Source organism: Haliotis rubra, unplaced genomic scaffold, assembly GCF_003918875.1.
Source record: "Haliotis rubra isolate DU_JTF1 unplaced genomic scaffold, ASM391887v1 Scf1026, whole genome shotgun sequence".
Taxonomy (NCBI): Eukaryota; Metazoa; Mollusca; class Gastropoda; order Lepetellida; family Haliotidae; genus Haliotis; species Haliotis rubra.
Genome location: NW_025764922.1, coordinates 136,343 through 280,521, shown reverse-complemented (window position 1 = coordinate 280,521; position 144,179 = coordinate 136,343). Strand labels below are relative to the sequence as shown.

At 42.0% G+C, this 144,179-nt stretch overlaps 3 protein-coding genes across 4 annotated transcripts; 1 reads left to right on the top strand and 2 right to left on the bottom strand.

The window, feature by feature from the left end:
• Positions 1 to 25,093: 25,093 nt before the first annotated feature.
• Positions 25,094 to 25,660, bottom strand: LOC124271471 (glycine-rich cell wall structural protein-like). Its single transcript, XM_046706630.1, has one exon. The coding sequence runs from the start codon at positions 25,658 to 25,660 to the stop codon at positions 25,094 to 25,096; it is 567 nt and encodes a 188-aa protein (XP_046562586.1).
• Positions 25,661 to 83,645: 57,985 nt separating this feature from the next.
• On the top strand, positions 83,646 to 108,371 carry LOC124271445. The gene is made up of 4 exons (XM_046706600.1): positions 83,646 to 83,806; positions 104,323 to 104,374; positions 106,277 to 107,193; positions 107,903 to 108,371. The coding sequence occupies exons 1-4, from the start codon at positions 83,788 to 83,790 to the stop codon at positions 108,088 to 108,090; spliced, it is 1,176 nt and encodes a 391-aa protein (XP_046562556.1). The 5' UTR covers positions 83,646 to 83,787; the 3' UTR covers positions 108,091 to 108,371.
• An 8,438-nt stretch (positions 108,372 to 116,809) lies between these two features.
• Positions 116,810 to 142,365, bottom strand: LOC124271426 (N-acetylglutamate synthase, mitochondrial-like). 2 transcript variants are annotated; one of them, XM_046706590.1, is made up of 16 exons: positions 142,231 to 142,365; positions 137,611 to 138,178; positions 131,402 to 131,685; positions 129,776 to 129,920; positions 127,879 to 127,995; positions 127,517 to 127,630; positions 126,449 to 126,570; positions 123,076 to 123,298; positions 122,315 to 122,395; positions 122,002 to 122,101; positions 120,365 to 120,458; positions 120,047 to 120,124; positions 119,209 to 119,290; positions 118,858 to 118,952; positions 117,805 to 117,858; positions 116,810 to 117,103 (listed from the first exon to the last, which is right to left on the bottom strand). In XM_046706590.1, the coding sequence occupies exons 3-16, from the start codon at positions 131,659 to 131,661 to the stop codon at positions 116,968 to 116,970; spliced, it is 1,701 nt and encodes a 566-aa protein (XP_046562546.1). In that variant the 5' UTR covers positions 131,662 to 131,685; positions 137,611 to 138,178; positions 142,231 to 142,365; the 3' UTR covers positions 116,810 to 116,967. The 2 variants fall into 2 exon arrangements, with proteins under 2 accessions (XP_046562546.1, XP_046562538.1); XM_046706582.1 differs by lacking the exons at positions 137,611 to 138,178; positions 142,231 to 142,365 and adding an exon at positions 133,058 to 133,403.
• Between the last annotated feature and the right edge of the window lie 1,814 nt (positions 142,366 to 144,179).

Genomic DNA, 144,179 nt, shown 5'->3' with positions numbered 1-144,179 from the left:
GACGACGAGACAGACACAATCACTGTATGTATCAGTGGAAGAGGATGAGACAGACACAATCACTGTATGTATCAGTGGAAGGGGATGTGACAGACACAGTCACTGTATGTATCAGTGGAAGGGGATGAGACAGACACAGTCACTGTATGTATCAGTGGAAGAAGATGAGATAGACACAGTCACTGTATGTATCAGTGGAAGACGACGAGACAGACACAGTCACTGTATGTATCAGTGGAAGAGGATGAGACAGACACAATCACTGTATGTATCAGTGGAAGAGGATGAGACAGACACAGTCACTGTATGTATCAGTGGAAGGGGATGAGATAGACACAGTCACTGTATGTATCAGTGGAAGAGGATGAGACAGACACAATCACTGTATGTATCAGTGGAAGAGGATGAGACAGACACAGTCACTGTATGTATCAGTGGAAGACGACGAGACAGACACAATCACTGTATGTATCAGTGGAAGGGGATGAGATAGACACAGTCACTGTATGTATCAGTGGAAGACGACGAGACAGACACAGTCACTGTATGTATCAGTGGAAGAGGATGAGACAGACACAGTCACTGTATGTATCAGTGGAGGAGGATGAGACAGACACAGTCACTGTATGTATCAGTGGAAGGGGATGAGATAGACACAGTCACTGTATGTATCAGTGGAAGGGGATGAGATAGACACAGTCACTGTATGTATCAGTGGAAGGGGATGAGATAGACACAGTCACTGTATGTATCAGTGGAAGAAGATGAGACAGACACAGTCACTGTATGTATCAGTGGAGGAGGATGAGACAGACACAGTCACTGTATGTATCAGTGGAAGGGGATGAGATAGACACAGTCACTGTATGTATCAGTGGAAGGGATGAGATAGACACAGTCACTGTATGTATCAGTGGAAGAAGATGAGACAGACACAGTCACTGTATGTATCAGTGGAAGGGGATGAGATAGACACAGTCACTGTATGTATCAGTGGAAGAGGATGAGATAGACACAGTCACTGTATGTATCAGTGGAAGAAGATGAGATAGACACAGTCACTGTATGTATCAGTGGAAGAAGATGAGACAGACAGATGTATCAGTGGAAGGATGAGACAGACACAGTCACTGTATGTATCAGTGGAAGAGGATGAGACAGACACAGTCACTGTATGTATCAGTGGAAGGGGATGAGATAGACACAGTCACTGTATGTATCAGTGGAAGAAGATGAGATAGACACAGTCACTGTATGTATCAGTGGAAGACGACGAGACAGACACAGTCACTGTATGTATCAGTAGAAGAGGATGAGACAGACACAGTCACTGTATGTATCAGTGGAAGGGGATGAGATAGACACAGTCACTGTATGTATCAGTGGAAGAAGATGAGACAGACACAGTCACTGTATGTATCAGTGGAAGAGGATGAGACAGACACAGTCACTGTATGTATCAGTGAAGTTCACCCACGATAATGACTATCGTCCATCTCCAGAGCAAACATGGCATTCTCATTACCAGCCTTTTCCCGGAATCCTCCCGGGGTCAATGTGACCTTTGGATGTCATTACTCACAAACCCAATAAGAACCTTCATAATCCCAACATGTGTCTGCCGCCGCTTTTACCGTTTCGCTGCCTGTAAAGTTTTCTTTTTTGTATTTTGTTATACAAATGTGCTATTCAAACTCTCAGTGTCTCAAAACTTGAATCTAGCATTGATTTTGAAAGAAGATATTTCCCCTATATGTCGATTTTAAATTTTACGTCTTGAAAAAAATTTGTAACATCATCTACAGCTGCCGTGTTGTAGATTGCTATGTGTCGGTGGCTTGTAAATATCGGCGTCTTAATCCGACAGCAGTGGTTCATGCCATGTACAATATCCACACTGTCCACGAGATGACCATGCTTCACCATCTGAACCAAGCCACCTACATGGTCGTGGTCGACGGTAGGCTTTCCGAAACAGGTGACCGTATCCGGCTCAAGCGGTTTTGCCAGAAGCTTGCACACAGTCACCTGAAAACCTCAAGTGTTTACTTGAAATACTCCTCTGAAATTATTCACATCGAACAAATTAATAGAAAATTGGAGTGGACAACATTTCGCTCAGTGATGTGTCATAGGTTACTGGTCATAGGCTACTGGCACTGTGTACACTGGTCATAGGCTACTGGTACTGTGTACAATGGTCATAGGCTACTGGTACTGTGTACAATGCTCATAGGCTACTGGCACTGTGTTCAATGGTCATAGGCTACTGGCACTGTGTACAATGCCCATAGGCTACTGACACTGTGTACAATGCTCATAGGCTACTGACACTGTGTACAATGCTCATAGACTACTGACACTGTGTACAATGCTCATAGACTACTGGTACTGTGTACAATGGACATAGGTTACAGCACTGTGTACAATGGTCTTAGGCTACTGACACTGTGTACAGTGGGCATAGGCTACTGGCACTGTGTACAATGCTCATAGGCTACTGACACTGTGTACAATGCTCATAGGCTACTGTACACGGCTATATGCTACAGGCACTGTGTACACGGCTATATGTTACAGGCACTGTGTACACGGCTATATGTTACTGACACTGTGTACACGGCTATATGTTACAGGCACTGTGTACACGGCTATATGCTACTGACACTGTGTACACGGCTATATGCTACTGACACTGTTTACACGGTTATATGTTACAGGCACTGTGTACATGGCTATATGCTACAGGCACTGTGTACACGGCTTTATGTTACAGGCACTGTGTACATGGTTATATGCTACTGACACTGTGTACACGGCTATATGCTACAGGCACTGTGTACACGGCTCTATGTTACAGGCACTGTGTACATGGCTATATGCTACAGGCACTGTGTACACGGCTATATGCTACTGACACTGTGTACACGGCTATATGTTACAGGCACTGTGTACACGGCTATATGCTACAGGCACTGTGTACACGGCTATATGCTACTGACACTGTGTACACGGCTATATGCTACAGGCACTGTGTACACGGCTATATGTTACAGGCACTGTGTACACGGCCATATGTTACAGGCACTGTGTACACGACTATATGCTACAGGCACTGTGTACATGGTTATATGCTACAGGCACTGTGTACACGGCTATATGCTACAGGCACTCTGTACATGGCTATATGGTACTGACACTGTGTACAGGGTTATATGCTACAGGCACTGTGTACACGGCTATATGTTACAGGCACTGTGTACACGGCTATATGCTACAGGCACTGTGTACACGGCTATATGCTACAGGCACGGTGTACACGGCTATATGCTACAGGCACTGTGTACATGGCTATATGCTACAGGCACTGTGTACATGGCTATATGCTACAGGCACTGTGTACATGGTTATATGTTACAGGCACTGTGTACAGGGTTATATGCTACAGGCACTGTGTACATGGTTATATGCTACAGGCACTGTGTACACGGCTATATGCTACTGGCACTGTGTACATGGCTATATGCTACAGGCACTGTGTACATGGCTATATGCTACAGGCACTGTGTACATGGCTATATGCTACAGGCACTGTGTACACGGCTATATGCTACTGACACTGTGTACACGGCTATATGTTACAGGCACTGTGTACATGGTTATATGTTACAGGCACTGTGTACACGGCTATATGCTACTGACACTGTGTACACGGCTATATGCTACTGACACTGTGTACATGGTTATATCCTACAGGCACTGTGTACACGGCTATATGTTACAGGCACTGTGTACACGGCTTTATGCTACAGGCACTGTGTACACGGCTATATGCTACAGGCACTGTGTACATGGCTATATGTTACAGGCACTGTGTACATGGTTATATGCTACTGACACTGTGTACATGGTTATATGTTACAGGCACTGTGTACATGGTTATATGCTACTGACACTGTGTACACCGTATATGGTTATATGCTACAGGTGTACATGGTTATATGCTACAGGCACTGTGTACACGGCTATATGCTACAGGCACTGTGTACATGGCTATATGCTACAGGCACTGTGTACACGGCTATATGCTACAGGCACTGTGTACACGGCTATATGCTACAGGCACTGTGTACACGGCTATATGCTACAGGCACTGTGTACATGGCTATATGCTACAGGCACTGTGTACACGGCTATATGCTACAGGCACTGTGTACACGGCTATATGTTACAGGCACTGTGTACACGGCTATATGCTACAGGCACTGTGTACATGGTTATATGCTACTGACACTGTGTACACGGCTATATGTTACAGGCACTGTGTACATGGCTATATGCTACAGGCACTGTGTACATGGTTATATGTTACAGGCACTGTGTACACGGCTATATGCTACTGACACTGTGTACACGGCTATATGCTACGGCACTGTGTACATGGTTATATGCTACAGGCACTGTGTACACGGCTATATGTTACAGGCACTGTGTACACGGCTATATGCTACAGGCACTGTGTACATGGTTATATGCTACAGGCACTGTGTACACGGCTATATGTTACAGGCACTGTGTACACGGCTATATGTTACTGACACTGTGTACACGGCTATATGTTACAGGCACTGTGTACATGGTTATATGCTACAGGCACTGTGTACATGGCTATATGCTACAGGCACTGTGTACACGGCTATATGTTACAGGCACTGTGTACATGGTTATATGCTACAGGCACTGTGTACATGGCTATATGCTACAGGCACTGTGTACACGGCTATATGCTACAGGCACTGTGTACACGGCTATATGTTACAGGCACTGTGTACATGGTTATATGCTACAGGCACTGTGTACACGGCTATATGCTACAGGCACTGTGTACATGGCTATATGCTACAGGCACTGTGTACATGGCTATATGCTACAGGCACTGTGTACATGGTTATATGCTACAGGCACTGTGTACACGGCTATATGTTACAGGCACTGTGTACACGGCTATATGTTACAGGCACTGTGTACATGGTTATATGCTACAGGCACTGTGTACACGGCTATATGCTACAGGCACTGTGTACATGGTTATATGCTACAGGCACTGTGTACACGGCTATATGTTACAGGCACTGTGTACATGGTTATATGCTACAGGCACTGTGTACACGGCTATATGTTACAGGCACTGTGTACACGGCTATATGCTACAGGCACTGTGTACACGGCTATATGTTACAGGCACTGTGTACACGGCTATATGCTACAGGCACTGTGTACATGGTTATATGCTACTGACACTGTGTACACGGCTATATGCTACAGGCACTGTGTACATGGTTATATGCTACTGACACTGTGTACACGGCTATATGCTACAGGCACTGTGTACACGGCTATATGTTACAGGCACTGTGTACACGGCTATATGCTACAGGCACTGTGTACACGGCTATATGCTACAGGCACTGTGTACATGGTTATATGTTACAGGCACTGTGTACACGGCTCTATGTTACAGGCACTGTGTACACGACTATATGCTACTGACACTGTGTACACGGCTATATGCTACAGACACTGTGTACACGGCTATATGTTACAGGCACTGTGTACACGGCTATATGCTACTGACACTGTGTACACGGCTATATGCTACTGACACTGTGTACACGGCTATATGCTACAGGCACTGTGTACACGGCTATATGTTACAGGCACTGTGTACACGGCTATATGTTACAGACACTGTGTACACGGCTATATGTTACAGGCACTGTGTACACGACTATATGCTACAGGCACTGTGTACATGGTTATATGCTGCAGGCACTGTGTACACGGCTATATGCTACAGGCACTGTGTACACGGCTATATGTGTACTGGCTATATGCACTGACACTGTGTACACGGCTATATGTTACAGGCACTGTGTACACGGCTATATGCTACAGGCACTGTGTACACGGCTATATGTTACAGGCACTGTGTACACGGCTATATGCTACAGGCACTGTGTACATGGTTATATGTGTACATCGGCTATGACACACTGTGTACACGGCTGGCTATATGTGTACAGGCACTGTGTACATGGTTATATGCTACTGACACTGTGTACACGGCTATATGCTACAGGCACTGTGTGTACACGGCTATATGCTACAGGCACTGTGTACACGGCTATATGCTACAGGCACTGTGTACACGGCTATATGCTACAGGCACTGTGTACATGGTTATATGTTACAGGCACTGTGTACACGGCTCTATGTTACAGGCACTGTGTACACGACTATATGCTACTGACACTGTGTACACGGCTATATGCTACAGACACTGTGTACACGGCTATATGTTACAGGCACTGTGTACACGGCTATATGCTACTGACACTGTGTACACGGCTATATGCTACTGACACTGTGTACACGGCTATATGCTACAGGCACTGTGTACACGGCTATATGTTACAGGCACTGTGTACACGGCTATATGTTACAGACACTGTGTACACGGCTATATGTTACAGGCACTGTGTACACGACTATATGCTACAGGCACTGTGTACATGGTTATATGCTGCAGGCACTGTGTACACGGCTATATGCTACAGGCACTGTGTACACGGCTATATGTTACTGACACTGTGTACACGGCTATATGTTACAGGCACTGTGTACACGGCTATATGCTACAGGCACTGTGTACACGGCTATATGTTACAGGCACTGTGTACACGGCTATATGCTACAGGCACTGTGTACATGGTTATATGCTACTGACACTGTGTACACGGCTATATGCTACAGGCACTGTGTACATGGTTATATGCTACTGACACTGTGTACACGGCTATATGCTACAGGCACTGTGTACACGGCTATATGCTACAGGCACTGTGTACACGGCTATATGCTACAGGCACTGTGTACACGGCTATATGCTACAGGCACTGTGTACATGGTTATATGTTACAGGCACTGTGTACACGGCTATATGTTACAGGCACTGTGTACACGACTATATGCTACTGACACTGTGTACACGGCTATATGCTACAGGCACTGTGTACACGGCTATATGTTACAGGCACTGTGTACACGGCTATATGCTACTGACACTGTGTACACGGCTATATGCTACTGACACTGTGTACACGGCTATATGCTACAGGCACTGTGTACACGGCTATATGTTACAGGCACTGTGTACACGGCTATATATGTTACAGGCACTGTGTACACGGCTATGCTACAGGCACTGTGTACACGGCTATATGCTACAGGCACTGTGTACACGGTTATATGCTACAGGCACTGTGTACACGGCTATATGCTACAGGCACTGTGTACACGGCTATATGTTACAGGCACTGTGTACACGGCTATATGTTACAGGCACTGTGTACACGGCTATATGCTACTGGCACTGTGTACACGGCTATATGTTACAGGCACTGTGTACATGGCTATATGCTACAGGCACTGTGTACATGGCTATATGCTACAGGCACTGTGTACACGGCTATATGTTACTGACACTGTGTACACGGCTATATGCTACAGGCACTGTGTACACGGCTATATGCTACTGACACTGTGTACACGGCTATATGTTACAGGCACTGTGTACATGGCTATATGCTACAGGCACTGTGTACACGGCTATATGTTACAGGCACTGTGTACATGGTTATATGCTACTGACACTGTGTACACGGCTATATGCTACAGGCACTGTGTACACGGCTCTATGTTACAGGCACTGTGTACATGGCTATATGCTACAGGCACTGTGTACACGGCTATATGCTACTGACACTGTGTACACGGCTATATGTTACAGGCACTGTGTACACGGCTATATGCTACTGACACTGTGTACACGGCTATATGCTACAGACACTGTGTACATGGTTATATGCTACTGACACTGTGTACAGGGTTATATGCTACAGGCACTGTGTACACGGCTATATGTTACAGGCACTGTGTACACGGCTATATGCTACAGGCACTGTGGACACGGCTATATGCTACAGGCACGGCGTACACGGCTATATGCTATAGGCACTGTGTACATGGCTATATGCTACAGGCACTGTGCTATACATGGCTATATATGCTATAGGCACTGTGTACATGGTTATATGTTACAGGCACTGTGTACACGGCTATATGCTACAGGCACTGTGTACATGGCTATATGCTACAGGCACTGTGTACATGGCTATATGCTACAGGCACTGTGTACATGGTTATATGCTACAGGCACTGTGTACATGGCTATATGCTACAGGCACTGTGTACATGGTTATATGCTACAGGCACTGTGTACATGGTTATATGCTACAGGCACTGTGTACACGGCTATATGCTACAGGCACTGTGTACATGGGTATATGCTACAGGCACTGTGTACATGGCTATATGCTACAGGCACTGTGTACATGGTTATATGCTACTGACACTGTGTACATGGTTATATGCTACAGGCACTGTGTACACGGCTATATGTTACAGGCACTGTGTACACGGCTATATGCTACAGGCACTGTGTACATGGCTATATGCTACAGGCACTGTGTACATGGCTATATGCTACAGGCACTGTGTACATGGTTATATGCTACAGGCACTGTGTACACGGCTATATGCTACAGGCACTGTGTACACGGCTATATGCTACAGGCACTGTGTACACGGCTATATGCTACAGGCACTGTGTACACGGCTATATGCTACAGGCACTGTGCACTGTGTACACGGCTATATGTTACAGGCACTGTGTACATGGTTATATGCTACAGGCACTGTGTACATGGTTATATGCTACAGGCACTGTGTACATGGTTATATGTTACAGGCACTGTGTACACGGCTATATGCTACAGGCACTGTGTACATGGCTATATGCTACAGACACTGTGTACAAGGTTATATGCTACAGGCACTGTGTACATGGCTATATGCTACAGGCACTGTGTACACGGCTATATGCTACAGGCACTGTGTACACGGCTATATGCTACAGGCACTGTGTACACGGCTATATGCTACAGGCACTGTGTACGTCTCAGACGGATAGACGAAACGTGAAACCCCCTCCCTACTACCACCTCTCCCCCCATCCACTACCACCTCCCCAGGGACACATGTGAGAATGTGGTTTCCACTGTAAAAACTTATGTGAGATAATTCAGTTACCTTTGAAATATTAACTGTCAAAGAAACTAAAAAGATCTCGTTCAATAATCAAATTACCTGAAACTTGAAAATTCTATCTCGAGTGAATTCGACATAATTTCTGGACATTGACAGAGACAGAGGTCGGTTTTATTACTTTTGTTGCACGTCTTGTCCCAGCTGGGTGTCATCTCAACTGCCATTATGTCGACATCAACACCAGATCTGATTAATCACATATCCCCCCGAGACTGGCACAAACACTCACGGATAGTGACACGTTGTGCAGTCGCTTGACCTTTCTCTTGTCTGTGCTGACCGACGACTCTCATTCCTTCTGACAGTGGAGAGGTGTCCGTGACACATGACAGACTCACAGCGCCCTCTGGGGATGCTGGTATGAGCAGTGGGTGCCGCTGCTGTTGTACACATTCAGGGGGAGACAATCAGTTCAAAGACCAGTCTTTGAGAAACCCACCAAGGGACCAAGCCGCCCCTTGTAGCCCCTGCATATCGTGACCAAGGGGTGCTTTCTGGGATAATCTACATACGCGTCTGTCAGGCTGTGTTAGCTTAAAGGCCTTGGTGCCATTAGTCCTATGACAGGAGGCTTGTTTAAATGCAAATAGTTATTTGCCGGATGTAATTCAGGAGTTTCGATGTTTACTTTGGGTGACTGGGACAGAGGTCGTTGTCTTCAAGCCTGTTATGAAAAGAGTGATACATTTTAGAAGGACTGCTCCAAGAAAAACATGAAACCACAAAAAAACATAATTCCTGTAGGAGTTGAGCTGTTATTTGTGCCGTATGGAAGCTGTGAAACGCGCCCGGACTTCCATGTCCCATGGGGGCGCGGTGGGCGAGCTGGCGAGCTGGCTAAGGCGCCAGGCTAGTGATCCAGAGAGGTTGAGGTGCCGGGATCGAGCCCACCTGTGACCGGGTGTAAATACCTTGGAGTCAACTTTGCGTGCAGACTCTTTCAGTGTTGTCACAACCCCTAGTGTACAGTACACAACCCTGTGCACTTAAAAGAACCCACGAATCCGTTGGTATATGACCAGATGGTGGCCACACAAATACGTGCAAACACCTAGTTGCGGGTAAAGCAACGTGCAGTCAACTTGGACAAAATACTGTGACTATGTGTCCCAGTCCACCCAGCTGTGAATGGGTACCTCGTTAGGATGAGAAAGCCACAAAAAACTCGGTGCGCCTAGTGGCTGCAAGAGTTGTATACTCCCCAGGGAGTTGAGATTGATAATACGATGTGCCGTTGAGATTGACATCCATTGATCGAGGGGAAAAATACCAGCGCCTTGAGCATGCACTAGTTGCCTGGATATGTGCGCTACATAAATATCCTATACTAGTTGCCTGGATATGTGCGCTATATAAATATCCTATAATAATAATATACAAAATGTTTAACACACGACAGTCAGGAGACATCCTGGTGTCTGGTGTCCACAAACAGAGCAAAGCCATATGCTCACCATGGACGAGTCATGCAACGAGATTACAATGAGATTGTTAGAAGCTTTAGTTGATAAAGGGCTGCAACATACCAAATCACCCAGCGATACGTACCTAAACAGCAAGGTAAAGGGTATTTAACAGTACACCGAGTGTGTGAGTGAGTGAATGACCTAAAGTGCGACAGGGAAGTATTTACTTACACAGTGTGTTAGATTCACGTGGGAGGAAACAATAACAACGTCTTTTCCCCACCAAGGTATGCAAGTTTGACAAAGTCCTTCACCTGTTCAGACTAGACATCCGTAACATTGCGAGTGTGAACGTCCTTCACCTGCTTAGACTAGACATCCGTAACATTGCGAGTGTGAACGTCCTTCACCTGTTTAGACTAGACATCCGTAACATTGCGAGTGTGAACGTCCTTCACCTGTTTAGACTAGACATCCGTAACATTGCGAGTGTGAGCGTCCTTCACCTGTTTAGACTAGACATCTGTAACATTGCGAGTCTGAGCGTCCTTCACCTGTTCAGACTAGACATCCGTAACATTGCGAGTCTGAACGTCCTTCACCTGCTTAGACTAGACATCCGTAACATTGCGAGTCTGAGCGTCCTTCACCTGTTCAGACTAGACATCCGTAACATTGCGAGTGTGAATGTCCTTCACCTGTTTAGACTAGACATCCGTAACATTGCGAGTCTGAGCGTCCTTCACCTGTTCAGACTAGACATCCGTAACATTGCGAGTCTGAGCGTCCTTCACCTGTTTAGACTAGACATCCGTAACATTGCGAGTGTGAGCGTCCTTCACCTGTTCAGACTAGAAATCCGTAACATTGCGAGTGTGAACGTCCTTCACCTGTTTAGACATCCGTAACATTGCGAGTGTGAGCGTCCTTCACCTGTTCAGACTAGACATCCGTAACATTGCGAGTGTGAACGTCCTTCACCTGTTCAGACTAGACATCCGTAACATTGCGAGTCTGAGCGTCCTTCACCTGTTCAGACTAGACATCCGTAACATTGCGAGTGTGAACGTCCTTCACCTGTTCAGACTAGACATCCGTAACATTGCTATTCTGTGCAGTGGTGTCAGAAATCTATCCCAGGTATTCCTGGCATGTATTCTGTGAATTATGGTTAATCAGACCGGTGAGGAGTACTACCAATCCCCGGATGCCGACGGGGGACGGCAGATGATGCTCACAGCGCTCTGTCAGACTCAGCGGACCAGCTCGGATTTATTGGTGATTCTCACAACAATTGTACCTGTAATTTCATCAGAAGACATTAGACATATGGCAGGCTTGGCCCTAAAAGCTATTTGAAGCAAATGGAAGCTTTATCATTATTATTGATCTGGCGTGACTGGTAAAGTGCATTATCCACACCATTTAGTATGTACACCGGGTTTTCCATTAGCGTCTGGGATAAACTTGTGTGTTACCAATAACATGACAGGAACCGGATAGATCCACTGAGATGAGGGCTTGTTTGTGAATCAGTATGTAGATACCAGTGTGTCTCAGGGGTAGCTATCAGAACAAGTGTTGAAAATTTAAAACTCAACTGTTCTGTCAACAACTAAGTGCAGGGAAAACCAAGCAAAAGAAGGATAGTGTTTAAGTCTCAAATGTTAGATATTAAACTAAGAGAAATAAAAGTTTCGATTTGGATGCGTCGCTGTTTGGGCCTTTCAATCTTGATGATACAAAATGTCCCACAGAAGGTGAGTGTATCCTGCCAAACGTTAGCACCTTTAATAACACATGCACAGGCAAGTCAATTATTCACCTGAAACACAAAACAACGGAATAGGTAGAAGTGAAAATAGGAAAGGCGTCAGGCACTGAAGCGTCAAACCATCAAAGGCAAAATACACAATTCAAGTCGCATTCAGTTGTGATGTGTTCAGTTACTTTGTGTGCCCATTGAAGGGACGGGGCCCAATTCAGTTCAATTTGTTATTGCATGAAAAGGCATGGCCTATACACAAATGTGTTACATTGTACCAATAACATATATAATCCAATTTAGGGTATAGTTCTTTTCGTAACAAAAACGCATGATGAATAAAAGGGTTACTCGGGCGTTTGAAGATTCCTCGCAGGACAGTCAGGAGGAGCGTGTTTTACACTCCGTAATAGGTGATACCAACAGAAACCTAGCAATGTTATCAGGCTCTTTACTTGCGTAATCATTACCCTAATTTTAAAGTTCATTGTCAAAATCATAAACAACGTCCTCTTTTGAAAATAGATTCTTTAAATGACATAACCATTCTTGTTTTCATATAGTTCCTTTGAGAGTGGAGCATCTTTGTACAGATCGTATAGTTTTCCAGAATAGTTTCGGACTGTGTAGACAATTATCAAGAGTGAGCCTCGACGATTCCATATCACATGCAAGAAGCTTTGTAAATGATCCAGTTTCCAGCTACCTTTACGGTGATATTCACTGCGATAACGCCTAAACCTCCTGAGAGTTTTTCAGCTTTCCAAGGTGTACAAGCTATAGTTTTGGTTAACAAGTTGACTTGTCTACTCTTACAGGAAGCCTCTCCAGGACACAATGAACTTGATATGTTATCCCCTCTTCGTGAGACGTTTCAATTCCAGTTAATAAGGAAATTGATATGGATATGCCACGTCTACCACAATGTTGCTGTACCCGTAAAGATCCGGGTTAGAATGAACCTTCAGTAACGCATGCTTGTCGTAAAAGGCAACTAACGGGATCGGGTGGTCAGGCTCGCTGGCTTGGTTGACACATGTCATCGGTTACCAATTGCGCAGGTCGATGCTCAGGCTGTTGATCATTGTATAACGGATCTGAGAGCCATACTGTACACTCACTCACCCAGTGTTGCTGTAAAAGGGTTCCTCCGATCCATACCATGCCAAAGTCAGATTCCTGATCATCCCAGCCTACAGTGATCTTAGCATGGCTACTGGAAAAACTCTACAAGATAACTCCAGGGGGAAATGGTCAGAATCTCATCGGTGACCAACATTGAACATTTTAGTAAGTCTAAAAGACCGTTGCAAGAACGTTATCAACAACACTAGAACCACTATCACCTTCACGTCAGCCCTAAAATTCAGTACAAACGGATGGCGAACAAAACACGAATCCAATACCGTGCTTCCAAATCTATTAATAGCAGCTTCATGTGACATCAACATGACCAAAATCAACACTTTTTCGTAGATTTGATCGTTTTTATTGAGCACTAACATCCGCACAAGGTACCACACGTGAAAACGTGAAATGATCACCAATATGGCAACCTGAACCCGTTTTCCCGGTGTAACATATAAAATCTACACATATACTCACGAAAAACCCCCAATTCCTTGTCTCACACACACGCGAGCACGCACGCACACACGCACGCACGCACACACACCACCACCATCACCACCACCTGAACATGTACCTGATGACGATAGTTTCATTACGGGCGCAAATTATTTTGGGTATGTAGGAAACCAATTTACGTTTGCAAAATCAGCTAAATGTCTCTATTTAACACACAATGTGAAATGACGATATCAGCAATAAAGTACTGGGGAGAACAGAAGGATGGATGTGGTGTGTGAGTCGGGTAGGTGGGGTGGCTGGGGAGAACAGGAGGGTGGATGTGGTGTGTGAGTCGGGTAGGTGGGGTGGCTGGGGAGAACAGAAGGGTGGATGTGGTGTGTGAGTCGGGCAGGTGGGGTGGCTGGGGAGAACAGGAGGGTGGATGGTGTCGGACAGGGACTTGATGAGAACCAATGATCTGAACCATTTACGGTGACCACGATCAGGCTGAGGAGGTAGTGAGTGAGTGTGGTTTTACTCCTCTTTTAGCAGTATTCCAGCAATATCAGAGCGGGCGACACCAAAACACGTGACGCGAGAGAGAGAGAGAGAGAGAGAGAGAGAGAGAGAGAGAGAGAGAGAGAGAGAGAGAGAGAGAGAGAGAGAGAGAGAGAGAGAGAGAGAGAGAGAGAGAGAGAGAGAGAGAGAGAGAGAGAGAGAGTGAGAGTGAGAGAGAGTGAGAGAGTGAGAGTGAGAGTGAGAGAGAGAGAGAGAGAGTGAGGTGAGTGAGTGTGAGAGTGAGAGTGAGAGTGAGAGTGAGTGTGAGAGTGAGAGTGAGAGTGAGAGTGAGAGTGAGTGTGAGTGTGAGTGTGTGTAACGCTGCACATCTGGGCAGAAAAGTGATGCACCCAAGGCCAACACATTTGCTACTTGATCTTAAACACACATGGTGACACCTGATTCGAAAGCACTATTCCTTGTTTTTTGTTGCACGACAAGGGGCGCAACTCTGCAGAGCGGAATACGACGGCTAAGAGCGCTCGGTGTGGGACGCCCTGAAGCAGCGCCTAAATATATTGCCTCGAGTCCACGCATCACTGTATTTGTTGATGGAGGAGGATTACCTTGGCAATTAATGACAGACCATATCACGAGGCAGAGCCACTCGAGAACGTACCAGGCAGACAAATTGCCCCCGGACAAGGGAGATCACTCTGTCAGATTGGTCACCCTCTTTTGATGGGTCATCAACCAGGATCGTCATTTCCAGCAGCGGAACTCCCCCGGGATGGGATAACCATGTTATAATGTAGACACATTACATATTTGTGACAGTTGTTTTTCGGTCTGCATCGCGTGTAATCCCCCTCTTGGGATGCTTCCATTATAGAGGTTGCTCTCATCAGTTAAACCAAGACAATTTTTAAACATTTCTCTGGAGGTGTGAAGTCGATCTCTGTCGGGAGAAGCCTACTTACTTTCAGCCTGTAATAGATGAACAATTTATTTCTCGAACTGGCTTAATTGTTGAAGGAGTTAAATATCATACCCGACGATCACAGTTTTAGCCAGGCCTTACGAGAGTTGATTGATAAGTACTGAGCCTCACATTCAAAGACTTGGGCTAACAATATTGAAATGATTTCATTTTCAACATAATCCACATCCATATTGATAGAGTTTTGCCGACGGTGTTTGGGAAATTATATCCCAGTTTCCCTGAAGTCCTCTCTCTATCTAACAGGTTCCCCATAGTTGCAATGACGTCAAGAGTCGAAATGGCTTTTGCCTTGAGCTTTCTTCGTGTTTGGAACAAATTAAAGTCTGACGAAGCCAGATCAGGAGAATAAACTGGAAGCTGAATGAGTTCAAAGCAACAATCATAGCAATGATTGATTTGTACGCTGACTCATTATGCTAAATAAGAGCGTACTAGTTCTCTGCTTCTCACGTTTCTTAGCATTAAGACGACACACTCGACATTCCATAATACGATAACCCTTCCAGCTCAGGGGACATTCTGTTCTCTTTTTGGCCCTGGTTTGATTGTAATTTGTTACATGGATTGGCTAGAGGTGATGAACCCAGGTTTCATCCACAGTTGCAAGCCGTTGTAAGAACCTTTGTGAACCAGCTTCAAACAGAGCTCGATCAGAAGCTTTGGGACTTAAAGAGCTTATACATTGTTGAGAAGGTTTCTGTGATGGTGGAATATAGTCACTCATGGAATGCGTCATGTGAGGACGAGGTCGTGTTCAAGGCTGGCTCTGCCACGCTCTGCTGACCACTTCTCCAGGGCTCATAAAGGGACACCCTCCACTCATCTGGGTCGCGATCCACAAAGCGTTCGTAACGTTACGACCTGTCGTAACTCTATAGTTTATCATAGACTTACAAATGTCGTAGCGCAAAGAACGCTTTGTGGATCGGGACCCTGGCATTTACATTTTCACATGTTTTTGATGATGGTTTTGTCACGTGTTGATCCCCAAATTGAAAGTTAAGAATTAACCGGGCATCAGTCCGAAAATAACAAGCTGTGAAACCCGCAAACAACGAACAAACGAGTTGTAATTAACAAATGTGTTTAAACATTGACGAATTTCACAAACCAACACGTATCAGTTTAGGATGCAGAAATTCCTCATCTTTCAAATAAGCCTCCTGATAACATACAAAGAGAGACAGAGATAGAGAAGATAAACGAACATTATTGTTTGGTTTCGGATAGAATGTATGTTAGCCATCGCTTGAAAACATAGAATGATTTCACCACATAATTTTTATGCAACATGTCTAGTGAATTGTAAAATTACCTTTTCGTTGGACCTGAAGACAAATAAATATTCCTGCCATTTCGGACAAAGTTGAATATCCCGTGGCTGTACCTGGTACACAGGAATGACGGCAAACCAACATACAGTGTTCAGGGCAGGGAGTGGTTGTTGGACCTGGTACACAAGAATAACGGCAAACCAACATACAGTGTACAGGGCAGGGAGTGGTTGTTGGACCTGGTACACAAGAATCACGGCAGCCTGGTACACAAGAATCCCGGCAAACCAACATACAGTGTTCAGGGCAGGGAGTGGTTGTTGGACCTGGTACAGGAATCCCGGCAAACCAACATATAGAGTGTTCAGGGCAGGGAGTGGTTGTTGGACCTGGTACACAGGAATGACGGCAAACCAACACAGAGCGTTCAGGAGATGGAGTGGTTGGAAGCGTGACAAACACGTCTATTTCAATCTGCAGACTTGTAATTGGAGCTCCATCACAGGATGCGGCAAGACGGAAATCCTCAGCGGTTTCCAGGAGTCTCTGTAACTCTTTCTGACATGCTTTTGTGCTCATTTATTCTTATTGATTATGTATTGAAATAAAAGCCGTCAAGAAATTAATCATTTAAACACGAAAAGGTTATTTGAAAGGAAGAAGTAAACTAGATACACTTTTAGAAAATTGGCAAAAAATATTCCTGGTAAGGCAATGCTCAGTTAATCACCATACATCATTTCACCATTTTATGGATAACAACTTCTTTATTTTTACAGATTCTTGTGTGTCAACTTGCTTGACAACGGTAAAGAATCTGTATCGAAACAAAAATAAAGTTGTTATCCATCTACGCACATCTCAACTTCTAAAATGCCACTCAAACAAATCATTTCACTGTTTTCTGTGTACCACTAATCGTATTCAAAACGATCTAAGCACCTACTTGACATGTCCTGGACATGCTCTTCATCATAAGACGACTCCCTGCTGTATCTTTCCAGGATGAGGATGCAACCAGACAATGATCCTTCCACGGTGACTTCCCTTCACGAACACACACTGGGACATCAATGGTTTATGTTCACGAACACACACTGGGACATCAATGGTTTATGTTCACGAACACACACTGGGACATCAATGGTTTATGTTCACTAACACACACTGGGACATCAATGGTTTATGTTCACGAACACACACTGGGACATCAATGGTTTATGTTCACGAACACACACTGGGACATCACTGGTTTATGTTCACGAACACACACTGGGACATCAATGGTTTATGTTCACGAACACACACTGGGACATCAATGGTTTATGTTCACGAACACACTCTGAGGCATCAATGGTTTATGTTCACTAACCCACACTGGGACATCGATGGTTTATGATCACGAACACACACTGGGACACCAATGGTTTATGATCACGAACACACACTGGGACATCAATGGTTTATGTTCACGAACACACACTGGGACATCAATGGTTTATGTTCACGAACACACACTGGGACATCAATGGTTTATGTTCACCAACACACACTGGGACATCAATGGTTTATGTTCACGAACACACACTGGGACATCAATGGTTTATGTTCACGAACACACACTGGGACATCAATGGTTTATGTTCACGAACACACACTGAGGACATCAATGGTTTATGTTCACGAACACACACTGGGACATCAATGGTTTATGTTCACGAACACACACTGAGGCATCAATGGTTTATGTTCACGAACACACACTGGGACATCAATGGTTTATGTTCACTAACACACACTGGGACACCAATGGTTTATGTTCACGAACACACACTGGGACATCAATGGTTTATGTTCACTAACACACACTGGGACATCACTGGTTTATGTTCACGAACACACTCTGAGGCATCAATGGTTTATGTTCACGAACACACACTGAGGCATCAATGGTTTATGTTCACTAACACACACTGGGACATCGATGGTTTATGATCACGAACACACACTGGGACACCAATGGTTTATGATCACGAACACACACTGGGACATCACTGGTTTATGTTCACGAACACACTCTGAGGCATCGATGGTTTATGTTCACGAACACACACTGGGACATCAATGGTTTATGTTCACTAACACACACTGGGACACCAATGGTTTATGTTCACGAACACAGACTGGGGCACCAATGGTTTATGTTCAGGAACACAAACTGGGGCAAACACAACGAAACAGCTTGCCTCACGTTTCACAATCTGCATCATTAGGAGAAAATGGAATCAAATATTACAAACTTTATACTGGGATTGGGAAAAACATGAATTATGCACAGGTTTTGAGATAAATCTGCAAGAACGTAATGACAGGTAGTTTTAAGTTACCGAGATTTGCATAGTAATAGCCGCGCGTGCTCCGTGTAAGGGCACATTGTATGTTTTTATGGTGATATTGCATGGCAATAAGAACTCGTTATTTGAGCTGAACAATAACTCATTGGACAATATCGGTTAAGTCACTCACGTGGAATCATAGATATGGTAACTGACAGGGACTGAGAGAGTCTGAAGAGTGGGGCCATCTGTAAATTCTTCTACTTTGGAGAACGGTGCAGTCCGCTGTGTAGTTGTGTATACAGTGATTGTGGGGCAGTATAAGCATCATTGAACACTGAGATTAAATAGTTATGACATGATGTCTCGACTGATATCTTCAACTTGAGACAAGGCACATGGCGCAGCACATCTTCAGTTTCCCAACATTCCTAAGTGTTGTTTGCATATTGTTTTGTATTAATAGGGTAGGGATTTCAATACTGAACAAACTCTAAGGATAACAACATTTCGACACAGATTCTTGTACCGTTGTCATGCAGGAATGGTACAAGAATCTGTATCGAAACGTCGCACTCACGAAATAAAGCAGTTGTTATCCATACAGTTTGTTCAATATGCCACTCAAACAAGGATAGGAATTAACACAATGTTTTAACTTTTCTCTTATTTTCCAGTTATAATGACACAGACGTGAGAGTTAATGTCAATGGCGTGTGACAGACCAGTCACAGGCTGTCCACAGGCGACACACAGCGTACAACTACTTTACATACACTCACTGCTAATATATACTAGCTACCGGTGTATATATATCTATCCAGCTTACCGATGAAGATGAGCGCTAATCAATGATGCTCACGAGGTAAGGGGATTATCCAAACCTTTTTGATGTACCGCCGGATTAATGAAGCAAAACCAAGTGTAATTAACTAATCTCTACCGCTAATTAACGTCCAGATCCGGAGAGTGAAGCACCGGATTAATGAATCAACAGTTAATGAGTTTACATAGTAAACAAGCTTGGTTACAGCTAGCTACCGTTCGGATATCACGGGAATCGGATTATCGGGGTCCGGACTAACGTGGCCTGCCTGTGTATCTGGAATAGCACATGGTAGGCGGATGGTATGTAGTACTCTTGGTCTCGGCGTATCAAAGGTTTGTGACGGCGGATTTCAATGGCTTCCAAAGTTTTCTTTTTGTGAAATCCTGATTATTGGTGGATAGCATTGCATCTTTGTCAAACAGGAATAGATGACTGGGGAATTTATAGACATGGCCCTCTCAGCTTGATTTCACTGGTTTTACTACTTAATCCCTCCTCCTCATTGGCTTCATGGGCCGTTCTATTTGTTGTACTCACTGCCCACCTAGCTTATTGGCTTCATGGGCCGTTCTATTTGTTGTTCACTGCCCACCTGGCTTATTGGCTTCATGGGCCGTTCTATTTGTTGTACTCACTGCCCACCTAGCTTATTGGCTTCATGGGCCGTTCTATTTGTTGTACTCACTGCCCACCTGGCTTATTGGCTTCATGGGCCGTTCTATTTGTTGTACTCACTGCCCACCTGGCTTATTGGCTTCATGGGCCGTTCTATTTGTTGTACTCACTGCCCACCTGGCTTATTGGCTTCATGGGCCGTTCTATTTGTTGTACTCACTGCCCACCTAGCTTATTGGCTTCATGGGCCGTTCTATTTGTTGTACTCACTGCCCACCTGGCTTATTGGCTTCATGGGCCGTTCTATTTGTTGTACTTACTGCCCACCTGGCTTATTGGCTTCATGGGCCGTTCTATTTGTTGTACTTACTGCCCACCTGGCTTATTGGCTTCATGGGCCGTTCTATTTGTTGTACTCCACTGCCCACCTGGCTTATTGGCTTCATGGGCCGTTCTATTTGTTGTACTCACTGCCCACCTAGGCTTATTGGCTTCATGGGCCGTTCTATTTGTTGTACTCACTGCCCACCTGGCTTATTGGCTTCATGGGCCGTTCTATTTGTTGTACTCACTGCCCACCTGGCTTATTGGCTTCATGGGCCGTTCTATTTTTTGTACTTTACTGCCCACCTGGCTTATTGGCTTCATGGGCCGTTCTATTTGTTGTACTCACTGCCCACCTGGCTTATTGGCTTCATGGGCCGTTCTATATTTCTTGTGTACTCCTCCCCACCTGGCTTATTGGCTTCATGGGCCGTTCTATTTTCTTGTACTTTACTGCCCACCTGGCTTATTGGCTTCATGGGCCGTTCTATTTGTTGTACTCACTGCCCACCTAGCTTATTGGCTTCATGGGCCGTTCTATTTGTTGTACTCACTGCCCACCTGGCTTATTGGCTTCATGGGCCGTTCTATATTTCTTGTACTTACTGCCCACCTGGCTTATTGGCTTCATGGGCCGTTCTATATTTCTTTATTGTACTTTCTCCCCCACCTGGCTTTGTTGGCTGCCCACCTGGCTTATTGGCTTCATGGGCCGTTCTATTTCTTGTACTTACTGCCCACCTGGCTTATTGGCTTCATGGGCCGTTCTATATTTCTTGTACTTCACCTGGCAGCTTATTGGCTTCATGGGCCGTTCTATATTTCTTGTACTTACTGCCCACCTGGCTTATTGGCTTCATGGGCCGTTCTATATTTCTTGTACTTACTGCCCACCTGGCTTATTGGCTTCATGGGCCGTTCTATATTTGTTGTACTTACTCCCCACCTGGCTTATTGGCTTCATGGGCCGTTCTATATTTCTTGTACTTACTCCCCACCTGGCTTATTGGCTTCATGGGCCGTTCTATATTTCTTGTACTTACTCCCCACCTGGCTTATTGGCTTCATGGGCCGTTCTATGTTTCTTGTACTTACTCCCCACCTGGCTTATTGGCTTCATGGGCCGTTCTATATTTCTTGTACTTACTCCCCACCTGGCTTATTGGCTTCATGGGCCGTTCTATATTTCTTGTACTTACTCCCCACCTGGCTTATTGGCTTCATGGGCCGTTCTATATTTCTTGTACTTACTCCCCACCTGGCTTATTGGCTTCATGGGCCGTTCTATATTTGTTGTACTTACTCCCATCTGGCTTATTGGCTTCATGGGCCGTTCTATATTTGTTGTACTTACTCCCCACCTGGCTTATTGGCTTCATGGGCCGTTCTATATTTGTTGTACTTACTACCCACCTGCCCTGTTCCCAGCATGTACCGCATGTTATTCAATTACATGCCTGTTGTTACCGTTCATCTGCTGTTTGTCACAACGTACTATGTATACATGCTTCTCATCACTTGGTTGTTGTCACTTGTAGCTTAATGACGGTGTGAGAATCTACATCGAAACGTAGCGCTTCGACTAATGCTTAGTCTCTGAATATATATAATTTTGATAGTAACAAATAAACCCATTGAAATTGAAAAGGAGCCCCAGGGAGACCAGAGATTCTGAACCTGAGTAAATCTAGACTTGCGATATTTATGGCTTAGCATTGCAGACAGGGCTTGGCAGTAGGGAAAATAATGTGAAACAAGAAACTGGTATTCATGAAGTCATACGCTTCTGTAATTGACTGAACATTTAAATCTCTAAACATTTTGAACTTTTAAAGCATCTGGCATCATTTACAATTTAAACTTATAAAACCTCTAAAAATTACAGTCTCGCTGTTAATTCCCAGCATGGAAACACTCACTATCCCGGGTAGCTCGGATGGTAGGGTAACATGGCGGCCTCCCATTCCCGAATGCAAACTTCAAGTGTCCATCATCACTACGGGAATAAGTAGAGTCAAACAAGAGCATTCAATCACTCACTCACTCATTTCACTGCTATGTAAAGGCTGATCTAGCCGGGCTGTGTTTACTACCTATAGAGCCAGCTCCCATGTTCCAGGTACTGGGAATGGGACGCCCCGAATGTATCCCGAAATCTCCTCATCGAAATGCTCAATGACCGATTACAAAATGACAGAAAATGATACAACAATGCTTGAAAGAAATCCTTCAATTTCAACACTGGCATGTTACACATGTGAAATGTTGACGACCAAACATTACCGCGACAATCTGAGCTTCAATCACTTGCGGTGAAGGCTCTCAGTATCTGACACAACATCAAAGGAGACAAAATCCCTGCTTAAAACTGAAGCAGCGTACAACGTAGGGACGGCGGCAGTGGCGATATTGATCTAGCGTAACCTGGGGTGGTTTCGTGGTGGTGATGTTCCAGCCCCAGTTGAGGAGAGACAGATGCTAAACATCCTAATGAACAAACACCGGGACACCTCAGTTAAACAACATAATGTCTCAACAATAAGATACACAACAATGCTTGGTCTGTATTAATATAAAAATATAGTTATGGCATGGTCAGCCGAATACAACAATGCTTGATCTGTATTAATATATAATATATTTATGGCATGGTCAGCCAAATACAACAATGCTTGATCTGTATTGATATGAAATATAGATATGACAACAATGCTTGACATTGATATGAAATATAGACAATCATATTGACAATCAAAAATGTGAAAATGTCCATGACTTAAATGATTATACTACATTTAGTTCTCTTTTACCAGTCTACCCGTGAAGATCCGGAATAGAATGAACCTTCAGTTACCCATGCTTGTCTACCCGTGAAGATCCGGAATAGAATGAACCTTCAGTTATCCATGCTTGTCTACCCGTGAAGGTCCGGAATAGAATGAACCTTCAGTTATCCATGCTTGTCTACCCGTGAAGGTCCGGAATAGAATGAACCTTCAGTTACCCATGCTTGTCTACCCGTGAAGGTCCGGAATAGAATGAACCTTCAGTTATCCATGCTTGTCTACCCATGAAGGTCCGGGTTAGAATGAACCTTCAGTAACCCATGCTTGTCTACCCGTGAAGGTCCGGGTTAGAATGAACCTTCAGTTACCCATGCTTGTCTACCCGTGAAGGTCCGAATAGAATGAACCTTCAGTTACCCATGCCTGTCTACCCGTGAAGTCCGGAATAGAATGAACCTTCAGTTACCCATGCTTGTCTACCCGTGAAGGTCCGGAATAGAATGAACCTTCAGTTATCCATGCTTGTCTACCTGTGAAGGTCCGGAATAGAATGAACCTTCAGTAACCCATGCCTGTCTACCCGTGAAGGTCCGGAATAGAATGAACCTTCAGTTACCCATGCTTGTCTCCCGTGAAGGTCCGGGTTAGAATGAACCTTCGGTAACCCATGACTGTCTACCCGTGAAGATCCGGAATAGAATGAACCTTCAGTTACCCATGCCTGTCTACCCGTGAAGGTCCGGAATAGAATGAACCTTCAGTTATCCATGCTTGTCTACCTGTGAAGGTCCGGAATAGAATGAACCTTCAGTAACCCATGCTTGTCTACCCGTGAAGGCCCGGAATAGAATGAACCTTCAGTTACCCATGCCTGTCTACCCGTGAAGTTCCGGAATAGAATGAACCTTCAGTTACCCATGCTTGTCTACCCGTGAAGGTCCGGGTTAGAACGAACCTTCAGTAACCCATGCTTGTCTACCCGTGAAGATCCGGGTTAGAATGAACCTTCAGTAACCCATGCTTGTCATAAGAGGCGACTAACGGGATCGGGTGGTCAGGATCGCTGGCTTGGTTGACACATGTCATCGGTTACCAGTTGCGCAGGTCAATGGTCAGGCTGTTGATCACTGGATTGTCTGGTCCAGGCTCGATTATTTACAGACCGTACCATATAGCTGGAATATTGCTGAGTGCGGCGTAACACTAAACTCACTCACTCACTCTTTTACCAGTCCATCTAAATCTCAATCAAATATTTATCCATAAATGTTGATACATGTATTTTGAAATAAGCAATGCTCCCAAGGTAAAAACAACAACAACAGGTTTCAGCTTTAACCATGTCTCCAAGGTTTTAGCAATATAAATATCCATATGGAGAATCTCTGTCTCGCTCTCTGTCTCTCTGTGAACACACGCCCCGACTGCAAGTGCAACTTCACGGAGATACGATACAGCTCTCAGTCAACAACAAAACGTTGTATGACCTGTCCACTACAGAGACGGCCAGGGAAGGACCCTCCGACCACACCCTCCAGGTAGACGTCCTGTCCACTACAGAGACGGCCAGGGAAGGACCCTCCGACCACACCCTCCAGGTAGACGCCCTGTCCACTACAGAGACGGCCAGGGAAGGACCCTCCGACCACACCCTCCAGGTAGACGCCCTGTCCACTACAGAGACGGCCAGGGAAGGACCCTCCGACCACACCCTCCAGGTAGACGCCCTGTCCACTACAGAGACGGCCAGGGAAGGACCCTCCGACCACACCCTCCAGGTAGACGCCCTGTCCACTACAGAGACGGCCAGGGAAGGACCCTCCGACCACACCCTCCAGGTAGACGCCCTGTCCACTACAGAGACGGCCAGGGAAGGACCCTCCGACCACACCCTCCAGGTAGAGGCCCTGTCCACTACAGAGACGGTCAGGGAAGGACCCTCCGACCACACCCTCCAGGTAGACGCCCTGCCCACTACAAAGGCGGGCCAACACAGCAATATGGCGCGCTTTGCTACATGGTATCATTGTGCCTGATGTTTACCATGCATGTCTAGTCTTACTGCTCATTGAAATTGATCTATGGCAACTGTGTGTGTTTAGAGGGATGAGAAGTGACGAGTATCTCTCTCATACATGGATACTAGAACGTGTTTTCCACACGATAAATCATTAACTAATGTGTGTTAAATGTAAGCAGGAAACGTCGGTTAAATAATCTTCTTTCTTCATCACCAAGTAATAGCGTTTACAAAACATGAAAATGAAACATATTAAACTGTGGATCATCGAAATCGATAAACATCCTTGTTAATTGCTGACAGTTCCTCATTGAATCCTTTAGGCATACTGATTAAGGGTAGAGTGTGCAGGTTGATAGAGGATGGACACAGAACTATAGAAGGGGACTTCATCAAACCAGATATTACTCAGACGTCAGGGTGGTAAAGATGATACAGGTGTTCTCAGACAGACAAGTTCTTGGTGGCCCACATCATATTCAGCATTGAGCCAGCAACGGTCCAGTACCATGATAAATGTGTATAATGGATGACCAATTACGAGTATACCACGTATGTAAATCTGTACCATGGATGACCAGTTACGAGTATACCACGAATGTAAATGTGTATCATGGATGACCAGTTACGAGTATACCACGAATGTAAATGTGTATAATGGATGACCAGTTACGAGTATACCACGAATGTAAATGTGTATAATGGATGACCAATTACGAGTATACCACGTATGTAAATCTGTACCATGGATGACCAGTTACGAGTATACCACGAATGTAAATGTGTATAATGGACGACCAGTTACGAGTATACCACGAATGTAAATGTGTATCATGGATGACCAGTTACGAGTATACCACGTATGTAAATGTGTATAATGGATGACCAATTACGAGTATACCACGTATGTAAATCTGTACCATGGATGACCAGTTACGAGTATACCACGAATGTAAATGTGTATAATGGACGACCAGTTACGAGTATACCACGAATGTAAATGTGTATCATGGATGACCAGTTACGAGTATACCACGAATGTAAATGTGTATCATGGATGACCAGTTACGAGTATACCACGAATGTAAATGTGTATCATGGATGACCAGTTACGAGTATACCACGAATGTAAATGTGTATAATGGATGACCAATTACGAGTATACCACGAATGTAAATGTGTATCAAGGATGACCAGTTACGAGTATACCATGAATGTAAATGTGTATCATGGATGACCAGTTACGAGTATACCACGAATGTAAATGTGTATAATGGATGACCAGTTACGAGTATACCATGAATGTAAATGTGTATCATGGATGACCAGTTACGAGTATACCACGTATGTAAATGTGTATCATGGATGACCAGTTACGAGTATACCATGAATGTAAATGTGTATCATGGATGACCAGTTACGAGTATACCACGTATGTAAATGTGTATAATGGATGACCAGTTACGAGTATACCATGAATGTAAATGTGTATCATGGATGACCAGTTACGAGTATACCACGTATGTAAATGTGTATCATGGATGACCAGTTACGAGTATACCACGAATGTAAATGTATCATCATGGATGACCAGTTACGAGTATACCACGGATGATGTAAATGTGTATGTAAATGTATGTATAATGGATGACCAATTACGAGTATACCACGTATGTAAATCTGTACCATGGATGACCAGTTACGAGTATACCACGAATGTAAATGTGTATAATGGATGACCAGTTACGAGTATACCACGAATGTAAATGTGTATCATGGATGACCAGTTACGAGTATACCACGAATGTAAATGTGTATCATGGATGACCAGTTACGAGTATACCACGAATGTAAATGTGTATCATGGATGACCAGTTACGAGTATACCACGAATGTAAATGTGTATAATGGATGACCAGTTACGAGTATACCACGAATGTAAATGTGTATCAATGGATGACCAGTTACGAGTATACCATGAATGTAAATGTGTATCATGGATGACCAGTTACGAGTATACCACGTATGTAAATGTGTATAATGGATGACCAGTTACGAGTATACCATGAATGTAAATGTGTATCATGGATGACCAGTTACGAGTATACCACGTATGTAAATGTGTATCATGGATGGCCAGTTACGAGTATACCATGAATGTAAATGTGTATCATGGATGACCAGTTACGAGTATACCACGTATGTAAATGTGTATCATGGATGACCAGTTACGAGTATACCATGAATGTAAATGTGTATAATGGATGACCAGTTACGAGTATACCACGTATGTAAATGTGTATCATGGATGATCAGTTACGAGTATACCACGTATGTAAATGTGTATAATGGATGACCAGTTACGAGTATACCACGAATGTAAATGTGTATAAACACACAATGCAGATAAACGAATTGCACCTTGGCTCTGTTAGCTTCAGACATACTGGCCGTGGATTATGTCCGATGCTCGTTATCAGTGTGATCCTGGCAGGATTGAGATAGTGGTACGTGGCCATTAGTCTTTGATATTTCCAGTTTCCAATAACATATAATATCATGAAATATTTGTAAAACTTTGCCCACATTCTCCATGTTAATAGAGGAAAGACATACTACCACCCAGTTGACTCGACCCTGGTCAACTGGGATGACCAGTCAATGCTGTATATACACGGCTACCCACTCATGAAGTCCCGCGTCAATCTACTCACGTGTCAGTACTCATTAAGTCAGACGTGATTTAGTCGAGGGTGCGAGTAATGTAATCACTGATCTGCTGACACATTGGCAGAGGACGTCCACGTAGAAGCGTTGGAGATATCCATTTCACACATCTGTGTGTGTCAGATTGCATTTCAAGAATTGATTGCTGCCTAAACCAAATAAAATTTAACAATTAGAAAAAATATCAGAATTTCTAGGAAAAGAACCTAAGAGAAATAGAGAAGATGAACTCCACTGAATAATGCGCATATGGAATTCCGGCTGACGAGACACATGACACCGGGGCTTGCCAGGACAGATTGATGCAGATCCTGCAGGATACACAACACCGGGACTTGCCAGGACAGATTGATGCAGATCCTGCAGGACACACGACACCGGGTCTTGCCAGGACAGATTGCTGCAGATCCTGCAGGACACACGACACCGGGTCTTGCCAGGACAGATTGATGCAGATCCTGCAGAACACACAACACCGGGGCTTGCCAGGACACATTGATGCAGATCCTGCAGAACACACAACACCGGGGCTTGCCAGGACAGATTGCTGCAGATCCTGCAGGATACACGACACCGGGGCTTGCCAGGACAGATTGCTGCAGATCCTGCAGGATACACGACACCGGGGCTTGCCAGGACAGATTGATGCAGATCCTGCAGGAGACACGACACCGGGGCTTGCCAGAACAGATTGATGCAGATCCTGCAGGATACACAACACCGGGGCTTGCCAGGACAGATTGATGCAGATCCTGCAGGATACACAACACCGGGGCTTGCCAGGACAGATTGATGCAGATCCTGCAGGATACACGACACTGGGGATTGCCAGGACAGATTGATGCAGATCCTGCAGGATACACGACACCGGGGCTTGCCAGGACAGATTGATGCAGATCCTGCAGGATACACAATATGGAAACTCAAGTCGCACACAAAAACACAACCAAAAAACATGTTTATAGGAACAGCAAATCTTGCAAAGTTTGGACACTAATGAACCCAAACTTAACTAGATTTCAATTTCATTCTGGAGTCAATCATTATCAGATTCAGACAACCTCCGCAGTCATGCAGAATGAGTCAACTTTTCTTCAGCTCTGTTCTCCCTGTTTGTGGTGGGAGCTTTTGTCGCGTGGTGTACTTAACGGCAATATTTCATCATTAGCGGTCCAAACCACACAAAAATCATATCCACATTTTTTCGTGCCAGATTTAAAAATTCTGCCCATCGCACTAATCATAAATCAGCTTGAAATAATTGAATTACTCAGTAGTGAAGTGCCAAGAAGCATAACCCCATTATCTCCGTGTTTATGGGGATGGTGGGAAGAGTGGTGTTACGATGAAGCGCAAGTGTCTTCATGTAGGAATAAACTATTGCGCTGGAATGATAATATCATCCATTACAGAAACTATCAGCTCTAAACTTGTCATAAACAGTGGGCATGTTATTTCAGTAATATTTCCAGTTCCCCACAAAGCTCGATCTGTTGATGGCAATGGCAAGAAAAAAGCTTGTTAGCATCTGACAGCGGGGTTATTTCCACGTAATAAAATATCAAACAGTTTGTGATTTATCACGACCACAAGCAACTAGTTGAGACAGGTTTGTCAGGAAAATAATATTTTTGGATCCGCACCATAAAGAGTTATCCCTTGAGCGCCAGACTGCCGATGACAGGCCTCAAGCGCCATTATCCCGCCGTGTTTGTGCAGCACCAAAAACTGAAGATAACGCCATGTTTATGCAACCAACTTTAACCACATATAAGACACACGATGACGGAACTAAATTCTCCATGAAAACAGCTTCAATCTGATAGTGTTTATACAACACTAGACTGTCCAAACAAAAGTGGTTTTAGGTCGATTAATTGGAGTGGTATCTGTGTGATCGATTTCCCTAAAAAACTGAAGCTACAAATGATGGCGGGTTTTGTCTGGTGTCCCCGTGACTGAGTGGTAAAATGCAGTATTAGGAGGGGAGTTGGGAAACTAAGCCAATATTATCGCTACTGTGTCCACTCAAGTGTTGGCGAAGCTGCAGCCCTCAGCGGCCGGTGACAGATGTGCACAGAGGCTACTTAAAGAGCTTCCCTATATTGATTGTCATCCACACGGGTCTGCGACATGGTCTAGAACCTGTGTCTGTAAAGAGTGTCTGCAACATGTTCTAGTACATGTGTCTGTAACCTGTCTGCGACACGGTCAAGTATCTGTGAATGTAACCTGTGTCTGCGACACGGTCTAGTACCTAAAGTGTCTGTAAAGTGTGTCTGTGACACCCTAGTACCTGTGTCTGTAAAGTGTGTCTGCAACATGGTCTAGTACCTGTGTCTGTAACCTGTGTCTTGCAACACGTTCTAGAACCTGTGTCTGTAAAGTGTGTCTGAAACACTGTCTAGCACCTGTGTCTGTAAAGGGTGTCTGCGACACGGTCTAGTACCTGTGTCTGTAAAGTGTGTCTGCAACACGGTCCTAGTACCTGTGTCTGTAAAGTGTGTGTCTGTGTGTCTGCAACATGGTCTGCAACATGTGTCTGTAAAGTGTGTCTGCAACATGGTTTAGTACCTGTGTCTGTAACCTGTGTCTGCAACACGGTCTAGTACCTGTGTCTGTAAAGTGTGTCTGCGACACGGTCTAGTACCTGTGTCTGTAAAGTGTGTCTGCAACATGGTTTAGTACCTGTGTCTGTAACCTGTGTCTGCAACATGGTCTAGTACCTGTGTCTGTAAAGGGTGTCTGCAACATGGTCTAGCACCTGTGTCTGTAAAGGGTGTCTGCGACACGGTCTAGTACCTGTGTCTGTAACCTGTGTCTGCAACATGGTCTAGTACCTGTGTCTGTAACCTGTGTCTGCAACATGGTCTAGTACCTGCGTCTGTAACCTGTGTCTGCAACATGGTCTAGTACCTGTGTCTGTAACCTGTGTCTGCGACACGGTCTAGTACCTGTGTCTGTAAAGTGTGTCTGAAACACTGTCTAGCACCTGTGGCTGTAAAGGGTGTCTGCGACACGGTCTAGTACCTGTGTCTGTAAAGTGTGTCTGCGACACGGTCTAGTACCTGTGTCTATAACACGCGCACGGTCCAGTACCTGTGTCTGTAAAGTGTCTGCAACCCAAACTTAACTAGATTTCAATTTCATTCTGGAGTCAATCATTATCAGATTCAGACAACCTCCGCAGTCATGCAGAATGAGTCAACTTTTCTTCAGCTCTGTTCTCCCTGTTTGTGGTGGGAGCTTTTGTCGCGTGGTGTACTTAACGGCAATATTTCATCATTAGCGGTCCAAACCACACAAAAATCATATCCACATTTTTTCGTGCCAGATTTAAAAATTCTGCCCATCGCACTAATCATAAATCAGCTTGAAATAATTGAATTACTCAGTAGTGAAGTGCCAAGAAGCATAACCCCATTATCTCCGTGTTTATGGGGATGGTGGGAAGAGTGGTGTTACGATGAAGCGCAAGTGTCTTCATGTAGGAATAAACTATTGCGCTGGAATGATAATATCATCCATTACAGAAACTATCAGCTCTAAACTTGTCATAAACAGTGGGCATGTTATTTCAGTAATATTTCCAGTTCCCCACAAAGCTCGATCTGTTGATGGCAATGGCAAGAAAAAAGCTTGTTAGCATCTGACAGCGGGGTTATTTCCACGTAATAAAATATCAAACAGTTTGTGATTTATCACGACCACAAGCAACTAGTTGAGACAGGTTTGTCAGGAAAATAATATTTTTTGGATCCGCACCATAAAGAGTTATCCCTTGAGCGCCAGACTGCCGATGACAGGCCTCAAGCGCCATTATCCCGCCGTGTTTGTGCAGCACCAAAAACTGAAGATAACGCCATGTTTATGCAACCAACTTTAACCACATATAAGACACACGATGACGGAACTAAATTCTCCATGAAAACAGCTTCAATCTGATAGTGTTTATACAACACTAGACTGTCCAAACAAAAGTGGTTTTAGGTCGATTAATTGGAGTGGTATCTGTGTGATCGATTTCCCCTAAAAAACTGAAGCTACAAATGATGGCGGGTTTTGTCTGGTGTCCCCGTGACTGAGTGGTAAAATGCAGTATTAGGAGGGGAGTTGGGAAACTAAGCCAATATTATCGCTACTGTGTCCACTCAAGTGTTGGCGAAGCTGCAGCCCTCAGCGGCCGGTGACAGATGTGCACAGAGGCTACTTAAAGAGCTTCCCTATATTGATTGTCATCCACACGGGTCTGCGACATGGTCTAGAACCTGTGTCTGTAAAGAGTGTCTGCAACATGTTCTAGTACATGTGTCTGTAACCTGTGTCTGCGACACGGTCAAGTATCTGTGAATGTAACCTGTGTCTGCGACACGGTCTAGTACCTGTGTCTGTAAAGTGTGTCTGTGACACTGTCTAGTACCTGTGTCTGTAAAGTGTGTCTGCAACATGGTCTAGTACCTGTGTCTGTAACCTGTGCCTGCAACACGTTCTAGAACCTGTGTCTGTAAAGTGTGTCTGAAACACTGTCTAGCACCTGTGTCTGTAAAGGGTGTCTGCGACACGGTCTAGTACCTGTGTCTGTAAAGTGTGTCTGCAACACGGTCTAGTACCTGTGTCTGTAAAGTGTGTCTGCAACATGGTCTAGTACCTGTGTCTGTAAAGTGTGTCTGCAACATGGTTTAGTACCTGTGTCTGTAACCTGTGTCTGCAACACGGTCTAGTACCTGTGTCTGTAAAGTGTGTCTGCGACACGGTCTAGTACCTGTGTCTGTAAAGTGTGTCTGCAACATGGTCTAGTACCTGTGTCTGTAACCTGTGTCTGCAACATGGTCTAGTACCTGTGTCTGTAAAGGGTGTCTGCAACATGGTCTAGCACCTGTGTCTGTAAAGGGTGTCTGCGACACGGTCTAGTACCTGTGTCTGTAACCTGTGTCTGCAACATGGTCTAGTACCTGTGTCTGTAACCTGTGTCTGCAACATGGTCTAGTACCTGCGTCTGTAACCTGTGTCTGCAACATGGTCTAGTACCTGTGTCTGTAACCTGTGTCTGCGACACGGTCTAGTACCTGTGTCTGTAAAGTGTGTCTGAAACACTGTCTAGCACCTGTGTCTGTAAAGGGTGTCTGCGACACGGTCTAGTACCTGTGTCTGTAAAGTGTGTCTGCGACACGGTCTAGTACCTGTGTCTATAACACGCGCACGGTCCAGTACCTGTGTCTGTAAAGTGTCTGCAACACGGACTAGTACCTGTGTCTATAACACGTAAATGCTACATGGGTCTGCAAAATGGTCTGATACTTGACTCTGCAACGTGTGTCTGCTATATTGATCTGTTTCTTTGTTATGCTACCATGGTCAGGTACATAGAACTATTACATGGATCTCCTACACGGGTCTGTTTTGTGTCTGTAACATGGTCAGGTACATAGAACTATTACATGGATCTCCTACACGGGTCTGTTATGTGTCTGTAACATAGTCAGGTACATAGAACTATTACATGGATCTCCTACACGGGTCTGTTTTGTGTCTGTAACATGGTCTGGTTCATAGAACTGTTACATGGATCTCCTACACGGGTATGTTATGTGTCTGTAACATGGTCAGGTACATAGGACTATTACATGGATCTCCTACACGGGTCTGTTATGTGTCTGTAACATTGTCAGGTACATAGAACTATTACATGGATCTCCTACACGGGTCTGTTATGTGTCTGTAACATTTTCAGGTACATAGAACTATTACATGGATCTCCTACACGGGTCTGTTATGTGTCTGTAACATTGTCAGGTAGATAGAACTATTACATGGATCTCCTACACGGGTCTGTTATGTGTCTGTAACATTGTCAGGTACATAGAACTATTACATGGATCTCCTACACGGGTCTGTTATGTGTCTGTAACATGGTTAGGTACATAGAACTATTACATGGATCTCCTACACGGGTCTGTTATGTGTCTGTAACATTTTCAGGTACATAGAACTGTTACAGGGATCTTCTTCACGGGTCTGTTATGTGTCTGTAACATTTTCAGGTACATAGAACTACTACATGGATCTTCTTCACGGGTCTGTTATGTGTCTGTAACATTGTCAGGTACATAGAACTATTACATGGATCTCCTACACGGGTCTGTTATGTGTCTGTAACATGGTCAGGTACATAGAACTATTACATGGATCTCCTACACGGGTCTGTTATGTGTCTGTAACATTTTCAGGTACATAGAACTGCTACAGGGATCATCTTCACGGGTCTGTTATGTGTCTGTAACATTTTCAGGTACATAGAACTATTACATGGATCTCCTACACGGGTCTGTTATGTGTCTGTAACATTGTCAGGTACATAGAACTATTACATGGATCTCCTACACGGGTCTGTTATGTGTCTGTAACATTTTCAGGTACATAGAACTGTTACAGGGATCTTCTTCACGGGTCTGTTATGTGTCTGTAACATTTTCAGGTACATAGAACTGTTACATGGATCATCTTCACGGGTCTGTTATGTGTCTGTAACATTGTCAGGTACATAGAACTGTTACATGGATCTTCTTCACGGGTCTGTTATGTGTCTGTAACATGGTCTTGTACATAGAACTATTACATGGATCTCCTACAAGGGTCTGTTATGTGTCTGTAACATTGTCAGGTACATAGAACTGTTACATGGATCTTCTTCACGGGTCTGTTATGTGTCTGTAACATTTTCAGGTACATAGAACTGTTACATGGATCTCCTACACGGGTCTGTTATGTGTCTGTAACATTTTCAGGTACATAGAACTATTACATGGATCTCCTACACGGGTCTGTTATGTGTCTGTAACATTGTCTGGTACATAGAACTATTACATGGATCTCCTACACGGGTCTGTTATGTGTCTGTAACATTGTCAGGTACATAGAACTATTACATGGATCTCCTACACGGGTCTGTTATGTGTCTGTAACATTTTCAGGTACATAGAACTGTTACATGGATCTTCTTCACGGGTCTGTTATGTGTCTGTAACATTGTCAGGTACATAGAACTATTACATGGATCTCCTACACGGGTCTGTTATGTGTCTGTAACATTGTCAGGTACATAGAACTATTACATGGATCTCCTACACGGGTCTGTTATGTGTCTGTAACATTGTCAGGTACATAGAACTGTTACATGGATCATCTTCACGGGTCTGTTATGTGTCTGTAACATTGTCAGGTACATAGAACTGTTACATGGATCATCTTCACGGGTCTGTTATGTGTCTGTAACATTGTCAGGTACATAGAACTGTTACATGGATCTTCTTCACGGGTCTGTTATGTATCTGTAACATTTTCAGGTACATAGAACTGTTACAGGGATCTTCTTCACGGGTCTGTTATGTGTCTGTAACATTTTCAGGTACATAGAACTGTTACATGGATCTTCTTCACGGGTCTGTTATGTGTCTGTAACATTGTCAGGTACATAGAACTATTACATGGATCTCCTACACGGGTCTGTTATGTGTCTGTAACATTGTCAGGTACATAGAACTGTTACATGGATCTTCTTCACGGGTCTGTTATGTATCTGTAACATTTTCAGGTACATAGAACTGTTACAGGGATCTTCTTCACGGGTCTGTTATGTGTCTGTAACATTTTCAGGTACATAGAACTGTTACATGGATCTTCTTCACGGGTCTGTTTTGTGTCTGTAACATTGCCTGGTTCATACGTATGCGACATTCTTCCGTTACTTGGGTCTGATATATGTGTGTCTTACACGGATCGACTACATGGTTTCGTGACATGGGTCTGTTTAATGGGACTGCTATATGGTCTGTTATATAGGTCTGTAACATAGTCTACTGCAACATTGAACAATATTGGTCATGAGCTTTTATAATTAACATCATACACGCTTTATCAAGATCCAAACATCCAACAATTTAACAACTGATTCTAATTGATTTCCTCCGCTAAAGATGAAGGTGTACCATAACAGCTAACAAATCAGATGTTTGATAAGCATTTAGAAGTTGGTAGGGTAATACAAGACACTTCATATGGATGTGCAACTTCTTATTATTTCTTTATTCATTCATTTCTATCACTGTATACCCCTTTACTGGCTTCCATCTATGGTCATTCACTCTACGTAAACATGTTCTACAAACATTATGTATGCCCTATTTTAACTTAATTCTCTCACTAATGTATTGTAAAAACAACTCTGTGGCTTCATACTATACATACCTCTGTAACTATTCACTGTCATTCACCCGATGAAGGGGCAAGTATTAGCCCAGAAACGTCGTGGGTAAATAATAAAGAAGTTTCACGTCCATATCAAGTGTCTTGTATTAGCTAACAAATCGTTTTGTAGTTGGAAGCAAACACCTGTTGTAGACCCCGACTATAGTGTTATATAATGAAGGAGATGTATCAAAGGCATTTATCTTATACTCTGTGTATGGAATATAAATATGTAAAACTTTGTAACGGATTATTGGTGCCATGCTGGCCATGCACAGGTCACATGACTGTCACAGCTAGATTGATTACACTACCATGCGGTCCAGCAGAGGCAGCGACAGGTTTCACCTTCATTTCTCCAGAGGTTGATTTGATGGCTTTTGGGGAGTTCCGACACATGGAATTGAAAAGGAAATTACACAGTACCCAAAATATGACACCAGATAGATGTGGCACAGTTCATAAAATTAAATATACACCAAATTAGCTGATTCAGCAGCCAACTTGAATTACACCAACGTAAGAAGTTTCTGTTTCCAATTTCAACAATTTTAATTTAAATCATTTAAATTTTAATGAGTACAAATATTAGGATTTTAACCACATTTCCTACAGCGTCTGCAAAATGTGTGGCAATGTCAAGGACGCTGTAGGAAACAAAAAATAATGGGCACACACTTTAAGAAGCAGCGCTGTGAACAGACAGTACCGTGATTCCATTGTTACAGACTGTACCACGATTCCATTGTTACAGACTGTACCACGATTCCATTGTTACAGACTGTACCACCATTCCATTGTTACTTGACACAGAGCTTGGAACAGACAGTACCACGATTCCATTGTTACAGACTGTACCACGATTCCATTGTTACAGACTGTATCGTGATTCCATTGTTACTTGACACAGAGCTGTGATCAGACAGTACCACGATTCCATTGTTACAGACAGTACCACGATTCCATTGCTACAGACAGTATCGCGATTCCATTGTTACAGACTGTACCACGATTCCATTGTTACAGACTGTACCACCATTCCATTGCTACAAACAGTATCGTGATTCCATTGTCACTTGACACAGAGCTGTGAACAGACAGTACCACGATTCCATTGTCACTGTCACTTCACTCAGTCAGTCAGATGACGGCGACGCTTTAAACAGTGGCTAAAAAATGAATGCTGCTATTGGTTGCCTTGTTCATTTGTAAATTCCTCTATGGAAGAAATCTAAGACATGGTTAAAGAAGTGAAATGTAATTGGAAGATTAGATGTTTTCTTGTTGACGATCTACACAGCCAGACATTGCATATTTGTAATGAAGAAAATATAGAGGAGTAGGCTTGGGGTAGGTGATAGGGGCATGTTCCCACACAGCACCTCTAGTTCCCACACAGCGCCTCTACTTCCCACACAGCGCCTCTACTTCCCACACAGCGCCTCTACTTCCCACACAGCAACTCTAGTTCCCACACAACACCTCTAGTTCCAACAGAGCACCTCTAGTTCCCACATAGCACCTCTAGTTCCCACACAGAACCTCTAGTTCCCACATTGATACACATCACCTCTAGTTCCCACACAGAACATTTAGTTCCAACCTTGATACACAGCACCTCTAGTTCCCACCTTGAAACACTACACCTCTAGTTCCCATACATCACCTCTAGTTCCCACATTGACACACAACACCTCTAGTTCCCACCTTGAAACACAACACCTCTAGTTCCCACCTTGACATACTACACCTCAAGTTCCCACCTTGACACACTACATCTCTAGTTTCCACCTTGACATAAAACACCTCTAGTTCCCACCTTGACACAAAACACCTCTAGTTCCCACCAGGATACACTACACCTCTAGTTCCCACCGTGACACACTACACCTCTAGTTCCCACAGAGCACCGCTAGTTCCCACACAGCACCTCTAGTTCCCACACAGCACATTTAGTTCCCACCTTGACACACAACACCTCTAGGTCCGACCTTGAAACACTACACCTCTAGTTCCCATGTTGACACACTACACCTCTACTTTCCCCCTTGACACACAGCAACTCTCATTCCCACCAGGATACACAACATCTCTAGTTCCCACCTTGATACACTACACCTATAGTTCCCACCTTGGCACACAACACCCCTAGTATCCACCTTAACACACTACACCTCTAGTTCCCACCCTGACACACTACACCTTTCGTTCCTACCTTGACACACTACACCTCAAGTTCCCACAAGGATACACTAAACCTATAGTTCCCCCTTTGACAAACAACACCTCTAGATGACACCTTGACACACTACACCTCTAGTTCCTCCCTGACACACTACACCTCTAGTTCCCACCTTGACCCACTACACCCCTAGTTTCCCTCTTGATACACTACACCTCTAGTTCCCATCTTGACATACTACACCACTAGTTCCCACCTTGACACACTACACCTCTAGTTCCCATCTTGACACACTACACCACTAGTTCCCAACTTGACACACAACACCTCTAGTTCCCATCTTGACACACTACACCTCTAGTTCCCATCTTGACACACTACACCACTAGTTCCCATCTTTGACACACTTGACACTTGACACACTACACCTCTAGTTCCCATCTTGACACACTACACCTCTAGTTCCCATCTTGACACACTACACCTCTAGTTCCCCCTACTCACACACACCTCTAGTTCCCATCTTGACACACTACCTCTACACCTCTAGTTCCCATCTTGACACACTACACCTCTAGTTCCCATTTGACACACTACACCTCTAGTTCCCACCTTGACACACTACACCCTCTAGTTCCCATCTTGACACACTACACCTAGTTCCCATCTTGACACACTACATCTTGACACACTACACCTCTAGTTCCCACCTTGACACACTACACCACTAGTTCCCAACTTGACACACAACACCTCTAGTTCCCATCTTGACACACTACACCTCTAGTTCCCATCTTGACACACTACACCACTAGTTCCCCACTTGACACACTACACCTCTAGTTCCCATCTTGACACACTACACCCCTAGTTCCCACCTTGACACACTACACCTCTAGTTCCCATCTTGACACACTACACCTCTAGTTCCCACCTTGACACACTACACCTAGTTCCCACCTTGGACACTAGTTCCCAACTTGACACACCTCTAGTTCCCACCTCTAGTTCCCATCTTGACACACTACACCTCTACACACTACACCTCTAGTTCCCATCTTGACACACTAGTTCCCACCTTGACACACTACACCTCTAGTTCCCATCTTGACACACTACACCACTAGTTCCCAACTTGACACACAACACCTCTAGTTCCCATCTTGACACACAACACCTCTAGTTCCCATCTTGACACACTACACCTCTAGTTCCCACCTTGACACACTACACCACTAGTTCCCATCTTGACACACAACACCTCTAGTTCCCATCTTGACACACTACACCTCTAGTTCCCATCTTGACACACTACACCTCTAGTTCCCATCTTGACACACTACACCACTAGTTCCCACCTTGACACACTACACCTCTAGTTCCCACCTTGACACACTACACCTCTAGTTCCCACCTTGACACACTACACCTCTAGTTCCCACCTTGACACACTACACCACTAGTTCCAACCTTGACACACTACACCACTGGTTCCCACCTTGACACACTGCACCATTAGTTCCCACCTTGACACTCTACACCACTAGTTCCCACCTTGACACACTACACCACTAGTTCCCAACTTGACACACAACACCTCTAGTTACACACTTCCCCCCCTGACACACACCTACACCTCTAGTTCCCTTGACACTACACCTCTAGTTCCCACCTTGACACACAACACCTTTTAGTTCCCTCTTGATACACTACACCTCTAGTTCACCCCTTGATACACTACACCTCTAGTTCCCACCTTGACACACTACACCTCTAGTTCCCAGATACATTGTTACCCTACACTACACCTCTAGTTCCCACCTTGACACACTACACCTCTAGTTCCCCCATTGATACACTACACCTCTAGTTCCCACCTTGACACACTACACCTCTAGTTCCCACCTTGACACACTACACCTCTAGTTCCCACCTTGACACACTACACCTCTAGTTCCCACCAGGATACACTGCACCTCTAGTTCCCACCTTGACACACTACACCTCTAGTTCCCCCCTTGAAACACTACACCTCTAGTTCCCACCTTGACACACTACACCTCTAGTTCCCACCTTGACACACTACACCTCTATTTCCCATCTTGACACACTACACCTCTAGTTCCCATCTTGACACACTACACCTCTAGTTCCCATCTTGACACACTACACCACTAGTTCCCAACTTGACACACAACACCTCTAGTTCCCATCTTGACACACAACACCTCTAGTTCCCATCTTGACACACTACACCTCTAGTTCCCACCTTGACACACTACACCACTAGTTCCCATCTTGACACACAACACCTCTAGTTCCCATCTTGACACACTACACCTCTAGTTCCCATCTTGACACACTACACCTCTAGTTCCCATCTTGACACACTACACCACTAGTTCCCACCTTGACACACTGCACCTCTAGTTCCCAACTTGACACACTACACCTCTAGTTCCCACCTTGACACACTACACCTCTAGTTCCCACCTTGACACACTACACCACTAGTTCCAACCTTGACACACTACACCACTAGCTCCCACCTTGACACACTGCACCATTAGTTCCCACCTTGACACTCTACACCACTAGTTCCCACCTTGACACACTACACCACTAGTTCCCAACTTGACACACTACACCTCTAGTTACCTCACCCCCTTGACACACTACACCTCTAGTTCCCCCCTCAATACACTGCACCTCTAGTTCCCACCTTGACACACAACACCTTTAGTTCCCCTCTTGATACACTACACCTCTAGTTCACCCCTTGATACACTACACCTATAGTTCCCACCTTGACACACTACACCTCTAGTTCCCACCAGGATACACTGCACCTCTAGTTACCCCCTTCATCCACTACACCTCTAGTTCCCACCTTGACACACTACACCTCTAGTTCCCCCATTGATACACTACACCTCTAGTTACCCCCTTGTTACACTACACCTCTAGTTCCCACCTTGATACACTACACCTCTATGTACCCCCTTGATGCACTACACCTCAAGTTCCCACCTTGATACACTACACCTCAAGTTCCCACCTTGATACACTGCACCTCTAGTTCCCACCTTGACACACTACACCTCTAGTTCCCACCTTGAAACACTACACCTCTAGTTCCCACCAGGATACACTGCACCTCTAGTTCCCACCTTGACACACTACACCTCTAGTTCCCACCTTGATACACTACACCTCTAGTTCCCACCAGGATACACTGCACCTCTAGTTCCCACCTTGACACACTACACCTCTAGTTCCCACCTTGAAACACTACACCTCTGATTCCCCCCAGCACCCCCGTGATACACTACACCTCTAGTTCCCACCTTGACACACTACACCTCTAGTTCCCCCTTTGATACACTACATCTCAAGTTCCCACCTTGACACAGAACACATCTAGTTCCCACCATGATACACTACACCTCTAGTTCCCATCTTGACACACAACGCCTCTAGTTCCCACCTTGACACACAACACCTCTAGTTCCCACCTTGACACAGAACACCTCAAGTTCCCACCAGGATACGCTACACCTCTAGTTCCCATCTTGACATATAACGCTTCTGGTTGACACCTTGACACACGACACCTCGAGTTCCCACCAGGATACACTATACCTCCAGATGCCATCTTGACACACGACACCTCTAATCATCTAACTGGAGTCGTGTTTCGAATCAGCTGAAACTAGCTGTGCTATAATTCAATAGCTCAATGCCTCTTTGGGTTCTGGAGTGTCTTAAAGCCATCGTAACACAAGGTAAACACAGCACTGTTTCCCCCCGATCAGAGGTATCATGGTAGATGAATTATCAAGCCACTTCATCTATAAACATGAAGCCGGAGTCCCAACGCCGCCGGCAATGACCAACTAAACCTTGCCTCCTGCTGTAGCAGACACTGAGGTCCCTGGTGGCCTCCACGCCTCCCTGTACAGCCTCCTGCTGTAGCAGACACTGAGGTCCCTGGTGGCCTCCACGCCTCCCGCAATGACCAACTAAACCCTGCCTCCTGCTGTAGCAGACACTGAGGTCCCTGGTGGCCTTCACGCCTCCCTGTTCAGCTGTAGTGCAGAGGTCAGATACGCCATCAGACCCACAGTTCGGATCTCACCTGATTACTTTGGAATCATCAGAGAACTTGCTGATCTTCATCTGTCGGCAGGAACCCGTTGATTGCAGAAATACACCATGTATCTAACTACCGACAAGGACGAACTGCAACATATTTCACAGGTTTCCATGGTATGTTTCAATGCAACACTGTGATTGACGTTGACGGTAGCAAATTCTCATATCTACTTATATCTGGTCCCACGTGACCTTAACAAGACAGAACCTACAGCAATGTTCGGGAAGTAGGGTGGAGTGAATGGACGGAAACTACAGACATGTCAGACAGACGATGGGTTGCTAACTGCCCCTGCTATACATCTACCCAAATCCAGATCAAACTGAACACGTTGAAGGGGGAATAGGACAATCCAACATACACTAACCAACAGCTGTTAGACTACATGTAGTACACTAACCAAAAGATCTTATAGACATGTAGTACACTAACCAATAGCTGTTATAGTACATGTAGTACACTAACCAATAGCTGTTATAGTACATGTAGTACACTAACCAATAGCTGTTATAGTACCTGTAGTACACTAAACAATAGCTGTTATAGACATGTAGTACACTAACCAATAGCTGTTATAGTACATGTAGTACACTAACCAATAGCTGTTATAGACATGTAATACACTAAAAAAAGCTGTTATAGACATGTAGTACACTAACCAATAGCTTTTATAGACATGTAGTACACTAACCAACAGCTGTTATAGACATGTAGAACACTAACCAATAGCTGTTATCGTACATGTAGTACACTAACCAACAGCTGTTATAGACATGTAGTACACTAACCAATAGCTGTTATAGTACATGTAGTACACTAACCAATAGCTCTTATAGACATGTACACTACAAAAATGACTTGGTTTCCTGAAACCTGGAAACCATCCGTATACTGGGTAATTTGCGAATCCAGTTGGTTTCCATTCACTGAAACTGAGTAACTGAGTTTCCAACTAGTTTCCATTTTGGATTCTTTGATTTTTGCATTTCTGTAAACCAACAAGAAACTAAGGTTAGAGGTTTCTTGTTGGTTTCCATTCCTGGAATTGGCAATTGAAGTTTCATTAAATGGAAACCAACATGAAACCAGAATATGTAGTTTCATGTTGGTTTCCTGTGCACTGTTTTGAACTGAGTAACTTAAAATTTGCAAGTATTTGGCATAAAGTTGACCATCCTGGGATTCCATATGATGGGGAATTTTGAAAATCTAAATAGATGGATGATATTCTACGATGATTAAAAATTTTCACTGTAGTAATGAAAAATCTTAAACGTCAAAAAGTGAAATTTGAGGGAAAAATCTGTTGAATTATGTTTGCTTTAGAATGTGAAAGAGTATAAGCATTTAGGAAGTTTAGTATAATGTAATTCAAATAATTGTCAATACATTACGGATTTTTCAATAACTAGAATATCAGGGAATTGTACTATGAATAGAGGTTGTGAGTAATGTTTACCATTAAAAGCATTTAGAGTTAGTATGCTTTGACAGTGAGTTCAAGTACCTGGCAAACAATCAGTGTCATGTCATTTGTATGTCGTGGTCTGTGTGTCGGCTTCCTTGGGGTTGTCTCGTCTTAACGGGCACCTATTATCAAAATTAAATTGCTGTAGAAGTAATGAGTCGGTAATCCGTGGGCACGCGCGAACTCGTGACATTTTATAAAAGCAATGGTTTTATGTACTGAAGTGGTCATTTTCGTCTTTTATGTCTTGAAATCACAACCAAATTGGGTCAGATAATGTTTTCATACCTGCCAATCGAAAAAGGGATTATGTATTTGTTATTACCCACAATGCCCCTACACACAATTGCCGCCATTTTGTCACTTGATCTCATGAGAAGTTGTTTTGAAAGGGGAGACGGTGATTTCGTAGACAAAACCAGTTCGTAGACGCGGTGAATTCGTAACCAAAACCGGTTCGTAGACGGTGAATTCGTAGACGTGTATAAATAATTGAATATATAGTTTGAATTTTACTTAGATGTTAACTGGTTTCACTGAGTTGTTGTGAATGTTATTTAGGAAGTGGTGAGTTGTTTTGATTGCGAAGTACTCTGTGTGGGAGATGTAAGTGTTTTCTTAAGAAGTGTTTTCTGCTACTTCTCTGCTGGTCTGCGTAGTTAAACGTTGAATGACGATACTTACCTAATACATATCTTTTAATTTTACACAACTGAATTTAATATTAGCGGCCTATGATTTGTCGGAATTTGTGACATAGACCACTGTGAAGCATATTTTGTTATTTTATTATTTACGGATATTTTCACCGCCGATCATACTTACCTGATATATTTTATTTATTTCACAAAATGCAAACACTTTTCGTTGATTTTCTTCATCATTGAGGATGAACTTTTCCCATTTTAATAACGTCTACGAATTCACCGCTCAATCCGTCTACGAATCCACCGGATTTCCACGTCTACGAACCGGTTTTGGTTACGAATTCACCTACAGCCTTTTGAAAAGTGGGCCAAAGTGTCTCCCGTTATTAACACAACAAGGAACCCAGCACAGTGAATTATTCCTTCGCTTGTCCATGTTATCTGAATCAAGAAAATGGCAATGCGAGTTACACTAGAAGCTTTGGAGGCTCGGGTACGTGAAAACTTGAAGACAGGAGCAGTCGTCGATCGCGGAGGGAGAAAGGAACATTCCACGACCATGTCAGGTACAGTGTAAATTTCTTGAATTAAGCAATAGCTCATGTTATGTGTAACGTTTAATGTACATAAGTAGCTAGGACAATAAATATGAAATCAAAATTTTCGACTTGATGGAACTCGATAAGCAATTGCGTGTCGAAATGTTGGCAAGAGATATGGCTTCCTTTTAGAGGATTATATGTTATTTAATTATCCATGTTATACATGATGTGTTTACTCTCATTGCAGATCTCCATCATTTATGATCGACCGTGAATAAACAGTCATCTGTAAAAAGTATTGCCTACTTATTTATGATGGAGATCTGCCACCTCTGCAACTTGGTACATCAGAGATTCTAACCTACAGTTTCAAGACACAAACATGCCAGTCGTTGGATGCCCTATTCCGTCATGCGACTTCGTGACAGAAGACCTTGATTCTGTGGTGGTAGCAGCACTCTTAACAGCCCATGCAACAGTCCACACTACAGGACCTGCCATCTCTGCAAAAGTAGAAAAAGTGAAACGACCAAGCATATCATCTGCTGGAACAAGCGAAGATTGGTCATACTTTCAATCCAGATGGAAAGACTATGTCCAGGCGACCAAGGTCACAGGGAAGGACCGCGTTGTACAGCTTCTTGAATGCTGTGACGAGACACTGCGCAGAGATCTCACACGTTCGGCTGGCGGATCCCTCACAGAAAAATCCGAGGAAGATGTCCTGAAGGCCATTAGACTCCTTGCTGTCAGAGAGGAGAACACCATGGTAGCTCGCGTTACCCTCCACAGCATGACTCAGGATCGAGATGAAACTGTTCGCTCCTTCGGTGCCAGGCTAAGAGGTCAGGCTGGCGTCTGCAAATTCACCATTGCATGTCCAGGGTGCCATCAGGAGGTGAACTACACAGAGACAATCCTACGCGACGTACTCACCCGTGGACTAAATGACCCTGAAATCCAGTTAGATCTCCTTGGAGACAAGAACCAAGACATGAATCTCGAACAGGTGTTTCAATTTGTGGAAGCCAAGGAATCAGGCAAACGCTCGGCATCTCGACTTCTGGACTCCCAGTCTGTGGAAGCTGTTAGCAGTGGCTACCGAAGAAACAAGAACACAGCTGTTAATTCATCCAAGAATCTGGATACGTCCGAGTCATGCTTCTACTGTGGAAGAAAGGGGCATGGAAAAAGTGCATCCCTGAAAATCAGGAAAAAACACTGTCCTGCCTTCGGTCGCATGTGTTCATCCTGTAACCGCTACAATCACTTTGACACAGTGTGCCAGAGCAAAGTGAAACTGAGAGCTGAGAAGCCCCCACGGACGGTTGAGGAAAATGAAGGTGCGGTCTTTGACATGCTCTGCTCACTCACTGACATCAGCTGGCGCCAAGGAAAGAAGACTCTTCACCTTGATCACCACCTATATGATCAGCTGGCGGACACATGGACTAAACAAGCCTCCCGGCCCCAGCCCTTCCTCAACCTATCGATGGCTGTCCATGCAGAAGACTATGACAGACTAGGCTTTGGCTCAATGTTATCCTCAAGACCAAGAAGAGCCTCTGTTGTCGTCATGGCAGACACAGGTTGTCAGAGCTGCCTTGCTGGCATTAAGGTCGCACACAAACTTGGACTGAAAACACAGAATCTCATTCCGGTGACTCTCAAGATGCGTGCTGCCAATAACAGGGGTATCAATATCCTTGGTGCCCTCATCACACGGCTGTATGGCAGGAGCCCAACAGGGAAAACAATTGAAACAAGACAGGTGGTCTATATCACAGACAACTCTGACAAGTTCTTCCTCAGTCGTGAGGCTTGTATCTCACTGGGGATGATCACAGGAAATTTTCCCACAATTGGGGAAGTGCCCAGAAATGACAGCTTCAATGATGATTCTACACTAAGCGATACTTCAGAGATAAATGATGTGAAATGTGACTGCCCAAAGCGTGGACCACCTCCTAAATTGCCAACCAAACTACCTTTCCCCGCAACAGAAGAGAACCGCGGTAAACTGGAAGAATACCTACTTGACCTCTATAAGTCCAGCACATTCAACATCTGCGAGCACCAACCTCTCCCCCCTCATGGATGGACCTCCCATGAAACTGATGGTCGATCTGGACGCCCAGCCTGTTGCTCACCACACTCCTGTCCCTGTCCCACTTCACTGGCAGAAAGACGTCAAAGCCGGACTAGACCAGGATGTCAGACTAGGTGTGCTGGAGCCAGTGCCAATTGGAGAACCGGTTACATGGTGCCACAGAATGGTCGTCTGTCCAAAGAAGAATGGCAAGCCGCGACGCACTGTTGACTTTCAGGCTCTCAATGCCCATGCCATTAGAGAGACACATCACACACAATCCCCCCTTCCACCAAGCCAGATCAGTGCCACAGAATAAGAAGAAATCTGTCTTCGATGCATGGAATGGCTACCACAGTGTCCCCATTCGAGATGAGGACAAACACCTTACCACATTTATCACCCCATGGGGCCGATATAGATATCGCACTGCTCCACAAGGATATATCGCCTCCGGAGATGGATACACAAGACGCTTTGACGAGATTGTGTCTGATGTGCCAAACAAAACCAAGTGTGTGGATGACGCACTCCTGTGGGCTGATGACATTGAGAAATCCTTCTTCCAGGCATGTAATTGGCTTGACATCTGTGGAAGGAATGGCATTACTTTAAACCCTGAAAAGTTCACTTTTGCACAAGACACCGTGGAGTTTGCAGGCTTTGAGATTACTCGTACCAGTGTTCGACCTTGCTTGAAGTACCTACAGGCCATCATGGACTTTCCTACACCAAAGAACATAACGGACATGCGTTCTTGGTTTGGACTCGTCAATCAAGTGTCATACGCATTCAGCATGGCTGAGAGGATGCAGTCTTTTCGTCAACTTCTAAAGCCTGGAACACCATTTCGTTGGGATGACAATCTGGACCGCTTGTTTCAAGAATCCAAGACCGTCATTGTCAATGAGATTGAGAAAGGTGTGCGCATCTTTGACGCAAACAAACCGACCTGTCTTGCAACAGACTGGTCGAAACACGGAATTGGATTTTGGCTCTTCCAGAAGCACTGTCAATGCCCAAAGACCCTGCCATTTTGCTGTAGAGATGGATGGAAAATCACCCTGGTAGGAAGTCGTTTCACCCACGCCGCGGAATCCCGCTATGCACCGGTCGAGGGGGAAGCACTAGCAGTGGTTGATGCCCTGGAGAAAGCAAGGTATTTTGTCCTTGGATGTAATGATTTGACCATTGCAGTTGACCACAAACCTCTACTAAAGATCTTTGGGGATCGATCACTTGAATGCATCTCGAATGCTCGACTACGTAACCTGAAGGAAAAGACCCTGCGGTACAAATTCCACATGGTTCACATCCCTGGAGCCAAACACAGAGCTGCCGATGCTGTATCTCGTCACCCAACTGGTAACCCTGAGAGGATAGTTCTAGTGGATGATATTGCAGCCATGGACTGTACTGAACTTTCCCCTTCTCTGGATGTTTGTCATAACATCCTTGCCTCCATCAGATGCAGTGAAGAACCTGACTACAGTGTAGAGGATGCCACTCTCCAGTCTGCTGCATCTGCAATCAGCTCCTTGGAACCCATCACGTGGAACAAGGTGAAAGTTGCCACCACTAGCGATGTATCCATGGCCAAACTCGTTGATCTTATTGAAACTGGGATGCCAGAATCCCGCCTTGAACTTCCTACCGCACTACGTGAATATCATCAGTTCAGAGAGCATCTCCACACGGTAGACGGAGTTGTGCTATACAAGGACCGGATTGTGATCCCACCAGCACTACGTGAAGATGCCCTTACTGCCCTCCATTCTGCACACCAAGGCGTCTCATCAATGATGTCCAGAGCTGAAGCATCTATCTTCTGGCCCGGACTCACATTGGCCGTTACAACCCTCCGAACCAACTGTGCTCACTGCAATCGGATGGCTCCATCACAACCAACAGCCCCACCAACACCACTAGTATACCCATCTTACCCCTTCCAATGTCTATGCGCTGACTTCTTTCATTACAAGGGTGTCAACTATCTGGTGCTGGTCGACAGATACTCCAACTGGCCAATAGTGGAGAGAACTGCTGGAGGTGCACCTGGACTCATCAACTGCTTACGACGCACATTTGTCACATTTGGCATACCTGATGAACTTTCCTCTGATGGGGGACCCGAATTCACAGCCTCTGCAACCAGAGAGTTCCTTCACACATGGTCAGTACATCATCGACTATCTTCTGTCGCCTTCCCCCACAGCAACTGCAGGGCAGAAATTGGCGTGAAGACAGTCAAACGCATGATCACTGACAACACCGGACCCCAAGGTGAACTTGACACGGATGCTTTCCAGCGGGCAATGCTTCAGTACAGGAACACCCCAGACAGAGACACAAAGTTATCTCCTGCTATGTGTGTTTTTGGCAGAGCCATCAAGGACTTCATCCCCATCCTACCCGGTCGGTACAAACCTCATGAGACATGGAGCGATACACTATTACTGAGGGAGGAGGCACTCAGAAACCGACATATGAAGATGGCAGAACGTCTCACCCAGCACACCAAACAGCTCCCACCTCTCGCAGTTGGTGACTTTGTCAGAATCCAGAACCAGATAGGGCCTCACCCTCTCAAATGGGACAAAACAGGATGTGTGGTCGAAGTTCGTCAATTCGACCAGTATGTTGTACGGGTAGACGGATCAGGTAGAGTGACCCTACGCAATCGGAAGTTCCTCAGGAAGTACATCCCTGCTTTCCAACCTCCATCTAGACGCTCAATCGCTGATGACTTGCCAAGGCCACAAACTTCTACCCTTGACAATACCACCCCCCCCTACTATGTCCACATCCGGCTCAGTCAACATCAGAACACTTGACCACACCTACAACAGTCTCTACTGGTGACGAACAACGCACTCCGCATCAACAGCCAGTGCCGTCCAGACCAGCTGCTACGCCTGATGTCTCACAATCCACACCACCCTCACCTGATAGATCCCGTCCACTCTGTCCTGTGATCAGAGAACCCACTGTTCTGACAGAGTCACCAAGCATCGATCCTTCATCGACCCTAACAGTAGACACAAGTGTGATCCACCCACGACGTTCTACCCGCACCAAGAAAAAGCCAAACTGGCTGTCTGATTACGTGCATGTTATTGAGTCAGAATAGTCTACCCAGTGAAAGCCCTGAATGCTTTATTGTCAGTTTCTCTCTTTATTCCAGTTTGTTCCAAATGTTTAGACTTTTCCCAATCACTTAAGGACAATTCAAGACATTATGCTTTATTTAACTCAAACCCGAGTTCTAGTCAGAACTGTTTCTTTCAGTCCTTGCCACATCTTTGTCAAGATCCGACAATGACCTGGGGAGGGATAGAGGATTATATGTTATTTAATTATCCATGTTATACATGATGTGTTTACTCTCATTGCAGATCTCCATCATTTATGATCGACCGTGAATAAACAGTCATCTGTAAAAAGTATTGCCTACTTATTTACTCTTACGAAAATGAAACAACATGACCTTCAACAAAGTCTAACGTAAATAGATGAGTCATCTCGTTTCAAGGAAATTAGTTCTGTCAGACAATTCGTGGATGAAGACAACTCAAATTCTTATCATTTCCTGAGATACTCGGCGTTAGGATGCAATGCCAACCAGTTTGCAGCAATACACAGATCAAAACGTCATACACAATGAACTTGACACTTTTCCCCAGGGAGCATCCATGGAAGGTATGCTTAGTTCACATGCTGGGTTACAGCTAGATGTTTTGTTTGAACGGCCATATGAATTCTAGTTTATGGTAAGAGAAACCTGGTCGATCTCTACTTATTATATACAGTTATATAGATTGATGACACGTGGCTTAAGACGATGTGATTCGATACTCATGCTGTTGATCACTGGATTGTCTGATCCAGATTTGATAATTTACAGACCGCCGCCATATAGCTGGAATATTGCTGAGTGCGGCGTTAAACAACAAACCAACCAACAAAATAATTCTGATATGTTGATGTGATATGATATGTGATTTTCAGGACATAATATCATACTCATAAAGGACATAAATGCTTGAAAACTGTATAAGTATCTATACCGAAACGTCGCTATTGTACAATAAAGAAGTTGATCATTCCTAATGCTTATGTGACCATAAATATGTGTCACTGTGACCGGTCCTCAACACGCTAATGCCGTCTTTAAATCTGTACTATCAGCACTGCAAAGGGGTAAAAGTACAATCATATGCAGGTTCTGCCATGAATCTAAATCCTTCCACCCAACTCTGAGATTCTGAGTAACGCAAACGTCGCGAAATCGATCTCCTTGACGTCTATCGTCCCTTGCACGACCAACAGAGCTATTCTGGTGAAATCTGGACTCTTGTCTCCAGAACCTCGGATGCTGCGTACACCTTGGCGTGTTTGGAGGTGAAATGGAAGCGAAGTAGATTGTATGGTTGGACATGGGTGATGTTCTCTATCAACAGGTTCCGGTTCCTCCCTTAATTGGTTTTAAGAAAGCAATGTTAATGTGGCACTTTGGTATCGGTACCGTGAATGCCAGATCCAAATATGGTTGTCTTGTTGACGTGACGTCGATAACTCATGAGTCGTTGAAAATTATATTGTATGGCAACTTCGTTTTGCACCATCCCTGTTGGCAACAAGCCAAAGAAGCATAGACCTTGTATTTCAACAGGTGCCATTGCGTAAGCATTATACTTACGGTAAAACAAAGGCGGGATGGTTTTATATGAGCATCTGATAGCGTAATAATACGTGTGTGCTGTTCAAACAAACACGTAATTACCCAAATTGTAAATTACCACCTAAGAGTCAAGGAGATGTCTTCATAAATATACATCGAAAGTAACAGCATTAAATTCCATAATGATCCGGATTAGAATTGATTTTCCGCAAACCCATTGTTGTCATAAGAGGCGACTAACGGGATCGGGTGGTCATTCTTGCCGACTTGGTTGCCATATGTCAACGTATACTAATTACGTAGATCGATGCTCATGCTGTTAATCACTGGATTCTCTGGTCCAGACGTGATTACTTACAGTTGGATATAGCTGGATTGTTGCTGAGTGCGGTGTTAGATAACAAACACTTGAACGCTAAGATCGCATGCTTGTGTTCAGTACTCTGTATGTACTGTTGGGATAGATAAAATTTCCGGAAAATCAGACATGCCCACAGTTGGGGATGTTTGTCTATATTCGTCATACAAGTAGTCAATTTCACTCTCACCACATTCCGATATTTACCCATCTTGTGTTACCATAATGTCTGGAGATTATCCAAATATGATCAAAGTCCATTTGGTACCGGCTATTTAATTGCCATCACATCTATATTCCACCTTATGCAATCAGGGAATACGTGTTTATTTGAGAAGATTGTACGAAGGTTATTTAACGGTAATATATCTCAAACTCAAATTTATCATACTTTTGAACTACTAACACATTAACCAGGAAAAAAACCTACAGCCTGTGCCCATTGATGGGTTGGTGTTATTTCGGTTAACGTGTTTGTAATGAATTTGGGAAGCTGATGAGGTAGAATCTCAAGAGTATTTTACCCTGCGTGTTTGATGTGGAACTGGAATATCCCTTGATATCATCAACGATGCTGATCAAAGTCTACACATCAAATGATCCATCAGCGAGATGGAAAATCACAAGACATGCTCCAGTGCTAAGAGCGATATTCTCGACCTGACATCGCAAAGCAATTAATTGAATATGAAGGGACATTATTTGTGTTCACATTGAAAATATGTTCTCCTTACAGAGTAATTTAACTTGGAGTATTTAACAAAATAGATGTTTGCTTCTCATATCATAACAGATTAAGCTTTTTTCAGAATATTTTGATCGAAAATTATTAATTTCTGATGGGATAATGATGAAAGGATTTTTAACGGATTTTTTGTGTAAAATACCAGATCACAGTTTGTTTATAGTACGTTAATAAACGGATTATACAATACATTTTTTAAATCTGTATTTTGGGTTAAAAACTATATTAATTCATCTACCTATAATGCATTAGATGCAAACCAATCTAATAACCAGGTCTATGCTACGTGTCGCGTTGTATTCCGTACAGTTTACACCTTTAAATTCTAATTGAAATTTCCCCGTGATTGTGCTGGAATATTGCTAAAAGCGGCGTAAACTATACTCATTCTAACTGAAATTGGACCGCTTTTAAGTGTCATGCTGTGTAAAGATATTAGCATCCATTTCGTAAAAAGATCAAAATTTCATGCTAGAAATGGTAAAAAGCATCAATATAGCTCGTTTGGGATGAAAGTCTAGGTTTCAAGAGGAGAAACGAAAGATCAATACATTTAATCATATATTCCGTCCCGTAATTTTATGTCATTGCGCTCGCGATATTAACGGTCCCTAAAATCACCCATCCACCTTGATGGTCAGTAAAGTGTACCTTTATGCACGCCCAGACGCGGGTATTAAATTCTGTAGCATAACATAAACTGCTTACAATGTTCTGTTTCATTTAATACATTCAAGCAATACACACGAGGCCATACAAACTACAAACGGCTACAAAAGAATTTTTCATTAAAATTCTTTTCGCTTAGTTGTCTACACATCGTCAAAACATGACAGCATTCAAATATTTCATCTAATTCTTTAACCAGTTGAATAACGTTTTGAAATAACCGTCATTGGTTACAAGGGCAGTTTGCCAAGATGAGTTATTTTCAAAAGTAAATATTTAACAGAGTTTACGTTAAACCAACTATTTTCTGTCCTTACATGCAAGTTTGCCAATTGAGTAAGAGCTTAAAATAAGACAACGGTTGTAATCTTAACTTTAAGATTTAATGATATGTACGTAATTGATATAAAACGTGTTTCATTACAGCTGAACGCCCCCTAGTAAATATGCCCTGATCAGAAAGGACAGCATTATGGTTTTCCGTAAACGGAAAGCCATTCGGGACGTAAATACCGGCAGTTAAGTTGAGTTCAGGTTCAGAAGTGCCTCGGCCTGCTCTCATGCAGGAACTCTTGGTCGTACACTCAAATAACCTTCCAGTGTATCTGGTAAGATAAACTGATAAATCAGTCAAAGGCCTGGTCACAGAGAGAATACATCGGAATTAATCTACAGAGTGATTTGTCGTAAGTTCAATTCAGCCGTAAGCTCTTCTCGTCAATCTTGATGGATTTCCCATATGATTGGCGGGCTAAATATTGAGGCGTTGAGATTCACCTGTTACTTTATCATAAATCAGTCTTCACAAGACTTTTTAGTGAATTTTCAATCCCCAGTTCGGTTGGTAGAATTATTATTACGTGATACCATATCAGAAACCTGTATGAGATTTTCTTGAAACTATGAAATTTCAAAGACTTCGTCTGAGTAAGAGTGGTCATATGAAAGGAATATTGTAGAAGGCAGTCTCAAGAATTTGCTGTACTAAATCTTCCAAACATCTAAAAAGAAAGTGATGGGCCCTATGCTCATGAAATATGACAAGCATGTTTAGAAAAATGATCACACATTAAAACCAAATATATATTGCTGTTTAATGTGCTAAACGTGCATATTTCGGAAGTCGATATCATTTGAATAAAACATAGCTGATACTTTTATATAAATTTGTGATAGTGAGTGAGTGAGTTGGTTTAACATTCCTCTTGACAGCATTTCTGGTATATAATGGCAGTATGCATGTGAGAGTGAGTGAGTGAGTGGGTATGGTTTTACGCCGCTTTTAGCAATATTCCAGTTATATCACGGCAGGTGACACCAGAAATGAGCTTCACACATTGTACCCATGTGGGGAATCGAACCCGGGTCTTCGGCGTGACGAGCGAACGCTTTAACCACTAGGCTACCCCACCGCCCCATACGCATGTGAGAAGAGTGAGTGAATGAGTGAGTTGGTTTAACATACCTTTTGACAGTATTTCTGTTATATAATGGCAGTCTGCATATGGGAAGAAATCATACCGTGATAATTTCGCGAAATCCAATAATTCTTATCATTTAGATCTGAGATTCGAACTGGCGATCGATGGATTCTGACACGACAAAGGGACACAACTCTGTACAGGAACAGTACTGCATACACATAGATAACTAGTCTCACTTCTTATTAGAAAGAGTTAATTCCGTTCCCAGTTAAAACTCTTGTTCAGGTTGTAATCCTTTAATATGTTGCTGAATATTATATCATGATACATACGTTACGTTCGCCACGATATGCCTGAAATATTGCCGATGTGACCTTCAAGTTTAATTTCCTCACTCAGTTATGCCTCATGTAAAGAAACACCATTAAACTTACAGATTTCATGTGGAAGATTACGGGCCATGTTTGAGGTCTCGAGTGTAACAAGGACGTCTCCACATATCCTACACGGATCATGTAAAGCAGGCAGTCCATGCATTTCAAATGCTTTATGTAAATAGTCCACCTAAACATGAAAGTTGCTAATTCCGTTACACGCACATTCATCAGGATTTCGAGAATAGATCCCTTACACACACGAATACGCTATCATCACATATGCCATCATCATCATCATCATCGTCGTCGTCGTCGTCGTCGTCGTCCTCATTATTTAAAAGTGAAATATTACGCAGGTTATTTATCTCAATGAAACTGTCAAATGTTATGTAAAAATGTTAGGTATGTAAGCTTGTTAGTTTGGGTTGGTTTTGGGTTTTTAAAAAAAAAAATTACATCAACATAAGTTTGTGTGACGCAAACTGACCAAGGAAGGCCACAGTGGAGATCGTGGTTACAACCTACCATACTGGACATTACATAACTTCCCGCGTCATTGTTGTCCATTCACGAAACAACTGACCAGTGACCGTGGCCGCAATCAAAGCCCACGCTGAAGGATAATCAGTGTGTTGACAAGGCGTACATATAGTGTACAGCGATGAGATTGTCACATTACGTTGTGAGTTGTTTCATGGGAGGTAAAGACACGTGGAATGTGAATCCATAAACCATCAGAACTGGTTGTGTTTATCAAGGTAGGAACAATTTTACATATATTAATTTGTTTCGAACTGCAGTTGCGTATAAGAAGATACTTATAGCAATGGTGAATACGTCTTTTTGAAAGGGTAGGAGTTCCACCCGTAACCCCACTTGAAATGTATTCTATTTATTAGGATTATTTCAAGGGGTTAGGGCTTAGGGTTAGGTTTAAGCTTAAGGGTTATGTTTAGACTTTTTATAAAATTAACACAGGCTTATATTCTTAGGCATAGAATGATTTTAAAAGTGGGAGTTACGTGCAGAAATTTTCCTCTGTGTGTTCAGGAACAATTGTTGTGTGTTACTTATACATAGAAGGTTTCTTGGCTATGTGTATTTATCATTTGATCTTGATATATTGCATCATAAGGCCATTAGCCCTTGCCGTCTCACGTTGCTGTGACCGAACGCATAATTGGACCTAGATCGGTGTGTTTGGTTGGTAATCACTATATCAGTTTTCGTCGGTTTTACCAAAGTGGTACATGTCTTCCAACTGTGATCTGTTCTGCTAAGAGTATAATTTTGTTCCTAGGTAAAGAGTGTGTTGTACTACACGGTCTAGCGCCTATACATTTCCTGTCTAGGTCGTTGCAATTAGTGACCGAGGGACCCCAATAGTGTCTCGATGTATTAGACTAATGGTGGATGTTGGATGGGTCTACATCAAGCCGTTCTAGTCAGCAGACAGAACCTAACACTGGCGACGCCTGAGTACAAATGTACTCATGGGGCGCACTTGTGATGCCTCTGCCATTTTCAATCATCTAGTTAGAACAAGCATGTGTAAATAACTACAAAACGGCTGGCATGATTTATATAATTATAAGAAATCTCATTATGCATTATATAATTGTGGCATTCCAATTCAACCACAGGCATATGTTGTGAATCATTATACAAAAGTGAGGTGAGGTGAAATTGGGTTTAACGTCGTGCTTGAGAATATTTCGCTCATATGACGACGTGCATGCGTGTGTATGTGTATGAGCGGCTGCTTGTACTAGCCCAGACTTAGACCGGTTTTATAGTGCTAGCCCATTGAGATACCATGCCGCAGTTAAGCATGAATACCCCACTCAGACACATTATACTGACTCCGAGCCGACCAGTCCTTGATGTAGCCATTAATGTCGAGCGCCAGGCAGGGACCAACAAGTACCATATTTTAACGCCTGTTGGTATGACGCGACCGGGGATCGAACACGCGACCTTATACAAAAGCGATAACAGTAAGCGTATCCTGCCCAACAGTTGGACTCGTATCAAACTCATGCAAAGGCAGGTCAATGTTTACCCGAAAGAAGAGAACATACCTTGCCAGTCAAACAGGGGACTGCATCTAACTTTATTGGGTCACTCATCTTGGCGTGAGTTTGGAAATGTTACCCACGTGTCTACCTTAAAGCCTTTAATGATGAGCATCGCCTGAACAACACTTGTATAACACCTTTTGAAATTTTCGTAGAAACAGCATTTCTGATTGTACCTCAAAAGTTGGATGTGCTGAAGATGTGGGAATGTTGTAAGATATAAAAGCAAGGTTCCTTAGATCTAAATGTGTAATAAATGAGGCTGTTTCAAATGCCGTGTGTAGTTCAAGTTCTGGTGCTTTGATCAGTGGACAGGAATTGGTTATTGAGCTATATTGAATAATATTTGATCGTCGATCAAGGAAGCGTTAGTTAAACATCAGGCCAAAATCGCCGACTGTGTGGCCTTATTGGTGTCACTTATTAATAGACTTGTTGACCAAACTGTTGTCTCGGTGTAATAGTTACGTGATTTGAGACCTTCACCTGTTATGTTGTGCAGTCACCGTTTGGATGGCAGCTAGTGCGTGTTAACACCAAACACGTCGTTATGGCCGCAGTTGATAGCATGCTGCACACAGTACTAAATGTAGAAATATTTTTGCTATTTCAATGTGTATTTATAGAAATTCTTTCATTTCGCTTTTCGAACAGTGTAGGACACACACACCAATCATCCTCTCTCCCCAGGACTATAATTGTTTGGAGAGGAAAGGTAAAATACAGATATCTGCATAAGCACACGCTAGAGAGTTAACTTTAAAGTTATATGACCTGCAGTAGAAACGGGTTAATATCTTAAATAAACCTTTTACAAGAAACTTAAACCTATACGACATAAATTCCCAAACAATTACTTTACAATTTATTTTTTTGTTACAAGAAGGCGTGCAAGAAATGCTTAATGTTTTGTCCTCGTTAAATACAAGCAGAACATTTAGTTACATTATACACTGACGAAAAGCGTAAATAACCTAGGGGAGCGCACAGTCTCGAATAACTCCTTGTTAGTTGCCTCTGAGCCTATTTTCTTTGTCATTCAAGACGTTAATGCAGGATCTCGTCACATTCAGTTTTGTAAGCCAGCAAATTGATTCACGGCAGCTGATGAGGTTAAGTAGACAGTGTGGGAGTCAGAGTCAAGTGTTTCTACACGCTGTGTAAACGTACTATCAGCGCTTCTGGGACTTACTTCCTTTCAGTTTTAATTTATCGCACACATTGTGAATATTCATATAGTCTTTTTTATTTCAGGTAGTTGCCTAGCCTGATCATCTCACAGCTCGTTTTTCACCAATGGCGTCCAATAAAACAGTTTCCCAACATGCTTCGCTTTCCGGAAGTGATGACAGTTCAGTCAAACGCATTCTCACTCATATTGATAGACTCCTTGCTTTCAGCAAAGTGGAATGGTTTCTCCATGAACAAAGAAAGGATACTATTTTGAAACTTGACTTCATCCAAGACAGAAAATATACAAATGTTTTCCAAATGTCTGATTCCCTGCCAAGAGTGAACGACCACATTTCACGACTTACTCAATCTCATAAACTTAAGGAATGGAGTCTGAGGGAGCGAGAAGGGTGCGCTTCCATCATTATCGCCTTCCAGTATGACAACAGTCAGTCAGATGAAACTTTGTTTTTCTTGAATACAGAGCATTTGAAACTTGCTAATGGTTTGAATGAGCACAAGGATAGTCACAAGGGACATTTTTCAGACACCTTATCGGCCGAGTGCCAGTGTAAGTGCAATCCTGGCACGAGTGAAAACAAAAATGGGAGAATCCTAACTGAAACATATTCCACCCCACTAGTTAGTACTCGGCAACCTCCTTCTCATTGTGCACCAGGTCGTGGAAGAGTTCCAAGCCAGTCGGAAACAGACACGTTGCTGCTCACACCATCAGAAATTACACCAGCGAAAGAAAGACCGACAAGTGTTAATAGGCCTCGAGAAAGTCAGCTACCTCGAAGAGAAAGCAAGACTTCGTCCAAGACCCCCGCACCAAAACCACATCAATCCACAGTGGCAACTTCAACGACGAAGAGGAGAGATGCTAAATCGGAATCAGAGAATACTTCAAAATCTTTCAAAAACAAGTTCCCCTCAGTGATTAGGAAGAATGTTGCAACCAAGAAACCACCAAACACAAAGAACCCGTTCTCAGTTACAGGTGTATCTGCTAATCCAAATAATGCTAACAGGAAGTCAAAGTTTATTCACACAGGTAACAGCCGTCGACCTCTACAAAAATCAAAATCTGTTTCTGTGATAACAAGACCCAGTGATACTACACCAGGAAATGGCCGAAACATCAGCACAACTTCACAAGCTGAAAACGAGCGGACTGCTTCAAAATTCACCTTCAGTAAAGAGTATCGTAAACTGAAGCCAGAGTCAAAGCCTCCAGCAGTCAATCTAAGCAACCCGTCGGTTAAACGAAAACATGAACGATCAGACCTTTTCACTGATACTGAGGATCACATATCGGACTCAAACTCCCTGAAACCAGGACAACAGGGGATGTTGACTACTGAATCTACTTCTTCTGATAAAGTCGGCCCCAAAGAGGTGGTACTAACCAGCTCAAATCATCCGCAAAATACCCTTCATGGCAAAGGTATTTACCCGGCTTGTTTTGGTGAACATGGCAGTCCAATTGGGGACCTGTACAGATTATATTTCGCAGACAGTGCAGATATAAGTATGTACAATAATGATGTCTTTTGGTCATCAACTGATAGAACTCACAATTCGAAAAGCAGCAGTCAGATGGCTGACATGCCTCATTGTAGCACGCCGTCTGTCAAACCACCAAGTGGTCATGCAGGTGTGTTTGGGGAGCTGACGAAGAAGTTCTTTCCCCACACAGCTGAAACTGCAAGCGACCCCAAAGCAGCAAAAGACTTCTGGAAGTGTCAGTATAACACATCTCAGACTCATTCTGGGGCGACATCACCAAGAAAAATCGGAACAGAATCCTTGAGTGAGGCGGAATCAAGCATTGATAATGACAGTCAGCAGGACACAACAATAACAGAAGCATCCCAAACAGACTGTGACATGTTTTCCTGTTGTACAGAGCCGTGCCTAGATGAGTCTGTGAAGGAGGAGATTCAAGAGTACTTCGTGAAGATTTACAACCAAGTCCAGAGTGAACCACGGGTAGAGACTGTGCAGCTAGTGTGGCAGATTAATGAGGAGGGAAGGATCTGTCTCTACCACAAATATCTAAATCAGGCGAAGAAACACGACCTTGTATCTCCCGAGGAGCTGCAGGACTTAGAAAAGAACGGATCCCATAGCGTGATGCCAAGGAGCATCAGACAGCAATACATCTTCAGACGTCTCCTGGATGAGTTGGACCAAGTTACGTTTGACAACCGACCACTCACAGATGCCGAGAAAAGGAGACTTGACAACTTTATGACCAGTGAAGCAGGACGCACATAATAACATTCCGTTTCTCATTAACATCAGTTATAGAAAATGTAAATAGTAGTGTTGAACTTGTAAACTATCAATCAGGAAATTGAAATTGATATTTCAAACACTTGTCCTCTTTCCGCTAATATATTGATATGATAAAATAACCAATTTAAAATCTTCGGAAATCATCTTCTCGTAGATGTTTGTGTACATAGTCTATGCAACCGTAAATTAATTGCCCATGAGTTTATTTGTAAATAGAGGGACTTCTGATAAGTTTTGCTCAATTCCCAGCATAAGTTAATTCGTTAAATTGTGCATTCGCTGATCCGAAGGTTGTAATCGCTGGGTGCGGTATCAACCAGAATAGCCGTGTATCATTTTTTAATTTTGATAGTTATCTTTGAATTGACTTTCGCAAATTTTGCTGAATGTGGCATATTTTTATTGCTGATGCCAGTTTCTGCTTCTGAGATGTCAATACGTTGTTTGTAATAGTCACATTTTACAAATGTCATTCATTTGAAAACAAATTGGAATAACCTGGACTTTCGTCAATGAAAATAAAAAGGATGCTTGATTTTATACATATAAACACGTCTCTATTTTTGTGTAAAAAAATAAAATAAAAAAAATTGTGCATTTTATGATGCGTTGAAGTTAGTCTATACAAAAACATGATGGCAAGCTGATGACATAATCAACTGCACCTGACACGAGCTGTATATGTTCCTTACCCGAGCACAATCGCGTCGCCTGTTATCCACACGCCTTCATCTCCATTCTAAACAGAGAAAACTATTGGGCATTCTGAGTGAATTAAAGGGTGGCGGATCGGATTCCAACATATACATGCATCACCGAAAGTTGCTTTGTTAACGCCGCACTCAGCAATATGCCAGCTATATGGCGACGGTCTGTAAATAATCTAGTCTGGATAAGACAATCCAGTGATTAACAGCATGAGCATCGAACTACATAATTGGGATACGATGGCGATACGGTACGGTACGATGGTGTCAAGCGAACCTGACCAAAAGATCCCGGTGGTCACCTCTTAAGACAATCACATGTTGCTGAAGACCAATTCTTACCCGTACCTTCATCATCGTTGACTAGTCAAATCAAAACTCAAGACGTACCTATTTTCAGGCTATTATTCATAGACTTCAATTCATAGACTTTAAATATTTCCTGCTATTATTCACATGCCTTATTTCAGGCTATTATTCATAGGTTTTATTTCATTCGATTATTTCTATAAAGAAGGTAATTAATCGATATGTAGAGTGAGATATTTCGACTTGTGTAGACTTCAGCATGTCCAAGTTGTCGCTTTGAAAGGGCGTAGAGCTGGACCTTGGTGTCATTGTTTGAAGGTTATCAAGTCACATCGTCAACTGCTTAACTTACTGAGGTAATATCAATAAACAATGTGAGAATTTACTTTTTTTAAATAAAATCCGTTGGAAATGACAACCGTGCCTGTTCGGAGCCAAGTTGCCTTTAAGAGTACTATAGAGGGATTGCTTATTGAGACTTTATCAGCAGTACGGATTTCTCCGATAACGTTGTGGCTCCACTGGTCTGAGACAATGAACCTCACTGTACACATTTGTTTCCTTTAGTAGTACCAGGATCTGCTGATTTAGATTAGATTTCAAGAATCTCCCAATGATTAGCATTGACTTGTCAATGCAGTCTCTCATGTTGCATCAAATTGATAATCGCCCACGACTTGACCCGCCTTGGACGTCATCACCCTATCTGCGATGGTGAGGATTTCAGTGTTACTTTAATGTTGCGGATGCCATTCAAGCTAAGTCGAATCTCCGTCGTAACCGATATCAATAACCAATGTGGACCGGGTTTTTTTCTGTACACAGTATCCACTGGAGATTGTATTGAACCTGGTAAACGTTTTAGGTGCGAGCATGTCAAATGACCGTTACGCCGAAACACTGGACTTGACTAAAGCGTGCAACTGTGTTGAGGTAATTGGTATATATAGAAGTTACGTATATTTCCTGATAGAGGAACGGCTGAGGAAACATGATTAACGCAGTAAGTGATTGTATAAAAAAAGTCAATTTTCCAGACAAATCCCAAGTAGACGAGACCGTTCATGATTTATGTGGCGCTTCAAGAGCACACACTACATTGACGATCTGTCACGCACGAACTATTCAACAAGAACACCAAGGGTGATTGGTTTTTACGCCACTTTGAACAGTATTTCAAATGAGTTCGATATCAACTATGAAATTTGGGACTGACAAAAGCGCTTTCACGTCATGTCACAAATCGAAATGAAAACCTACATGACAAATTCGTATTGGGATAAAAAAAAAATTGAAGGTAAAAAACTGACCTTGTTCAGCCGTTTCGGATTCAGAGACAGCCAGTCTTTATGAAGCATTTGAGCCATGAGCAAAACTCAGTGATGTTCATTGCAAGTGAAAGGGACATTTTTTCAAAACGCACTTCTCGATTCTTTCGGGAGTAATATTCCTTGTCCCACGAATGGCCTTTTTCATTGAATACGTGTCAGCCCATGTGTAGTTATTTAATTGTTTATAGGGATATTTCGATATTCTGTTTTACTGCTTTAAGTATGGAGGTCTGTACATGAGTGATGTGGGTCAAGCACTTTTTGGAATTAGATGGTGCTACATCATAAAGTGGCAGTTTAGACTTTAGAGTGAGTGAATATGATTTTACGCCGCTTTTAGCAATATACCAGCAATATCATGGCTCGTGACACCAGAAATGGGCTTCACGCATTGTACCCATGTGGGGGAATCGACCCGGGACTTCAGCGTAACAGCCAGGCTACCCCACCGCCGCTGTTCAGACTTGGAGTGATGCAGGTCAGGCACGGATACAGCTTTTTCAGAAAGGGGGTTGGGGGTGGGGGTGCACACCTTTGAGAAAGGGAGAGTGCACACTCCATTTTCACCCGTTTGCACGAGAGTTTCAATGGTCATTTAATAAACTTTCAGGAAAATAGATAGGGTGCGCACCCTTTCTCTCTCACACACACACACACACACTCTCACACACACACACTCTCACACACACATACCTTCTCACACACACCCTCACCCCTCTCTGCATCCGCCTATCCAGGTTTAGACGTTGACTGTTCTGTGTGAACTACATGACATGGCGCGGACATCCCGATATTTACTGAAAGTTCAGTGCATATCGGTGATTCGAACTCACGATCACTGGATTCTGGTGTTAAATTGATGGCGCGGTGGCATGGACGAAACGTAAAACCCATATTGCAACTGGGTCTAATTAGTACACGTCCATACCCGTGAAGATCCGTGTTAGAATTGATCTTCAGTAACCCAGTCACTAACGGGATCGGCTGGTCAGGCTCGCTGACTTGGTTGACACATGTCATCGGTTCCCAATTGTGCAGATCGATGCTCATGATGTTGATAACTGGATTGTCTGGTCCAGACTCGATTATTTACAGACCGCCGCCATATAGCTGGAATATTGCTGAGGGCGGCGTAAAACTAAACTCACTTACTAGTACACGTCCATATATCAAGTTGCACATGAGGGCCAGATATCGTTACATGGTTGTACGTCTATACTCGTCTTGTTTGTGTTTACTACATTGGAATTGGGTCACTGTGACACGTCTTTGTCACCGACACTGTATCCTTATCAAGTCCTACGTATCGGATGTCACGGTTCTCCCCTCAACATTGACAAACGTGACGGGAATGTGACACAGGTTAGTATGTTTTCTTTACTCCTGGTAAAAATCATCATCAACATCGTCATTATTATGTTCAGTATAAACGTTGGTCGTCCAGTCGTCAAAGAAGGCAGTTATCTGAGCAGAGCCGTAAACCTACATGTACCATTTGGGGCTTGAATCCTGTATTGGCCTTGATTGGCCTTTTATAATGGAAACCCATATTATCGGTGTTGATGATTTTAAGGGGTCGCACATTTTGCTCTGGGAGGGTAATAGGGTTGATCAATTTTAAGGTACGCACATGTACTAGGGGTTATCAAGTTTGTACATGACATGCAGGTGTGTGTGGGGGTTTGGGGGTCATTCACATTGTCATGCTTCTCCATAAAAAACATTATAACCCCCTACCCCCTTCCGGTAGGAGCCGACCATCACAAACGTTGCCTAAATATGGAAGTATTTTTAACCTGACGTCAAAAAAACAAAAACAACACGCACACACATACACGCACACACGCAGGCAGGCACGCACGCACACATACTAGTACAGCCATACGATCAGATAACATTGCATGATGACTTACTTCCTTCATTTCTTTCTATTTCTCTGCTCAACTCTATAAGAGCATGACCGATTCGGTATTTACATGCAGTAAATGCATTTATCTTACCTCACACACAAATGTCGCTTTCTGATTGGCTGAGTGCTCTTCTATTATTTTCAATGTACCCCGCTTACAAGCGAGTAACATTTCAATGTACCCCGCTGTCAATGGCAACTCATTTGGTACTTCGCGGTAGTAATTTTTTATCTCGAATAACATTGAATCACGTATGATGTACGGAAATTACCGATGTTTTGCGAATGCAAATCGATGGAAGGGAGATAACTCTAAATCTGTTTTTTCTTGTCAGCAAAATCTAGCGATGGCTACAAAAAGATTTATACCCATGCTTCAAACAATTCAAAATTAACATTAAGGAGTTGGGTAAGATAAATACGTTGTTCACTAGTCCCTCGGGGCCCATGGGTTGATGTACATTGGTACATCAACCCATGCCCCTCTTGTGACCAGTGGACAACTTATAATGTTTCATTATTGAATTTGGCATCCAATTATAAAATATAATGTCATTAACTTTACCCAGGTAATGTTCACAGACGGGTCGGCGGTGTAGCATACTGGTTAGAGCGTTCGCTCGTCACCCAGAACACTCGCGTCACATTCCCAACATTGGTACAATCTGTGAAGGCCATGGTGTTCTCCACCATGACACCCGCGTCATATTCCCAACATTGGTACAATCTGTGAAGGCCATGGTGTTCTCCACCATGACACCCGCGTCATATTCCCAACATTGGTACAGTCTGTGAAGGCCATGGTGTTCTCCACCATGACATTGGTACTGTCTGTGAAGGCCATGGTGTTCTCCACCATGACACCCGCGTCATATTCCCTACATTGGTACTGTCTGTTAAGGCCATGGTGTTCTCCACCATGACACCCGTGAAGATCCGGGTTAGAACTGATCTTCAGTAACCCATGCTTGTCGTAAGAGGCGACTAACAGGATCGGGTGGTCAGGATCGCTGACTTGGTTAACACATGCCATTGTATCCCAATTACGTTGATCGATGTTCATGCTGTTCATCACTGCATTATCTGATCAAAATTCGGTTATTTACAGACCGCCGCCATATAGCTGGAATATTGCTGAGTGCGGCGTAAAACTAAACTCACTCACTCTCCACCGTGATACTGGTGGGATATTTCTAAAAGAGGCGGAAAACCTTACTCACTCACTCCACAAACATTTACGCAAGCCCCATATTGAAAAGAAACTGTACTTTAAATATGACAACATATCCATCATTCTGACCTTTAAGGACTCTCCTGATCAAATAATCGATTGCTGTTTCAGGTCCGCAACAAGCCTGCTATGAAGCTAGTAATGAATGAGCTTTCATTTCTTTATTTTTGGATAGCTTAAGAAAATATCTATTAGACAGAAGTATTCTGCCTACATGAGGTCTTTGACACAAAAATATATTCAGCCTCCAATTCCTTTGATTCCACAGATTGGATTAAGTTCGATCGCCCCCTCTTCCGGCTGTTAATCTGATATATTTTTCTGTGGCACTCAGCCAGCGTCTCAGAGCTCCAGCTCGTTGTGTACGCTTTATATACCAGCCACACACTCGTTTGTACGTATAGCAAAGATCGTATCGGTTTAGTACCAGCGTTTCATTTCTGAGTGAGTGCGTTTTAGTTTTAAGCTGATTTCAGCAATATTCCAGCAATATGACGGAGCGGGACAAATAGCGAGCCACCATTTTTAGTTTGAATTAAATAATCAAGCCCCTGTTGATAGTGGTACCACAATGCCTGCCATAAGAACAATAAGAAGCTCTTTCCTCGTAGACAATATTGAAATGTTCCAAAGTGAGTGAGTGAGTAAGGTTTTACGCCGCTTTTAGCAATTTTCTAGCAATATCACGGTGGGAGACACCAGAAATGGGCTTCATATATTGTACCCATGTGGGGAATCAAACCGGGTCTTCGGCGTGACGAGCGAACGCTTTAACCACTCATATTTGTATATCTTCCGTTGTTAAGCTGACACGCCAAGGGTGGTGGGAGTAGCCTAATGGTTAAAGCGTTCGCCCATCACGCCTAAGACCCGGTTTGATTCCCCACATTAGTACAACATGTGAAGCCCATTTATGGTGTCCCCGGTCGTGATATTGTCTGGAATATTGCTAAAAGCGGTCTAAAACCCTATGACCTAAAACTCACTTACTGAAACACTGATGTTAACAACTAAAACAAGCGAGTGAGGCAGAATTACTGTATATGACAAATATCAAGTTATTACGAGTACAAAATACAACCATTATTCTATGAGTATATGGCAATGCTGATTTCGTTACAGATCATGGATAGGTTTGGCAAGACACACGTCGTGGGTGCTACTGGTATTGATTTGGTCTTCTGTGGAATGCCATAAGAATCAGTTCAGGGTGTTGGGCTTGCAGTATGCCACCCTCAGCCAGAGGTTCCAGCTGGAGACGAAGCTGTTACAGGACGACCTCGCAACAGCTGCAGCTGCCATCAAAGATCTGAAACAGGATAACACTAGAATAATTCAACTATTCGAAGTCTTCACCAATGAAATCAAGCAATTGCAGAAAGTTATATCGACAGACAAGTTAACTATTCAGAGCCTCGAGAGAGATGTTAAGCGTCTTCACAGCCAGCTTGAAAACTTCAAAATGAAAACCGAAGAGACGCTAGATAGAAGCCGACAAACTTGTGCGTATAAATGTAACGACAAAACAAACGAAACTAAGATGTTGAAGGTTGATGAGGAGGACCATAGAGTGGCAGATTCAGAAGAAGAGGCAGCAAGAAATATCGATGCTCATGTTCTGGTCGCGAAGTATGGAGACTCTAACGCTTATGTAGTGAACACTATTGATAGGAAGCCAGTGTTGACTATTGACCATCTTGGAAGCGGTGTCCGAGCCATCACAGTGGACACAGGAAGCAAGAGAGTGTACTGGTCAGATGACAACAGTAAAGTCATCATGGCGTCTGACGTGGACGGTAACAACGTAACCGTTGTCGCCAGGAATGTGACCACATTGGGTCTTGGAGTGGATGTCGAGGAGCAGTTCCTCTTCTATACGAACGTGTCAGGTCATCTGTACTTAAACAGAATGAATTATCCTTCAGAACTTGGACTACTGTGGGCACGTATTGGAGAGAAGCCAAGACGTATTTTCGTAGATTCACGTGGTAAATTTGTATATACCATTGTTAATGAGTGGACTAGCATAGAACGACGAGATTACGAAAACAGGATAGGTGAAGTTATCGTTAACGTGAAAGGAAGGATAAAAGCATTTGTTATTGACCAGGAAAAAAATGTTATTTATTTTAGTGTGAACTCTTCAATATATGCCAAAGATTTGAAAGAGATGGAGAAACCAGCTTCCGCCATATTTCACGGCACTGCCATGCCTTCGGATTTGGTCATTTCTGGTAGATTCCTGTACATTGTGTATTACTACTTTAACAAGATTGATATAATGGACTTGCAGTCTGTGACGGTAACAAACGCTATCTATATCCCATGGAAGGGGCAAGGAAATACTGTTTCGATGTGTCTCTTTAAGGTTAATTGAACTAAAGTGGCCATTCACATTAATTGTGAAGGACGAATATCATATATATGTCTAAATCCTATATATTCATGGCATCTGTAACTGTCATCGGGGCGGTGTGGTAGCCTAGTGGTTAAAGCGTTCGATCGTCACGCCTGGTTCCGGGTTCGATTCCCCGAATGTGTTCAGTGTGTGAAGCGCATTTCATGTGTCGTGGTGGAATATTTCTAAAAGCGGTGTAAAACTAAACTCACTGTAGCTGTTGTCAAATATATTTAGTATTGATGGTGTATGTATGGTTAAAGAGGTTACCTAATACTAATCATGACACACTGTGAACACGTAGAATGATTTCTCCTTGTGCTTTTACAGTTGTGGTTTGGTGCATCCCGTTTGTTGTGATTTATGTATAGGGAGTTAGGTTTAATATATATATATTTTACTTGTAACTATTCTTTCAAACGGCGATCTACTCCTAATGCAAACCTATTCACATCCTTAAACACAAAACATTACATCAGTATTTAACTTTAACAAGTAAACCGTAGTGGTGCATAATATCTTTAACGGCTTCGTGCGTCCAACACAGTGATATTTTACTGCGCTTCGACAACACCCGGTGCAGTGGCAGGTAGATTGTTCGGTCATTTAGCATTCTAAAATGGATAAATGAGCCAGCTCATAATGTCTATAGCTGGCAAAAGATCTATTCCGATGATTTGTCGATATTTTGTATTTCAACATGCTTTTTGTGGAATATGGTGCACAGAAAATGACTTTAGAGGTGTTTCCATAAAATGTACATGTATTTGTTACCAGTCAAATAAATGTGCCTGTTCGGGAGATATTTCAGGGCAGTTGGTGTTTTGATAAGATGTTCAGTGGTAAGAGAGGTGAGGTGAAATTGGGTTTAACGTCGTGCTTGAGAATATTTCGCTCATATGACGACGTGCATGCGTGTGTATGTGTATGTGCGGTTGCTTGTACTAGGCCAGACTTAAGCTGGTTTTATAGTGCTAGCTGGATAACGATGTTGTCACGTATTTACCATATGGAAAACTAGTACTCAATGTATTTCAAGTATACATTGAAATTTCATAAACTATAGGCACGAGTAATATAAGGTGAGGTGAGGTGAAATTGGGTTTTACGTCGTGCTTGAGAATATTTCGCTCATATGACGACGTGCATGCATGTGTATGTGTATGTGCGGCTGCTTGTACTAGCCCAGACTGAAGCTAGTTTTATTGTGCTAGCCCACTGAGATACCATGCCGCTGTGAAGCATGAATACCCCACTCAGACACATTATACTGACTCGGAGCCGACCAGTCCTTGTTGTACCCATTAATGCCGAGCGCCAGGCAGGGACCAACAAGTACCATATTTTAACGTCTTTTTTGGTATGACGCGGTCGGGAATCGAACCTGCGACCTTTCGCTTTCCGGGCGGACGCTCTAACCACTACACCACGGAGGCGGTCAGTGATAAGAGAGAGTGAGTGAGTTTAGTTTTACGCCTCACTCAGCAATATTCCAGCTATATGGCGGCTGTCTGTAAATAATCAAGTCTGGACCAGACAATCCACTGATGAACAGTATGAGCATCGATCAACGCATTTGGGAGCCGATGACATGCGTCAACCAAGTCAGCGAACCTGACCACCAGATCCTGTTAGTCGCCTCTTACGACAAGCATGGGCTCCTGAAGATCACCCGGGTTCGATTCCCCACATGGGCACAATGTGTTAAGCCAATTTCTGGTGTCCCCCGCCGTGATATTGCTGGAATATTGCTAAAAAGCGGCGTAAAACTAAACTCAGTCAGTCAGTCAGTCCTGAAGATCAATTCTAACCCGAATCTTTACGAGTCAGTGGTAAGATTGGATAAAGAGTGTTTTGTTTTGATGGAGGTATATTCTGTGTGTTCGGCGAATGTATTTCTGCGGACAATCGAGACTGTAGTAAACGGTTATTCTACAGCGATGGCGTTCTGTGTATGACAGTTACAAAAAGGAATATTTAGGACATCAAAACAGTTTTTCACAGGTCAATTTCACGAATCAGAAGTGTTGTGCCGCGTCAGGCAACACGTTTTAGTCAGTAATTCATATAGGGTATATTCAGAATTTAGTTTAAATAATCTGTACAAACGGTTGAGGAAACGTTAATTACATCCGTCTGTACCAGTCCTTCACGGCACCGACCGTCGATAAGAGTGCTTCATATCATCCGTCTGTACCAGGCCTTCACGGCACCGACCGTCGATAAGAGTGCTTCATATCATCCGTCTGTACCAGGCCTTCACGGCACCGACCGTCGATAAGAGTGCTTCATATCATCCGTCTGTACCAGGCCTTCACGGCACCAACCGTCGATAAGAGTGCTTCATTACATCCGTCTGTACCAGGCCTTCACGGCACCAACCGTCGATAAGAGTGCTTCATATCATCCGTCTGTACCAGGCCTTCACGGCACCAACCGTCGATAAGAGTGCTTCATATCATCCGTCTGTACCAGGCCTTCACGGCACCAACCGTCGATAAGAGTGCTTCATGTCATCCGTCTGTACCAGGCCTTCACGGCACCAACCGTCGATAAGAGTGCTTCATATCATCCGTCTGTACCAGGCCTTCACGGCACCGACCGTCGATAAGAGTGCTTCATATCATCCGTCTGTACCAGGCCTTCACGGCACCAACCGTCGATAAGAGTGCTTCATATCATCCGTCTGTACCAGGCCTTCACGGCACCGACCGTCGATAAGAGTGTTTCATATCATCCGTCTGTACGGCAGGCCTTCACGGCCAACCAACCGTCGATAAGAGTGCTTCATATCATCCGTCTGTACCAGGCCTTCACGGCACCAACCGTCGATAAGAGTGCTTCATATCATCACTCTGTACCAGGCCTTCACGGCACCAACCGTCGATAAGAGTGCTTCATTACATCCGTCTGTACCAGGCCTTCACGTCTGTACCAGGCCAACCGTCGATAAGAGTGCTTCATTAAATCCGTCTGTACCAGGCCTTCACGGCACCTACCGTCGATAAGAGTGCTTCATATCATCCGTCTGTACCAGGCCTTCACGGCACCAACCGTCGATAAGAGTGTTTCGTTACATCCGTCTGTACCAGGCCTTCACGGCACCAACCGTCGATAAGAGTGCTTCATATCATCCGTGTGTACCAGGCCTTCACGACACCAACCGTCGATAAGAGTGCTTCATATCATCCGTCTGTACCAGGCCTTCACGGCACCAACCGTCGATAAGAGTGCTTCATGTCATCCGTCTGTACCAGGCCTTCACGGCACCAACCGTCGATAAGAGTGCTTCATGCCATCCGTCTGTACCAGGCCTTCACGGCACCGACCGTCGATAAGAGTGCTTCATATATCCCTCTGTACCAGGCCTTCACGGCACCAACCGTCGATAAGAGTGCTTCATATCATCCGTCTGTACCAGGCCTTCACGGCACCAACCGTCGATAAGAGTGCTTCATGTCATCCGTCTGTGCCAGGCCTTCACGGCACCAACCGTCGATAAGAGTGTTTCGTTACATCCGTCTGTTCCAGGCCTTCACGACACCGACCGTCGATAAGAGTGCTTCATGTATGAAAGTACATATATTTGTAAATTTATACAGGACAAGAGATACAATGTAACATATTCCATTATCCATGCATTTAAAAAGAATATTCAAGGATAGCATTATTACGGCAGGAATATTTTACTAACTGTTGTTTATTTATGGACCATCACCGGTAATTCATTCATAGATACACATTATATTGTCATAGTGACACATCATATCGTCATAGTGACACATTATATCGTCATAGTGACACATCAAATCGTCATAGTGACACATGATATCGTTACGTGTGGATTCCAAAGTTGAAACAAAATATTAAGAGTATATCAATCTCTAAAAAAAATAGGTGACTGTGAAAACAGCAAACCACGAAGAAATAAGACATAAATGTCCATTGTACTCAAGACTTATGTAACTTTCCAAATCACTACGAAAGCAAAAGAGAGTGACAATCAATGGCGACATAACATCCAAGCAGTGATTACAGCAATAACGACAGTGTTAATACTCGCTGCAACAGTTTCCAAAATGGGCCCAGGCTGGGGATCCCCGGGTAAAGAAAATGATCTTTTTCGTAATGTGAGATGACCGAGGTAAGGCGCGAACATATTATACATTTAAAACTTCCAGAACTTTCTGTATTTCACTTGGTCGGAGCTCACTGGGATATTCCGGAATAGCCCCAGACATTTCCAGACCAGACCTTGTATCCCAGTCTAAATGCAGTTACCAGCATAACACCTAACTGCTCTGCTGACTGAGTGAGTTTAGTTTTACGCTGCACTCTACAATATTCCAGCTATATGGCGGCGGTCTATATAATCGGGTCTGGACCAGACAATCCAGTAATCAACAGCATGAGCATCGATCTACGCAACTGGGAACCGATGACATGTGTCAACCAAGTCAGCGAGCCTGACCACCCGTTAGTCGCCTCTTACTGAATCTTACCAGAAACAATGTAATACAAATACGACAATGTTCAGCAATGAATAACACTGTCATATGACCATATGTAGGGCACTGTTGGCAACTTTTCCACGGATATGTCACGAATTATCCGCATATTATTCTAACAGTTACAACAGCATACGACAGGGGACACCAAAATGCGGCTTCTGATATTATTATACCCATGTGAGTAAACGATCTGGGTCTCGGGGGTGACGACCCAGCGCTTTAACAACTAGGCTGCCCCACTGTATCTTTTGGTAAGTCTCGGCCTTTGTTCAGCAGTTGTAACATGTATTTTGAACTATATTTCAGCACAGTATGTAAAATTTAGAATTGCAATTATGCAACGAAATTTTTCTAAATCGGTTGACAAACGTCGTTAACAAATGTCAGCATATATACCAACGGACAGACAGACAGATTCTTTATTTCAAGTCTCCCCTCATACATTATACACTTAAAACATCGTAAAAAAACAACAACTAGTAAATAAAATGAGCCATCCCTTATGGGATAATGAGAGACTATTTACAAATATAAAAATATACCAAATATAATGCAAAATTTACAAATATTAAATTAATGATAACGGTGAACGCTGTTCCTTTAAAATATCAAAGCGGGTCTTGGCTTTAATTTACATAAAATAGGGCTAAACATTAACAAAATAACTTTGAAAACATATGCACTTATCCAACAAACAATTGTAAAAGACTGGTATAAAGAACAGTATAAATTACATGCATTTCATCTTCAACAACGCTCAACATATACCATGCCGTGTAAGAAAGGCTATGTAAATATTGTAAAAATGCTTGTACATATTTTATTGAAGATGAGTTCCACCTTTTATAAAGACATTAGATTTAACCTTTTTAAGCCAGCTACAGAAAGCAACGGTAATTTTAATCACCTTTGTGATGAAGATAAGTTGTTTTATATAATGAATTCCGATGTTTTACAAAAAGAATTATCTAATGCACTTAATAAAATGTTTAAAAGACGGCAAATGGCGGAATATTGTTATTTTTATCTATACAGTGTACATGTATATCTAATTTATGCATTTTCATTTTTGGACTTAATTTGTCATGATTATTTTAGGAATCTCCTGTTATTCTTTTTCTTTCTCTTTTGTTGTTTCATCGAGGAGTCTGTTGTTGTTATCAGTGTGTCTTATCTACAATCTGCCTCAATTTCTATCTCCCATATTATATTCTATCATGTGTGTACCATCAATGTACTTATAATGTATTTATAGTGTCTCGTAAGCCCATGTATGGCTGGACGCACTTCCTTTAAACTGTTTTATGTGATTCTGTATTTTACTGTAAATGTTGTGACACTTTAATAAACATTTTACTACTACTCCTATTGTATACATACGTTCTTTGTTTACGTCAAGACAGAGTTACGTGATATGGGTGTCTCTGTATCCGCACCACCGAGCCTATTGTTTCTCGAGTCCCCTTTAGTCTTTCATGTAGTCTTTGTCCCAGTGGTACACAACACTGTTGGCTTGCGATTGCACGATTATTTTAACCGGCGTACAAAATAAGTATACACCTGGTGTTTGGGGAATATTTGGCAAACAAACCGAGTGATTTTATTGTGACTTACAGGTCAAGGATATTATGTGGTGTTTTGTGTGAAAATTCCAAAGCACCTGGTGTGTACTTTCTTTTGTACGTCAGTTTGGCTTGTGGTCTGGGTCAACCTGTCCTTTCGCCAATTATATATTGCTTGTCAGACTAGGCTTGTTCCGAGGTTACAACGTGTACCCCAGAGACTATCAGTTGCTATACTGATCTGTTGAATACAATGCTGTTGTGGTATTCTGTCACTTATAGTTTGCGAACATGCCATTTCTTCAACTTCAATAATAAACTCAAATTTATTTATTTTTAGTTGCTTCTTTCACTTATCATGATAATAAGTAGTGTGTATGTATATGTGGTAAAGCATAATTGTGAACATGTCAAATACCTTTACTCGAGGGCGTACGTTTGTCATGGATTTGTGTGACTACTGCTGGAGCTGAGGGGTAGCCTGGTGGTTGAAGCGTTCGCGTGTGGCACCCATGACCCGGGTTCGATTCCTCACACGGTTAGAATGTGTAAGTCAAGTGTTGGTGTCACCCGCCCTGATTGTGTCTGTATGTATTGCCCAAAGCAGCAAAACATACTAACACTCTCAGAAATTCGCTGACTGTTGATAGGAAGTTAAACATGAAATTATATGCAATCTTAAAGGGGCACTGACCCAGAGCGATTAATGTTTCAGGCTAACAATCTAATTACTGAAGAAGAAGAAGAAGAAAATTAGTTTATTACCGTGTCACATATTTGCTAGATATACAAATACATTTCATCGTCAAGTTGTAGAAAATATCCGGCCTATTCAGCCCTATGAGACACGATTATACATTAAAATGGCGTTAAAATATATAAAGTGTAAAAGTCATAAAATAATTGGCAATATTACCAAGATGATGCATAAAATACAAAAATAATTGTACAGAACAATTGCACCTTGATTATGGGTAAAGCATTTTATCACTGTTATTATTGTTATTGCCTTGACTGAATGCAATTACGAACGATGTTTATGGCGACGTTCTTACATTTTGAAACCCCCTGCGGCTAAAGCGTTACAGTTAATATTATCTTTCATTATAGCAATGAAAAGGTCTGAGGCAGATAATGGTGACAGCGAATTATTATAGAGCTTCTTAATCATATCAGCACGGATATCTGTATAGAGGTTACATTTCATCAGAAAGTGAAATTCATCCTCGATCTCGCCAAGATCACAACATTTACAAATTCGTTCCTCGAGACGGATAGGGGGACGACTGAATCTTCCTAGTTCGATTTCTAGAGAGAGAGTACCGCACCTCAGTTATCTAATGTACTACGACGACGTCGGTTAGATATCGAGCTTAGGTAAGCTTCGGCGTTTAGACTGGACTTGAACAGTCTATATGTACGTAATTTATTTCCATTAGTTAAACCTCGGTCGTTCATTAACTGATTTACCCAATCTTCTGCATCGATAAAAAGTATCCGGTCTTTGATCAGTAGGAAGTCGGCTTGTGATATATTCCTGACGTCGGAGATACTCAAACTAAGGGACTGTACCCAGCTCAAAACAGTGTTGTACTATGATTTTCGAAAACCTTTCGACCAGTTGCTGACAGCACAGACGAGTCGGTCCGGATCAATGGAAGAAAGCCTCTTCCACATGCGCACGACTTATATTACTAATCCCAGCTGCAATCTGGTCAGTCTCTGATCCCTCGACCGTGACGGACACGGGGACTGGGCAACTGTCCACCTTGGCAGAATTTCTTCAACCTATACAGTGGAACATTAGGAAGGGTGGATGCCTATCGGACGCCTTTATTTGAAAATATTCCCTGCAGTTCTAGTCTGATTGTAGTATCCCAGCAGTGTAGGCTTTTTCTGATTTTCCAATGCGTGGATGGTATAATGACTGATCCAATTAATCCTATTTCTGTGTTTTTACCTAGATATTTAATCACGTCATGTAAAAATATGATGTTTATTAGATTAAAGACACACATTTGATTTATTTGAATCCGTAAACTAAACACCCCTCTTTGCCATTGCTAGAGAAATCTGAAAATTTAGGTATATACAGTTTGTAACTTTAGTACACAGCAAACGTTTATATGTATGTCTTATGCAACAATGAAGTACCCTTCGTATCCTCTAAACAGTTTCTACCCCTAAGCGTTTTTATGCATTTAAAATTGCATGCAATACAGCGATTACTACCCCCTTGCTGTGTAACCCGTGTTGGTGGTATAGACCCACGCCTGTTTATTTGTCATCATTCACTTGATGGTCAGTTAATGAAATTATAACAGCTACAATTAGGGGTAACACCACCCAGATTACCATTCCCATTTAGCATGTCTCGTGTCAGGAGTAAACACTCAGCATTATAAATTAAGGCCTGATGGGAAAATGTATTACATGTTATTCAATATGCGCATGGAAGTGCAGCAAGCGGAATTATCAGCTGAGTTTAAAAAAACAAAAAAACAAACACATCGATCATAAGGATTAACTGACTGACTGATTAATTACTTTTATCTTACACAGCAGATTTGTCAAAAAGTAGTGTTTATGTTTGTAGAGTTACTATAACGCGCACTGAAAACACCCACATTCTGTCGTACAGTGCCTGTGTAAACACAGCGTCCTTCCTTAAAAGGTTTAACCGGGGTACAATAATTTGATTGTTCAGGGTTTTTTTCAAAGAATGGTTGACATTATGCAAAACTTTGTCAGGAGTACTATCTTTGGTGACCGCTGAGAGTATACACCAATGTGAAAAACTGAAATAAAGTCACGTGACATGGAACAGGTTTCTTTTGTCAGCTGCCGATGAATGGCATATCGTTCCTTTATGTACGTAGATATTGATGGATACATTCCTCGAACAAGGTAATAGCCTGATATTTGTTATGTAATTTTAGTTGGTGTTAAATTTTATAGTTGTATTTTGTTTTTATTCAGGACACACAGATGGCTTAGGACTGTCTATTGTAGGTTGCGACCAAGGTCAGGCGATAATAAGAGTTGCTCTCGGTTTGTGAATAACAGCTGTTCGCGAGCCAGTAGTTACCACAGAGCCTATATAGTTCATGAGTACCAACTTCTTTGATGTATTCTTGAGGCGACCCTTCTAAGGACTACGCATTATACATATTACGAGCATGGTTTCTAACTTAAAAGTCTTTCAAAAGCTTTCCAACTCTTAGACTTTCACTAACTATTTAATTTGAAAAATATACCCGAGCCAATATCTTCACAGCACAAGACCCTTGTGTGATGCAAGTGAAACATGTTCTCTGCTACCAATACATGTGCGCAAGCACACTGCGTGAGACGACAGAGAGCGGGGACTTGATCTTATGAACATCTGTATGTAACATTACATTACAAAAGCAATACGAACGTCATTCTCTTCCCACAGAGGTTACTTGTCATATCTTCCTACGAACCTCTGTTCTAATACGGCCATATTTCCCGGTTCTCGTAAAATCCCCTAGCGGCAAAAGATCGCAACACGAATTATCTCCTTTTTTCTATCCAATCAGAACACGTGTTACATCGACTTAGATTCAACTTGACTAACACAAGCAAATGTGGGGCCACAAATATCCCCCATCTGCCGGGGACTTGTGTTGATGTTACACACAAGACGTTTAATGGCTAGCTTGTCCGTTGTCAACGAGGGCGATGGAGACACCACTGATCCGCCATAACATGACTGAGTTCTGTCTAGAAGAAACGTTTGCGCATCGCGCAGGGGAAGAAGTTTAGTTTTCTCGAAGCATACGGAAATTACCGAGGCCTTGCGAATGATCACTTTTGAAACAACGTCGCTGATTGCACAACTAAATCTGATTGCCTCCAATCACGAGTCTTGAACGCTCACACCATGAAAGGGCCGTATTAGAACAGAGGTTACGTAGGAAGATATGACAGGAGTAACCTCTGTGGGAAGAGAATGTACGAACGTATACATACTATTTTAAAAAGGGTTAATACAAATATCTGCAAAAGCTTCATAGTTAATTCGACGCTGTTAGGCCATGTGCTTATGTAACCGATGTTTACATGTCTTCAAAGCACACTGTAGGGGTTGGAGAACGATGTTTACCATATGGAATACTAGCACTCAATGTATTTCAAGTATACATTGAACTTTCATAAACTATAGGCACCAGTAATATAAAATCAACTGGCCTTACATAGATTATAATTGATTGATTGATTGGTTGGTTGTTGTTTTAACGCCGCCCTCAGCAACATTCGGCGGCGGTCTGTAAATAATCGAATCTGGACCAGACAATCCAGTGATTAACAGCATGGACATCGATGCATGCAATTGGGAACCGATGACATGTTCAGCCAAGTCAGAGAGCCTGGCCCCTCGGTCCCGTTAGTCGCCTCTTACACAAGCCTGGGTTGCTGAAGATCAATTCTAACCGGGATCTTTACGGGTCCGAATATGATGGATCGTTTAAACAATGGTGTGACCTAATAACGACAGTGTCACTGGTGCGCTTAACCACCATCATGGTTATGTTGGCAGCACTTTCGCTGTTCATGTTGGTTTCACCCGTGAAGATCCGGGTTAGCATTGGTCTCTCAACAACCCATGCTTGTCGTAAGAGGCGTCAGTATAAACATCAGTATATCAGTACCAGGCTCCATAAACCCGTGAAGGTCCGGGTTAGAATTGATCTTAAGTAACCCATGCTTGTTGTAAGAGGCGACTAACAGGGTCGGGTGGTCAGACTCGCTGACTTGGTTGACACACATCGTCGTATCGCAATTGCGTAGATCGATACTCATGCTCATGCTCATGCTGTTATTTACAGACCGCCGCCATTTAGCTGGAATATTGCTGAGTGCGGCGTAAAACTAAACTCAGTCACTCCTACTCAACCCCTGGGGCGTGGCACACTGGTTTGAAGCCTCCAAATGACGTGATCGTTAAAGGTGAAAGTCTCATTATTGAATCAACCATGGCCAAAGTCATTTTGAAAAGAAACATGATTAACAAGGCAATGATAATATATATATAGGTTTATATTTAATTATGATTCAGGGAAATGTAATTGTATAACTTACGACTGTTGAATATAAATACTTTAGAATTTATAACGCAGCCTGAATGGCGTGTTTAAATGTCTGCTTAATGTTTACCGCGTTTGTTTACTTTGTTTCACATGAATGAACAAATAGGGTAGCTTGCCATGCATTGAAGCAAATATTACCCTGTCATAGGTGCCACGTTTCTCCTTCACCTGTCAGCCATTATGATGTTGTGTACTGCCTTAAGTCATGCATGAATAACTCTTGCAAACTCAAGCTGAATACAGATAACCTTGGTTGCAAAAACTGTGGCAACCTAAGCTGGTTCATGGTGCGTGAAATATTAATAATGTGAACGCAGTAGAGATATAATAGAAACCTGTCTCACTCAGCGGCATACCTTAGACGTTAAATATGATTCTTGTTTTTGTTTTTTCCTGGTGCTCGGCAATACTGGCTAGAACACGGACTGGTCAGTATACCGTGTCTGAATGGTATATCCGGGTTAAACCGTGGCATCGTATGTATGTCAGTGGGCTTACACTAACCTTGCATTGTAGTCGAGACTTATACAATCTCTCTCTCTCTCTCTCTCTCTCTCTCTCTCTCTCTCTCTCTCTCTCTCTCTCTCTCTCTCTCTCTCTCTCTCTCTCTCTCTCTCTCTCTCTCTCTCTCTCTCTCTCTCTCTCTCTCTCTCTCTCTCTCTCTCTCTCTCTTTCTCAGACACTTTTTGTTTGTTTGTTTGTTGTTTAACGCCGCGCTCAGCAATATTCCAGCCACATGGATGGTGGCGCTCTGTAAATAATCGAGTCTGGACCAGACAATCCCGTGATACCATGAAATGTGTCAACCAAGTCATCGAGCCAGACCACCTGATCCCGCTAGTCGCCTCTTACGACAAGCATGGGTTGCTGAAGACCAAGTCTAAACCGGATCTTCACTGGTGTTTCAGACACTGAGTCGAACAACTGAGTTTGTCACAGCAAGTTTATCTCCAGAACACTCCAAGCTGCCCAACGAATAATGCACCTTTGTGATAAAACCTTACGACAAAACTCCTCGCTTTACAACACAGTGTCAATAACGACATGAACAAATGTACGTGACACTTACCTAAAGCAACACCGCCCACCAGACCCCTCTTAAATATCCCTTGAAAGTTTTTCATTCCGTTCTAGTAAGGTTTTATTTTCTATAGTCTGTGTTGTACTTAACAACACTGAAATATAACCGAGGGTGTGACCTGTGTCTGGGTTCCATCAATGTGAGAGTTATTGTTAGAGCAAACAATTATGCGTTTCTACCACGTCCCGTTATCAGGTGTGGGGGTTGGCTCCCGTGCTTTATTTGATCGGACAATCTGTAGCTGCGGTTAACCAAACATTGAGTCAGAAGGTCGTAACGTTTTAATGTCATTACGTTTCTCCGTTTAAATATTACGAGCTGGGATTTTGGTTCTTAGTTTCGTGTAAGTAAGCGCGATGTCGCCTCCGATTTCGGAGTTATATGCACTATATCTCTGAGGAGGATTTTAGTTTTGTGAGATTGAAGAGTGGCATTGGGCTTTAAAGTATGAATCATTTTATCATAATGCATTTCAAGCGCCAGCCCCAACATAATAGAGGTTGTAGTCATATGGTTTTAGTGAAGTGTTACTGACCTTCCCGAACCTCTTCATTGCAATTTGGAAACATGTTATTATTCTGTAACAACGCACTCATAACACGCTGATCCACAGTGGGTTATGTAGTAGGTCTCTCTCTCTCTCTCTCTCTCTCTCTCTCTCTCTCTCTCTCTCTCTCTCTCTCTCTCTCTCTCTCTCTCTCTCTCTCTCTCTCTCCCACACACACGACAAAACGACAAAACACACTGAGAGACACTGAAGGACACATGCATACGCACACGCATGCACACAAATAAACACACAAACTCTCTCACACACACACGAAATTGTGCTGTATAAAATGTTGTCCCATGCAAGTTATAATTACGTGTTTTGACACAGGGACCAAAATAGTACCCTATGTGTTTCCAACCTAAATTTCAAATGCTGAGAAATTACAATCACATTACATTTACTAATGTTTGACAAACACAACCACGCTAAAGATTTGTGCCGCTGCATGGCTGAAATAATGCGCAGTTGTGACGTCAAATTTCAACTCAATCCAAAGGTCTGTTTTCTCACTTGCGGGAAAACAAAGATGAAAATGTTAATATCTTCAGCTTCATTCTGCTTTATTTATTTATCATCCAAAACTGTGTTCCACGGTAGATATCGCTTGTGTGAGATCAGACGATATCTCCTAGGATATATCGTTTTGACAGTAGATTTTGTACAATGCCCTGACAATGCTATAACGTCATGAACTTGTTGACGTCAAAATGTTAGGACATCGATGCACTGCAAATCTAATGGCAGTACTGTGTTCAGAGATGTACATTTTTCATTGAAGCTAATGAAGAGTGATTTTGGATGATAAATAGAATCTCACCCTCGTGTCTTCTGATATCAAATATATCAACACTCGTTGATAAAAGTAAACATATCCTCGGCAAGTCTCGGATATTTGTTACTTTATCAACTCGTGGTGATATATTTGATATCAAAAGACACTCGGGTGAGATTCTCTATATATTTGTACTTTATCATCCAAAATTGTGTTCAACAGGAGATATTGCTTGTGTGAGATCAAACGATATCTCCTAGGATATCGTTTTGACAGTAGATTTTGTACAATGCCCTGACAAGCTATGACGTCATGAACTTGATGACGTCACAATGCTATGACATCGCTGCACTGCAAGTTTAATGTTAGTACCGTGTTCGGAGACGTGCATTTTAATTTGAAAACTAATGGAGAGTGAATTTTGATGATATATAGAATCTCACCGAAGTGTCTACTGATATCAATTATATCAACACGAGTTGATAAACTTACAAAGTTGATATAAATGATATCAGTAGACACTATACGAAAAGGTACTCTCTTTACGAAAAGGTAACTTTTCCATCAAAACGTATTGTAAATCTAATCTTCCGCTGACATATTAGACCACGGTGAACCATAAGTTAGCCAAGTGAATCAGCCATCCAATCGAACACACCATCTTATATCCGTGAACGCTGATTGACGCATGCAGCATGTGGCTGTCGCAAGCGTGTTCTCATCGATCGCACGCGTCAATGGACGTGGCCACATCACAACATAGACGGACGGCAGGAGAGGGAATGTAAGGTTATGGAGAGAAGAAAATCGGGTAGGTGAATAAGGTTTGACTGAATGACACAGTTCTGTTCCTTCGTGTTCAGGGTGCCTGGCCTGTCTCAGGTTGATACTTGAAGGGGTCCACTGTTTGTGTTGTGTGAACTGGTTTCGTGAGATCTTCATTAATAACTTATTTACGTTTCACTGTCCTCGAGTAAAAACGTGTATGGATGTGTTAGCGTACTGACAGTGATTAAATGATGACACGTTGTTCATATAATGGTGACACGTAGGTATAAGTTGCAAGTGCGTGTCGCTCGCAAGGGCGAACACAGGTATGGCGTTGGTTATATTTAGATAAGTAATCGATACAGTCAGATTGACTGAAGGGGTCGTTGTCGGCACAGGTACTACAGATACGTACCCCAGGTACATTTCTGTATACAGATATGCACCCTGGTAAGAGTTCCTCCCGTTCCCCCATCCCAAATAATATGTCTAAATATTCTAGAATTATAAACAAAACTTAACACAACAATTACTAGAGAACTCACAAAATGATTAAAAGTCCAAAATTGAAGTTAAAGCTAGGTTTAGGGTTAGGTTTAGGGTTAGGTTTAGAGTTTGGTTTAGAGTTGGGGGAACGGAAGGAACTCTTTCCCAAAAGCGAAACCGTATGTAGTTTTTCCTGTTCAACTGATTCCGAAAGGTAATCATGTGCATCGCGAAATATCCGTTACTGTGTATTCTCATTACTTACATAACGCAATCAAATGTATCTAATACAACAGCATGACAGTTCTGGTCAAGAATACGACACAATGGGGATGGAATCGTCCTAGGGTACGTTTCTGTATTCTCATTATGGCCAAGGTACGTTTCTGTGTACAGTCAGCGTCAGACTGTTAAACCTGGCAAATATACGAACAGTGTACCGACTGAACCATTTTCATCCCCGACTATTAAGAACGTTCTACTAAAACATTAATAACTGTTCTTTTCTCTGGGTGTTCTGTGCCCAGTGTGTATTGGTGCATGTAAAATAGTGACTCCGCATCTCAGTGATTACAGTTATATAGAGCTTACATATTTGTCATTTATGTTTGGATTAAGAGAATACCTGAGTCTGTAGTTTACTTTCCTCATTTGAAAATTGAGGCTTTTCATGGTAAGGGTGTAGAAACAGAACCCTGATCATACTTGCTGCCATTTTGGCGTTTAACTCCTTGGGGACATCTGAACACTATAGTTACAGTTGGAGGTGCATTCAAGTATACGGCTTAACCAGTGCCACTGGTTTGGTCTAAGAGAAGAAGGATGGCCATCCCTTGCAATCGGGTCAACCCCAAACAATCTTTACCTCCTTGACACAAACCCGTTCTAGGCATACACCAGTTACACTGGTTGTTTTTTACTATTAACACAAAAGTGTGATTTAGTATCACAACCATAAACATTTCTAAGGATGGGGGGGACACAGTGAAGATCCGGGTTAGAATTGATCTTCAGTAACCCATGCTTGTCGTTAGGGGCAACTAACAGGATCGGATGGTCAGGCTCTCTGACTGGGTTGACACATGTCATTGTATCCCAATTGCATAGATCGATGCTCATGCTGTTGATCACTGGATTGTCTGGTCCAGATTCGATTATTAACAGACCACCACCATATATCTGGACTATTGCTGAGTGCGGCATAAAACTAAAATAAGGATGGGGTTTTATCCTCCATGTCACTTCCTCCCACCTCAAGCTAACATGCCGTGATATTTCGGCACAGTTTTTGTAAGATGGTTTTATTGACTTTTGAATCACTTTGATTTCATGTTCAATAGTGTTTATGCATGTGTATCCTTGAAGGAGTCATGAATAAAACAGATATTGAAATAAATGTCAACCAGTTGAAAGTATCTCCATTTTGATAAATGGCAGACAGTTTTTAATAAATCATTAAATGCAAAGTGTTAACGATATTGACAACAAGGTTTATTGACACAGGGACCACAGCTGCTAGCAATATGATATATTGATGAAGGTTGCCCAACAGGGCTTAATTTTATGAGATTTTAAGTAGACTTAAGCTTTGTGCACCCATCAGGTTTTCGCTGTGTCATATTGCAGATTGGAGAATTCTGGGACAGCATATGTGTTTGAAATAACGGGGAGAAAATCTTTAATAGGGCTGGATTGTTTGTACATATACATTTCAAAAGAACGTAGGTATTCATATCTAACGTTGAGCATGATATTTCGGTTACAGTGTAACTCAAACCTAAAGTAATCTCGAACAAAAGAGTTATCCACTATAAGACAGAGGTTCTGTTTATAATGTCAGTAGTTGATGTAGAACATGTGTACATGTACAACTGGTTCATGAGATGAGATATGATATGAAACATTTAATATGATATGATATATATCAGATATATATGATATGATATGATATGATATTCATGTGATATCTGTGTGAGCGGATTTATTAGGGTTGGGTATCGCCAAAATTTTCGTATTGCGATATGTGTTGGCGTATTGCAATATATTGTGAAAGTGCGACACATGACTTAGCTCTTTCCACACCAGTCAACCAGAGTCTTTTACTGGTGTTCCCAGAGACCCTGAGGTCATAGATGAGGCCTATGTTTATCAAGGAAACTATCAGCTTGTAAAACATTATTACTGCTACATGTCATGGACCATTTGAAAGGTTTAATCCAAACATATTTATAGATATGAAAGTTATTTATCATAGTATTCAAATAGTACAACAACAATTTAAATAAGTTAAGTTTTAATGAAAGTGTAAGTGTACACATTATAATGTCTAGATGAACCACGAAAGAAGCAAAAAATGCAGCAATTTTTTTCCATTTGTAATATGTCATAATATCCCCTATTACCTTTTTGTTCTATATTTTCATTTTTACGAAAATTATTATAAAAAAAGGTATCTGAAATAATATGTATGGATGGCTATTTCCCGTTAACTGGATAAGAAGAAGACTTGTACCTGTATAGTACGCCATTACTGCCCAAAATCGAGGCAGTCGCGTGTAGTAAAATGTGAAATGAGTCAAATACTTTCATGATCAATTCAGGTTATTCCGGACAAGCCGAATAGCGTATGTGACAGAAATAGGCGAGTAGTTACGAATGGAGTCAAATAGTTTCTTTGCGATTATCGATTTTTCATTATTAGTTCCGGGATTATAAAATTATCTTTTTACTGATATTTGTTAACGACATAAGAAACTTACTTAAAGGTCACATGCAACCAAAAAATCATACATAATTAAAACACAATTATCACTTCTTCATGACATATAATATGCATTGCTGATTATGAAAAAACAAATAAACAAAATTATAAGCGTATAATCGCAAATCAAAAGTGCAATATTTTGTACTTGGGTTTACCTCCCTCGAAACGAAGCAGCCGGGATACCGAACCCAGTCAGAGCGGGTGGGTGTGCACTCAAGTGTAACGGCTGGTTCATTAGCAGATGCCGCCATTGTGTGTGTACATATAGAGATGTTGGGTTTTGTAAATACATGCTCATTTTTTGTGTATAACATTTTGCAATCAACAGACATCATAACATGTCATGTGTTCAAGTATCACACCTGCCTGTCTGTGTAATTACATAATGTGACAGAGACCGAACTCGGGCCATAAATCAATGCGTTTTGTTTATGGTGTATAGCCTGATTGGTGTTAAGTTCAAATTGCATGTGGTCAGTGATCGCAGTTGTGTATTGAATATTGTCATTAGCAGAGAGGCAGGCAGACACACAGGTGTCAATAAAACAAGACATTGAGTTTTGTCTGTCACAGCGACATATCTATATCACAGTTAGAAATTGCTATATAATGACATTGCTTTTAAGTATCGAACTGAGAAAGTGACTCGGTAAGAAGAACGTGTGGTGAAATAGACAAATGAAATTATATAAACAGTTTATTTACTGTCATAACATATAAAAAGTTCGCGCCTGTGAGATATCAACAAAACATTATGAAAATAGCTCACACCAAAGCCTTCACCGAGTATTCACCAGACAGCCCGCTTCCAAGTTGCGCGAACCTATTTCACTGCGCACGTGCTATGAGCGCAGCCCAGCTGTTGAAACCCGTATTCCCCAGAAAAGTCTGGGGAAAATTAGTGAAACGTTTGAACTCCGATTTCGCGCGTTTTTTTTCATCGCGTTATTTTTCAACTTTATAAGTTGAATTTGCATTTTTGACGCTTTGTTTCGGTAAGTCCATACAGAAAGGTATCAGAATCTGCAAAGTTGTGTTTTACGTTGCATGTGACCTTTAACATGCCTTTCAAGGAGTGGCCATGTTTGGTAATTCAGAGTTATCTATCTTTGGAAATATTCCTAGACTAAATCTTTGAAGGGCATTTAGAAGTGGAATGCATAAGAAAAGCAAGATAACATGACGTTTCGGAGTGTATGCTTGCACCTGATGATGAAGGAGCAAGCATACACTCCAAAACGTCGTGTTGTCCACAATAAAGAAGTTGACATCTATAAATCTTGCTTTTCTTATTCCTAGACTAGTCGTGAACATGGTCACGATAGAGGTATAAGTCGACATCCGGCTTGCCGGAATGACATGAGTAGTTACGAATGTCTGCTATAAGGCTCGTGATTGGTCAAAATCATGCACGTGAGCTTAAGGCAACCAATATTATTACAGCAATGGATACCGTCCTCGTAAACGAAAACTTTAGATCTAGACGAAAGTTTGGGGTAAAATCATCCTATTCTGAACGGGTTACGCACAAAATCACCACCTTATGGAACTTAGTTGTCATATCATGCTTGGTTATGACCTGTGACAAAATGCTTCAAACATATAGTTTTGCATTAAACATCGTGTGCAAGCATGAAGTTCGAGGCGACGAAAACCGAAATGTTATTTTGCTTCCATTTCATGATCGCACCCAAAAAGATGGAAAATAGTAACTTATGATGTACGTTTGACAACTTTTATGAGTACTGTGTTTGATTTTATTCTTTAGTTTGTTCTATTTGTTTAATTGTTTCCTCGAAACATCGTTACTTTGCTCTTTGACAACTTTGATGTGGACCCATTCGTTTTTTGCTTTGAATATGCGAAAAATAGTTTATAATTCTAATTCTGTCGATAATATATGTTTCAGACATTGGGAAAAGTGATAGATTTAATAAGTGAATCATATTTTAGGTAGGTTCCTAAAATTATATACCATTTTATACCATTTTATACCGTCTACTGCCAGGCCGGTTTACCAGGCTTTCGGTGTCTGGGGGGTTGTATCCCATTACAATTAGTTAAAACAACACACAGCATTTACCTGTCTGGCATAATGAACTTACCCATGGGAGCGATAAAAGTGTTGTGTATACAACTTAGAAAGGATTAAGGTGTTCTTGGTTAGAGAAAGTTTGTTAAGATGAAATGAAGTAAATGTTGAAATTGACACTGAGATGAGACAAGTAATTTGAGATGACTTAGCATAGTATATAAATGTTGGAAACAAACTAACATGACATCAACATGGCTGGTCTTCGCAAAAAGTTAACATGACCTGCTGCTCATATTTGTGTCACGACCAGGAAGATATCTGTGTATTATATTCATTTAATTGTGTAATTAAATCCATAAATTAAAACATTAAATCTTGTGTTCATGTGTTTGGGCTAGTCCATTGTCCAGGTAACAGGTAACAGGAAGGGGATTAGCAGTGCATTGGACCGTGAACTTTGTTGTTATAAGCTGTTGGGGTAATGGGAGCATACCGTCTGGGGACCTGAGACGTCTTGGCCGGTTTTCTGGCCTGTGGTGTTGAATGGGTTAACTAAGGTAATGAAATTACTGTCTTCCTTTCATTTGAAACAATGCCACTGGCCACTGTCAGCACACAGATGTGATTGACCAATATACAATCTCAAAACTATTAATGAATAATGATATAAAGGAAATACAAATCTTATTAGTATTTTTAACTACATCACGAAAATTACCGATCATGATCACGGAAATTGCCGATCGCATCGGGTGAACCGGTTCGCGAAAAGTGTACCCGCAATATATCGTATTGCGAAGTTAGAATTGCGATATACCGGTTAACCGGTATTATCGCCCAACCCTAGGATTTATGCCCGGAGTGGCCCTTCCCACAGTGGCCCCTCAGTTTTCACTCCTTGTTAACAACCCTTCCCAGAGTGGCCCCTGAACACTTAAGTGTTCCCACACTGGCCTCTCTTAAAGAACAAATAAACTTTGTTTTTTTATACTCTTTTAACTATTACATATGAAAGATTTGTGGTTAATCTTATGCGGAACACCAAATTCATTCTTAAAAAACTTGTGGTTAATTAATACCGAGCGATTAAAAGTTGCCAAAAAGTCGCCTGCTTCACTCTCGCCCACCAACGAAACCACAGACAGGTTACGTAACTCTGTCGCCAGAGCACTGCAGTGACATCATATGAGGAACGATTTTCAGTTAGTTGTATAGAAAGTGTGTAGCACGCTCATCATTTTGATGATTTCTCGACATCAACGACGACATGCCGAATCATTGCTTTGTCGTCAATTGCTCCTAGGGGTCGGGCGATGGTGTCACCATGCACAGATTTCCACATGACCCTGCAGTTCGTGCTAAATGGGTTATGTTTGTGAGTGCGAAGCGAGCGTTGTGGAAGCCTGAAACGATATCTTACTTGTGTTCAGATCGCCTCACGGAAGTTAAAGAGTCAAAACTACTTACAAGTAGTAGTAAAATATGTATATGATTGATGACCAAAAAGATTTTCCATGACAGAACTTGTAACATAACGATTTCTTCCTGGGAAGCGAGGTTGTGGTCGAAGTAACAATAATATTGTAAGTAGTATTATATTGACACCCACTTGCTGCCACGAGAGAAATTGTTATGTTATAAGCTATGTCATGCAAAATCCTATTGGCCATCAATCAAATACATATTTTACTACCAGTAGAAAGTAGTTTTGATTTTGTAACTCCGTGAAAACAAACCTAAATAGCATTTATCCTCAGACTGGCGGATGTTCGCGACAGGGCGCCGCCATTTTTGAAAATCGTAAAGTGACGGGCTAAAGTCTGTTAGAATTAATGAGATTATGGTTTGTTTTCATCAAGTTAGAAAATCAAAACTACTTTCTACTCGTAGTTAAATATGTATTGAAATCATAACCTAAAGGATTTTGCATGACACAACTCATAACATAACGATTTCTTCCATGGAAGTGATAATACTACGCGATAAATTTCTTGCTACATTCACGTGGTTAACGTGCACTCACCAGTATGTAGATACTAGTCAATGTACGTCTTTATATTTGGTCTTATAATCCTAATTAGTTTATTATCATACTTGTATGCATTTTGAAACTAAATAAAAAGCAGACGATCTGCTGATACTTATAGTGAATTTATAACAGAACTGTAATATCTAGACATTTTATAGTTTGCCAATGTGAATCATAAATTTTTAACTTACCTTACCATAGGTCTTATGCATATTACCTCAAGCTCCGCTTAAAGAGATCAGACAGTCGTTGATTCGCCATTCTATAGAACGGCCACCTCGTGTATCGACGAGTGTACAGGCAACGGAAGTGACGTGATCTCCCCTCCCGCGCAAGCGCGGTCCATCCAAAATCACTTTTACTTCAAGCGTCTTGCTTGTCAGACGTTTTTGTTTCGCTAAGTTTTCAGACACTTACTAATAGATTTCAGATATTAAAGTTATTGGTATGTATGTTTTTCTATCTTATGTCTCTTCTCTGTGGGTGAAGAACATAATTTACAAGTAACTTCACTTACCTGGCTACCTCGTGTTTATGTTTTTCACTTCGGCTTGGGGTGTGTCCCCACGTTCCGGGTTTTTTCCACGTGGCATGTTTGGGTGTTTTGATACCTCTAGGGTTCTTCCACCTTCTGTTTCATGCTTGTTTTTGTGTACCTCCTTTTTTCTTGCCTAATTTGTGTGTTTTTTCACGCTTTTTTCGGCTCAGTGTGGGGGCAGCCATCTTGGTTGTTTACACGACTGTCCCACTTACTTGGGCGTGCCCATTCTTGTGGGAGGGGTGCTTCCATTTTTTCGTCTGCAGGGGTTGTTTCTAGGTTTTTTACGTTTCACATTTGTGTGTTCAGGTTTTGGTGTGCATGACCCGGCAGTTTTGTTGCATCTGCAAGGTGCAGAAGTCTGCCAAGGACCCACACCCCTGGTGCCCAGACTGTGCGACTGTTGCCTGTTCCATTGACGAGCGCTGTCACTTTTGTACTCTGCTGTCCGTCGCAGATTTCAAGGCCTACCTCAGCGCTAAGAAGAAACGCTTGTCACAACGGAAGAGGAAAATGTCTTCCCCTGTTTCTTCTGTGGACTCCCGGTCTTCTCCCCCTCGTACGCCGGTCGGACGCTCTTCTCCTGTGATAGATCAGCCGTCCACCCCTGCGCCTCGTTTGCTGGCGCCTGAAGCCAAAGCTTCGTCTGGCGCTTTTGTTGACCTATCCCACCCGGACGCTTTGTCGCATCCGGAGGTTCAGAAGTTGCTTCGCTCCTTTTGCCGGCAGCTGCGGAGCCTGCTTAGCACCGTTCCAGCGCCGTTGCTAGCTTTGTCCCTGCGCCGGCGCCTGTGGCACTTGATTCTCCAGTTGCTGACTTGTTGCTTCAACCAGCGTCGATGCCTACGCCCGGCGCCCATGCGGACGCCGCGCCAGCTGTGCCGACGCCGACGCCCATGCTGACGCCGACGCCTGTACCGACGCCAGCGCCAGCGCCAACTCCGACGCCTTTGGCAGACTACCGTATCCCCAGGAAGGCTACAGTGTCTAGAGAGGAGAACCTACCGCGTCAGTTAATGGAAGAAGCGTTCCCGGCGTCCAGGGCGCCGGCGTTCCCATCGTTCTCGGCGATCTCGTTCCAGGTCTCCTCGGCAGCATCATCGGTCTAGGAGTCCTCGTCTTAGTTCGATACTTCTCTTCCCGTCGTCGGTCTGACTCAAGGTCTCGCTCTCCCGTACGTTCCAAGGATAGGGAGAGGCGCTCACGGTCACCGATGCGTGGTAGGCGTTACCGTCGGTCCCGTTCAAGGTCACCTCCTGTTCGCCGCTCGCCGCGACGTCCACGTTCCCGACAGTTACTTTGAGTGCTGCTTCTCAGTTGTCATCGGTTAAGCCCACCGAAGCCAGCTGCTTCGGTCAACGATTTACTGCTCCTACCGTGTCCTGGGAGGACACTGAGGAGCGCTATTTTTCTCCCGATTATAATGAGGAAATGTTGCAAGAGGATGATGATGATGGGGGCACCTACCTCCCTCTCTCTGCTGTGTTCGACTGGATTGCCGACAGACTGCCGGATTGTCCTTCTCCCTCTTCAGGTTCGGCCGACCCGAAGGCTATTCGGTCTTCTCCGGAGTTACTCCTCCCGCCTCACCCGATGGTGGCCGATGCTGTGGCTTCTTTGGACGCTGATTTTGCTACTTTGTCTCTCAATACCACGATAAAGGCTCCTAAGTCACGCAAAGGGGACTACAAGATTCATAGTTTGGATTTTGCCGATGGAGGCGCTGCTCATGACGAGTCCCTCAAAACGCTTTATCGGCTTCCCCACAGGCATCCTACCGAGTGCAGGACTCCAAGATGTTGGCCATTGATGCAGAACTCAAGCGGATGTTGAAGCCGGTATCAGCGTTGGCCTCGGCAACTTCGGCTGCTGCTTGGGATCTGACGGAAGACAACACGTCAAGGTTAGAACATCTTACCACCCTGTTTCAATGGCAGGGCAAGGTGTTGCATGATTTGCTGGCGCACCTCGAGGCGGCTCTGGCCATGACAACGGTTGTTCGGGCGGATGGGTTTCCTGGAGCCCTGTTCTTGGCAGGAAGAGTTTAAAAGGAAACTGTTAAGAGCCCCTTTTGCGTCTCGTTTCCTCTTTAATGACGGCATTCGGAGGTGTATAAGGAACACGCAGAGCTTACCAATACGGAGGTTTCTTTGTCACGTTCGAAGCTTTGAGTTCGGCCTTTCGTGGCAGATCATCTGCAAGGGGTAGAGGGAAGCGCCGTTCGCCCCGAAGAAGACTCCGTCCCGCGGCGCCTCTGGCAGAGGACGTGGCGTGGCAGATCTGAACCTGTTTTTCAGCGCCGTCCAGCAGGATCGTCCCCCCGACCCTTCGGCGCCCGGCAGGTAGGGGAGGCGCCCTTACTTCGATCGCTGAAGTTGCGACCAACACGACTGGGACCTCCGCCCCAGTCGTGCGGTTCGATCCCTACTCCAGTAGGCGGGGAGACTGGGGATCTTCTGGCCCAATTGGACAATCCTGGAAGACCCGTTTATCACCAACATTCTCAGGACCGGTTACAAGCTGCCAATCGCCGTGTCGCCGCCTCTGACTTCAACGCCCCAGTCACGTGTGTATGCTCCAGACCAACAGTTACTGCTAGCAGACAGCATCCACACTCTGTTACGCAAACAAGCTATAGAGACAGTGCTAGACCCCGACAGTCCCCTCGGGTTCTACTCACCAATCTTCCTGGTTCCCAAGAAGGACTCAGGGGAACTACGCATGATTCACAACATGGCAGTTTTCAACCACCTTTATCTTCGGAACCGCCTCACTTCCGCATGGTGTCCCTGGAACAGCTACGAGCCAAGCTTGCGCCCAGGGTCTGGTTGGCCAGCCTCGACCTTCAGGATGCCTACCTGCATGTGCCCATTTACCACCGTCACAGAAAGTACCTGAGGTTCTTTTTCAACGGGTCCCACTACCAGTGGAAAGTGCTTCCATTTGGAATTTCCACGGCCCCGTGGCTTTTTACTCGGATTACCTCGCGCCGATCACCGGTTCCTCCATCTCAGGGGCATCGACTTCGACCCTTATATAGACGACTGTCTCATGAACCACCTCGACCCTCAGTTGCCGCAAAACAGATGCACTTTGCCATTCATCTCTTGCAGCAACTGGGATGGATTATCAACATAGACAAATCCCACCTGGAGCCGTCCCCAGGAACTGGCGTTTATAGGAGGCCTCTTCCTGACACATTGCGACCTTGTCAGGATTCCGCTAGATCGCTGGAGAAAGATTGTCAGTTTAAGCCAACCGAGGTCTATCCCAGCCGCTTCGTGCTCAGGGGTGTGGCAGTCCCTCTCAGGTCTCCTCACCTCAGCCCAGGACTTGGCGCTCAAAGGTCGCTTTTGATGCTTCGGCCGTTACAGCGCTTCCTGTTGCCTTACATCCAGGCGGACGACCTTCAGTTGAGGTTCCTTTTGCCCCTGCATCTCCACGCTTACCTCCGTTGGTGGACTGTCGAGTCGAACGTCTGCGCAGGAGTCTCCTTGACAGAGTTTGTTCACGATCACGAACTGTTCAGATGCGTCTCTTCAAGGTTGGGGTGCTCACCTCAACGACCAGACCACCTCGGGGCTGTGGTCCGGCACCGAGCTAGGATGGCACATCAACAACTTGGAGCTGCAAGCAGTCATTTTAGCGGTTCGACACTGGGTGCCTCTGTTGCGGAACACCAGGCTCCTGATAGCGTCGGACAATTCCACGGTGGTGTGGTTGATTCACAATCAGGGAACGACCAGGTCCAAACAGTTGTTGGAGCAGACGTTCCAGCTGGCCAGTCTCCTGGACGACAATGGCATCAGCGCCAGAGCCCGACACATCCCAGGGTGCAAGAACGCTTTTGGCAGACGCTCTCTCAAGGCCGGGCAAACCGTCTCCAACAGAGTGGATGCTACATCCAGAAGCGTTCAAACTTCTTTGTCACAGTCAGGGCCGCCCTCTGATCGACCTGTTTGCGACTCGCTTCAACACACAGCTGCCGTTGTACGTGTCTCCGATTCCAGATCCAGCGGCATGGGCGGTCGACGCCATGTCCTTGTCGTGGGAGGGTCTGGACGTGTACGCCTTTCCACCACCAGTTCTGTTGCCAGCGGTAATAGCAAAGGTCAAGCGGACAGAGACGATTCGTCTGCTTTTGGTCGCGCCTTGGTGGCCAGCCAGAACCTGGTTCCCAGATCTGCGCCGTCTCGCCGAAAGAAGTCCGCAACAGTTACCAGACTGGCCTCACCTGCTCAGGCATCCCCACAGTCGACAGTGGCATCCCGATCCGACTCGGTTTCATCTGTGCGGTTGGATCATCTGCAAAAGGCGCTGAAGGCCAAGGGCTTCTCCACGGGTGTCGCCAAGGTTATTGCTCGTGCTCATCGAGTCTCCACAAGATCACTCTATGATGATAAGTGGGTTTCTTTTGAGAAGTTTTGTGCACAGAAGTCCAAGGACCCGTTGAAGGCTTCTCCTCAGTTTATAGCAGAGTTCCTTCTTTTTCTTCGGAAGTCCCGGCGTCTCAAGGGCAACACTATAGGAACTTATTTATCGGCTCTTAACTCCGTTCTGGCGGTCAAGTGCGACAAAAAGATTTCCAAGGTGCCAGAACTCATCGCCGTCCTCAAAGCGTTTAAGCTGGAGGACCAGAAGGCAAAGCTCCGTCCTCCGGCTTGGGACCTAAACGTCGTTCTTCGTCATCTGAGAGGTCCCCCTTAGACACGGCTTCTTTTGAGAACCTCTCCAGGAAGACAGCCTTTCTCGTGGCCCTGGCCACAGCAGCTAGGGTTAGTGAGATCCACGCATTGGATGTCACCAGGGTGCGTTTTGAGCAGTCACGGCATGGTCTTGTTCATCTCCGACTGCTTTGGGATTTCGTGGCCAAGAACCAGCTGCCGGGACAACCGGATAGGATCTTCTCCATCCCTCCTTTGTCTTCCATTCTAGGACCTCACGACGCTGAGGAACAGCTGCTTTGTCCCGTGAGGGCACTTAAGATTTATATTGCCAAGTCATCTTCCAGGAGGCAGTCTCGTAAGAGACTGTTCATCCCATTGTCTTCTGTGGCCAAAGGTGAAGTTAATAAGAATACGCTTGCGCTCTGGCTCCGTACTACCATCCTGACCGCCTACGATGCGCAAGATCTGCCTCATCCTACAGCCACTAATCCGCATGAGATTAGGGCTCTGGCATCCACCATGGCTCTCCACAGAAACTGCACCGTTCCAGCCATCATGGAGGGTTGTTTTTGGAAGTCCTCTACTGTCTTCGCTAGTCATTACCTGCGGGATTTGGCCGTCGAGGACGTGGAAGGTCTTCAATCGTTTGGTCCACTGGTGGTTGCTCAGCAACTCACCCATCCTACCGCCCATTAGGTAACTACTTCTTCTTACCTTCTGGTCTTCAGGTTAACTTACACTCTGGGTGTATTTGTTTTCCTTAGGGTTGCCTTTAGTTACTATCTGTCTCCTGTTCCAGGCGCCTCCTGCGACAGTCTGGCGATTCAGTAGTTTCTTCTGGTTTTCCCTTGGCATGTGGGTTTTTCGTGGGACGGTCCTCTGGAGCCCGACACCGCCGTCCTACTGTCGAATCCATATGCATAAGACCTATGGTAAGGTAAGTTAAAAATTTATTAAAATCTAAATATTTTAGATATTTAAATACTTACCTTACCATAGGGCGGTAACTCCCTCCCAACGCTGGATGCTCCTCCCCTCTCTGGGCTCTTCGGACCTGATCAGTAAAAGTGATTTTGGATGGACCGCGCTTGCGCGGGAGGGGAGATCACGTCACTTCCGTTGCCTGTACACTCGTCGATACACGAGGTGGCCGTTCTATAGAATGGCGAATCAACGACTGTCTGATCTCTTTAAGCGGAGCTTGAGGTAATATGCATAAGACCTATGGTAAGGTAAGTATTTAAATATCTAAAATATTTAGATTTTAATAATTCGCACATACACCCTAGTGTATGTTGTTTGTCTCATTACACTTCACGGCGAAAACAATGATTCTGTTGAATGCTACGACAAATGAATAAAAACAAAATGCAAATATTAAAATTAAAACAGATTAAAGTTATAGGAACAATGTCAGGCTATTACCTTGTTCGAGGAATGTATCCATCAATATCCACAAAAACATGTGATATGCCATTCATCTGCAGCTGTTGCAAGTGATGTGTCTTTTAACAGTTTAATATACGAAAAAGTGATAAATCTTTTCAGGTAATTCACATTGGTGTATAGTCTCATTGGTCACCCAAGATAGCACACCTGGAAACTAATTGCATAATGTCCGCCTTTCTTTAAAAACAGTAATTTAGTTAGCCAATAATGGGCAATCAATCAATGTATTGCTGGTTAATCCTTTGAAAGAAGGACTTTGTTTTTACGCAGACACCGACACGACAGAGTGTATTCAGTATAGATTAGTAAATCTACATACATAAACACTACCTTTTGACAAATCCGCTGTGTAAGATAAAAGTAATTAATCAATCAGTGTGTTATCGGTTAATCCTTTAACCGATGTTTATAATGTTGAATATTTACTCCAGACACAAGAAATGCCAAATGGGAACCTTTGTCGGGTAATCTAAGTGTGTTACCACTAATTATACCTGTTATAAATTCATTAACTGACCATCAAGTGAATGATGACAAATAACGTGTAGGTTTACACCACCTAACACGGGTTACAACAAGGGAGTATTAATTGCTGTATTGCATGTGAAAACTTATGGGCCGACACTGTTTTGAGAATACAAACAGATTTTTACATGACATGATTAAATATCGAGGTAAAAAACACAGAAATAGGATCAATTTGGATCAGTCATTATACAAATAAGGCCTACAATTTTTGACAGAATCGTCTATGAAAACAAGTTGTAACTCAGAAACTAGGCAAAGCAGGAGACAAAATTAAATGACAGTAGATTGTGAGAACATATAGCTTTCATTTTCCACAACAGTTGTCACGATTTCCGGTTTATACAAACCTGTAAACAAGATAATTTACTCCCTGAAATGTAGATGAATTCTGCATCGGCCCTCATAGCTATTCCTCATATGACGTCACAGAGACGCCCTGCTCTGATTGGTTGAAATTTCGTTTGCGGGTGAAAATTGTGCACTGTTGTCAAAAAGGTCGATTTAAGTTAATTAAAGACCGAAGTGAGTAGTTTTAATGACGGGGTTTCATTTATAGGAAGCCATGTCCCTCTCGCACATCATGTATTCAAGTCCAAGCTGGTAAATCTAAATTGTTCACTCCTGTAACACGTCGATGTTTAACCTGTTGATGTTAACCTTCTAGTTGGAGAAGATATGTTTGTTTGAGTGTTCTTCTGTCAAGAGTAGGATCAATTCATACAGGTTCTGGTGTGGTTTCAATGCCCGTTTACTCACAGTAGCAGGTTAACTCTTTGTTTTGACAACTAACAAGTTGTCCCACACTGGCCCCCACCAGAGCTCCAGATAAGATTTAGCTCATGTGGGTACTGTACCCACTGTATTTTTTTGGAGTGGGTATTATGAATGGTGAGTGGGTATTTCATTTTCCGTTGCCCTCTGCTTTCAAATATGTGCGTATTTCAGTCATTTTACTCACCTAAGTATATGCCATTGAGTAAGTTTACTAAGCAGGTATGTTCTGCCTAATATGTCATACCTTATCAAAACCAAGTTAAATATAATGGAAATGATTTCATAAAAAAGCACTCATCCTATACTGACAGTACAACACTTGTTCTATACTAACAGTACAACTTGATAGTATTCTATGTCTTTTTCATTACGCAAGCGATTTTTATAAATATATTCCGTATGCATTTGTTTTAAAGGTCACATGCAACGTAAAACACAACTTTGCGGATTCTGATACCTTTCGGTATGGACTTACCGAAACAAAGCGTCAAAAATGCAAATTCAACTTATAAAGTTGAAAAATAACGCGATGAAAAAAAACGCGCGAAATCGGAGTTCAAACGTTTCACTAATTTTCCCCAGACTTTTTCTGGGGAATACGGGTTTCAACAGCTGGGCTGCGCTCATAGCACGTGCGCAGTGAAATAGGTTCGCGCAACTTGGAAGCGGGCTGTCTGGTGAATACTCGGTGAAGGCTTTGGTGTGAGCTATTTTTCTAATGTTTTGTTGATATCTCACAGGCGAGCTTTTATATGTTATGACAGTAAATAAACTGTTTATATAATTTCATTTGTCTATTTCACCACACGCTCTTCTTTACCGAGTCACTTTCTCAGTTCGATACTTAAAAGCAATGTCATTATTTAGCGTTGACACAATTTCTAACTGTGATATAGATATGTCGCTGTCACAGACAAAACTCAATGTCTTGTTTTATTGACACCTGTGTGTCTGCCTGCCTGTCTGCTAATGACAACATTCAATACACAACTGCGATCACTGACCACATGCAATTTGAACTTAACACCAATCAGGCTATACACCATAAACAAAACGCATTGATTTATGGCCCGAGTTCGGTCTCTGTCACATTATGTAATTACACAGACAGGCAGGAGTGATACTTGAACACATGACATATTATGATGTCTGTTGATTGCAAAATGTTATACGCAAAAATTGAGCATGTATTTACAAAACAAAACATCTCTCTATATACACACACAATGAGCGGTGAAGGCGGCATCTGCTAAGAACCAGCCGTTACACTTGAGTGCACACCCACCCGCTCTGACAGGGTTCGGTATCCCAGCTGCTTCGTTTCGAGGGAGGTAAACCCAAGTACAAAATATTGCACTTTTGATTTGCGATTATACGCTTATGATTTTGTTTATTTGTTTTTTCATAATCAGCAATGCATATTATATGTCATGAAGAAGTGATAATTGTGTTTTAATTATGTTTGATTTTTTGGTTGCATGTGACCTTTAAACTTTCTGCATATCTAACATTTTAAATGCGTAATTGGTACGCAACAATTATTTTTCAATGCATAATTCTATGCGTATTTTACCCGGATACGCAGCTTATCTGGGTAAAACAGAGTTGTCCCTCACTGGCCCCCACGTTCACACCTTCTTAACGAGTTGTCCCACACTGGCCCCCACGTTTACACCTTCTTAACGAGTTGTCCCACACTGGCCCCCACGTTCACACCTTCTTAACGAGTTGTCCCACACTGACCCCCACGTTCACACCTTCTTAACGAGTTGTCCCACACTGACCCCCACGTTCACACCTTCTTAACGAGTTGTCCCACACTGGCCCTCATGTTCACACCTTCTTAACGAGTTGTCCCACACTGGCCCCCACGTTCACACCTTCTTAACGAGTTGTCCCACACTGGCCCCCACGTTCACACCTTCTTAACGAGTTATCCCGGAGTGGCCCCTCAATTTGGTTGTTACGTAACAGACAGAGGGGCCACTCTGGGAATACACTGTGTGATCGTCCGTGCACGTGTGTGTGTAGTTGGCCATGATTACTCTAGCCTACTGCAAACAAACAGTTACTGTACATTATCAAAATATGAATTCAGACATAACATTCAGGAATAACAGGTTGCCTTTATTAGAAGTATAAACGTTGACATAGAAACCGTACTATAATCCTTCCTCAGTAGTATTTAATGTTCTTATACCACTTTGTTTTATTCGAGGGTATAATATATGTACGTGTCATTATGTTCGGTTAATTACATTTCTGTTTATTGTAGCAAATCCGTGCTACTAACATACAATGTGTGTCATCATTGATCTGAGATATATACACACAGCTATCTATACATCTTGCGGCCATGAACGTAGCAATACAATAAAATTGATTTTGTGTCTCAACTGGATATCTAGTTCCAAGGTAAATTACTGCACGTTGATACAAAGTTTCCTGTTTCACATTTGCTACTGGGGCGATTTGGTAGCCTAATGGTTAAAGCAACAGCTCGTCATGCTGAAAACCCGGGTTTGATTCCCCACATGGGTACAATGTGTGAAGCCCATTTTGGGTGTCCTCCGCCAAGATATTGCTGGAGTATTGCTAAAAGCAGCATAAACCATATTCACTCACTCACATGGGATAAAAAGACAACTGTGTGAAAGTTTCGTTGAACAACTACATTTTAATACAACTTGCTACAGTCTACTGCACATTACCTTGTCATCAAAGTCTGAGTTACAAACTCTCCATTGTGATGGAGGTTGATAATTGCCCTTGAGGCTCAGCTTCAATACAACCTGATGAAGATGTTTCTTAACAAGGGGTAAGTCAGTCATCCAAGAGAGGCGGTTGGGTAGCCAAGTGGTTAAGGAATTCACTCGTCTTGCTGAAGACCCGAGTTCGATTCCCCACATGGGCACAATGTGTGAAGCCCATTTCTGGTATTCCCAGCCGTAAGGTTGCTGGAATATTGCTAAAAGCGGTATAAAAGTAAAACTCACTCACTCATCCAAAAGCCTCGACATCAAATTAGAATTGTTCTGCTAACAAACTCACTTAAAACACTTTCCACATGTCACTTGCAACATGAAAAAAATCCTCAAGAGTTACTTTTGACTTTCATAAGATGGGATTGAAACGAAATACAGAGGTTTTGACCATAAAAGCGAACATTGACTTTTAGTAGCAATATTTACCGTTTTCTCATTGGTATATTGTAGGGAAGCATACAACCCTGTGGAATCTCAATAAGTAAACTGTGCTTGACAAAATACTATCACCCCAACACAGAAGTTGTCTTTATCAAATAAAGATTTAGAAGTTATTATTAAAACAATCACTGACTCATGTTCATTACCAGTGTAGGAAAGATGTAGAAAATCTAGCCTGTCCACAGGACTGGCAGGTCAAATTTTTTACCAGTCCTGCCAAAATCTAGCCTGTCCTCCAAATATAAATAAAACACCTTCGGCAGTAAATATTCAAAAAGGTTATAATCATTATATATATGTCATTGGTTTGCTAAAATTGACCCGACATGAGGACGGACTAGATATTTTTATAACCCGTCCTCGACAAAATTCACCCGTCTCGGACGTTGGGACGGGCTATCTTTCCTACACTGTCATTACTTCTAAATGCCAGGGGGGCGCGGGGGTAGCCTAGTGGTTAAAGCGTTGGTTCATCACGTCGAAGAACCGGGTTCGAATCCCCACATGGATACAATGTGTGAAGCCCATTTCTGGTGTCCCCCGCCGTGATGTTGCTGGAATATTGCTAAAAGCGGCGTAAATCTATACTCCCTCACTCTAAATGCCATTCAAACAGCTCAGGAGACATCAACATAGGGCCGAAGCTGTAAAATTCAACTGAAGATGGATTAAGAATTAACACCTATACATTTCTGCTGAAAGGATCTGAGCATTATTTTGAGACCCTAAACATCTTTCTTTTCAGGACAGGTAGTGAGCTTGTTTTGTTAAGTATGTAGCATCAGTATATTTTGTTGGGGAATTTTCTCAGTCAAATCATATGTTGTGGTTCCATTATGAAGTTCAAATGTCATTAACAATAGTGTACACAACCTTGAACACCTTTTCCTGATCATATTCAGCATATTTATGAAGCTGTGAAGGATCGGTCATAAGACACTGAAGCCCTGTCACTTTCAACAATAATATGAGGATGGGTTGATGGGGAGTTTTGGGGGGCATGCATTATCTTCTCATGAATCATACTGTTGAAGACTCATTGTGGGATTGGTTTTAGTAACTTTCTGTAAACAATTTGTCATCTTTCATAAAGTTAACATTTATTTCTAATGATTGTGCGGCCATTTCAGTCAGCTGGGACGTCACAGGGCTTATTACAATATTTACTCACATACTTTGTTTTGGGAAGAAACAGCTGTATGTTGTGATAACATGTGCAGTAAGGGATTTCCATTTTGACAAATATAGTCTGCAAATAGTTGAAATCTTCCAGTCTTATGTTGAAGTGATTTTCATTTACTTTTATCGTTCCCCACTGTCTGTCGCTCCCCTCTTTTGTCAAGGTTGACTTGACTGATGTGTCACATGTGCACATGCTGTGAGGTAAAAATTTCAAAATTGCAATATGTCACATAGTCTGCTGAACTGATCTAAGAGATGACAGTACTAAAAATTAACTTTTTTTGACATGGCACGGGTAGGTTTTCAGAAAACAAAGTAGTTAGTAGTTACTGGTTTGACAAGGGATAATTGACTTTGCAGTGACAAATGTGTGGGCGATGGAGTTCAATTACAGTTCCGACTCTGTGGGTATTTCCATCTGTTGCTGGACTGAGCATTCTCAGGACAGCGTCTCATAAACAAATTAATTTCCCGCCTAGGTTCTCAACGCAATTAAGTACGCCACATGGTAGTATTATGCTCGCAAGAACAGCCACTTCTGTCCAACAGTACTTCTTGTATTACTGTTGAGTTTTATGCCGCTCTCAGCAATATTCCAGCTTTATGGCGGTGGTCTGAAAATAATCGAGTCCGGACCAGACAATCCAGTGATCAACAGCATGAGCATTCGATCTGCGCAATTGGGAACCGATGACGTGTCAACCTAGCCAGCGTTCGCTCGTCACACTGAAGACCCGGGTTCGATTCCCCACATGGGTACAATGTGTGAAGCCCATTTCGGGTGTCCACTGTCGTTATATTGCTGGAATATTGCTTAAAGCAACGTAAATACAATACTCATTTGATATACATATCCAAACATGTCATATGATTTTATACTTTATTCCTTTTCGTTGTTCAGGTACCAGCACAACTCAGATGATCAGGAAGGTCATTTTGGCTATGGCTGAACTGTAAGTATGTCTTGTATAGACTTAGTCTCTCACAGTCCCTGAACCATATTTTCCCTACAGCCTAGCCCTCCCTACAATGCTAAAGCCCTGAATGAAGCAAGTCTAGATTTCCCAGGTTCAGGTTCTGAATTTCTGGCCTGCCTGGGGTTTCTTTTCAATTTAAATGGGTTTATTTGTTACAATCAAAAGTTATATACATTCAGAGACTAAGCGTTAGTCTAATTTAGACTTTGCATTATCTGTGATATTATCTTTCCACTATCTATTGCTTGTTTCAACATTATTTATTTGGGCCTTTATAAATGTTCTCGCATGTCACAATTCATCAGTAACTTGTCATTGTTGTCATCAGCTCTCTAGGGAGCTGTTTGACATAGAGGTGTACAATGATGGAAAACAGTAGCGTATCAAATGTAGTTATGGATAGTTAAGATGAATCTAATTCAGTTATCCTGAAATTTTAGTGAAAAGAATGTTGTAGAAAGCATTATCATAAAGACACACAGATATACAAGGCCAGAAGAATTTTATTAAGGACTATATAGAGGAGGAGATGGCATGAAAAGACAATGTATCACTGCTATATGGGGGTTTCAAATTGAATAGAAAAACATTTTAGGGGAAGGGCATGTAAAAGTGCTACACAAGATGTGGATGGGCACCGCAAAATATGGCAGTGTCATCCCTTAGGGAAATATCTGAATTTTTCTCTTACGCTCTTAGTGTTTTCTTTAGCATGCGTTGAAATAGTTCTCATTTTTGGTTGAGTGAGTTATTCAAATGTCATTTGTTGCTCTGCTGATTGTGAATGCGTTGTCTATATTCCTTCCTTCAGCAAAGTGCTTGTTATCACTGAAGTGTACAATGTATGTCGGGCTGTGTGTATTTTTGCATCCATAACTGATTGTCCCCCTCAATCCATAGCTGGTTGTCCGCCACAACCCATAGCTGGTTGTCGCCTCAATCCAGAGCTGGCTGCCTCCTCAATCCTTAGCTGGCTGCCCCCTCAATCCATAGCTGGCTGCCCCCTCAATCATAGTTGGTTGTCCCCCACAATCCATAGCTGGCTGATCCCTCCCCCCCAATTCGTAGATAACTGCCTCCCTCAATCCACAGCTGGTTGTCCCCTCAATCCACAGCTGGTTGTCTTCCACAATCCATAGCTGGTTGTCCCCCTCAATCCACAGCCTGTTGTTCCCCTCAATCCATCGCTGGCTGTCCCCCCACAATCCATAGCTGGCTGCCTCCTCAATCCATAGCTGGCTGATCCCTCGCCCCCAATCCATAGATGACTGCCTCCCTAAATCCACAGCTGGTTGTCCCATCAATCCACAGCTGGTTGTCTTCCACAAACCACAGCTGGTTGTTCCCCTCAATCCATAGCTGGCTGTCCCCCCTCAATCCATAGCTGGCTGCCTCCTCAATCCATAGCTGGCTGATCTCTCCCCCTCAATCCACAGCTGGTTGTCCCTTCAATCCACAGTTGGTTGTCTTCCACAATCCACAGCTGGTTGTCGCCTCATTCCAGAGCTTGCTGCCTCCTCAATCCATAGTTGGTTGTCCCCCACAATCCATAGCTGGCTGATCCTTCCCCACCAATCCATAGATAACTGCCTCCCTCAATCTATTGCTGGTTACCTGCCCCCTTTGCAAATCCATTGCTTGTCAAGGACTACCAGAGCTCAATGATTTGACAGAAACCGTGCTGAGGCATAAGTCGTTTCACATATTTTTCGTTCAATTTCCAGATTCTATTTCTTGCAGGGTACGGTGATATATGTGGTACGAATGAGACTAGGGCATTAAGTAATATTCTGGCGTTCAAAAAGTCACTTCACTCACCTTCCAGATGTGATTTTTATGGAAATGTTAAAACCAAACTCACTTTTTTCTTAATTTCAGTGATCAGAGTAAACGGCCATGGGCTGCCATGATGCTTGTCGCCTCCTGGTTTACGCTGTCCTGTGTCCAAGATGTGTGCCTATTCTATTTCATGCAAACATCTGGTCAACTGGTAGGACCAAACAGTATTGTTTTTCTGCCAGTTGTACTTTCACTGGCAGTGCTTGTTCTGTGCTTGGCTTCACTTAAACTCGAATACCAGCAAAAGGAGAGCTCTTATTTAGAAACAATCTGTGTTATCGTTCTGACTCATCTCTCTGGTGTATTCCTTGCAAACATTTGGTTTCAAATTCCTGATGTCCAGTTTGGCATCGCGGGCGGACTGATGGAACCAGTAACAGCTCTTGTACTAATCTATATATGTACTGGGTACTTCGGAAACTCTACAAGGGCCTCAAGCTTGTGTATCATTTCTTTTGGGATGATCTTCTTCACAGTTAGTACATCCAGTTTTATCAAAATGGATAGGACAGTCCTCATCAAACTTCTCTGTGGAATGTTCTTCATATTAAGAAACATTAGCGTCAAGTATTTCCACGAAGAAAAGGTCCACATTATGCCCAGAACAAACAGGACGTTATTAGGCATCATTGGAGGCATGCCTGTCGTTGTCGTTGGACTTTCCTTGTACCTGGATCCGGTTTGGGCGCTTCCACTTGTGTTGGCAGTTGTTACCTGTGTCCTTCAAGCAGCCACAACCTACATAACATGCGCACTCCTTCTCGATAAATTCAGCATTACAACAGTTGCTGTTCTTAGTGCCGTTCTGCAGTTCACTGAGGCACAAGTTCTGGTGACATCATCGCGGACGCCAGTTGTCATGGCGATACTGGCGCTAGTGCTGCTGTGTGTGGGACTGTATGTCTATGCGCAGGAAACAGTGGATACTGGACATACCTTTCAGAGTCGGAAGATTGGTAAGTTGGAGTGGTCATGGTGCCAACATATTTGACTTGTTGACGCGTTAGACTGAATTTCACTTTTGTTTGCGGCTCAACATAGGATATCTGTTTTCTATAGAAATATGCTTTTGTCTGATAAAAGTCTTGTGAAAAACCACCCTGGAAATGTGGTGCTGCAATTTTGATATATACTGAGAGAAACAAATAAAGGATCACAGGAAAATGCAAGCGTTCCTTTAATATTTTCCAATTTTCATCACCATCTTTGAATAGCACTGTGGTCATGAAAACTGGAAAATAATAAAGGAACGCTTGAATTTTCCTGTGATCCTTTATTTGTTTTTCTCAGTATATTTAATCATGGCAGATAAATACTTTACTTGTATTTTATCACAGCCACACTTTTGAATTCAGACCGTACTTTGGTACTGTTTTCAAGTATTAAAATACCACTTTTTCAAGTATTAAAATACCACTTTTTCAAGTAGTAAGTATTAAAATACCACTTTTTCAAGCATACGATCTACTTATATGTTCGTCTACTCACATCTTACTGACTTTTATAAAACGTATGGATATGTTTAAGTCTTGGTGTCCCCTGACACAATGTTGCTGAAATGTTGCTAAATCGGTGTAAAGTTCCCTACTGTTGTATATACCATTTATTTGGGCCAGTTCTTACAACCATTATCAAATAATCTCCCTAATATGTTGTTTTCTACAGTGTCAACAAATGAGATGTTCACACGGATACAGTTTCTCCTCTTCTCTGCCAGTATATTTGGGGTTGTATTCTATGGTCTGCAGCCACGTGTGAGTCAGCGAGATCTCCAAACCCTCAGTTATGTGGGTTTGGACAAGGTCATCCGTCGGCTACTCAGCATTGACATGCCAGAGGAACACGAGCACTGACGACATGACCGAACTCTCGGGTGGTCAGTTCAACAGGAAATGTAGTACTTTAGGGGATAAGAAGTATTTTTGTACATAGGGTCTTTCAGTGAATATCCTTGATGCGGGTGATATGTCTTAAGTAGCTGGCCATGTGGTTTATAGAGGGAGGTGTTATACAATCTGGTGCTTAGTTTCAGTTAGACCTTTACACATTTAATAGTGTGATGTTTGAAACGTACATGCCTATGTGATATAATATTGTTAATTCCAGGATTGATGAAAATAAAGCATTCAGACTAGGCACTGATGCATTGTATACTCCCCAGGGAGTTGAGATTGATAATACGATGTGACGTTGAGATTGACATCCAATGATCGAGGGAACAAATACCAGCGCGCTTTGAGCATGCACTAGTTGCCTGGATATGTGCGCTATATAAATATATAATAATAATAATAATAATTGATGATACGGGACACCGACTATTAAAGCGGAAAGATTTCCAGCCTTAACAGTGTAGTATAACAAGATATAATATGTAGTACTATAGGAATACTGTAAGGGGGGTTTGGTATCTCGAGCAATGACCAGTCTGTCCAGAATGTAAAATATCAACAAAGTGTCCCACTTCAAAGAAACATGCCATCTACAATGACTGACAATACGTGAGTCATTGAGTTAAACAATTCAACCCCATATGTAGTTTTTTACATTTAATTCTTTTTAAAAATACACTACAAACATTTATTCAGTTCTCCATCATGAATTTGCCATTGTTACTAAGCACAACAGATTGTTTATTAATTTACTGGTGTGAGCTGGTGATAAATTACATAGTTTATACATGTATATTCGATATAAAGTATATACTCTAATGGATGAGAACATGCAATCAGTATGGCTCCAGGTGTGGTATAATGCTACGCATGACGTGACATAGGTTCACTGCTGGTAACAGCTAGACGAGACACATCAGTGACACAATGATCTATTTTATTTGTATTTCGAATGTCAGATAATGCTAGAGTCAGGGGTCAGATCCAAAAGCATTCATAGCATTACAGCCTATCGTACATCTGTACTTTAATAATAATAACAATAATAATAACGTGCTGCTTTGACATAGAAACAAACAAACCCGGCTGATAGAAACTACTGGGCAATGGTGATCAATCAATCAGAGTAAGCATCTTAAAAGAGATGTGTTTTTAAGAGTGTTTTGAACAGATCGAGGGGTTGCTGCAGATCGGAGGCTTAAAGGAAGAGTGTTCCACAGATCATCAGTTTACGAATGGTGCAGTACTACTAATGCTTTGTGGATGTGACCCCTAAAATACAGGTTTTATGTTTCTTCATCCTGTGAGTTGCCCTCCTGCTATTTGATCGGGTTTGTTGTCACACAAGCTGAGTTAATTTTGTGGGGGTCCAACCTCAGAGTGATTGGGTGGTTGGGCCAGACCAATTTTATTTCTTGTTCTACAGATTTTTTGTCCCCAGAAAACCTAAAGGCAGGAGGGGAAAAAACAAAATCACAAGTCAAAGCAAAACCCACATTTTTTCAATGGCAAAGAGGCCCATAAGCTTCCATTATATTAAAGTTGGTTTTGATTAGGTATATATGTAAAATCATAAGGCAAGTTGTACTGTTAGTATAGGACTAGTGTTGTACTGTCAGTAGAGGACAATTTTTATGAAATCATTTCCATTATATTTAAGTTGGTGATTAGGTATGACTATGAGAACTACAGTAAACTTCCTCAATGACATATACTTTGAGTAAAATGACAAATACGAGTAAAGCAGGAAACGGAAAATGAAATACCCACTCAACATTCATAATACCCACTCCAAAAAAATACAGTAGGTACAGTACCCACATGAGCTAAATCTTATCTGGAGCTCTGGGCATTGTTTTTCAAGTTCACACTCGCTGAGGTGCTCGAAGCACTGATTTCTACCACAAATATTGTTAGATAATTCAGTTTACAGTCTGAGAACAGATACCGGTGTTTTAGTGTCCAACAAACTGCCTTGTGTAGTCGAAAGTCTTGCTCCCAAATATCTTAACATTAGGATTTTATTTTTTGAACGGGGAAAATATAAAACAATTTTTTTTGTTTTTCTTATTCTTGAAAAAAAATACGACTCGCGGATACATAAAACAAGAAATAAAATTGGTCTGGCCTTACAACGTTATAACATTTACATGACAGATCAGATGGCATTAAACTCAAGAAACAGCATGATCTTCATGGTGTTACATAATACAAGGAGCGTATGACCCATGTGATGATGGTTTTACCAAACTTTTAATGGGTTCAAAGATTTACCTGACCATTCCAGGCTGTCCTGGGCCTACGCTTCTCTCAGCGGGTTTTAGCTGAGGGTAAACATGCAGGTGAAGTTACTGGAGGAAAGTCAGACTGCTGCATTACAACTCCAGATCTGTATTATTAAAGTGGCTATCCTATGTATATAACACATTGGTAAACGAAATATGTGAATGCGACGTCCAAGCCATGATGAAGTGGGTGACGGAATGCATATCGATGTAATCACTAATATTGCTGGGCTGCCATACAGTATGGAAAATATTCTAATATAAGCGTGTGTGTGTGTTTCTGTGTGTATATATACACCCTTGTGTATTTTTCTGTAATTTAATGATTAACTCCTTCTTGAACCACAATTATGAATAAAACGGAATCCTATGCATCCAATGTATATGTGAATGCACATGTTGATGAACTGAGTTACAACTTTGTAATTCCTCTAGCCGTATTGTGCGCACGGTTAGCCAAGTCATTGGAGCATTGTAAGCCGCAGTACAGAATTGCAACCCTTTATCAAACCAGGATACGCCAGTTTCGACCTGATCATGAACCTTCTTTGTAAGCACAAATGTGGTAAACAGATCTTTGTGCATATCTAATAATCAATTAGATATGACATATAGCACTTCATTATATACTACATCTGGCACACTGCCAAAAATACCAGTGACTTAACTTTGGATATATATCTGCTCGCCATTTAATCTGTAACAAGTTGTCATTTGTATGTATTTGACAATGTTTGTATAGTCGAGCACCATTGTCTCGATATTCATGGGACCAAGAAAAAATATCAAGTTATCTGACTGACTGACTGAGTTTAGTTTTACGCCGCTTTTTTAGCAATATTCCAGCAATATCACGGCGGGGGACACCAGAAATGGGCTTCACACATTGTGCCCATGTGGGGAATCGAACCCGGGCCTTCGGCGTGACGAGCCAACGCTTTAACCACTAGGCTACCCCACCGCCCCTCAAGTTATCTGAACTTCGAGACATCCGACCAGGGCATATCATCACATCTCACTATGAAAGAAACTATAAACCGTTATCAGTAGTGTTTAGTTGTAACAGAGTACTTCCTGGTTAATTCCTTCTTAAATAATCCTAATTAAATAACAAACAAGTGACACCTTCAACTCAATTAGCCCTAATTAACATATGTTATATTTCACCACTTTCTAAATGGCATTGTGTAATCATAGCCTAATTAGTTTACACTACCGCATCCCTTTGATTCATGCAGCACCATGTGGAAACGGGTGGAAACAACCTCAGTTTAGAGGGATACTTGCCCATGAATATGGAGTTTCTTTGCATATATCGAGTTAAAATGGTAATTTTGCATGTCGGGACCATGAAGTTATATCGAAATATCCAAAATATCGAGACATCGGTATTGAGTTAAAAGAGCTTGAATAATGATAAATTATGGAGGATTTTGCCGGGACTGAGATGTTATATCGACACAACCAAGATATCGAGTTATCACAGTTCGACACAACGGTGCTCGACTGTTGTTCAGCATCAGGTCTGTCAGCAAAAAGTGCTGGTTACAACTCTCAACAATGTTTCACGAGGTTTGAATTACAATAACAAAGTTTAATCACCTTATTCCCGACTGGAGCAATCATGTTTTTGTTGTGTGTTTTAACCCCACAATCAGCCATATGACAGTTACATGTGGGAGGTAGTCTCAACAAGACAATCCGGCATATGACATCACCAGCATAGGATGAGATGACAATGTTATCCAAGTCTGAGCACACAATCCTGTTTTTGGCCTACTTATAACATGAAGACGGCAGAGGCATCGTAAGATCTCATGGTCCATGGTGATCTATGGGTTACTGGCGATCCATACCCTGTTTATATAATGTATAACAGACTTAATTATAACTGTGATAGTCTAGTGGTTTCACTGCCCTCTGTCAACAGATTCAAAATTTTATATTTCTAAATGTATTTATGATTGTATAAACGCTATGTAGTTCCAATATTTCCGACTTGAAGCAGAATATTAACACACTAGCCATCCCTAACAAGCAAACGTTGCAGAAGACCAATTCTAACCGAAAGTTCGCAGTCTATTGTACGTACATAAAGAACATTATCTGCAAACAGCATTTCTGAATTCTAAGATTCAAGGCATCTTTTATGATGGTATTGAGACTACCTATGACAATATCGTATGACAATTTTCAATACCGATGACGCATCCTTTGTCTTGATACAACAGAAAACTTGACCTGTTCAGACCAGACTATTAAGTCAGTGGACACAACGGCTGCACGTGGGTAACACGTGCTTTGTACGTGCTAGCAATACAACTTCACGCACCCACCATTGATCCCTCTCCAACCTACTTACCTACTGTTAAGAACAGTACACTTTGCAACATCTGGACACGACAGGTATTGATCTACACCTCCAGATTTGTTCAATTGTCAATATGTTCACAGTACAGAAGCTGAACAAGTACCATAAATAATGTCCAGAATATTCCCTTGGTTTTGAATAGAAAGTGTTCCAAGTTTGAAAGGGAGTTAGAAGTTTCAGGTCTCACAAAAAGTCTGGGATAGAACTCCTTGATATATACTGAGTCAAAATAGAAACTTCACAAAATGTAATTTGAAAAATAATGAATAATTTTTCTCTTATGATACATCTATGTATCCGAAATGGGATCCCTATCTTTCGACTCTAGAAAGCGTTAGCAAAACCCACTCAAACCCATCCATTCGCCGTGCAAATGACGTTGGTGCCAAATCAGGTTTTGCACGTGCAGTCGATCACGTGATCTTCGCATCGAAGTTTTCTTCATATGCACGTGTTTGCATTGGCCTCAAGAATTGAAAAAACACTTTTAAACCACAATTCTAACGGTACTTGAAATGCCACGATTGTCAAATGTGCAACGTGAACGTGTCGTTGGCATGTTGCAAGCGGGAAGATCAGTTATTGACGTCGCAAGAGCAATGGGATGCAGCCGTCGTACTGTGTATGACTTGCGAGGTCGTCTACAACAAACTGGCACCGCTTCTGATCGCCCAAGGTCGGGTCGTCCACGTGTGACGTCACGAGCAGAAGACCGTCAAATCGTCCTACGTCACCTACGTGACAGATTTCTGCCGGCTACACGAACCAGGGCTGAGATATTTAGAGGTTGACTGCCCTCACAGACAATTCGAAATCGGTTGCGGGCTGGCAATCTCCATTCTCGACGTCCATATCGTGGGCCAATATTGACGCTGTTTCATCGTCTTTAGCGATGAATCCAGGTTTACCCTCAGATTCGCGGACGGCAGGCATAGAGTCTGGAGAGGACGTCGTGAACGGTATGCCCAATGTTGTGTACAGGAAGTCGACAGATTCGGGGGCGGAAGTTGCATGGTGTGGGGTGCTTTCTGTGGGAACAACCGTTCCCGACTTCTGGTCATCCGTGGAAACCTCACAGCTGCTGCTTACTGCGACCAGGTGCTCACCCCTGAACTCGTTCCTTTCATGGCGGCTCATGGCCCAGGTCTACAGTTCCAGCATGATAATGCTCGGCCGCATACCGCGATGTTGACACGAAATTTCCTTCAAAACGCTGGAATCAACGTCATGGACTGGCCATCGTGGTCCCCTGACCTTAATCCAATAGAGCACGTTTGGGATGCACTTGGGAGAAGGCTTCGTGGTCTTAGGAACCAACCTCAGAATTTGCAGGAACTTGGCGCTGCCTTGCAAGAGCAATGGCACAGAATCCCCAACCACGTGTTCACAAGCATCAGGCAGTCGATGAGGAGACGGTGTTTGGCAGTGGTGAATGCGCGGGGCGGCCATACACGATATTGAACTGAGAAATTTCGCATTTTTATTCTTGTGACTTGACATTCTGTATACCTATGTTTTGGAACGGCGGTGTAGCCTAATGGAACTGATTATGGCACTGTCAGTGTATCGAGTACATCACACAGATCTCAGCAATGAAATAATAACAATTTAACCATCTTACCATCTCTTGTTCTTTTATAGTGCCCTGAAGAAAGAATGTGAAGTTTCTTTTTTGACTCAGTATAACTATATAGCTGCTCCTCTCCGTGATATAACTATATAGCTGCTCCTCTCCGTGATACAACTATATAGCTGCTCCTCTCCGTGATATAACTATATACCTGCTCCTCTCCTTGATATAAATATATAGCTGCTCTTCTACTTGATTTCACTATATCGGTGATTCTAAGATGCCTAGCGGTTAGAACAATCGAAAAAAAAATACATTATCAGACAATAAAGGTATAGTTTTTTGATGACGTAACAATTGAATGACGTTATCCCGTCACTGCGCCATTCTAGTGTGCCCCCTCGTAATCGAACTATTTTACATTACGTCACAATGTAAGCGACGTCACGATGCATGTCAGTTGTCATCGCCTCGTACGGCCTCCTACAGTAAACTACACCGTTGCATCCAGTTTCTTGGTTTGCTGTTGCTTCACGCCGCTAATATCACTGGTGGAAACATTACGTTTATGTTTTACGACGGTTAAAATGTGTCATTTCGACTCACAAGTTTTCAGCGACATGGTAACGTTCGTAATGTTTACATTCCCACAATGCAATTCTGGAATGTCGCTTGACTACTCAACTTCCTCTGGATGTACTGATCTAAACTTACGCTGGTAGTAGAAATGCAACGTCCATATTGCCCCATATGGTTTACGTTAATGACAGATATAATTAAAATAATTCAGAGAAGATATTTAATCCGAAAGTAAACCGTCATCAAACTGTTATCATTTGTTTTTTTCTGGTAACTTTCGTCTTAACGTAGGGGGCAGACACATCAATAGAACAGCGCGCCAGTTAGCCCTGTGCGAGGATTCTTAATTTAGGTCACCGACACCGTCGTTTGTTTTCTGCCTTAAATTAATCGTAATTATCTTTAGAAAGTATTAAATTTGGCATCTTAGAAAAGAAATACACTTCGCCCTACCACCATGTATAGTGTAATAAAACACACTTTTGCCCTGAACTATTATAGTTAAAGCACGAGGACGCTTGCGTATACATAGTGGTAGAGCGAAGTGTATTTCTTAACTAACAGGATTGGGTGGTCTGTCAACAACCATGCTTTTGCACACACATATGTACATACCGAAGCCACATTAGACCTGGGTCATAGAGAAGCTTCAGCAAACAACTTTATTCTGAATACTGGTACAAGTAAATGTACAGCCTATGGGCTGGATACAATGTGATCAATGTAACACATTTGAAACATCAGTTACAAACGACATGAAAGTTGGCAGATTTCCTAAAATGTCTGTAGCAGGGAGAAAGGTTTTCAAGAAACACATAATTCATCTGAAACCTGAACTTCATTCAGTCAAGTATGTTAACCTATAATATGTCATACATTTGAACTTCACACAGTCAAGTATGTTAACACAAAAAGCCATACATCCTAAACAAACCTGAAAATGATGAAAAATGCATGGTGATTTACATTATTTGCTAAAGAAGTTCCGCCCCTCAAAATCCAGAAGAAAACCTGACATGGTCACAATTTCAATCTTGAATAGCACTATAGGTTCTACAGCATGACAAAAATGTACTGTCATATACGTTTCACAAATATGACTAGTGAAAACTAAATATCACACACAGGTCTAAGGACAGAAGACAATGTCACATAATGTAAAAACATCAGTATATCAGTACCAGGTTCCATAAACCCGTGAAGGTCCGGGTTAGAATTGATCTTAAGTAACCCATGCTTGTTGTAAGAGGCGACTAACGGGATCGGGTGGTGGTCAGGCTAGCTGACTTGGTTGACACGTTATTGTATCCCAATTGCTTAGATTGATGCTCATGCTGTTGATCACCGGATTGTCTGGTCCAGACTCGATTATTTACAGAGTGTGGTGTTCAACAACAACCAACCAGGCTCTATTGCTCACATAATATAAAGTTATTTAACAATGTTTAAAAAAAGTATGAGTTTGTGTATTTCAGTGATACCACTGCATGAAAACAACGCCAGGAGCACCATATGGTGCAGACAAATCTAATGTTGTAATTAACTTATGACTATCTTAGCGCTAAGAGAGCTTCGAAAATATAGGCCGCTATCCACAAAATGTTTGTAGTGCTATGTGAGTGAGTGATCATGTGATAAACTATAGAGTTCCGACAGGTCATAACGATACGAATGCTTTGTGGATCAGGGCCTAGATTTTCGAAGCACTAAGATAGTCGTAAGTACCAGACATTAACATTAACTTACGACTATCTTAGCTCTAAGAGAGCTTTGGATCAAACATTTGGATCAAACATGAAAAATCTCTATAAACAAATAAGGTATCACCCTTGGAATTGACTGCATTTTGAACTTGACTCCTATTTACAGCACATGGAAGTTTCCAGTTCATTTTTTATTGGAAAGACCAAAAGACACGTGATATCCACATGGCTGTATCTGTATCATGTCCAACACTTTTCCCAAAGATTTCAATATGCCAGGTAGAAGAATTACAGTTCCAGCTTGTCTCAGTCTGGTTGAAGTAAAACGTTTCAAAGTACTTTGGAAACATCTGTTTGTGACAGTTTGGTTTCGTTTTTCATTTGAATAGCTGGTTCAAAGGACTGTACCTTGGAGATGGCTGAATCTATCAATTTGGAGGACAGGCTCGGCTGGTGGATGCCATACCTGCAAATAATGAATATTGTTCACTTCAATAAGTGGAGGGATGGTGGGGTAGCCTAGTGGTTAAAGCATTCTCTCGTCATGCCAAAGACCCGGGTTCAATTCCCCACATGGGTACAATGTGTGAAGCCCATTTCTGGTGCCCCCCACCATGATATTGCTGGAATATTGTAAAAAGCAGCATAAAGCCCAACTCACTCACTGACTCAATGAGTGGATGCAATAGTAAGAAATGAAAATTACTCATTTTATTGAGTGAGTGAACTGTATTTTAGGTATATATCCACCGTTACATGTATGTGGAAACAATTAAAGGTTCTCCAACCAGCATAGACAAGCCAGCTAACTCAGATTACTGATATGAGGTGAGGTGAGATGAGGTGAAATTGGGTTTAACGTCGTGCTTGAGAATATTTTGCTCATATAACGACATGCATGCATGTGGATGTGGATGTGTATGTGTGGCTGCTTGTACTAGCCCAGACTTAAGCTGGTTTTATAGTGCTAGTCCACTGAGATACCATGCCGCAGTGAAGCATGAATACCCCACTCAGACACATTATACTGACTCCGAGCCGACCAGTCCTTGTTGTACCTACCCATTAATGCCGAGCGCCAGACAGGGACCAACAAGTACCATATTTTAACGTCTTTTGGTATGACGCGGTCGGGGATTGAAACTGATATGGATGTCACATTCTTACCAAAACACAGTCCAATCTCTGTTGCTCCAACTTCCCTCGCTCTGTCTGAAGTACCTGCAGACATGCAGAGAATACCTCCTTAAGTTAAGAATCAATAAAACTTGCTTGATTCTTAATAGGGCTGGGATAGGTAACCCGGATACCCAAGATAGGTGCGTAATGAATTGGACCTAGGTACCCATCGCAATATCCAGACCCGTTGTGATCATGTGACTAAAAGATTAAACAGTGTAATATGTTATTCTTTCATGATTAAAAGGTTGTATTGTCTTTGAAGATTTAGACATAATTGAGCAGTCACCTGTTTTGAATCAAATATGGGCCATGGATAAGATTGAATAAACTCTAATACCGAGCTGTAGAGTATATTGCCATTTCTTATAATTTGATGTCAGGAATTAACATAATGGGTATGCAGGTAGGGTAGGGTAATAGGGGGTGGGGCTCACAGATAGAAAACTTGGACCCATCCCAGCCCTAATCCTTGCCCATTGTATCAAAAAACCAATTCAGTCCTTCACAGTGCATTTATGATGATTGCAGCCATACAGATTCACAATGTACCATTTCATTATTTTTGATTGAAATATGGAATAAGAGTCAGTGAGTTAACAAAACTGCTCACACCTTTGAAGAATTATGGGTGTCAGATTATTTTTGGAGGTCATGGTTGTAGAACACTTTGTTGGAACCCAAGACAATACGTGGGAACCCAAAACATTACAAACAGGGTGCCCACTAACCAAGAATCATAATAATCTTGGATTCATACCCATAAGCAGATCCTGCCATGACAAAAGGACAAAGCTCTGCACATGTAACTCTAGATGATCTCATACAGCAGATAGTGCCATTGTTATTACATCAGACAGGTGTGTACTGAAACTTCATTCTCAGCTTCATACAACCGAAGCTGCCATATTACATATCCATTAAAATCAAATTGATCATTAATATTTCCATATGGACTATATAATGAAGCTGCAAGGAAAATCCTACAGGTCATTAGACAACTGGTATTTGGTTATTCCAAACACTGATTTTAAGCCTCACCATGAATTGATTGGGTTGTCTCCCTTGGACCGCCAGTACAGCTGTTTATGGTCTCTCTTCAATGTCTCCCAAAGCATCTCACCTGTACCCTCTCCCTGTGGCAAGATGAAAGCAAGTAATATATTATACACAATACTTCAGATATATTTATTCAATTAAAAAAGAGTGAGTGAGTCACTTTAATTTTACCCCACTTTTAGCATTATTCCAGCAATATCACGGAGGGGACACCAGAAAGGGGCATCACATTGTACTCATGTGGGTCATTGAACCCAGGTCTTCGGCGTCAATGAAACAAATCAAATATTACCACAATAGAGATAAATCGGGACAAGGCTTGATTTTTATCACCTGGGCTTTAACGGACACAACAAACTTGCAGAGATAAGGTACTTCCATATCATCCTTTAGGATCACTGCTGCTGCATTGTAGCTGAAACAGACAGGGTTTACTTTAGTTTCAAACATCTTCATAGCACTGCTACAAAATGCCAATGAAAATTATTCAATTGATAATCCAACTCTTAATCTATTATCAGTACAACAATGAAGAATTTTCACAATGTGTGTTTTGTGAGTAAAAGTGAGCGACCTTGTCAACCTAGGATAGAATTTCCCTGATAATCAGGGTTGACACGATTTTACCTCCATCAACCAGTGTTATTCAAGAGCAACTTAAGGCAGTACCCAAAGCAAAACACATAATATGCAACCTGGGTTCTGATAATGGCTGCCTGGAAAGAGAGCAGCCATTACAATAACACAACTATGAGAGGTTTCTCTGTTTGGCAAATGTGCCAGTGTATCTTTTCTATTTAATACAAATGAAAATGAAAACAATGCTTCGAACATCAAAGAAGATACAAAATTATCAAAGTTGCATTATAGATTCTGAAGTATTCATATCAGCAAGTGAAGGTTTTCTCGGACGCTATCAGAATACATATATACATACTACCATACCTTATTTTCATTCATAACTAACAATGAGTTTCAGTCCTGTATCAGGTTCAATCAGAAATATTTATTCTCTTTCTTGTGGGTATTGCCCATGTCTTACCACTAAACATGCATATGCTAAATGGCAGACAGGATTGCCCAAAATCTACAGCTTTCAAAAGTAAAAATTATTTTCAAATGAATAATACAGCAATTCTATCAGAAAGCTGAATAGAATATGTTTACTCACCTTTCTGACAAGTATACGGCATGAAGCTGTTCCTCAATAGACTTGAAATAGTCTACTGTTAATGGTTTCCTAAATGATCTGAAAGAGGAGAGCAGATTTATTGACAAGCTGACAAAACCATTTCTGTTACATGTCATAAGGTAGAAATATTGGTAACATGTTTTGTCAGTGTTAATTTGCATTATATCATACACAGTAAAGGGTTGGTGCCTCCTTTAGGTTTTACTGTACACAAATAGTAATATATACACAGCAATACATATAGCAAACATGCAGAGAGAGAGAGAGAGAGAGAGAGAGAGAGAGAGAGATACATACATAGTAAAGAGTTCTGTCAGTCTTTCGATATCAATACCCTCCAAGGTGGAATAGCTGTGAATAGGTTCTGTGATCTTGAAGAATGTTCCTGAACCTGTAACAAAATATGCAAATGAAATTAATCTCAAATAATTGACATCCTTATCAATTTGTATTTGTTTTGGTATATATAAACTACAGGTATGAGTTTTACAAACACAAAGATAGAGGTACATATTTCACATACACGGCGATACAGGTACGAGTTTCACACACATTTAGATACATACAGGTACAAGATACAAGTGTTTAAAACTCCCAAAATTCCAAGCCAGACAGCCGGACTGGTAACTTAAAAAAATTACCCGTCCGGATACAAACTTGCCTGTCCGATTTTCAACAACAACAAAAATAAAAAGAAAGAGAAAAAAGGGTTTTTGAATAATTTACTGTTTGTAGGCATCGCAATGAACAACATGATAGCACTAACAGGCAATGCACAGAGTTTAGGTAAACTGAAAGTACATGTGTTGTGATTGGTTATTGTAAAATTAAGTGTCCAATCGTAAATACCGGTAGTTTAACATAATTATCATGATACTTTAAACACCTCAAACTGACGACGAGAGAACCTGTCTGATATTATGAAATATTTACTGTTAGGGGTAAAAACATCTACCAGACCACCGGACAGTCTACTTTTGAAATTTGACTGTCCGAGATCAAAATAGACTGTTCCGGATGGTCGGGCAGGCGGGAATTTTAAACGCTGAAGATACATGTAAACAGAGATATAGGTAGAAGTTACAAGTAAAAGAATACAAATATGTATTCTCCAGTTTCTCCACTGATACATAGAGCTACATATTGGCAAAATGTTTCTTCTGTAACATACTGAGATCAGGTACCTGTATTGTTTAAAGTACTGCAATATACTGTTGAACTAAACTGACAATAAATCGACACTGTTCATACAGTACTTTGTAGCTATGGATGCCGTGGGAATGACAACTTTACCGAAAAAACACTTCTGCATTTCAGCCGTATTATCTATCAATTTTGAGGGGAAAATGATTTGTGAATCAAAATCTGTGTCCATCTTAGGTTAATAAATACATATATAACCGGAATATCCAATATATCAGCACACAGAAAAATACTGCGACATGTTTGGTTTGAAAAGAATATTGCAGTGTGCCAGTATATCTGAAATACCATGCTCTCCCATTGATAAACCTGAGTATGTATTGATAAATTCAGCACCTGCAATCACAGAGTAGCATCCATCAAATTATATAATGTGTAATAATATCAAATTATATAATGTGTAATAATATCAAATTATATAATGTGTAATAACTTCCTGTCCAGTAAAACAACAAATCAAACGACTCCATGGACTCCAAAAATGTAGGTCGTTTCCATTGAACCATTTCTTGTTCTCAGGAGCCAAATAATGATCAATAGAGCATTTGTTTTTAAGACAGCTCTTAATTTCACAAATATGGAAGACAATTTAAATCACTGGGATAAGCATTTAATTCCTGTGGGTATGTGAATATTCTGGAACCTCTTCTTCCCTGGAATCTCCTTGGCTGCAGTTCTGCAGTCTGCATTCCCTGCAATCCCTAGTGTTAATGTGCATACAATTACATTACCTCTGTGAGTGAAGAGCTCTTTCAACATCTTGTCTACAGCTGTGATGACGACTGAGCTGTCCCTTGGCATGTCACACAACAATTTGTATACCCGCTCTATCTGAAATTTAATCCAAAAGTTAAACATGCATAAGCCCGTCTTAATGTAACACACTTATACTTTATTTATTATTTATTGCACATAAATGATTCCTTAAAATACCAGATGTAAATTCTAACAGGGACGTCTAGTGCGATTGAATAGCATAATATTCTCAACATCTTTATCATAAAATGTTTAAAGCAACCAGTATACAAAGAATACAAGCCTTACACTAGATCTGATGACAGGTGTACACCAGGGTTTGTCCCCAGACGTCTCCAGATCCACGGGTAGATGGATATTTGCCACCACCTGCATTGTCAGGCACATGATATACAAGGCATATAATATTTTGTTTCATGCCACACAGAATATTCCTGCAATATGACAGCCATAAAGTATGTCACTGCCTGAAAAATAAGTGTTCTTATTTGAACATCTAAACAAAAATATAAAAAATATGTTAACGATATGACAGTGTTTTAGAAAAATAACCTCACCAGAAGGTGAGTGAGTGAGTGAGTGAGAAAATGAAGCTGTATGCCGTACCAGGAATGTTGCAGCTATCTGTGGCTACAAATATCATCATAGCCTTTACCAATAATTTAAATGGAGTTTAAAGGACATACAACCCCATAACTTCAGTCTACTAACAAAATTTTTTACTAAGTTGCTTATTGAACGTTTGAACATGTTTTGACAGGCCAGGCCATGATCTATTCCATCCAAAACTTTTCAGAGCTAAAAGAAATTCAAAAGGATGTGTTTGATTAAAAAATTGCTTTTCGGAAACCTTTTGGTGTTTTTTCATAAATTTCATTTAAAGGATTTTATGCAACCTGAAGTCGACATGTTTTAATTTTCTAAGTTTACATCCTGGCTCTTGTGATATCAATTAAGAAAATATTGGAACAAAATAAGGTCTGCTTTTAAGTCTTAATTAAAATATTGTTTCACATCAGTACATTCTTTTGAAGGACATCAGTACTCACAGATCCAACTTCATCAACGAAACCTCCACAAGCATTAACCTTGATGACCTTCAAAGGCTGCAGAGCCTTGGCCAGCCCCTCCGTTACACTCCACAGGTCCAGTGCTACAAGCTGGCCACTGGCGGTCTCTCCAAACGACAGAATTATTGGAATGTGTTTTGTCTGCAGACACCACTCAATGATCTCTGTGTTGATGTTACACAGAGTCCCACAATAGTTGGCACTGCAATACAATTATTGTCATGTTGAAAGATGTGATTTTCACATTGTTTTGAATTGATTAACTTCAACAGTTAGGAAACTGTTCAGCAGAAGGAAATACAGCTTAAAGGGGCACTGATCCAGAGCGATTAATGTTTCTCGCCAACAGTCTAATTACGAAACCAAGCGGCAAGCTGGCCAGAACCTGCTCCCTCAACTGTGATGGACACGGGGACTGGGCTTCTGTCCACCTTGGCAGAATTTCTTCAATCTAAACAGTGGGACATTAGGATGGGTGGATGCCCATCAGATGGCGTTATTTGAAAATATCCCAGAGAGTTCTTGTCTGATTGTAATAAAGTATCCCAGCAGTGTAGGCTTTTCAGATTTTCTAACGCCTGGATAGTGTAGTGACTGATCCAATTTGATCCTATTTCTGTGGGTTTTTTTACCTCGATATTTAATCATGTCATGTAAAAATATGATGTCTATTACCTATGATATTAAAAACACACATTTGATTTGTTTGAATCTATAAACTAAACAACCCCACTTTGCCATTGCTAGTGAAATCCGAAAATATACTTAGGTAAATAGGTATATACTATTTTTTTTAACTTAAGTACAGAGAAAATGCTTATACGCATTTCTTATGCCTTATGCAACAATGAAGTTCCGTTCGTATCCTCAATACAATGTCGGCCCATAAATTTTTCCAGGCAATTAAAATTGTTTGTAACCCGTGTTTCGTGGTATAAACCTACATATGCTATTTGTCATCATTCGCTTGATGATCAGTTAATGAATTTATAACAGGTATAATTAGTGGTAACACCACTCGGATTACCCGACAAAGGTTCCCATTTGGCATCTCTCATTTCTGGAGTAAAAAACTCAACATTGTCAATAAAGGTCTGATGTGGCAAATGTATTACATCTTATGTAATATGCGCATGGAAGTGCAGCAAGAGGAATTTTCAGCTAAGTTACAAAAACAAACATCAATCAAAGGATTAATTGATAACACACTGATTGGTTAATTACTGTTATCTTGCAGAGCATATTTTTAAAAAGGTCGTGTTTATGTATGTAGATTTACTAATCTATACTGAATACACCCTGTCGTAAAGTGCCGGTGTAAAAACAACATCCTTCATTCAAAGGATTAATTGCCAATGCGTTGATTGATTACTCATTTTTTGGCTGACTAAATTACTGTTTTAAAGAATGGGGGACACCATGCAATTAGTTGTCAGGTGTGCTATCTTGGGTGTCCAATAAGGCTATACACCGATGTGAAAAACCAATGTGAAACAATACATCACTTTTTCGCACATTAGACTGTTAAAACTAGGCACATGACATGGAACAGGATTCTTTGTCAGCTGCAGATGAATGGCATATCGTTCCTTAATGTGGATATATTGATGGATACATTCCTGGAACAAGGTAACAGCCTGGCATTGTTGCTATAACTATAGTCTGTTTTAATTTTAATATTTGCATTTTGTTTTTATTCATTTGTTGTATCCTTCAACAGAATCATTTTTTTCGCCGTGAAGTGTAGTGAGACAGACAACACAAACTAGGTCGCCCTTAGGGCATGTATGTGAAATATGATTCATCTGGCAATCTATAAAATGTCTAGATATTACAGTCATGCTATAAATTCACTATAAGTATAAGTAGATCGTGTGCTTGTTATTAAGTTTCAAAATGCACACAAATATGATAATAAACTAATTTGGATTATAAGACAAAATATAAAGACATACATTGTCTTCGTTATTTTTCAGTCCTAACATTTTTTTACCACTGGCACGATGTTAAACTTCAAAATGTTTTCACTTTTTATCATTATAATGAAGATGGATGTATTATCGACTAAACATGATTTCATCTTTGTTGATCAATCTACAGATACTATCTATTGCACTTGCGGGTGGTGCAGCAGAGATCACAAACCAGTCAAGAATTCTGGGATATCATCCGGGAAGTCACGGGAAAAAAACAGTAACAAAAGCAACAACCAGTCCACGGAAATTGCTCTGGATCAGTGCCCCTTTAAAGAGGTAAATGTACAGAGAAGATAATTCTACTTGGAATACCTTACTTGCTTTGTCTATTCCCTCAAGTGACTATCAGGCGAAATAACTCTCAGTTGCGTTTTGATGATTTGGCAGTCGGTGCTTGAGCACAGCTCTATCCAAATCATTTTATACTCATCATACCTTTCTATAAACTGTACGAAGGCCTCATCCCACTCTTGATGACTGTCATGAATCATTAAGCACAGCTTTTATCAATATTATTCCTATTACTTAAATCAATTATGGACATATTTGTTTTTAGAAAAATACAAAAGTTTGGACAGTCAGTTCCACTCCGCAAGGCATATGAATAAAGAGTATTGCATTGCATAACTGATGTTATTGTTTGTTTACAGTAGAACCATATGCAGGATGACACACTTCAAGGCACATGTAAATTTGTTTACATTCAGAACATGGCTCACTTGACAGCAGTGTTGAGCTGAAACTCTTCTTGTAGTTGTTGTAGTATTTCATACACAGCTCGCAGTTTTTTTGTTAGATGTCTTAACATTAGTAAATAACACTGTGTTTGTTCTTTGAATTATCAAGTTCTTTGTTTGCCTAATGTCTCTCAGCAACCTTCCTTGTAAGCCTGTGAACAGTCCCATCCTGACCAGCAAAACCATTATATTGGGGAATACTGACCACACAATCACCCAATCAGTCAACCTGACCACCCAGCCTTTACTGCTGCTTACAGCAAAATATACTCATGCCAATAATGGTTGTCACCCACTTATTGGATAGGGGGTGTGGGGGTGGGGTGGGGTGGGGGTGTAAGGTGTGTGGGGTTGGGGTGGGGAGGGGAGGGGGTGACAACCTTTATTGGCATGAGTATACATCACTGCAAGCAAAATGAAGCTTGGAATCCCAGTGCGATTTGAATAATACAATGGTCATACGTTGTCATTGTTAACTTCTAGCCATGGTGCAGAGGCCATTCCTTAAAATAGTTAGTGTGGCGAACACATATATATCTGCTTACTATTCTTATTGCTGCCCCTAAAATACACAAATTAATAAACAAAAAGCTGGTCCCTTAGAATATCTGGCAGTAATTTTAATCATTCAATACCTACCCATTAGCTCTCTCAGCCTGGATGACATGGCTTCCCATAAACAGTGGCCGACAGTGCACCCTGTTGGCCTCTAACATACTGGTCAGCACAGTGCTGTATATCACAGCCTGGGTCTTCAGTCTCTGTAACAGAAAACACTCTCTCCAATTCCACATACGATCTCTCCAATTCTACAAACACTCTCTCCGTTCGACATACACTTTCTCCAATTCCACATACGCTCTCTCCAATTCCATATTCTTGGAAAAAGTTGTATGCCTTGTCAAAACAACCAACCACAGTTATCTGTCTTTAGCATGACATAAAAGAGTTTGTTTTCTCCCTTCTACACAACTCTTAATAGAGCTATGACAACAATACAGGCTGTTTGTTGTTTGAACTCTGCACACAGCAGTATTCCAAAATTCACTGTAGCCTGTAAATAATAGGGTGATTGATATATGTAGCAATAATTCACACTGTCTGTTATGGTTTCACACCATCAAAAAAGTCAGTGAGCCTTACTTTCAGACCCATTCCTTACCATCAGATCCATTCCTTACCATCAGATCCATTCCTTACCTTCAGACCCATTCCTTACCTTCAGACCCATTCCTTACCATCAGACCCATTCCTCACCATCAGATCCATTCCTTACCTTCAGATCCCTTCAGATCCATTCCTTACCTTCAGATCCATTCCTTACCATCAGATCCCTTCCTTACCTTCAGATCCCTTCCTCACCTTCAGATCCATTCCTCACCATCAGATCTATTCCTTACCATCAGACCCATTCCTTACCATCAGACCCATCCCTTACCATACTTTAGATCCATTGCTGGGGATGTCCCATCCATAATCACAACATCGTCAACACGAACAAACAAGAGAACTTTTAAACTGACGTCACTCACTGTGGACCTTTGTTGACCCATGTCCAGCAAAATCAGATTTACAACCTGTTGTTGTCCACTTCCACATGCACCTAAATGACACACATGCCTTTGACTAGTATTTCTCAGTTTACTTGCTCACATAAACCATTGCCATCTGTGTCTTTAAGCAACACAAGACATGATCAAAACCTACCTGGAGCTCCTCCAGAGGGAACCGATGACCTGATGCAATATGGTTCCCACAGACAAGCACAGGCCGCATGCTGTTCCGTTGAAGAAAAGACAGACATGAGGTCAGGTGTTCCAGCTGAAACATGACAAGAAGAAAGTCGAAACATATTACTTTCAAATGATACATTTTGAATAACATTTAACTAACTTCTAAAATCAAACTGACTGACTGAGTTTACAGAACGAGAGTCATTCAATAGTTCATCCAACTGAATGTAAATGTGAATTTTAAATATCATGACAGACTTGTGAGAATGCATTATTGCTTTTTAGTTCTATCTGAACATGGAGTTCAAGCACTGTTGTTTTTTCATCTGATCATACCTGCTTCTGATCCTGAAAGATTTCCGGGTCCACCTGGACAACTGCAAAAGGCTTCTTAGGTTCTGAGGTGGTGAACTGTTTCAGCCAGTAGCGAGCCTCCCTGGGGTCAGTCCCAACCTTAAGCATATCAACTTGAAGAATACAGACTGCAAGTTATACCACAAGACTGACATTTCCTGTTCAAGAACTAAGATCCAGACAATAGTCTAGGTAATAACTTCCTAGACTATCTAAACACCATACACCAAATTCTGTATCTTATACCTTTCCAACACAAATGTTTGTGAACTAGGCTGTGCATCTTAAGTCAATCAAATGTTCTAAGGCTGAATACTATTGTCTTTCTGGATGCACAGGCCTGCTCGAGTGTGCACATATTTAAATAATAATAACCTATGTATCATGCTTTAATACTTTTGGATAATCTCACCATTTATGCGAATAGTATCATTTTATCTTAGTGCAACATATCAATAATTAAGTCAGTGACAGAGCCTTGATAACTTTCAGCATGGCTTCTGTGGTTGCCAAGTGACTTTTAGACATCTTGAAGAATTTCTGATGACATCATTGGTAAGAACAATCATGTGAAGGTTCATCGGTTTCTAAGGAGATGATGTTGAAAGTGTTGCATTGAAGGAATTTCAGAACAGTCAAAGAGCAAAATGGTAATAAAGGTCAAAATACAAAATACCTCAATAAAGGGATCACATATGTATAGCCCCATTACTAACAACTCACATACCAAAATTCATTACATTTTGAACACAAAGGGCTCAGTAACAGTTATAATTTACAACTTTCAGTATGGTCGAACTGAAGCAATGGTTAAAAAAAATGTAAATATTTAAAACACTGCAAAAACAGAACACTCTTGTTCAGGTACACACCGTATACATATCCTATAGCAGATTTCATGACATTTCAACAAAAAGGAATGGTTACTGGCCAGAAATATCTCTTTTAAAAGAGTTCCCCTGGTGGCCATTTTTAGTGGGTGAGTGAGTGAGTGAGTGGATGGGTGGGTTAGTGAGTGAGTGAGGTTTACGACTCTTTTAGCAATATTCCAGCAATATCATGGCAGGGGACACCAGAAACAGGCTCCACATATTGTACCCATGGGGGGATCGAACCCGGGTCTTTGGTGAGATGAGCGTACGCTTTAACCACTAGGCTACCCCCCAACTTCAGTTAGGAACCTCTCAATATTTAGAACAAGCAAACAAAGTTTCTGCTTCACTAATTTGGTGGTTTCTGCAGAAACAATCTTTACAATGTTAGAAATGCATTTTAAGAGCATTGAAAGGGCATGGGCAAATAACGGTAAAAACAGAAAATGCAGCGGCCATAAAAGTTCAAAGTCCCATGATAGGATTCAAACCACAGACCTTCTGATACAAAGTTGTACACCTTGTCCACATGACCAAAGAGCTCACAAAGTAAGGATGTCATCTGTGACATCATATGAACATAGGAAAGTAGAAACAATTTGCCTTGAGTTCCTCCCAGTGACAGGGTTTGACAGATTTTCACTGACAGCTTGAAATTATGATTTTCCATTCACTATCATTATATAGCAAATCTCACAAATTGCCCCATGGTTCAACACTGTATTTTTACAACCTGCTTTACAAGAGCAGAATGGATTTACTGTCAACAATGTCAGGGTCAAAAGTTGAATAGGTACATTGTTCAACCAGCACATAATGAAATACATACTGGACACATATCTATCTAACTTGTCAAGCTGTCATCGATGATTTAAAAACACCTCTCCATGCTAAATGTTTCAATTTAACTACTGCACTCTCAACATTTATGATTTTCAGTTGTAAAGGAACATCATTTTGAATGAAGGTTGACAGTTTTTGTGAAGGACAGAGTAACGTCCACCTACCTCACTAAGGAAGCTCTTCAGATCAGGCATGTTCTCCAGGTCAGATGTCCCTCTGTACTTGTCCAGATGACTCAGTGATGTAGACAATAATGCACTAAGAATCCGGGGATCGGACAGACGACATGTGTGTTTTTCCAGTTTCTTGCTGTTGCAAAGACAACACATGAGAAATCTGCAGTTGTTATTTTCACCTAGACCAATTTTATTACTTGTTTCGATTACTTTATTTTTTATTTCCTCTTTATCCCGAGGTAAGACGAAAAAACACGAAGGTTGGAAAGTACTATAATAAAACGCAATAGATTCTATTGGTTTTGAAAGAGGTGCTTTGCCGACCTTAGCCTCAGCTAGCTGAAACCATTGCTTGATTTAGCCAGCAAAAACATAGTGAAAATGTCAATGTGTAAGGACAGGATATGCTAGGAGCATTATTAGTAGGGATGTCACAATACATAAGTTCATGAATAGATACGTATCACAATACCCATGTCATGATTCCATACGTATCACGATACCTATTTTCGCTGTAATTATTGCGTAAATTTAGTTACATTTTGAACATCAATATTTCATATTTTATAACTGTCCACGAAAAAGATCAACATTTTTTATTCTTAGAGATTAAATAGTTCTAATGTTTGTACATTAAAAATAATCATTTATAACTCTCATAACATCAAAAAACATGATACAATAGCAAAATGTAAATGATACATAAACATATTTAAACCAATACTTTGAAAGCTAAATATCGATACAGTTTTGAATTCATCGATAATTGTATCATCTTAGAAAAAGTATTGATGCATCAATGTATCGATGTATCGTGGCATCCCTAATTATTAGACTCACAGGATCTAGTAATAAGAAAAAACTTTCAGAAAATTAGCAGATGTGTTCATATGAATGAGAACCACACTTTGTTGGTTTCAATCCATGCATGTACTTGACATCACTAAACATATATTCATGTAGGTAATTAAGAAGTTAACATCTTATATCTGTCATGAGCAAATTCGCTCAATTTCTCTTGAATTTAAATATGCAATTTTTGGGCCTTTTACACTCATTTCAGCTATTAAACTATTTTTGATAATGTTACAAGAAAATATTTGTATAGGAGAATGGTGTAAATGCTAGTTTTCCATTGTTTTGGAATATGACATTTCTTCTTTGTCACAAATTGTCATCCTAATTGAAAATAAAACATTCCTGGATATTATTACATACGGTTGTAGTGGGTGGAATAGTAAATGTAATGGCTCCATCTGACTGCAAGTTCATAAAGCGATAAGGCACTTTACCAATTTTGGTAGTTTTTGTCATATTGTACCCTAACGCCAATCAAAGCTTAGGGAATACAATGACATGCAGTGATGGTTAATATGAGCATCAATCAAAACAAATTGGTCACAAGGACATACATCAACCAAGTCGGCAAGCTAAACTATACCTGATCTGGTCGCTTCTTTCAACAAGCACAGGTAGCTAAAGATCATAACGAAACTGTCATCATAAGGATATTAGCATTTTTCTTGTAACCCTACATGAAAGACTCGGGGATAGTGGCTGTCATGCTATCCATTAAACAATTCTTGGACTGCTTTCTACCATTACATATCTCACCATGTTAAAGATGTCTGTTGGCGATCACTTCCAATCTGGAGATTTCCGGACACTTTAGTCCTACTGGACAGTTTACTCATGCTACTATTTGTTGAACTCTGGAGAAATTGGCCAATGTACTTTGTGGGTTTGGTACAGTATCTGGTAAAAGAATGGAACCCCTTCTGGCTTTGCACAGGTACAAAACATTTTGAGCTGTATGTCAAGGCTGATACTATGGACCCCTTGGTTGCCTTGATGCTTGAAACTGGCAATGCCATGATCGTCAGGCAGCAGCTGAAATGCTGGAAAAATGCATAAAGTGCAAGATTTCTTTCATTCTCTTAGACTATGTGTCTTGTTCAAATAGAGCAAATCTTGCTTATAGAGAAATGTCATGTTTAATGCTGAATTTATAATATATTTGAATAACATCAAAAAGTACTCTGTATACTTCAAGAATTTGCAAATGTGTGTCTGGAAGTCATCATGAAGCCATCAAGTTTGCTTGGGATTGACTGTTGTGATTTTCTTGTGTTGTTAGTAAACACTGTTGTCTGAGTAAACTGTATCCCTTGATTGCTCCCTACCAGTACCATCAATGCCTATTGGGGCGGTGGGGTAGCCTAGAGTTTAAAGCGTTCGCTCGTCACGCCGAAGACCCAGGTTAGATGCTCAACATGGGTACAATGTGTGAAGCCCATTTCTGGTGTCCCCCTCCATGATATTCCTGGAATATTGCTAAAAGCGGCGTAAAACCATACTCACTCACTCAATGCCTATCAAAGCCCCCTAGCTTCTATCATTTACATGGCTCCTCATTGAGTGAGTGAGTTCAGTTTTATGCCACACTCAGCCTGTACATAATTAACTCTGGATCAGACAATCCAGCAGTTGCTATCACGAGTATTGATCTATGCAGTTACCTGTGTCCAACCAGATCAGCCAGTCTCACCACTTGATTGTGTGTGTCACCTCATACACAAACCACTGCATGAACCAACAATTCATTTCAAGGTCACCGTTCCATGCATGTTTCCATTCCAAATGACCCCATGGAACAAATGTCGTTGTTTCAGTGACCTTGGAAGTATATTTAATAAGAATGACAGTATTGACACCACTCATTTAGATGACGGTGCTTTCTGTGAACACATTTTACATGAAACATGTCATGAAACCAAAATGATTCTCAAGCTTAATTAATTCCACATTTGTAAAACTGTGGCTTCATATATATTTACACTGCAAGTGTATTTGCTCACTTCAACTTCAGGTGTCACAAGACAATAACTCCCTACCATATTTATGAAACACTGCAACATTCAATCGTGGTTGGATAAATGTTGTGAACATCGTTCCAGGAAAATCTGTAATTCTGATAATTCCACAGAAATTATTACACCAAGGGAACGTTTATTCTTTGTACTGATACATTATATATGAATAAGGCAATAAAACTGTAAATCCTTACACTGGTGAGTGCTTTCAACTGAAACGAGATTCTGGCCATTAATGTCAAGGTAATATATTTGATGAGAAAGAATTTTGACTGTCATGGTGAATGGCACCGAGCTCTTAAAGGACCACTACTAAACTTCACACAGATCTACCGGCACACGAAACAATATACACACACCGGCTACGGCCAGCTGTTTGTCCGAGGTGTCGTCTTACCTTACATCGCCATGTCTCGGGACTTCTCAAACATCTTTTGGATGCTAAATTATCCTATGACCATTCTAGTGTAGTTCCCATGTCATCGACATCTCAGAATGGCACAGTCTTGCCACTGTTTTTCTCCCGAATTAATTATATAAGATGCCCTCAGACAAACTGTTAACGCTTGCGGAATCAGCCGGTCGTCTATATCTCCCCTCTCCGTGAACCCTGTGGGGAATATCACTGATTCGTGTGCAGTGCGTGATCGGCGTGGCGACACTGGCACTGGCCTTGGGAAGTCATCACTCCATAGTACCGTTGCCTGCTAATGCGTGATATAAAGGGAGATAACTGGTCAGACATTGAACAATAGAGGTTATCGTGGGTGCTTCAGGACCAAGTCAAGGTCGTGGTGAAAAAAAATTCGTTTGTTTGCTCTCAGCAACATTCCATCTGTATGACGACAGTCTAAATAATTGAGCCTGGACCAGTACAGTGGATGATATCATGAGCATCTGCAACTGAACGAGCCTGACCATTCGATCCCGATAGTCTACTCTTACGACAAGCATGGGTTACTAAAGACTATTTCTCACCCGGATCTTCTCGGGGGAAATGGTATACAATAGTTACAGAAGTCCATATTAGCAGATATAATAGCTGTTATTATATTATACGAATTTCAAATTTACACGTGCGTATTTGTTGTATAGGCCTACGCTATATTTATCTACAGTAAACCTAATACTAGCTACTCAGTAGCTGTGTGACGGCGGCCTGTTGGTCATCGGACCAGACAACCAATGACTGGTATTCCACACCATTTGGGTACGATAACACGTCAGTTCAGAATGGTGAAAGTTAGCAAGGTTTTGCTCGAATAGCGCTGATAATGTGAATTATAACCCGATATTTGTTTATAATAGCTCTGAAGAGTTCTTTGAATAGTCCGTGGTCTGATGGATAGAGTGTTTGCAAAGACAGCGGATAGTTGGTGATACAATAGTACCAATCGTACCAAAGGACGTTACAAGATGGTACTTGTTACCCTGCGTGGCGCTCGAGATTTAAGGGGTTCGTACCTCGGGTTTCCACATGACTGTCTAACAGAGCCAGCTAGGATTCATCAACAGCTGAGCATTACAAGAGACTGTGGGGCTGGCGGAAATAAATGTCTATACGGGTTTCTTAACAGTGACTGATTACTATGATATATAAGATTTCGATATACCAAAATATGGATCCCATTTCTGTGTCTTATAGCTTGATATCTAATCATGTCAAGCAATTATGCCAAGGTAATAGACCTATTATATTAAAAAACATACATGTGTGTGTGTTTCCAAATGTACTACATGCTTTGCCTGCCCTGAAAGTTTCGACTAGTGGCAACGATTTTGTCAAACACGGGTTACGGAGTACATGAAAAAAATAAATTAGATTATGATGTTTATTGAATTTAAAAGTGTTATCTGTCTTCAATATCATAACAACAGTGTCCCTCAAATAAATGCCTTTATGGTTAAAAAAGAGTCGGAAAACTTTTCACTGTCGTGTAGACTGTATAAATATAGCAATGATGCAATGCAAGACGCAGCTCCTTGCACCAACTGGTAACATAAATGTCAGATAATTCAGTGATGTCACAGGTGCTGTAACGAGCTGAAACTGAAAGTATGTTAGAATGGCAATGTTGTCATCATAATGGATGAACGGAATAGACATTATAGCGCAATATTACGTGCGTTTTCAAGCGCTGCTACGAAAGGATGGCCAGCATTGAAATTCCAAATGTCTTTAAGAACTCAAAGTGTGCTGAAACAGTACAGTTTACCATCGAAGCCTATCAGTTTCTCCAACTTCATTATTGACAGAATTTCATGTGAGTTATATCCAGATGATGCACCAACCAACTTTAGACCAGTGTCGTGTGTAGGTGACGGGAACTGTCAATGTTAGATCATTGTCACAGCAGGTTTTAGGTGAAAATCAGCACATTGAATGTAGAACTAGGGTTGTATATGAACTGGTAACACGTGACAAGTTTTATATTTCGGATCACAATCTGAAACTTGTGTCTGGATCGTCTGCTCAGCAGACGACAAACCTAGCAGAATATGTAATTTATACCTCAGCATCAGATGATACTATTTCAGGATCAAATTTAGCCGTCACTTACCAAAATGATGTTTTGAAAAGCGTTAATTCTTGTATATACAGCTATTCATTGCATCTGTACGCTGCCTGCAATTGCTTCCAAAGGAGATTGATTTCCATCTATCCCCAAAGGGAAATGAAGCGGTCAGTAGGAGGGTCATGCACCAGACATCAAGTCAAGTGTCGGGGACATTTGATGAAGCATTAGACATGCACATTATGTGGACACATATGACAAATGCCAGTCTCTCACAGTGGAACCCCAATCATTTTGTTTCGTGTGTTCAGTGTCGTGAAGATCATGAGTAAGAGTCTTGTAATCTCACCTATCAAATTGACAATTCTGATTCAGATCATCACTAGAAAGAGTCCCAGTGAAGATTCTGAAATTCCAATATCCGACAGGTTAGCTGATGAATCAGCCAAAAGCTTTGATGACAAGCCTGATGTTCCAAAATGTCACGGCGACATGGACACCCCTGACGCAGAGCCTGAATCTAAACAGTTTAAAGCATCTACAGGGATAGACATAGATGATGTCGGTGACATTGTATAAGTGAAAGTAAAATTGTCATCGATGAGTGATACTGAGAAACTGAAGTACCTGAAGGAACATTGTACTCCAGGTCCCGACTATGAAGTCATTACCCAGGTAAAGAAAAGACCTGGACAAAAAAGATCCACAATGAAATGTTGAATATATATCGAAAAGTGCCAATTTTAGATCAAATGCGGAAAATACTACCAGGACAACTCTACTTGTATGTCAATGATATGTCAAGAAGAACAATGACATATTGAGAAAAACAATGGCCTGTTAGAGAGAACAGTGCCACAAACATTATGCTATGTGAACAGAGAAAAAAAACCGGTATCACACAATGTTATAATAGGTACGAATAGTATATCAGACAGAAAGCAGATATTGTGACTGAACCAACAGTATTTAAAGCTGCAGCATTCAAGTCAACTAATGGCATATCAGCTGAAACAATACTACAATGACATAACTAATAGTAGATCAGCTACAATAATGACACCATTATCAAACTTACTAACGACCTCAGCTGACACTACAACTGCCTTTCTACGGTAAACTGGGGTGTCATTGGGCGTGGACAGCACCCGCAAGTCATTCCTGAGAATGGAGCCCACATGACCACTGACAGATGTGTGTAACCCCTGTCCGGGCACCTCGGTCGTCTACGTATTGTCACATAAGCATCAAAATGAATGAAATGTCGAATATATATAGAAAAGTGCCAATTTTAGATCAAATGCCAAAAATAATTCTCCCGGGACAACTCTACAATCTTAAGCTGTCTTTCATCCAGGTTATGATGACAGAACTGACAGTATATAAGATGGATCGATGACAGAACCAATGGTGTGTTAACTACAACGATGATATCCCATGACAGAAAGCAACTGTATGTCAATATGTTAGGAAAGGGAGTGAGTTTAATTTTATGCCGCACTCAGCAATATTCCAGCTATATGGCGGAGGTCTGTAAATAATTGAGTCCCGACCAAACAATCCAGTGATCAACAGCATGAGCATCAATCTATGCAATTGGGATACAATGATGTGTCAACCAAGTGACATCATGGGGAACTGTGTGTAAAGATGAGAAATAAATGGTATCTCAGCCAGAGCTAACAAAAAGTTATAAAACCATAAAATCAGTCGTGTACGATAAACGATATCATAGCAGAACTGGTACCATATCAGCTGGAACGGTTATATCATGAGAGAACCAGTTGTGCAAGGTTTGAAACAGTCGCGTCCCATGAGAGAAACCAATGACAGCATAAAAGACCCAACACTATTTCAGCTTCAATGCTGACATCCAATGTCCAACACAGAACCATAGGTATGTCGGTGGAAATGCCAGAACCAACAATGACACCACGACAGTACAATTCCATTATTAACTGAAGAATGACATGATGACAGATAGTTTACCAGTTGGAATAGCGGTATTATGACCCATGGAAAGGTATGTCAGATGGAATAACGAGACAATGACACAGCCAATAACCATGGTATGTCAACTATCAAGACATCATGCAACAACCAATCACGTGGCAGCTAGGTCAATGACATTAGTACCAGTTGTATGTGAGGGTGAACAATTATGTTTGTACCAAATCAAAATCAGTGACAGCACGTGAAGGGAAACTAACTTGGTCAACCATATCATAAAGGAATGGTTCATGAATGTTACTGGGCAGTGGGGTAGCCTAGTGGTTAAAGCGTTCACCCATCACGCCAAACACCTGGGTTCAATTCCCCTCAGGGGTACAATTTGTGAAGCCCATTTTCTGGTGTCCCCCACAGTAGTATTAATATTGCTGGAATACTGCTGAAAGCAGCACATAACTAAACTCACTCATGAATGTTGACTTACCCGACCTAATCCTCCTTACTCCTTGAGTAGTTCCTTGTCAAGGCTTCGTCTCCAGGTCTGTTTTGGACGTCCTCTTTTCCTCTTGCCTTTTGGGTTCCAGTTAAGCGCTTGTCTGGTGATATTTGTTTTGTGCTTCCTTTGCATATGTCCAATCCAACACCACTATTGTCCCTTGATCTGGGCATAGACTGGGTCTTGGTTTGCTGCTTGCCACAAGTCATGGTTTATCGTCAACCACTTGGTGCGGAGGCTCTGTCCGAGACACTTGTTGATGAAAGTCTGTATTTTGATGGAGCTGATCTTGGTTGCTCTCCATGTTTCTTAACCCATAAAGCAGGACAGAACGAACATTAGAGCTGAAGATCCACAGCTTGGTTTTCAGGGATAGGACAGTGCTTTTCCAGATAATTCTTAATGTGATGAAAGCATATTGGGTTTTTCTGACCCTGGCCTTGATGTCCTTGTCTGTGCCACCAGTTGTGCCAATTTTACGGCCCAGGTACGTGAATTTGGTAATGTCTTCAATCAATGTTACATCAGAGAAGACTGTCAGCATACCAATAATAGTCTGCAACATAAAACAATGGCATGGAGGAAAGAATGAAATATTAACTGTAACAATGACACCATGACCTTACAAGGAGATGTCAGCTACAAAAATGGCATCATGACAAAAACCATGGTACATAAGCTGAAATAATGACAAATGATGTGTCAACCAGAAAAAGACATCAGAATTAATAATATCTGTTTGAAGACCTAAAGTTAGGCAATAGCTATGTAATCTGAAGCCTGGCCACAGTGAGATTGCCTAAAGCTGGGCAATAGCCAGATAAGCTAAAGACATAGCTAGATAACCTAAAGCTGGGCCATAGCCAGAAACCTAAAGCTGGGCCATAGCCAGAAACCTAAAGCTGGGCCATAGCCAGAAATCTAAAGCTGGACCATAGCCAGAAACCTAAAGACACAACTACATAACCCAAAGCTAGGCAATAGCCAGATAACCTAAAGCTGGGCAATAGCTACATAACCTACAGCTGGGCCATAGCCAGTTAACCTAAAGCTGGGGCATACAAGATACACTGAAGCTGGGCAATAGCTAGATACCCTAAAGCCAAATAGCCAGATAACCTAAAGCCGGGCAAAACCTACATAACCTAAAGCTAGGCCTGATAACCTCCCCATACTCGGAGGTTAAATGGCTGAGTCCTCGTCAAAATTTACCACAATGCTGTCTGTGTGGGCGGGGATAGGGATGAAATATATCTAGATATATATGATGTGTATTCTGTCGACCAGGTGCGTAGCAAGCCAATTTTTTCATGTAAGCCCCATAGATTGCAAAGCTTTTTATTTAGATAGTATTGAGGGCTTGCCCAACTTTCATGTTCTTATGACACCTGGCCCGGAAAACAAACTTAAGTCTGAGTTTTGACTTAAGTTAAAGAGTTTTTACTAAAATTTGAAAAAAAACTGGTTTCCCAGAATGAACTGCAATCGATATTAAACTCAAACATTGTAGACAATTTGAGTTTGGTGAATAGAATACTTAAGTTGTTTTGGGCTTTTTAATTTACATGATGCAGCCGAGTTAAAATTCCAGCTGTTTCAAATTGTCAAACTCAGTTTGAAATTTGAGTCAAAATTAAAGTTTGTTTCGTGAAATCAGGGTCTGAAGTGTTATTGTTTGACGATTTCAGTAACTTCAAAATGTTATGTTATCAATATTTTGAAATCATAAAAAGGAGAACTTAGAGTAGTCTACCATTAATTCAGACAGAATAATCATTTGATTGAAATGTGACTTCCTCATATCCAAATATGTTTTGACAATGTTTAATGCATGTTTACTGCATTGATACAATACCATGCATCTAGTATTTGGGTTAGTTTCTATATGAATTGATAAACAAATGAAAAATTAACAAAGATAAATTAAGTCTATTCAAGGTTGGTCATGTAGTGTAATGTTTCAAACTGATGTAGAGGACTTCACTGAAGCCTGAATATCAATTAGCCTAAAATGAACAACATTTTCTCTTCTTTTTGCCTGGAAAAGACAACAAATTTAACCCTGTCAATGTCAATGGGAATGGGTTGATATTCAGCACTGCATATGATATGAAGAGTGAGTGAGTTTAGCTTTACGCCGCACTCAGCAATATTCCAGCCATATGGCAGCAATAATCGTGTCTGGACCAGACAATCCAGTGATCAACAGCAGAAGCACCAATCTACACAACTGGGAACAGATGACATGTGTCAACCAAGTCAGCGAGCTTGACCCATCGTTAGTCACCTTTTTTGTGGCAAGCATGGGTTGCTGAAGACCTTTTCTACCCCAGATCTTCACGGGTAATATGAATAACATGTTTACTGCACATGGTGACTATAGGTAATGCTTTGTTATCAAAGAATATTGTAGTCAATGATTTTTTTACCATTTTATTTTTTATAACGTCTTTGTTGGTATTTTGGGCAAGAATTAAAAAAACAAAAATATGAAATACAAAAATCATGTCTTTTTTTTTATAATGGTAGCTACGCCCCTGTGGACTGACTGTTTCTATTTATACCAGATAGTATACATCTGTTTTATTACCATTTTAGAAGTTGATGGAAACAACAAATGCAAGGTACTTAATGACAAGTTCTATAGTTTATTATGATGCGACCAAGTTTCAGTATAGATTCGTATACCATGTGAAACAAGATTGAAACCGGCACAAAGGAATCCCCAAAGTATCTTGCCTATACAGATTGTTTATTTTAATACATTATATGAATGAATACTGTACAAAGGCGGATCAAGAGTGGGTGTCATGTCTAATCGTAGGAATATTAAAGCATTAATCTTTGCAGTAACTTCTGGAACATTTTTAAACTAGTATGGTCCCTACTGCAATTGCATCTTGCACGAAACACAATGCGACAAACTATAAGGTCATTTGCATATGTTCTGTCCTAAGCTTATAACAGGAAGTGAGGTATCGTGCAACTTCATCCTGCACACGGCAGCAAATTGTATGGTACATTTTAAGGCGGCAAAAGGTTATTTTGTTACGTTACAGTATTGTTACCTTGTATCCAAATGAATAGAAGTTTCAGATGTTTTGGTTAAAATCATGATATTACTAATCTTAAAGAAATTCCTAAATAATTCTTAACATTAAAACTATTTTATTGCAGAAGCATTGCTAGACGTAAACACTTTTCTTCCTGAGAGAATTTATCCTTACAGAGCCAAGCCAAATAAGACAGAACATAAGCAGTTGTACAGTGTAATTCGATGTCAGCTCTTATTACGCACAGCGCGGTGATACTTATCGCGCTATTTAGCTTTAAAAACAAAGTCAAGGTTACTTTGGTTAGGGATGTGAACGGAACTAACAACGTAAGCGAAGACACCTCTTTGGAAAGAACGGTGCACTTAGTCAATATGTCACATTAGGGTAAGAGTTCCTCCCGTTCCCCCATCCCAAATAATATTTATAAATTAATATATACTAAAATTATTAACAAAACCTATTACTAGAGAACTCACAAAAATAACAATATATAAGGTCCTGTATGATAAGGGCCCCAGGCACAGTAATGTTACAAAAGAAATTTGGGGGACGGAAGGAACTCTTTCCCCTCAAATGTACACAATTGTCGAAATAACCCACATCGGCCTAACTGGGCGTTCAGTGGGATGCGTAACAGGATATCCAGAAAAGCATGTTTGCTCGTAAAATCGGGCAAAACAAATGCATGTGCTGCCTACAGGCATAATATGACCAGCCGATGATCGACAGGACTGGATATTATTAATTTTGTAAATTGTTACGACATGCCGTTTGCTTACCCAGTTTAATTCCCCTAAAGGATTATCTTATCTCAGCTGATATCTCTATCCCCAAGCCCGACCCCAACCACCGTCTGTGACACCCGTCCTGTCGCACCATTTGAGACGACCCACCCCGTTTCTTTTTATAGTGATAATGAGACTCCATGGTAGCTACATTCTTGATAGTTTCAGTATTAAAGTTATTTTTTGTTAGCTAAATGAAGCTAAGTAAGTAAGTTTAATTTTAAAATGGGCATTTAAAAAGTGTCCTTCATCGCACACTAATTTGCATAAAGTCATGGTCTTCCAAATAAGTCGCTTTGGACTTAGAGAAAAACCGCATTGGTAATTTCTGAACTAATTTCTCCTCAGTAAAGTCCTTTTTCTACGTTTCCTATCTCCCTACCACCGAGACTGTAGTTAGGTCGAACTTTGTTTAACAGATGTTTCAAACTTTCACATGTTAACAACATTAATCGTAGATATAAATGCGAAAAAAGTGTTTTTTTTACTATTTCCGATAGTACTTTTATGCATTTGCAGTGTATGAAATAAGCCAAAACCCCAGCCAGACATCAGGGCTGGTAACTTCAAAACTGGATATAGCTGTAAATTTAGACCGTCCGTAAGAAATCTAGCCCGTCTGGGGCGGTCGGTCGGGCCTTATTTCATACACTGATTTAAGAAGCATATATTTTCAAAATAACTATCATCGTTTTGCGTAAATAGTTGAAACATCATAAAACTATGTCTAGAGTCGAATAAATGAATTAATTGTAATGAATTCTCACCTGTTTAAGTGAAATTTTCATTTTCCAAATAAATGTGTCGTCTGCCTCCCTTCGAACTGTGTGGAAATAACGCGCACGTAAAACTCGTGCACAGGAAGTGATCCACGATTGGCTTAATTCGTCACACCACTATGACACCACGTGACAAAGTCGGCCAACTCCTGCGTGAAATATACAACGCTTCAAGTGATTTGACATTTGTTTATGTAAACGGTACGTGGAACTTGGAAAAATCTTAGATAGCGGGTTTGACAATATTTTGGACAGTACGTCTTATATTATTAACAGCCACGAGGAAAATTGTCTGTGTGTTTTAACGGTGTAACTGTATTCTTTATCGGGTTAAAAATATGAGTTTACACACCAAACTTTGTTCAATAGACCTACTGGTTGAGCTGACAAAAAGGTGGTTGCTGTACAAGCAAATTTAATGTTTCGAAAAACGCCCGACAAAAACATACTTTCGTCTTTGAATGTGAGACCGAACAAATATCCCCAAAACCCTACCACCAACACCACAACGCCTGTTTATATACTGATGAGCAAAGAACTTTCTCTTGCAAAAGTTTTCATAATATTAACATAAGAAAATATAATCAAATGCAAATTGCCCCATAGTTATTGCCAACAACAAGGGTTCGATTCTGACCAACATCAGCGCTCAAACGCATCTCTTGACAACTTTGCATCGAAAACAGCAAAATGCACGTGTGTTGCAAGTAAGGGTAAAATGCACGTGAATGCATGGTATAAAATCACCTCACAGCACAGAGCAGATCGTACTTCAGCAGAAAACCACTTTACAATGCCGAGGTTATAACTTCAGCAGAGCGAGTGAGGGCCATCGGAATGCTGCAAATGGGCGCTACAACGGATCACGTTGCAAGAACCTTCAATTGCTCCGTGGTGACTGTCAGGAACCTTCGTCGGCGCTACCAACAAACTGGTCAGACCTCAGACAGGCCCCAGACAGGCAGATCCCGGGTGACAACTGCGCAGGAAGACCGCCACCTGAGGACGTTACACCTTAGAAACAACGTCATCAGTGTCAACAGCACTCGGTCACCCAGTGAGTCGAAGGATAGTGTCAAGGAGACTACGGGCCAATAGTATCAGGGCCTACCGACCGTACCGAGGGACGCTGCTGACAGACAGTCATGGTCGCTCGAGTTGTCCAGAACTTTTTTCACGCCAACAACGTCAACGTCCTGCCATGGCCTGCACGATCTCCTGACATGTCACCAATCGAACACGTATGGGACCACCTTGATAGAGTTATTCAACGGAGACAGAATCCACCAGTTACAGTACAGCAAATGACTCAAGCCCTTGTCGAAGAATGGAGGCGAATCCCAGCTGACGTCAACAGACGCCTCACAACTTCAGTCAGAAGAAGTGTGTTTGCATGTATTCTATCTAGAGGTGGACAAACTCGCTATTAGAGACTTCTGTTCACGCTTTGCTGTGTTTCCCGAATGGACCCACTAATCGTGAATTCTCTAGTTTGACCCCATGTTGACCATAACCTGTTCAATAAGTTATCAGGCTTGTTAAAAATCGAACGTTTGTACTTAGTACGTGCCTATGTCATTGCTTCACAAATTATAAATTTCAAACTTCGATTTCTTGTTGTTGTTTTTAAGTGAGATCCTATTGAATGAGGAGAAAGTTTCTTTTGCCCGTCAGTATAGTTTGTTCCCCCAAAAGATGGCACAGACTGTCAGTGGCTGAGCTAGGGCTGAAGATATTTTCAGAGATCCGTGACCAGTTCGGGATATTCCAGAAAAAGCCGAATCGCTTTTTGCAGGTTACAGAAAAGGGGCGAGTGGTGACGAATGTATTTTTGTATATCACGACATTCGTAACCACTGTTTTCGCATCACACAAGAGTGGGTGAGTGAGTTTAGTTTTACGCCGCACTCAGCAATATTCCAGCTATATCGTGGCGG

Bases quoted from the DNA above. Each gene is read 5' to 3' on its own strand.
- LOC124271471 (XM_046706630.1), bottom strand. From the start codon at position 25,660: ATGATACCATGTAGCAAAGCGCGCCATATTGCTGTGTTGGCCCGCCTT.
- LOC124271445 (XM_046706600.1), top strand. The intron at 104,375-106,276 runs GTAAGTATGTCT...TCTTAATTTCAG, and splicing joins ATTTTGGCTATGGCTGAACT to TGATCAGAGTAAACGGCCAT. The intron at 107,194-107,902 runs GTAAGTTGGAGT...TGTTTTCTACAG, and splicing joins CTTTCAGAGTCGGAAGATTG to TGTCAACAAATGAGATGTTC.
- LOC124271426 (XM_046706590.1), bottom strand. From the start codon at position 131,661: ATGGCATTGCCAGTTTCAAGCATCAAGGCAACCAAGGGGTCCATAGTA. The intron at 122,396-123,075 runs GTGAGTACTGAT...CTGACAATGCAG, and splicing joins TCGTTGATGAAGTTGGATCT to GTGGTGGCAAATATCCATCT. The intron at 117,859-118,857 runs GTGAGGCTTAAA...GCATGTCTGCAG, and splicing joins GACAACCCAATCAATTCATG to GTACTTCAGACAGAGCGAGG.